The 141,778-nt window shown below is 50.7% G+C and overlaps 2 protein-coding genes across 2 annotated transcripts; one reads left to right on the top strand and one right to left on the bottom strand.

Moving 5' to 3' along the window:
- The first annotated feature begins 51,739 nt into the window (after positions 1-51,739).
- Positions 51,740-116,688, top strand: COL2A1 (collagen type II alpha 1 chain). The gene is made up of 54 exons (XM_073318615.2): positions 51,740-52,067; positions 55,595-55,801; positions 57,354-57,370; positions 57,832-57,864; positions 57,999-58,031; positions 58,123-58,176; positions 58,886-58,987; positions 60,361-60,438; positions 61,247-61,291; positions 61,407-61,460; positions 65,328-65,381; positions 65,596-65,649; positions 66,418-66,471; positions 66,565-66,618; positions 68,265-68,309; positions 71,019-71,072; positions 77,032-77,076; positions 78,223-78,276; positions 80,393-80,491; positions 81,403-81,447; positions 81,705-81,803; positions 82,957-83,010; positions 84,314-84,421; positions 84,876-84,929; positions 85,721-85,819; positions 87,164-87,217; positions 88,864-88,962; positions 89,451-89,504; positions 90,155-90,208; positions 90,916-90,969; positions 91,675-91,728; positions 92,336-92,380; positions 93,260-93,358; positions 94,140-94,247; positions 94,991-95,044; positions 96,508-96,561; positions 98,078-98,131; positions 98,595-98,648; positions 98,820-98,927; positions 99,801-99,854; positions 100,623-100,676; positions 101,422-101,583; positions 101,684-101,791; positions 104,261-104,368; positions 104,808-104,861; positions 105,473-105,580; positions 107,573-107,626; positions 108,046-108,153; positions 108,786-108,839; positions 109,433-109,540; positions 110,242-110,530; positions 111,134-111,321; positions 112,532-112,774; positions 116,057-116,688. Exons 1-54 carry the CDS (start codon positions 51,974-51,976, stop codon positions 116,201-116,203), a joined length of 4,473 nt encoding a protein of 1,490 aa, XP_073174716.1. The 5' UTR covers positions 51,740-51,973; the 3' UTR covers positions 116,204-116,688.
- Positions 116,689-121,080: 4,392 nt separating this feature from the next.
- TMEM106C (transmembrane protein 106C) lies at positions 121,081-130,659 on the bottom strand. Its single transcript, XM_073318614.2, has 8 exons — positions 130,551-130,659; positions 129,413-129,621; positions 128,666-128,729; positions 127,332-127,491; positions 127,096-127,236; positions 125,697-125,746; positions 125,307-125,360; positions 121,081-123,992 (listed from the first exon to the last, which is right to left on the bottom strand). Exons 2-8 carry the CDS (start codon positions 129,591-129,593, stop codon positions 123,830-123,832), a joined length of 813 nt encoding a protein of 270 aa, XP_073174715.1. The 5' UTR covers positions 129,594-129,621; positions 130,551-130,659; the 3' UTR covers positions 121,081-123,829.
- Between the last annotated feature and the right edge of the window lie 11,119 nt (positions 130,660-141,778).

Below are 141,778 nucleotides of genomic sequence, written 5' to 3'. Positions count from 1 at the left end.
CTAGGCATTTAAAAACCATGAGTTCTTTTTAAAAATACTGTATAATTATTTTGGGGGGTGTCTGGGTTTTTTTTTGAGCCTTTATGAGTTGCATTTCCAAGCTTTCCTCTGCAACCACAAAGGCTAAAAACTTCTTATTTTTAAAGGAAAGCTGAAAGCGTTGCATAATCCCAGGAGTCCGGGAGCTGGGGCTTTGAGAAACCCCCCAAATACGACCAAGAAAATCACTAGTGTTGGCAACACTGGATAGGTTAGGGAAACCTGTCCCAAGGCCAGCTGATGTGCTAGAGAAGTCCACAAGAGAAGATGCTAAGGGAACCCACTGGAGAGCATGTAAGTTAAAGAAGACCTGAACATTTAAATTGTGGTAGCTCCCAGAGGCCAGTTGAGTCAGAAAATAACAGTTTCTGCTCCCAAGAGCTCCCGGTCTAAAAGACAAGATGTATCAGGTGAATGAAACACACCCAGTTCAACTTGCTTAGGGGGAAGAAGCAGGGTAACAAAAATAATCAGATGTGCTCAATTTCTCCGGGGTAAATTTCAAACCTTTGTACTACCTGGCCTCTGTTTGTGCACCCACAAAATTGCCCAGGTACATACACCTGTCTGCACTTTGCAAACAAATTCTAACCCCTTTGCAGCTTCTTGTCCTCTCAGGTTCAGCTGGTGCAAATGACAGGCCAGCTTTCAGAATCCTTCAAGTATTGCAATTGCAAAATGCAGAGCAATTAGGTGTTTGTAACCCACTGATCCGTATGTGTTATGATTCCCCACCACCTGTATCTAATCCACAGAGGACACAAGTCTGCTTCAACTCCCAGCTAGGAGGACCTATACCCAGCTCCTCAAGGCATTTATTTCCTAACTTCCACTGATTTTTTGGATGTTAGGAGCCTAGATGACCATTAAAGATCTGGACCGTAGTCCTTTCCTTCAAGCTACCATGGATTACTGCTGGAGGGCCTGGGTGCAATGCCTGGATTGGGTGGCAAGGTTGTTACACCCTCACAAACAGAAGTCGTGCTGAACATCTGGGCTGTGGTGCATTGCAGGGCTGTTCCCTATAGAGTGTTTGCTGGTGGTTGGAGGCTTGGGTTCTCATCCCAGTGCTGATGTGTGAGCTTGGGTGAGTTGCTTTCTTTCTGTTGGTCATGACCATTTAGAGCACAAGCTCTTTGGAGCAGTTGCCTTGTGTCTGTGCAGGACCTGGCACAATGGAGCCCTGATCTCAGTTGATGCCTCTTGGTACTACCATAATAATAGATAGTTTGGTTCTGGGAAATCTTGCTTCCTGTCACATCCATTATGTTATTGAAACATTATTTTACCTGGATCTAGCTTGATCCCTGTGTTTGTTTTCCAACTGGGAACTATACACACTCCAGGGAGCTTTTGATTGTAATTATTCCTAATTATTTCCCCCCTTGGCTTTCTTCATGGATTGCACAACTTTATAATCTCAGCTCAAGTCCTCTCCCCAGGCTGCTGCAAAGTGTTATGCCTGGCCAGGATCCCAGTCCCCTCAAAATCTGCAGGGCTGCCTCTGGGGTCTGATCTAGAAAATATCCAGACCCCATAGATTTGCCAAGGCAATGCAATTTGCTGCTAATTGGTTAGGGTTGTAGCAATAGGAGTTCATTAGGACTCACAGCCCTGCTGATTTATTTGATCACATTCCAAACAGCTGGTCTAGGTTGCAGGGCTGGAGATGGGGAAAATCCTGCACCTACTGGAGGGAGGAGCCAGACTAATAATTCATTAGTGGGAAAGCCAAACCAGGGATAGGCCGTAAAGCTAATGCTGGGGTTGTGGGAAGAGCTGGCTGGAAAACAGATTTTCCATCTCGTAAAAAAGTCTGAGATTTTGTTAGATCCCAAAGCCAAAATTTCTAAATTTTTCATGAAACAAAATAAAAAAAAACAAAAAACAAAATCACTTTGGGTCACTTGAAACCTTTTGTTTTGAAACATTTCATTTCAATGGAGACCTTTTTGTATTATTTTTTCCCTAGAAAATGCAATACATTTTGAAACAAAAATAATTCTGGGATGTTTCAAGATTTTTTTTTTTTAATGAAATTTCGTGATCAAATCTGCAGGAAAATGCCCGCTTAGTGTAAATGGCATTTTCCAGCCGAAAAGTTGTTTTGACAAACATTTTCCAACCAGCGTTAGCTGTGAACAACCCTCCTCATTTCGGTCTGTTAGCACAATCCATCCACCCTGTAAGGGGCCTATCAAGGTACTGTTTTGGTTCAAGACAAAACGGGAAAGCCGAGACAGAGCAGCAATTGCTCTTTTTAGGGTAGTAGCGTGGTCCAGTGGAGGGACTCAGGGTTGTGAATCTCAAGGTCAGATTTTCTAAAGCACTCAGCGGCTGCCATTGCTCGGAAGGGTGGTGGGGGTGGGAAGGGATTACTCATGTGCTTTCAGTAGAAGGAGGGGTGGAGCTTCTCCATTGTTCTTGGTGAAGGGGAATTTTCCATTATCTGAAAACCAAAACTGGTTCAGTTTTCAAAATACTGTTTTGGGTTTTTAAAAAAAAAAAAAAAAAAAAAAAAAGTCAAAAACCAAAACCTGATTTATTTTATTTTATTACAAAAACTCAACATTTGTACTGACAAATTTCTAGCTTCCGGACAATTTGGACCAAAATAAATTGTTGATTTTGATGGGGGGGACACACACGTTTTTTGTTCAAAAAAAGTTTACATGAAAAATCTCAACCAACTCTAGTTATCACACCATAGTTCTCTGGTGTAGACACAACCAGTAGACAGGTTTCAGAGTAGCAGCCGTGTTAGTCTGTATTCACAAAAAGAAAAGGAGTACTTGTGGCACCTTAGAGACTAACCAATTTATTTGAGCATACGCTTTCGTGAGCTACGGCTGACTTCATCGGATGCATTCCAGTAGACGAGGCTCTAAACGCTGCTGTACCCTAGAAAACAAGAATTCCTCTTGTCTGTAAGGCTACCTCTACCTTATGGGGACTGTACTGATATAGCTACATCACCCCAGCTATGTCAGCATAACCCCCTAGTGTGGAGATATCCTACACCCAGGGTGGTCCCGACCCATACGCAAAGTACGCAGCTGAGTAGGGCACCAGGAAATTTGGGGCACCACATTTCCTGGTGCCCTGCGCAGCTGCGAGCTGCTTCAGCCCCCGCCTCTTCCCCAGGGCCCCCGCCTCTGCTCCGCCCCAGCCCCGCAGGACTGCGGCAGGGCCGGGACTTGCACTCACCGGAGGCAGGAAGTGCGGCGGCCCGGCCCCAGCCACACTGCCGGTGAGTGCTGGGGGGCAGTTCCCCGCTGCCCCCCAAGTCAGGGCCTCCCCCCACCCGCGGAGGGGCTGCGGAGGGCCCCAGAATAGCTAGGGACAGCCCTGCCTACACCTATTGCTGTAGGAACTCCATCTCCCTGAGTAGTGGAAACTAGGTTGACAGCAGCATCCTTCCATTGACCTGGCTGCATCTACACTAGGTTGGCAGAGTTATGTCACACAGGGGTATGGATTTTTCACATCCCTGAGCATCAACCTAAGTCTTAAGTGTACGCCAGGCCGGTTGGGTTAGTATGGGAATTGGGTAGTACCCCTTTAAATAATTTGTGAGCCCTTGAGTGGCGCTCACTGTGTTCTAAATTTTCATAGAATTATAGAAATGTAGGGCTGGAAGGGACTTTGAGAGGTCACCAAGTAAACCTAGACCCTCCCTGACCAGGGTTTATCTGTTCTTAGAAACCTCCAAAGGCGGGGATTCTGCAGGCTCCTCTGGACGCCTACTGCAGAGCTGACCTCCTCTGAGAGTTAGAAAGTTTTTCCTAATATCTAACCTAAAATCTCCCTGGCTGCAGAAGCCAGCAAAGCAGCATGTATCTGTAGCTGGTCCTGGCATGTTGTATAAGTTTAGTAAACACAGATGTCTGGGCTCACTTGTGCGTGTGTGGCTCTTTGATGATGATGATGTTGTGTAAATAGCAGAAGACACCACTGTGGGTATTTCGGACCTCAGGATTCCTGGCAGGGCCTAGTTTTAAACAGAGAGGCCAAGATTTCCAAAAGTGGGCAAGTCATGGGGTGCCTAAATTTCTGGACACCTGATTTCAAATGCCTTAAAGGGACCTGATTTTCAAAATGTGCAGCGCACCTGCCTTCTGGTCCATATAGTCACTGTGAGGGACGAAGGAGCGGCATTGGGCTGCAGGGATTAGCATTGCATCCTCAACAAGCCCAAACCTGTAGGGAGCCCCCCAGGGTGTTTCCACGGTGGAGCTATGGAGATTCTGGGCTGTGCAGAATGGCAACCCATATCTGCTCCAGTTTATACCGGGGCTGCACCAGCCCCAGCCAACCCCGGCTCCAGGTGGCACAAAGGTGGCTTAAAGCCATTGTTGCCTCTTCTCCCTCTGTTGTGCCCCAGCATCTCCTACGAGCACAGCGTAGCTCAGAGGTGGGCAAACTATGGCCCGCGGGCCCCTCCGGCCCGGCCCCTGAGCTCCTGGCCTGGGAGGCTCGCCCCCGGCCCCTCTCGCGCAGCCTCAGCACGCCGCACGGCCGGCGCAATGCTCTGGGCCAGGGGGCTGCGAGCTCCTGGGTCAGTGCGGGTGCAGAGCCCGGCCGGACCCGGTGCTCTTGCTGCTCCAGGCGGCACAGTAAGGGGGCAGGGAGCAGGGGGGGTTGGATACAGGGCAGGAGAGCTTGAGGGGGTAGTCAGGGGCTGGGGGTGTGGATAGGGGTCGGGGCGGTCAAAGGGAAGGAAACGGGGGTTGAATGGGGGCCGGGGTCCCAGGGTGGCAGTCAGGAAGGAGAGGAGGGGTTGGATGGAGCGGCGGGGGGCAGTCAGGGGCAGGGGTTCTGGGGGCGATCAGGGGACAGGGAGAAGGGGTGGTTGGATGGGGCAGGGGTCCCAGGGGGGCAGTCAGGAATGAGAGGAGGGGTTGGATGGGGCAGGGGTCCCAGGGGGGCAGTCAGGAATGAGAGGAAGGGTTGGATGGGGCAGGGGGCCCAGGGTGGCAGTCAGGAATGAGAGGAGGGGTTGGATGGGGCAGGGGTCCCAGGGGGGCAGTCAGGAATGAGAGGAGGGGTTGGATGGGGCAGGGGTTCCAGGCGGGCAGTCAGGAATGAGAGGAGGGGTTGGATGGGGCAGGGGGCCCAGGGGGGCAGTCAGGAATGAGAGGAGGGGTTGGATGGGGCAGGGAGCCCAGGGGGGCAGTCAGGAATGAGAGGAGGGGTTGGATGGGGCAGGGGACCCAGGGTGGCAGTCAGGAATGAGAGGAGGGGTTGGATGGGGCAGGGGTCCCGGGGCAGGCAGTCAGGAATGAGAGGAGGGGTTGGATGGGGCAGGGGTCCCAGGGGGGCAGTCAGGAATGAGAAGAGGGGTTGGATGGGGCAGGGGTTCCAGGGGGGCAGTCAGGAATAAGAGGAGGGGTTGGATGGGGCAGGGGGCCCAGGGGGGCAGTCAGGAATGAGAGGAGGGGTTGGATGGGGCAGGGGGCCCAGGGGGGCAGTCAGGAATGAGAGGAGGGGTTGGATGGGGCAGGGGTTCCAGGGGGGCAGTCAGGAATGAGAGGAGGGGTTGGATGGGGCAGGGGTTCCAGGGGGGCAGTCAGGAATGAGAGGAGGGGTTGGATGGGGCAGGGGTCCCAGGGGGGCAGTCAGGAATGAGAAGAGGGGTTGGATGGGGCAGGGGTTCCAGGGGGGCAGTCAGGAATAAGAGGAGGGGTTGGATGGGGCAGGGGGCCCAGGGGGGCAGTCAGGAATGAGAGGAGGGGTTGGATGGGGCAGTCAGGAATGAGAAAAGGGGTTGGATGGGGCAGGGGTTCCAGGGGGGCAGTCAGGAATAAGAGGAGGGGTTGGATGGGGCAGGGGGCCCAGGGTGGCAGTCAGGAATGAGAGGAGGGGTTGGATGGGGCAGGGGGCCCAGGGTGGCAGTCAGGAATGAGAGGAGGGGTTGGATGGGGCAGGGGTCCCGGGGCGGGCAGTCAGGAATGAGAGGAAGGGTTGGATGGGGCAGGGGTCCCGGGGGGGGCAGTCAGGAATGAGAGGAGGGGTTGGATGGGGCAGGGGTCCCGGGGCGGGCAGTCAGGAATGAGAGGAGGGGTTGGATGGGGCAGGGGTTCCAGGGGGGCAGTCAGGAATAAGAGGAGGGGTTGGATGGGGCAGGGGTCCCAGGGGGGCAGTCAGGAATGAGAGGAGGGGTTGGATGGGGCAGGGGTCCCAGGGGGGCAGTCAGGAATGAGAAGAGGGGTTGGATGGGGCAGGGGTTCCAGGGGGGCAGTCAGGAATAAGAGGAGGGGTTGGATGGGGCAGGGGGCCCAGGGTGGCAGTCAGGAATGAGAGGAGGGGTTGGATGGGGCAGGGGGCCCAGGGTGGCAGTCAGGAATGAGAGGAGGGGTTGGATGGGGCAGGGGGCCCAGGGTGGCAGTCAGGAATGAGAGGAGGGGTTGGATGGGGCAGGGGTCCCGGGGCGGGCAGTCAGGAATGAGAGGAAGGGTTGGATGGGGCAGGGGTCCCGGGGCGGGCAGTCAGGAATGAGAGGAGGGGTTGGATGGGGCAGGGGTCCCAGGGGGGCAGTCAGGAATGAGAGGAGGGGTTGGATGGGGCAGGGGTCCCAGGGGGGCAGTCAGGAATGAGAGGAGGGGTTGGATGGGGCAGGGGCCCAGGGGGGCAGTCAGGAATGAGAGGAAGGATTGGATGGGGCAGGGGTCCTGGGGGGGCAGTCAGGAATGAGAGGAAGGATTGGATGGGGCAGGGGTCCCGGGGGGGCAGTCAGGAATGAGAGGAAGGGTTGGATGGGGCAGGGGTCCCGGGGCGGGCAGTCAGGAATGAGAGGAGGGGTTGGATGGGGCAGGGGTCCCAGGGGGGCAGTCAGGAATGAGAGGAGGGGTTGGATGGGGCAGGGGTCCCAGGGGGGCAGTCAGGAATGAGAGGAGGGGTTGGATGGGGCAGGGGTCCCAGGGGGGCAGTCAGGAATGAGAGGAGGGGTTGGATGGGGCAGGGGTCCCAGGGGGGCAGTCAGGAATGAGAGGAGGGGTTGGATGGGGCAGGGGTCCCGGGGGGGCAGTCAGGAATGAGAGGAGGGGTTGGATGGGCAGGAGTCCCGGGGGGGCAGTCAGGAATGAGAGGAGGGGTTGGATGGGGCAGGGGTCCCAGGGGGGCAGTCAGGAATGAGAGGAGGGGTTGGATGGGGCAGGGGTCCCAGGGGGGCAGTCAGGAATGAGAGGAGGGGTTGGATGGGGCAGGGGTCCCGGGGGGGCAGTCAGGAATGAGAGGAGGGGTTGGATGGGGCAGGGGTCCCGGGGGGGCAGTCAGGAATGAGAGGAGGGGTTGGATGGGGCAGGGGTCCCGGGGGGGCAGTCAGGAATGAGAGGAGGGGTTGGATGGGGCAGGGGGCCCGGGGGGGCAGTCAGGAATGAGAGGAGGGGTTGGATGGGTCAGGGGTCCCGGGGCGGGCAGTCAGGAATGAGAGGAGGGGTTGGATGGGGCAGGGGTCCCAGGGGGGCAGTCAGGAATGAGAGGAGGGGTTGGATGGGGCAGGGGTCCCGGGGGGGGCAGTCAGGAATGAGAGGAGGGGTTGGATGGGGCAGGGGTCCCGGGGGGGCAGTCAGGAATGAGAGGAAGGATTGGATGGGCAGGAGTCCCGGGGGGGCAGTCAGGAATGAGAGGAGGGGTTGGATGGGGCAGGGGTCCCGGGGGGGCAGTCAGGAATGAGAGGAGGGGTTGGATGGGGCAGGGGTCCCGGGGGGGCAGTCAGGAATGAGAGGAGGGGTTGGATGGGGCAGGGGTCCCGGGGGGGCAGTCAGGAATGAGAGGAGGGGTTGGATGGGGCAGGGGGCCCGGGGCGGGCAGTCAGGAATGAGAGGAGGGGTTGGATGGGGCAGGGGGCCCAGGGGGGCAGTCAGGAATGAGAGGAGGGGTTGGATGGGCAGGGGTCCCGGGGGGGCAGTCAGGAATGAGAGGAAGGGTTGGATGGGCAGGAGTCCCGGGGGGGCAGTCAGGAATGAGAGGAAGGGTTGGATGGGGCAGGGGTCCCGGGGCGGGCAGTCAGGAATGAGAGGAGGGGTTGGATGGGGCAGGGGTCCCGGGGGGGCAGTCAGGAATGAGAGGAGGGGTTGGATGGGGCAGGGGGCCCGGGGGGGCAGTCAGGGGGCAAGAAGCGGGGGAGGTGGTGCCAAGGCCATGTCTGGCCCTCCATACAATTCTGGAAACCCGATGTGGCCCTCAGGCCAAAAAGTTTGCCTGCCCCTGGTGTAGCTCCAGCACCTGGCCACGCGCCGGGAGAAATGCTATCCTTGCTGCTCAGAGTGAAGCGTGTGGACTTTCCTCTCTGCTCCTTGCATGGTAACTGAGCGCATCTCTCCCTCTCTGTGACCTCCGGCCCTACCAGGTTCATCTGCTGCGCAAACAGGAACTGTTTGCCATGGTGCAAACACCTTCCCTTATGCCTTAGGCAGCAGGCACGTTCCAATATGCCACTACATCCATCCTGCTCCCCTTACCCCTACCCTCTCAGCTCTCCTCCCCCAGACCCCAGACCCTGTCTCCTCACCCTCCAGAAATCTTGCTGCGTCATTCCGGCAGTGTTTGTTTCGAATTAGCCCAGTCACCGTTAAAGCCGCGGGACCCTCCGCGAGCTGGCTCCGCCGTGGCCCTGGCTTGCATGCGTTTTGCAGCATTCTTTAGCCTGTTATGTAGAGACACAGAAGGCGCCTTTGTGTGAACTCACGGGGCAAGCGGCGCTCGGTCAGGACACCACAGTCTGGGCCTTGGGAGCATTCCAGCTGCCAGTTACCTGGCCCTTTTCCACCACAAATAGGTGGCCTTTGGAAATGGCATTTTAAAGGGACTGGAAGTGGAGCTCAGAGAAGAGACTGAATAGCTCAGTATTTCAAACATCCAACCATCGGGGAGGAAAAACGTCCTTTTTTTAGTTCTTTGGCTCCCTGAAGAGTAATACTCTCTGTGCTGAATACAGGCGATCTGCCCAGGCAAGGGCTGGCGTCCCACCGCTAGGCGGAGCTGAGCGTGACACCTGCCACTTGAGCTGCATGGGAATAGCAGGGAGTGGGTGCTTCCCATAGGAGCTGTTCTTCTTGTGGAAGAGAGAGACCAAAATGCGTTGAGCTAGCCACTAGGGACACAAAGGAACTCATTGCATCTTAGCTCTGTGCTGGATGGGTTTGTCTACATGGGGACACTTGGGAATATTAATCTGAATTAACTAAAGTTGTGAATTTAAAGTGGATTAGTTAAATCACATTAAACACCTGTGAGGATGCTCTCATTCAGCATATATGTGGCCGTGATTTGGTGTAGCTTAATTCACTTCTGAAAGTGAAGTAAACTACACTGAATTAAGGCCGCTTGAAGGCCTTGTCTACATAGCACTGCAGCATGGACTACGAGGGTGTGATTTCTAGAGTTCTGTAATGTGTTGCGTTCTCACTGCCCTGTGGAGACCCTGCTGGCATGCTCTTAAAGGTACCTAGTGTGTGTTAATGTAGTCCTGTTTGAAACGGGTACCTTTTAGTCCATGCCAGAGTGCACTAGAAATCATACTCCCCTAGGCCACACCATAGCCTTGTTGGGATCCAGGTAGATAAGCCCTAATTCCGAATGAGGGTGTTTACACTAGGGGCTAATGTGGTTTAAGTAATCCACTTTGGAAAGTTAATTGGGATTAACTTTCCAGAGTGTCCCATGTAGACAAGCCCTAATGAGGTTTGGAAGATTCCACCACTGAGACCTCCCACCCACTCACTATGCAGTTACAACCCAGCTGAGCACAGGAATTGCCTGACTGGCTCAGATCCCAGCTCCATCTAGCCCAATGTCCTGTCCCCGACAGTGTCTCGAACCAGATGCTGCAGAGAAAGGTATAAGAACCCTGCTGCAGGCCAGTGTAGGAGAATCTGCCCCCGCATTAGGACTCCTCTTCAGTTTTTGACTGAAAACCTTTCCACAGGAGGGAGGTGATTTTTCACAAAAAAAAAAAAAAATTTAATTGAAAACCCAACTTTCTCTCAAAACCCAGTTTCAGTGGAAAATTTTTGATCAGCCCTACTATTAAGATTGCGCTTTTTGGGGCAGGGACTGTCTCTGTCAGGTTTATACAGCACCGGACACAATGGGCCCCAGATCTTAGCTGAGGCCTCTAGTTGTGACTGTCATGCTAATAATGAATAGTATTCAAATGTAGATCAGAGGAATTTGGAGATTATAATTTTTTAAATTATTGGTGAAACTTACATTGAGGCAGTGTAATATAGTGGTTAGAGCACTGAACTATGACTCGAGAGAAGGCTGCTTTTCCCAGCTCTGACACAGACCTGTTGGGTGACCTTGGGCAAGTCACAGCCCTGCTCTGTGCCTCAGTTTCCCCATCTATAAAAAGGGTATAATGATACTTACCTCTGTGGTAAAGTGCTTTGAGATCCATGGATGAAAAGAACTATATAAGAGTTAGGTATTATTTGCATTACATTTAGCTCAGTGACTGTTGGTCTCCACAAGGAAATAGACACATCCTTAAAAGTCCCAATGCTGGAGACGCATACAAATATTTTTATTGTCTAAAACACTGGGAAAGCGTGATCAGAATCTGGGTAATTTTGTTTTTAAATGAAACTTGGAGTACAATTCTCTGGTGAAGGGTGTTTTCTGTAATAAACTCCATGTGTTATTCATGGCATGCAAACAGAAGTTTGATACAAACATAAAATACTCTTTTCTCAAGGTTGCAATGTAACATTATTTCTTAAAATCCAGAACCTTAACACACCAGAAACAAAACCAGAGAGGGACAAAGCAGGCTGCTCCCTAAAGCAGAGCAGCACAACTTACCCCACATTGCTCTGGACTGACTGCTGAAAACCCCAGACCCTATGCTTCTCTATAGAGTCCCCCCTAGTCTGCAAGCAGGACGAGGAAAACCCTTAGGATTTAAAGTGACAACCTGCCATTTTTTACACTGTTTTCAATACACCACACTCCACAGTGGCAGCATCACAGAAAGCACATGGCCTTGACTACAGCAGGTGTGTAAGATGGGGGAAATTCACCCAAGGCCCAGGCACCACTCAAGTCCTATCTGAATGGGACCTGGGAATCCAAATCTCTAAGATTCTCTTGAAAATCTCAGCTGATGTCTTTAGATGTGTTCTGCTGTGTATGGCCCAGCTCCTGGGCATCTTTGCCCTAAGAGAATATGGCTGCAGGTTTAGATTGAGGGTTCAATCCCACCAGTAGGAAAAGCATTGCTTAGCAGAGACCTATAGGTCCTCTTACCCTTTCCTGCTCCCAGCAGGTATTGTACACATACTTTGCAGCAAGTAGATGCTTCCATGCCCTGCTGGCTAGGAAGAGCTGGGCACGGTGCCTTGCCCTTCCTCCGAGCAAAGCCGATTCAGGGACTTAATTAGCAGGATCACACAGCACTGCTGTTTACATGCCAGGGCAGATGTACGATTCCGACCTCACTCCCACCCTTATTCTCCAATAACAACGTGGAGTCGCTTCTTCAAATGTTATTCCAGCTAGCGGAATGTTTGCGCTCTCTGCCATTCAGCAGCCGTGTTGGTTACAAGACAGAACTCTGGCCCATCCTGCAGCCAGCTCCCTGTCTTTACTTGCAATGAATGGCCCTTGTGATAGTCAGGTTCCCCTATACCGAGGATACCCTGGGGCCGGGACACACCCAGTAAAACACTTCTACAGTCATCGGCTGAGATTTTCAATAGTGCATAAGAGGTTTGGGCTCCTGATTCCCATTCAAATCCGGCCTGATTCCCATAGGCGCTAAGTGCCTTCTCCTCCCATCAGCTGTGGAGGGAACTGAGGGTGTCCAGAACATCTGGCGATCAGGCTAGTTGGTCCTGATTATCCTCTCATTTACCAGCCTCTTCCCTGATCCAGCCCCCGCGGCCAGCTGGTCCCTCCTGCCCCTCTCCCCACTAACATGAGGGCAGCTTGGTGTCTTCCCCCACATGAAGGCCAGCTGGGCACCTCCACCATGTCTTCTCTGCAGCCTTTGCTGACTCTGTAGATTTTCATGGTTCCCACCCTGTCCCCTGGGCTGGATTCACCCAGACAGCGAATGGGCGACAGTAATATAGGATGGCTAGGAAGGCAGGTCTAGTGGATAGTGCACTGCGGCTCAAAGGACCTGGGTCTAATTCTTGGCCAGCCAGAGGCTTTCTCCCTGAGCTTGTAATCTACACAGCCGGGCGGGAAGTGGGTTTTCGGTTCTGTGACAATTTTTGAGATTTCTGCCTCAGGATCAAACCGAGACACTTTGACGTTTGTTAGCCCCCCTCCAACCCCCCCCCCCAAAAGCAATGAGTGAGACCCACTCTGGAATAGCCAAGGCACGCTCCTGGAACGGGGGAGAATAGCTGAGTCACTTTTTGAACCTATGGCTCCAACATCACAGCGGAGGGCCATAGCCACGGGGCTTGTCTCTCTTTCTGGCCCAATGAATGTTTAGTTATGTATCCCAAGTGAGACCCACCCCGGAACAGCTGATAGACCAGGGGCTAGGGAACTCACGGGGTTCAGATTCCTGGTCTGAATCGGGTAGAGCAAGAACTACCACCTGACACTCCTGCATCCCACGCGGGTGCCCTCGTCACCGGGCTATTGGCTTCCCTGGGTTACTCACCCTCTCTGCTTTTGACCAGAAATCCTACATCTGAGAAACCTTTCCCAACAACAGTTGAGTTGAAACTGGAAAGTGACCATGAAAACACTTGGTTTCAACATACCGTTTTCCAACGAAATACCATTTTGTCAGTAAAGTCCCAACCAGCCGTGTTCATCTGCCCTGTGCCTAAAACCATTCCCTTATTCTCAGGGGCCTGATGAGTTTTAGCCATTATTGATTGTGAGATGTTCAGGTCCGACAGTGAGGTGGGCCATAGACGGAGACAGACAGACAACTGGAGTTAACACAGTGATGAATCAGGTCTTCTATTTCCAGCCCGGCAGTTTATTTAACCTCAAGTGGGTTGCTTTAGCCCTCGTTTGCAGTGTGTGTATTTATACTTCCCTTTGAACACAAACTTCCTTGTCCCCTCTTTTTGCCTTCACCACTGAAATGCATGGGGGCTGGATCCTGCTTTCTCTGAGACCAAGGTAAATTGGGATTAACTCTGCTGAAATCAGGGGAGTTAGGCTGGAGTAAAAAAAGCAACAGGAGGCAGACCAGAATCCGGCCTGCGGTTCTAAATAAAGTCAAAAGCAGGAATGAAGGAGGCCACACATATGTAGCCAGAAGCCCCCCTTGAGCTCTGCTTAGCCAGATTTTTTTACTAGATTTGTAGATTTCAAGGCCGGAAGGGACCACTGGATCATTCTAGTCTGACCTCCTGGGTAAAACAGACCATAGATTTTTTTCAATCAGTTTCTCCTGTTTTGAGCCCGCTAATTTGTATTATTGAGCAGCTGTTCAAGCAAAGTGTCCCTTTTTGATCTGAAGACTTCCAGAGATGGAGAATCCACCACTTCCCTTGGTAGGTCGTTCTAATGCGTGATTGCCCTCACGGTTAAAACTTGGGGCCTTATTTCTAGTTGGAATGTGTCTGGCTTTAACATCCAGCCATTGGTTCTTGTTCTGCCTAATTCTCTGCTAGATGAAAGAGCCCTTTAGCACCTGGTGTGTTCTCACCGTCAAGGTGTTTATACACTGTAATCCTCACCTCTTGATCTTTTTGCTAAGCCTCTGTCCCATTCAACTGCGACCCTAGGGCAATTGCTACACCCTTTATTTTGCCCCTACATTCAGTAGAGGTTGAATGTAGAACACAAGAAGAACAACAACCGTGTAGGAAAGTTCCCTCCAATCCTAGTTTCAGCGACCTCCATTGGACGTAGATTAAATCATTTACAATATCAAATGGGAAAGTGTCAGATCTGAGTGGGGGTTGAAGACAGATTGTTTAGGATCTGGAGTGTCCATTCTCATAAGAACATAAAAACAACCCTACGGGTCAGACCAATGGTTCATCTGGCCCAGTAGATCATCTCTGACAGTAGCCCATGCTTGATGTTTCAGAGGGAACGTGGGAGAGATGGAAGAAACAGCCTCTTCATCCTTGCCTACACAAGGAACTTGACCAGCATAGCTATAACCAAACCATTGGGCTCAATATAGTGGTAGCTGGGGTGAAAGTTTAATGGCCTGTGATGTAGAGGAGGTCAGTCTAAATGATTGAGTAGTCCCTTCTAGCCTTAAACTCAATGAATCTAGTAAAATAACGTATACTGGATTAGCTCCCTATGTGGACTAATTATTCTGGAATAATTATCCATCACTTCTTCCATGGTTTAGCTGAAATCTTTCTAAAACACCTTTGGTCTCAGAGCAGTTTAATCTGTGGCGGGACCATGGAAGAGCTAAGGGTGGCCATTATGGGCGTTGGTATTACAGTGACACCGAAAGGCCCCGGTCTGAGATTGGGCCCCCGTTGTACCATGTGCTGTGCAAACCTGTAGTAGATGGGTACCCCACATAGGCCCTGAAGGGGTTAATGTGGGCCCAAGAGGCCAGTTGTGGTACCCAGCTGCACCTGATGGGAGAGCCAGGCTTAACTCATCGTGTAGCCCAGCTGGGCAGGATCAGGCAGGTTAGTATAAAGCCAGCAAGGAGAGAGCAGAAGAGGGCTGCAGGGAGGGAGTTTGCAGTCACCCTCTGGGAGCAGAGGTGAGGTGAGGTGAGGTGAGGTGGAACAGGGGAGAGAATAAGCCCTCGGGTCCCAGCCCTGAAAGAGGGGTGAACCCAGAAGAGTTATAGGGAAGAAAACCTGGGTGGGAAGAAGCCCAGGGGAACAGCAGCAAGGAGTGGGACTGGGGAGAGCTTGGCTGCTGGCTATAGGATACCTGGGAGGTAACCCAGTGTAGAGGGTGGACCTGGGTTCCCCTACCAGCCACTGGGAAAGTGGCATAGGCCCTGGAGACTTGGAACGAAAGACTGACAGCATCCGGACATCTTGTCTGGTGGAACTTTGTTATTCCAGAACGACTATATAGTGACCTGGCCGGAGGGCTGAGTGATGAAGAGGCTGCACCTGGAGTCACAGGGAGAGAGGGGACATGGCATGAGCAACCAGCTCCAGAGCGGGTGAGAGCTAAAATCCCCAGTCCCGAGGAGATGCCCGTGATGAGAGGAGCCCCATTACAGGCCTCGCTCAGAAGAGCTGACAACCTCGGTAAGACAGGTGAGAGGGAAATGCACTTGTTCAAGGTCATGCAGCAGCTCAGTGACAGAGTCAGGAACAGAAACCAGGTCTAGGTCCCTAATCTTGTCTTGCCTGGCCATTGACCATTCTAGAGAAGTGGGGGTGGTGTCATGTGGGGGATCTGGGGTGGCAGCCCTAAAGGATGGACTAGGGAAGTCCTGAGGGGACAGCTGGGTTCTAGGGTGGCACAGGAGATTGGTACAGCTCTGAGGGGGCTTTTAGAGTCCAAGGTTGGGGCAGTAGTGGAAACATGAGGGCTTCTGGGGTAGAGGTGCGTGGGAGCATGGCCCTGGGACCTGGTGGAGGCAGCAGTAGGACCCCGAGCCTGATGCTGATGGAGTCATGGAGGAACCAGGGTCTAAAGACTTGCTAGAGAAGGGAACTGGGGCAGGGTATTGCAGGGAGTCATGAGCATCCATAATGCTGTGCAGTGGGAAAGTCCTTCTCTGGGATCTGAACTATGTAGCTTTCAACATTCTAGGAGCACACAAAGAACAATGGGTATCAATCTTCCCTTTATTAAAAACCTTACTACACAGATAATTACTGCCCCTGTTATAGGTACCCAAGCGAAGATGGAGGAACACCATAACATGTCCAGCCTTGGTGTTTTCGCACTCACATCCCTAGGGTACCATAGAGATGAGTGGACCTCTCCACAGGTAGTCATCTGTGGAGCATCTCCTGATGGATTCCTCCTCCCTAGTCATGCTGGGGACACCCTCTTATCCTGTGTTACGTTCACACCCATAACCCTTATGCATACTCATGAGGGTTCCGACCCCTTTCCCTTATCTGGACTGCCACACCCCATAAATGTTGAGAAGCCTCACTATTTTCTTAGTTCCCCTTATCTTCATTAACATTGGCATCAATAAGTCCCCATGGTAACTTGCGGTCACTGCAGAATTTCCCACGATGTTACAGTTGGACATCTTGTGGTATTGATGGGCACATTGTGGCATAATTTCCTGAACATCACTTATTAACGTAATTGGGGTCAGGAAGGAATTTCTCCCAGGTCAGATTGGCAGAGACCCTGGGGGGATTTTGCCTTTCTCTTGCAGGTTTAAGCTAGTGTAAAAGCTAACCAATTTATTTGAGCATAAGCTTTCGTGAGCTACAGCTCACTTCATCGGATGCAACTTTACTGGAACAGGGTTACCCCTAGGTCGACTAGTCATGTCAACTTTTTTCAGGCCTAAGGCCTGCTATGACTTAGCTGAAATTTGACAGGCTTTTCAGCCTTACTTCACAGCCTTACCATACTTATTTAACACACTCTTACCAATGAGATATGCTTCTCAGTTCTATACTTTTTAAATATTATCCTACATATTTCCATAATTGTACCAACAACTTAAATCTATTCATTGTACATTGATTACAGATGAATGAACCACAACAGAAAACACAATTAAATGGTTATATAAGGTGTTTAACGACAGGAAGGAGAGGGCACTTCAGATATTTTATCCAGAATTCTGGCTCTGCGAAGGGAAGATTTTTCACACTCTCTTATTTGCAGACAAAATAATCTGGGAGTTTGAAATAATTTATTTAGGATTGAAATCAAACAAACAAATAAAATAAAAAAAAAAAAAAAGCCAAGCAGTGATCTTTGTGCCACGATCTTCCCAAACCATCCTAGGAGGAAATAAATACCTCTGGCTCTTCTTGACAAGGTATGAATATAGTTGAGTTCCAAATCCAATAGGTAGCGGGATCTTAGCCATGGACCACTAATCAATCAGCCACTGTTATTACATGAAGATGCTTCACTGTTCCTATGTTCTGAATTCTGCTTGTAATAAGCCTCCCACTCCATCCACCTCCTCCCAGTCCCCCACCTGTGCATCTTTTGCGTTATGCGATATACTAGACCAGATCTCCAATTGCTCAGCACCCACAACTGGGGCTGAAGTTTCCAATAGGTGTCAGCTCTCATTTAGATACCTAAATAATGGCCAGATTTTCAAGCACCCAGCAGTTCCTGTTGTGATACCCAGGGCAGGGAGATTTTTAAAAGCTGCTGCACTCGATGCTCTGAGTCTTGCTGAAAAATCTGGCCGCAGTTTCCAAGTCCTGGCAACAATTTGGGGTAAAATTTTCAAAAGTGACTTTGGAAACGACATCCTGTTCTGTGACAGGGGCACTTAGGAGCCTGAGGTTCATTCCAAGTCAATGGGACAGGCTCAGATTTTCAAAAACGATGAGTGATTTTGAGTTGGGCTGGCTGAAAAATAAGATTTCGGTTTTGTGAAAGAGGGTGAGGTTTTGACATTTGTTTCCATGACAGTGCCACCTTTCCAACAGCCCCGTGGTTAGGACCGTCATCTGGGAGACCCAAGTTCAAGTCCTAGCAGCATACAGATTTGAACTTGAGTTTCCCCCATCCCCAGTGCGTAGTATAACCACTCTGCTACGGGCTAGGTCTCTAGCTTTGACTTCAGCTTTCATCCTGGACCTGAGAAATCTTCCCGACAAAAGTTTCATCAAACCTGATGCACTTGTGGGAAAAGTTTTGGTTTATACAAATTGGCATTTTCCTGAAGAAAACCCCAACAAACATTTAAATGCTATAGCAGTGCACCTGTGCGATTATAGACAAGCCCATACACTCCTAAGGGTGGGTTTTTTGCAAGTGACTTAGGAGCTCAATGCAACCATTGCTCCTAAATCACATGGGTGCTCTTGAAAAATCTCACCCCAATGCATTGTTTCCTCTCGGCATTAATCAGTCATGGGTGTCAGAGGGAAAGCAAGCACGCGGACTGACAAGGTTCCCAAGGAACAAAGGGTACAGTGTGCGTCCCCGGCTTTCCATGGATGCTCTGCTGTTGCCTGGAGCTGTTGCAGAAGCAGGCTCCTGGAGCTGAAATGGAAGTGACATGCTCTAGTTCAAACACAGTCTGACATGGGGTGTGTGTGTGTGTGGTGGGGGGGGTTTCTGCTTGTTCCATGCGGGGGGGATGGGGGGTTCGTGACTCTGATATCTTTGGGATCTTCTAAGGGTGACGAAAGTGGAGTGTTGGAATCAAATTCTCCCACATTGCCCCTCCCTTCCTCCCACCCCCAATAACCTTCCAGAGCCAGTTCTCTGGTTCGGCCCATGGGTTTACCTGGGTGGACCTTCCTGAAGCAAACACGGCTCTGTTCCCTATTTGATTTGCTTCCTCTGTACAAAAAAAAAAAAACAACAAAAACCTGAAGAAGGATGAGAACTCTCCTACAGCTCCCCAAACACAAGCTGATCTGTTAAACAAACCCTTCCCCATGCGAGGCAAGGAATTAGAACTGCCCCAGCAGAACACCCAGGCCAGTTCCCAGCCCCAGAGGGGCTGAAGAGCTCAACAGCTATTACGGTTATTTCTCTGAAGCTTCCCATTGGACCAGAGGCTGGCTGGGGTAGTGCACAATTGCGGTTTAATTCTCACCTGCCTTGCTCGTTGAGTTGCCATGTGCACCTGTGCAAAGTGAGGCTGTTTCCTTTGCACAGGCTTGAAGACAGGCGAGCTGCCCTCTTCGCTACTACCAGCCAGTGAACCGGAGATCTTTGGTGCAAACAGTATGGATTACTACAGCTTGCCCTAAAGAGCCAGGTTTCGTAGTTGTGGGCTGTGTGACAGACCCAGACCAGTGGGGTACAGGAGTCTGGTTTTATCATCTGAAAGACCTTCTCTCCTTTCATGATCAAAGCAACGTTCCGCATTTTGATCCAGTTTCTCAGATTTGTTCTGGCTTCCGTCTTGGAACTTACTGATTTCAGGCTCCACGTACACAAGGTGTACGAAGGTGCAAATATACCGGCCACTGGAACAATTTTCTGTTCCCAGAGTGACCAGAGCAGGGGCTGCCCTAGAGCAATCAGGAACCTGCTAGAAACAAATTAAGACAGGTGAGCTAATTGAGACACCTGGAGCCAATTAAGAACATACTAGAATCAATTATGGCAGGCAGGCTAATCAGAACACCTGGTTTAAAAAGGACCTCTCATCGGTTAGAGGGGGGTGTGCTAGGAGCAAGAAGACGTGCTGCTGGAGGACTGAGGAGTACAAGCGTGATCAGGCTTCAGGTGGAAGATCCTGCGGTGAGGATAAAGAAGGTGCTGCGGGGAGGCCATGGGGAAGTAGCCCAGGGAGTTGTAGTTGTCACACAGCTGATACAGGAGACATTGTAGACAGCTGCTATCCACAGGACCCTGGGCTGGAACCCGGTGTAGAGGGTAGGCCTGGGTTCCCCCATCCCTCCCCCCAACTCCTGATCGGACACAGGAGGAGTTGACCTGGTTCTGTGAGAAACACCAGAAGGGAAGGTCTAATTTGGAAAGGGATCTGCTCTGTCCCCGACCCACTAGGTGGGACAACAGAGACTGCGGAGATTGTTCTCTGTTTCCCCCATGCTGGCCAGTGATGAGGTTAGCTGGGTGAACAGCAGGTTTGAGTCTCTAGCAGAAGTGGCCAAACTGAAGGTGGTTGTGAACCTCTGAGGTGAGCAAATCCACCAAAAAGCGCAGAACCCCCACAAGGTAGAGGAGGAACTTTGTCACAGCTGAGACAGATCCTCTGTGGATCATGCACATCTAACACACCCTGGCTAGGGAATTACATGTACATTGTTGTTTTACTATTGTTATTTATCTGTGTTGTGAGTGCCTGGGAGTCCCAGACATAGACCAGGACCCCATTGTGCTTGGCATTGTACAAACCTAGACCAAAAAGACAGTCTCTGCCCTGAAGAGCTCGCACTCAGTAAAGAACAATATAGCCCTAGTTGTCTATTGCAGCAGACTAGGTGTCCAGCCACCTGGGTGCTATACCTCACTCTGCCCGTAGCCTACTGCTTAACCTTGGGCACGTCTCTGGGCTTCTCTCCCCCCCACCCCGCCCCTATGTCTGTTTAGATAGTGAGCGCCTGAGGGCAGAGTCTGGGTCTGTGCATCACCCAGCACAATGTGTGTTACAGTAGCCTCCAGGGACCAACTGTGAAGAAGGTTCTGTTGTGCTGGGTGCTCTGCAAACTTCTAGTCCTAGGCAGTCCCTGTCCCCTGCAACCCAAACAGGCAAGACAGACACAGGGTAGGGGGAAGGGATAGAACAGATCCTGTTACAATTACAGAGTGAACTGGCCCTGCATGGTCCCATTGGATGTACTCCCATCTCAGATCTCCAGCTGTCGCCTGGCTTCGGGTGGAATCACACAATTCACACCCCCAGATCAGGGGCTGAGCTGCCGTCCCCTGATACTGACTGTGGTTGCCTCTGCAGGTCTAACTTAGGCTCAGGACCTGCAGTTCTCTTCCCTCCAGGGCAATGACTGTGGTAACGAGTGACCAAAAGGGCCTCTTGAAAGCGGAGTATCATTGCATTAGAACCAAAGCATTTCAGAGCAAACACTATCAAACAATAAATCAGCCTGTATGCATCTCTGCCTTAGCCTGTATCTAACCATCTTCCATGTGGGATCCCTGGAAGGACTAAGGCCCGGATTCTTAAAGATATTTAGGTGCCTAACTCTGACAGAAATTTTCCCGTTAGGCCCAGATCCTTATCTGCCTATAGACTTTTTCCCAGAGCCCCTGGACAGGCCCTGGTAACTAACCCCCTTCTTTTCCCAGGCAGGCTTCTGTTTAGTGTTCTCTCGATCTCTAGCCTCCCAGCCTGGCAAGCCAGCTCAGTCACTTGGGCCTGGAAGCATGCCATTGTCTTGTAATTGCCCCGGGTGTTCGCTGGGAGGTTGCTTAGCTGGATATTAGGAAAAACTTTTTCACTAGGAGGGTGGTGAAACACTGGAATGCGTTACCTAGGGAGGTGGTAGAATCTTCTTCCTTAGACGTTTTTAAGGTCAGGCTTGACAAAGCCCTGGCTGGGATGATTTAATTGGCGATTGGTCCTGCTTTGAGCGGGGGGTTGGACTAGATGACCTCCTGAGGTCCCTTCCAACCCTGATATTCTATGGTTCTATGATTCTATGACCATAATGTCAATGTCTGTGTCTCCTGCACAGACCTCATTGAATTGGAGCATTCTAGGCATATAATAAACATTCCACCATCCCCTGGGCCATATTTCCTACTGAGCTTCCCTTCTGATAATGTACCTGAATGTGGCTAGCTTCAGCTTCCAGCCACAGGCTCTTGCTGTTGGCCTAGTTTACTTGCATGCAGTACCACTCAATGCTCAGTCGTTGACCTGTTGGAGAAATAGCAGGACTTTGTGTCCTTAGAGGCTGTGTTACACTCAGCCCCCCGCTTTGCGATGGGGAATCAGCTGCAGCTTTCTCCTTCTGTTGCACAACCTTTGCTGCTGTTTTTTGTTTTCCCCTTTGCTAATTGTCTAGCTGTGGGGATTTATTTTGTTTTGGCTTGGTGCTGGTTGGGGGTGTGTGTGGTGCTGGTTGGGGGTGTGTATGCTGAAAATGTTTTCACCCAGGCTGGCAAAATAGCTGGGGCCACTCCTGCACTGCAGGGTTGCCTGTTCTCACAGTTTCACATGTTGTCGTGCACTATTTGGTATTTTTCTTCAAGCCCCAGCTCCTGGAATCATGGGATCTCCGCTTTCATCATATTTTTTTAAATGTAAGTTTCTAGACCTTGTGGCTGTAGACAAAAGCTTGTAAACATTACTCCTACTGCCTCCCACAGGCACATGAAAAGAACTCCAAATGTATCATTTAAAAAAATCTCATGATTTCTGAAGCCAATCTCATAATTTTTTGGTGGGCCCAATTTATGATTGTGGAACACAAGGGGATGGCAGCGCTGTTCCTGATTAACTACATGCCTGCAGAGGGCAGTCCACAAGTCACGATTGCCTGTGTGATAGTGATGTGACATAGCCCAGCAGAATAAATTATGTCACTCGGATTGATACATTTAAACTAGAGATGGGTGTGGGCCTGCCTGGTCTCATCAAAACTGGGTATTGTCCACTGACCACACTCAAACCTCTGTGCTCTGAACAGCCTTTCCAACCACCTCACCGGGATTTAGGGTGTCTTCACCCGCCCCCTGGGCATTTTAAGAAGGGCATGATCCCGCATGTTCTAATCCCTGCCCCGGCGTCAGTTCAGTGCAAACCTCACAGTCCTGGCAAAGGTCACCATGAGAAGTGAGGGGCCCAAGGAATGAAGGGGAGTGGGGGAAGGAACCTGAAGTGGATTAGTTGTGGGGTAGCGGGGACACTCGTGCTTTTCACATTGTTTATTCTTTCTGTCCCGGTGGAATGTTCAGGTTATTTTCAGTCTGAATTCTCTTGCCTCGGGTCGGGGGAAGGCAGGTTACCGCCTGGGCTTTGCAGTCTCTCCAGTGAACTCCAGGCCAGCAGCTCAATGGGCCTCTTTGTTCAGAGCTACCTCTTCCAAAGACTTGCCTTTTCATACCCCACCTCCCGGAGGGGACGGGGGGTTGGGATCCTTGCTGTCCACAGACTGAATGAAAATAATATCCCCTGTCTGTCTTGTGCACCAGCCACACAGAGCCCTAGCCGAGTTGCATTAACCAGTCAGGCGCAGCTGTTCTTATTTAATTCAATCAACCGGAGACTTATTTTACATCAGTAAAAAAGCAAAATTAAAAAATGACAGTGTCCCCCTTGCAAAAAGCCAGAGCCAGCTGAGTAAGAGAAAAGACTGAAGCTTTGCAAATACACTCAGCAAAAAACCCCAAACCCTTCCCGACCCACTAACTGATAGATGGACATTCGGAAAATGTCAAGCCAGATCCCTGGCTGATGTGAGCTGGTCATAGCCAATGGGCCACTTCCCCAGCTGATGCAAATCTGCATTGTCCCATTAACTTCCTTGCACCTCAGTGGAGTGATGCTGATTTACACCAGCTAGGGATTTGGCTCCATATTTCCAATGGACTTCTCCTGTAAATGACCAGCTTGCAGCTCCTGCCCCAGCAGGACAGGGAATCAAATACAGCCTGGGCTGTGTTTGATTCCCTGTACCTATATCAACAGCTTTCCTGTAACAAATCTAAGGTTTCCCATTGCCAAATAGTATTCCCTCTGCTGCTTTACAGAGCAGAGAAAAATCAAGCAATAAAGCCCCCAACCAAGGCCGCTCTACAAACAGCCCTGGGTGCAGGGAAGGGGGTGGGGGCGGTGTTTAATTCCATTGGTTTTACTGCAGCATTTCTTTCTGCATTACGCAAGCACGGAGAATAATGGGCTAATTCAGCAGTAAAAATCCTGTCCAAACTGAGTGGCAACAGCCATATCCAGCACCCAAGCTGTGGAGGTGCCGTGTAGATGTCCAGAAAGCACTCGTCAGTCAGGAGTTATACCCATTGGACTGGCTCCATCTTTTCTCCATGGGGCTTCCTGAACTGGCACCTCCTGGCCCTTGACGGCATCAGGGGTCGCTGTGCAACTCTCAGGAATGCCAGCACCTCCATCCTCTGAGGCCGTTTGAGTTTATTCTGTGATTTTTTTCACAATGTACCATGCAGCTGCGCTCCAGCTTCGTGGCTGGCTCTGGAGGACCTGAGAATAGATATAACTGGGGCTTCCTTTGAAGGTGGGACTTTTTCCCCAGCTCGAAGTACAGGCGTGGGCTGGGTGGTGAGCAAGATGGAGCGGGGACTAAGGTAGTTGGGACCCTAACAACATGAGGGCAAGAGGCTCACTGGTATCAGGTAGTGAGTTTCAGCCTGATGAGTTCAGTGTTGCCCCAACTCATTAAGGTCATAACCTGTATCTAAAAAAGTGGCATGTAAGACATCATTGGAAAATGAACACCTCACTGATCACTAATATTCTTGCATGATGTGTGCACAAGTTATGAATATGTGCTGGAATTATGTTCTTAATGAGTGCTTAGTGCATCAAGAAAGGGATAGATAAGAAGACAGAAAATATCATATGGCCTCTACATAAATCCATGGTACGCCCACACCTTGAATACTGCGTGCAGATGTGGTTGCCCCATCTCAAAAAAAGAGATATTGGAATTGGAAAAGGTTCAGAAAAGGGCAACAAAAATTATTAGGGGTATGGAACTGCTTCCGTATGAGGAGAGATGAATAAGACGGGGACTTTTCAGCTTGGAAAAGAGGTGACTAAGGGGGGATAGGAAAGAGGACTATAAAATCATGAGTGTTATAGAGAAAGTAAATAAGGAAGTGTTGTTTACTCCTTCTCATAATACAAGAACAAGGGGCCACCAAATGAAATTAATAGGTAGCAGGTTTAAAACAAACACAAGAAAGTATTTTTTCACACAACACACTGTCAACCTCTGGAACTCCTTGCCAGAGGGTGTTGTGAAGGCCAATACTATAACAGGGTTCAAAAGGGAGCTAGACAGATTCATGGAGGATAGGTCCATCAATGGCTATTAGCCAGGATGGGCAGGAATGGTGTCCCTAGCCACTGATTGCCAGAAGCTGGGATTGGGGGACAGGGCATGAATCACTTGATGATAACCTGTCTGTTCATTCCCTTTGAGGCATCTGCCATTGGCCACTGTCAGAGGACAGGATACTGGGCTTGATGGACCTTTGGTCTGACCCAGTCTGACCGTTCTTATGTTTGGCAAGCAATACGGTGGTGCTGGAACACTTTTTATAGTGGGGGAGCTGCACCCTCCTCGCCGCTGTCTGCAACCCCTGCCGCCCCCTAGAGCTGGGGCTGGGAGCAGGGCCATGGATCCAGGATGGGGGGATGTGGACAGGGATAAGGGAGGCTGGGGCCACATCTGGGGGCAGGAGCAGAGCCCTGGGCATGGGGCCGGCAGCCGGGACCCCAGGTGTGGGGCCAGGAGCAGAGCCCCCTGTAAAACCTAGGGGTGCTGCAGCACCCTCCCCACAACCCTAGTTCTCACGCCTGTGAATGCATAAACCCAGTCTGCCCTAGACAAAGGAATGTGTGTTTGTTTGGCTGTCCAGCCTGGTTGTCGGGCAGAGACAATGAAGGGCCATTTACATATAAGGTGATCAAAGCTATCAAGTGGGGGAGAAAACAGCTTCACCCTAGCAAGAGAGAGAAACTTTGTCTGGGCTATAATGAACTGATTGTATACAATGTTCCTGTGTTCTGAAAGTGTATCAAGCGGGGGCTTCTCTGAAAGCTAATGACACACTGGTGGTTAATATCATTGTAAAATGGCTGTGTTAACGCTATATGAGGAAATATGGATACTTAATGAGATTATGCTTTAAAGCCTGTGACCAAACGCTGGGAGAAACAGGTTTTCTCCCACACAGTTGGGAAGGCAACTAGCTACCTGTCTCCAACGGTGGGACCAAAGCCAACAGAAGGCCCATTCAGCAGAGGGATGGGAAGTCCACGGGCAGGAAGGAATAGCATGAGGTCATCTTGTGTCTGGTGGGAGCACAACAATAAGTTTGGGATGATATCAAGACCGAAGAGACGCCATCGCTGGACAGACGCAAGGGGCAAGACGTCTTGCATGCTGGGAAAGATGGGTCCTTCAGCCACAGAAGTTGAAGTCTCTGGGAATAGAAGTTTGGTAAACAATGACCGTAGCTTGCTAAGTTAGGTCTTAGCCATTGGAAGCATATTTTTTCTTTTGTTTGTTTGTAACGTTTTCTAACTGTATCCTTCCACGTGGTATCACTTCAGCCACGTCCTTTTGTTAATGAACTTGTTTTATTTTTACAATAAACCAACTCAGCGCCGTGCTTGAAGGTAAGGGTGTATTTACCCCAGTTACGTTAATAAGCTGTCGTGTGCTTTTGTCTCTTTAAAGAAGAAAACGGACCTTATTGTTCCTCTGAGTGTTCCAGGAGAGGGGTAGACACTTCAGAGCAGACGGTTTGGGGGACATGTAGGACTGGGCGTGTGTTGGGGTCGCCTTGGCAAGTCATAACCAAGGAGCAGTGGGTAGCAGGGCGGGGTTGTGTTGTAGGCAGCTGCTGGGGTCAAAGCACTGAACCATGGCTGCGTGGTACACATTCGGGATACTGCACGCTCGTCTGCTGGCTGGAAGCGTCCACACAAGACAATGACAACAGCAGCAGAGCATTTTGAGGCACTCCGATGTACAGGGCAGGTGGTGACATAATCCCTCGCTGGTCTGGATTGTGCCCCAAAACATCACGATAGTCTCAGAACAGACCAGCATCTCTCCGTGGGGCTTTTGCAGGAAGTGCTAATACAGGGTCAGATTCTGCTACCCTTTGGAATTGACGAACTGAGACCAAATGAATTTGGGTCAATCAGAATGTTTTGTTTCAAGCCATTTCATGGTGGTTTTGATCTTTTATTTTTAAATTTGTTTGATCATTTTTAGGTATAAATCAAGTAAAATTTCTAAAAGAAAAGCAATTTTGACCCCCAAAATGGAAATCTCTTTGTTTGAATAATATCACATTTTGAATGTTTTTCCCCCCCCCCCCGTGTATTTTCAAGTCAGAAAATTTCATTGAATCTGATTCTTTCCCTCAAATGACTTTGGCTTTTTGATCTTTTGGCGACTGGCTGACTCAAGGGAAGTAACGCACCATAGACTGGCTTGAGCAAATTCTGGAGGGTGAAGGCCCTCACAGAGCTGAATGAGGGCTTCTCTAAAAGCAAGATATAGCATGGCAAGCTAGAGTGTGAATCTCTGGTGCACCAGCTTGCCACGCAGTATTGTACCATGTGGATCCTGCTACAGCATAATGAAAGTTGCAGACTGTGGCTTACCTTACTGCAATTGGGTACCTTTTAGTTCATGCCAGCAGCATCCAATGGAGTGGTTAAAGAGTAGCACACTATTGCATATTGCAATTCATCCCCCTGTAGTCTGAACTGTGGGGCCATGTAGACATAGCCTGAGACAACTCATGGAATAACCCAAGGCTCAGTGGCTGGCATTTTCAAAAGATGTCTGATGCCCAATTCCCACAAGATTTCAATAGATTTGGTCACCCAACTGCCTTTGGCTTCTCTTGAAAATCCCATTCGGTGTCCCATAGACATGAATTTCTTTCAGTCACGAGGTTGACATCTCTCCCTGTATTTCTTAAAGCCCCAGCTGCTGGACTCAGCTGATTGCATGAGAATCTCTGCTTTCATTTTCTTTTAAAGAAAGTTTCTAGCCCTGAAAGTTGCAGAGAAAAGCTTGGAAATTTGAACCCTTAAAGGCTTCCAAGCCAGCAGGCAAATAAAAAGACCCAAAGTGGAGCATGTTTAAAAATCTCACAATTGTTAAACCCATCCCATGATCTGGGGGGCTTTTGGTGTTTGAACCTTTGAGGATGGCAGTAAATGTGCAGTTGGGAATTGCATGTAGATCCTATTGCCACTGCAATCCCCCCATTTCTACAGGGCCCTCATTTCCAGAGCTAGCACCGTTTATCAGGTTTCAGAGTAACAGCCGTGTTAGTCTGTATTCGCAAAAAGAAAAGGAGGACTTGTGGCACCTTAGAGACTAACCAATTTATTTGAGCATGAGCTTTCGTGAGCTACAGCTCCCAGTTGTAGTTGCAGTTGCATCCGATGAGGTGAGCTGTAGCTCACGAAAGCTTATGCTCAAATAAATTGGTTAGTCTCTAAGGTGCCACAAGTCCTCCTTTTCTTTTCACCATTTATCAATTTTCCAAAGCAAAAGTGGCCAAGACTGGGTTAAATTAGGTCCTGCCGGATTCCCACCTTGGAGGATTGGAGTGGGGGAGGAGGAGGAGGGAGGAGAGTCACATAAATTGCAAGGGTGAGCCGACCATCTTTCCAGAACCTGTTGCACCTGAGCCAAGTTCAGCCCTAATGTAAAGCCATTGGCTTGAATGGAGAGAAATCCACGGCTAGTTTGACCCCCTCCTTGACTCTGAGGTGCTGGGTTACAAAAATCAAAGAGTGAGCCAATGAAATTGCCCTTTTGTGACCACATGACCCCCTTGTTTGAATATTTTCCCCCCACCCCCAAGGAAACTGACAAAATCAACAGCACCTTAGTGAAATAATTAGGAAGCTTATGAAAGGTCAGAAAGTCAGCAAGCATCTGGTGGCAGATTTGTAAGGAGCCCGGAGGAAAAGCTCAATGTCTGTATGAATTGTGATGATGGAGCAAGGCTGGAAGGGGGAAGAACGCAGCTGACCTAAGAGATGGGCCATATCTGGGTCTGGATCTGAATCTGCCCATGGTCAAAGGGAGCGTGAGCGAGCACGGGCCTGTTTTGCAGCTAGCGTTGACCTAACCAGGTTAAAATACGGTCTCTGCAGTGCGGCATTCTGACTAGCTTTGTAGCCGTTCTGCTCGGCCCACAAGCCAACAGCTCTCCGGAACTATAAGAGGTGACTTTTCTCAGTGTAGCATTCGCTGACAATGTGACAGCTTCTACAATCCAAGCTTTTGGGAAAGAGTGGACCAGATCCTCTGCTGGTGTAGAATGATAGCTCCAAGGACTTCAACTGCATCACAGAGATATAAACCAGCTGCAGATCTGGCCCCGTATGATTAATCACTGGGGCAGGTCCCTAGCTAGTACGAACGGGGACAGGTCCATTGAAGTCTATGGGCAAATTCCTCCCCCTCCCCCCACAGCAGGTGCAAATGGGATGAACTCCACTGAAATCAATGAGCCAGCGTGCCAGCTGGTGCAAATGGATGTAGCCAGCTGGTGTGAATCAGTATTACTCCATTGGAGTCAATGAGGCGCTGATCAGTGTAACTCTCTTAATTTCAAGGGAGTTACACCAACATAAAAACTGGAGTAATGCAAGGGGTGAGGCGGACTCCCTGCGCGCAAGGAAAATCCAGTTGCGAACACAGAACATGAGCAATGGATCCGCTGTTGCAGGAAGCGCGGAAGTACTTTCATCAGCCCGCTATTGTCCAGTGTGTCACTTTGTTCCTTGCTGTGCCTGATCCACACTATGAATCTGTTACAGCTCCTTGTTATAGGTCCTGGACCTTTAGTGCAAGCTGGAGAGGCCCAGACTTTTAGTTCTGGATTCCTCAGCTGAGACCGGGGCCTCACGCGTGAACACATAGTGAGAGCCAGTCCCTGCCCAAACAGCTTGGGTGCTTATGGGGATGGATAGATGGAGGGGTGTGTACACCAATGGATATAAAAATAGACAAAGGAAGAGACTTGCTCAATGTGAGTAGCAGACCTGGGATTCAAACCTATGTCTCCCAGTCCAGTGCCCTGTTCGGTAGGCCACACTGCTGCAGAAAATAATGTTGAAATGTAAATCACAGCGACTTAGTTTCCACTCCTGTGGCCCTGGAGATGACTGCATCGCTGGGCAGCCTAACGGGCTATTTCTCGCTCCATTTCTTCATTGTATACTGCTTGCTCAGAAGCACGCTCCGCTGATCCAGAGGCACATTCCATTCTGCTGCTGAAGTAATGTTGGAACGGGATTTCTTAGAGATGAGTTTTTCCTAGTGCCTGTATTTACAGAGCCACGCTGGTCCCTCCACGGCTGGGGTCGCGATACACTTTCCATTAGAAGCTCGCTTTTTTAACAAGGCTCCTTTCTGCCTGGCATTTCTCAGGCTTGCCTTTTAGGCCGGAGGAAATGTTTCTGGGGAAAGTCTGAGGTTAATTGAACATGCCATGTTGGACTGACATGGCTTTGGGGAGAAAAATGTCTGGATTTTTCACTTGTTGAAAAGCTTCACACACACCCAGAACTGAAAAACATCTTGGGCTAATGATTTATCATTTGTTCAGCACGTTACTCTTCAGGGAGAATCAGTGCATGGCGCTATTTTTATTAATGTTCTTTAGAAAGTGATTGGATTTTCCTGGGGGTGGGGGGAAGGTGTCAAATATAGGAACTCTGGATTTTGTGTGAAGGTCGTTAAGGAAAAGCATAATATCCAGAAAGATATTGTGGAAATGAGAACACAGATAGATGTGTAGGGGGATGGATAGATGAAGGGGTGTGTATGGGGTGCGATAGACAGTATATGGAGTGGTGTGTTTGGGGATGGATGGATAGATAGATCCTCCCTTTGTCTAGTCTGGGTTTTTATATGGTGCCGGTTGCCATGGAGTCAGAGATGGTTATATGGAGGGCTGTGATTGGGAATGGGTGGATGGATGGGTGCATGTATGGGGATGGGTGGTTGGATGGATGGAGGAGTGTGCGTGGGGATTGGTGGTTGGATGGATGATGGCTGGATGGGTGTGTGTATGGGGATGGATAGACAGAGCCTCCCTTTCTCTAGTCTGGGTGTTCAGATGGTTCCAATTGCCATGGTATCTAGGTGCCGGCCCTGGGCTGCAGTTCTTGTCATTGGAGGGGCAGAGAGATGTTTGGTGGCTACTGGAGGGTGATCACATGTCTGAGCAAGCTGCAGGGGGATGCAGTCGGCTCTTTCCTCACTGTGATGCAGGCCTCTCTCTCCTGACCACCTGGGAATGGGGTTTCCCAGGATGTGCTTTTCAGAAGGCCATGTTGGGAATTGCCAGCACAGGACCCTTCCTTCCCTCACTGGGCTCCTGAGATGGGGATGTGGGAGCATGGGGCCACTTTATGGGGGTTCCCTGCTCTTCCAAACTCTCTGCTACATCAGCTCCAACTCCAGCCACAGGTCCCAATGTGTGGAGTCCTCGGAGAGCATAAGGTCTTACCCCGTACGGGGAGAGGCCGCATAGTGTAGCGATTAGCGCAGGGGTTTTATCTCTGGCTCTGCCACTGGCCTGCTATATGACCTTGGGCAAGTTACCGCCACTTCCTGTGACTGTTTATTTAGACTGCGTGATCTCCTGGGCAGGGACTGTTTTTCACTAAGTGTATGTCCTGAGCCTGGCAGAATGGGGCTCTGATCTCAGTAATAGAAACCATAGCGACTATACAAGAGATTATTAACTCAGGGACGGACCCATTAATACACAATCGGATTAATAGATTAATAAATTTTAGGGCCAGAAGGGATCATTATATCATCTATTCTAGTCTGACCTTTTGTGTCACACGGGGCTTGTGAATTTCATCTAGTTACCCCTATATTGAGTCCAATAGCTTGTGTTTGACTAAATTACTGCTAGCAGACAGACTGCTTGTTTCCTTGATTCCCCGAGTATCAGAGACCTGGAGGAATAAAGGATGGGAAATTTTGCCAACAGAAACACCCAACAGACAGCCTTTGACCACGATCAAGTGGATTTGTTAATGTCTGGCTACCATTTGAGGGTATTAGAACAAAATAAAGACAAAGCTAATGAACGGGGTCGACTGAACACCGATGGGTCTTTCGATAGAGGCTTGTTAACAATGGCACGGCGTGTTCGCGTACGTTAATCGTGATACAATAAACAGTTACAGAACGGCAGCTGTCCAATCCACGCGCGCCCCAATAGCAGGACAAGAGAACCTGTGAAATGCTGCCTCTCCTGACAATAGTTGATAGCATGTTTCCGGTTCTCCCTTTTTGGGGGACACCGTGGCCCATCCTGTGAATCTTGAGGGCCCCTTCGCACCGCGTCGGCCTGCAGGTGCCTGCTTTACATGCCTCTTTTTTTAAATTTCAGAAGGAATTTGCAGATGCCCCACTGGTTGTCAAAACGCTTGAACTTGTCAGTCAGCCGGAGGGCCCGTTCCCTGCCCTCTGTGCACGAGAGCTCAACCCAGGTGGGCTTTTATTATGGAGCTCACTGAAACCAGTTCATGCTCCGTGGACAGATCGTGGTCTTGGGTCTGTTGTCACGTGGGGGCAAAGCAGGAGTAATGCAGCAGACATTAATAGGCCAGGACCTCAGCTGGTGTAAATCACTGTAGCTCCATCAGTGATTTACACTAGTTTGGGATCTGGCCTATTGAATGCAATGGGGCTCGGCTGATTTACACCCACTGGGGCTCTGGCCCACTGAATGTAATGGAGCTATGGCCAAGTCACACCAGCTGGGGGAACTGGCATAATGGAGTTGCGCAGGGATAAACCTGGTGTAAGAGAAGACTCAGGCCCATTATGCCAAATTTTTGCCCTCTACACCGATGTAAATGAGGAGTAACTCTACTGGACCAAATCTTCACTCGGTGTATATTGGTCACAGCTCTGTGGAAGTCAGTGGGCCAGAGACCCAGATGGTGTAAATCACCTACGTGCCACTGAAATCAATAAGGCAGATTCCTGGCTGGTGGAAACTGGCCTGGCTGTGCCCAAGCATGGCTTTACTGCAGTCAGTGGGGTCAGACTCCCCAGCTGGCGTAAACTGGGATTCAGCAGCGCTGTTTAGGGGGGATTTGATAGCTGCTTTCAACTACCTGAAAGGGGGTTCCAAAGAGGATGGATCTCGGCTGTTCTCAGTGGTAGCGGATGACGGAACAAGGAGTAATGGTCTCAAGTTGCAGTGGGGGAGGTTTAGGTTGGATATTAGGAAAAACTTTTTCACTAGGAGGGTGGTGAAACACTGGAATGCGTTACCTAGGGAGGTGATGGAATCTCCTTCCTTAGGAGAGTTTAAGGTCAGGCTTGACAAAGCCCTGACTGGGATGATTTAGTTGGGGATTGGTCCTGCTTTGAGCAGGGGGTTGGACTAGATGACCTCCTGAGGTCCCTTCCAACCCTGATATTCTATGATTGTGATTCCCACCAGTCAGCATCACCAGGGCTCCTCTGGAGTCCACGGGGCCAGATCTTCAGCTGGTGTAAATTAGTGAGACCCCTCTCTGCTGGAGTGGTGTCCATTGACTTCACTGGCCCTGTGCCGGTTTACATGAGCCAAGGAGCTAGCCCGAGATGCCGAGGAACAGTATCCTGTGTTATCCAGCCTGAGTTTCCCATTCAAAGCGCCATCGGGCTGCGACCAGCAGGGCTGGACCTTCTAAGAGTTAACGGGCAGCAGGGCTCCCGAGAGGGAAGCCTGGTTTGATGTCATTTCTTCCATTGTCCCCATCTCAGATTCCAGCGTGCGTGTGTAATGTGCCTTTTAAAACTCCTGAAAGCAGCACTTCTGTGCCTCTCACCCAACTGGGGCTGATTCCTGGTCTAGATCTTCCCCTGCCACCAGGGGAAGGTGGACAGTGGTTTGGTTGGCTACAAAAAGCTGCTTCTTTCCCCTCCGAGATGATGTGTTGTTTTTTTCCCCTGGCAGGTTATTTTTGCCACAGACCAAGGCGCACTCCCATTTAAAACATCAATAAATCAGCCCAACGGCCTTTTAAAACCATTCCCCCTGCCCACTCTCCCCTTCCCAGGAGTGAGAGCGGCACTGGTCATTAGAAAGCCCTGAAATAAGCCCATTGTTTGGACGGACAAAGCCTGGTGCTGACATCGGGGCTGGCGAAAAGCCAGCTGCACTGACCGATGCCCTCAGGGAGGCGGGGGAATTTGGGTCTGAAGGCAAGATCCCTTCCCCGCCCCCACCCTGCCCCATCTCCCATGCCATTGTGCTGAGCAGGTGCAGGGTCGATCTGGGTGGCATGATGGTGGAATTGGAAGCTGCTGGTCTCAGCGCAACAAGCAAAGACGCATTGTCGTGGGCAGCAAGGGTCAAGGAACTTGGGCGATGCCCAGCCACGTGCTGGGATCTGCTGCTGGATGTCGTAGAGAGGTTGGGCCAGCCTTTGTGTGATAGGCAGCAACTTGTAGAGAGATCCTGGGCCGTCCATCAAGCCTGTTCTCTTTTTAGAGCTCCCCTGTACTTTGCTGCAGGAAGGGGAGGCGCTGGCTGACAAAGGGCAGCTTGTATGAGCATGTGTGTGTGAGAGAGAGAGAGAGAGAAAGGGATCCATACGTAATAAACTGGTGGCAGTTTGGCCATGTTAGGGCAGTATGGGAACTGTGTTTTGTTAGGAGACAGGCAGAATGGGAGGGGAGATTGTGTTTCAGGAGGTGAGGAGGGTACACACAGGGGGAGGGAGGAGGGGACTATTTAGGTCCCCCCCCCCCAAAAATTGGGATTTTCTTTTCAGTGGAAAAAGAGGGATTTGTTGTGGGGTGTTTTTTGGTTGATTCTGTAATCACGTCACTCAAAACTGGCTCAACCTGTCCCCCAAAATGTCACCTGTGAACTCAGACCAAGCACATCAGCTCTCAGCCCACGGGGACATCTCAGGCAAGCAATGAAAAATAGTGGCTCGTGATAGAAATCTCTTTGTTGCATAAACGATCAAGGAGGGTTGTTTGTTTTTTTGGGGGGGGGGGAGCAGAACACCATAGAAAGTCAGGGTTGGAAGAGACCTCAGGAGGTCACGTAGTCCCACCCCCTGCTCAAAGCAGGACCAAACCCAAACCCAACTGCCAAATTTACCCCTGCTTGTTGGTGTATGTCCTAGAAGATTTTGGGAATGTTTCAGACTTTCAGACTAGCCCCCTGATTACATGTGATGGGCTCAAAATAATAATAATTAATAATAAATTAATAATAACTAATAAAAAATAATAAGTAACTGGTTGAATATTTTTTTGACAAAAAATGGCTTTTCAGACAAAATAAAATGTTTCATTTTGGTTGAAATGTTAAAACCAGAAACTAAAACCTGCAAAAAACAAACAGATTTTATTTCTCATCAAAAAAACTGGGGGGGGAAAGTTTGGGGAAAAAAACTGAACAAACAGAATCTTTGGTTGCGTTTGTATTGGGGGGGACCTGGCAACCTCCATAATTTAGATGTTCTTTGTCTTGTCATTTTTCAACCAGCTCTACAACTAATAATAATGCTCTGCCTATAGAACAGCTGAGTTTCATCTTTAGATCTCAAAGCACTTTAGACAGGATGGCTGTATCATTAGTCCCATTTTACAGATGGGGAAAACTAAAGCACAGAGGGGCGCCCAAGGTTACCCAGGGAGCCCAGTGCAGAGCCAGGCATCCTGAGTCCTACATCAGCGGCCCAGCCACTCGACTATAACAGCAATCAGGATTTAAATGGAGCTTTCTGTGTTAAAACCCTGAACAGACATTAAGTCCCTACGCATTTAACGCCACCTTTACGCGTTGCTCTGTCTTCACGTTAGAGAAGGCAGGTCAGAGAAATGGGCTTTGCATTTGGAGTGGAAGGTACGGTGGTTTGTGATGGTCCTTAAGTTCCTGGGGGAAGTCATTCAACAGTCTCAGACCAGCCCTGAGGACACTCTGTCTGCAGCACAGATGAGCTTGACCCTTATTGGAGAGAGTTCCCATGTGCCCGAGGAGCGGGATTGTTAACCATGGTCCTGGAACGTCAGTTAGATCCTAAATGCCGCATATGCCTGCACACTAAAATCTGCAGATGTTTGCACTGGCAGAGGAATTTGTTTTGTATCGCAAGGATCTTCTGGTGCTATCTGGCCACCCCTATAATTTAAACGGCCTTTGTCCGTTCTTATATCAGAAAGTGCTGGTATGGTTTCCCCTCTGTGATGTTGGAGTTATGAGCCGCAAGGACTTTTGTTGCTCAGCTCCTTTTGTCATCAGGACAACCCAAGGCATTGGCAACATTTGCAAGTAACCAGGCTACAGTGAATATAGCTGGTGGGGACATGGGCCCAGATCCTTAAAGATATTTAGGTACCTGATTCCCATTGATGTCAAAGAGTTAGGCACCTATATATCTTTGCGGATCTGGGCTATGATGTCTTGAGGAGGAACTGGTTCTTTTAACACCTGATGATGTTATTTATCCAGAACAATGGTTCGTCCCCAGCTGAAAGTTCAGATTTCCTAAGGGTCAAACCCAGTTTCCACTCAGGCACATTTCCTCTGAGCATGGACTGAGCAAGAACAAAGTAAAACTTGGCCCTGCAGATATAAAGTCCCATCTCCTAAGTAATTTCATAGTAGTTTCACGATCCATTTAATGTACGGTCAGTGGGGCCGGATTCCAAGCTGGTGTAAATCAGCCACAGCTCCACTGGAGTCAATAGGGCCAGATTCTCTGCTGGAGTAAATGAGCCTGGTGGATTTGGTCGACTGGGGCAGGAAATTCGTTAATCTGAGCTATTTTCATGCTATGCTAACATCCCCTAGACTTTACTGTGCAATCTCTAAGACAGGAACTTGGTACACAAGTAGTAAGGTGGATAACTGGCTAGCAAAGGCGAGAACAGCTCCTGCTCCCAAGACACCTCAAAAGCATGATTCATGGGTTCATTAGGTCCCAGAGAGCCAGATATACAAGCTGTCAGGTCCCGCAGTCAGGAACTGAGCACCCAGCTCAATGTGTTGTGTTCTTCTGAAAATCCAGCTGCTGACTTTGGTGTCTAAACAGATGCTGAGTTTTTTGAAATATTCTGTGTATCAAAAGAGTGGATCCTAAAGCCTCTTCTAATAGCTGCTGTGGCTTAAGGGGATTTACTGGTGCAGATGTGTTGGGAGTACATTTTTCTCACATCAAGGAACGACCAAAGCTCTTTTTACCATGGTCTCTTATGACCATGCTCATGGTGATGGGAGATGGTGAATCTCTTTCCAATTTGCATCACAGCCAAAGAGGGTTGAAAGCTCCCACAATGCGCTTGGGGCCAGAGCCTCTGTGGGTACAAATCACATAGCTTCAGTGAGTTCAGAATATCTCCCAACACTTCCAGTGGCTAATGTGGGACAGGTTCTGCCTCCAGGATGGAAGCCAGTGGGGTGGATGCTACTGCATCTCCTGTCCTGTGAGGCTGGCAGGGCTTGCATCCCTGCTCTGGGCATTGTGACCTGGTGCATGGGGTCCTGGCTTCCTGATGGGGAGAGGGGGGTGGCCAGGTCAAATCTGAGTGAGTGGTGCAGGACAGAGGGTTTCATGGGGCAAAGTGGGATGGTCCCAGGACTCTTGGAAGGTCTGAGTTCAGTGGAGCATCCCCAGCTGAGGATGTGGCTAGGAGACTTTTAATTTTATTCTCTACACATCCTGGGAGGTGGGATGATAGAGACACATAACAAGCACCTTCTACTACTGCATCTATTCTGCGTCATCAGGTCAGAAAACATCTTGTTATAAAGCACAGGCAAACAGTTCTTCCTTGGGTCCCCGCCTTCCCTTTTCCCCGGAAACCCCTCCCTAACAATCCCCTCTCCCTCCAGGCCCTCCCCTCCCTCCTTAACCCTTTCCCTCTGCATGATCTCTTCTGTCTTCTCTCTCCTCTCACTTTCTAACTTCTTGTTCTGCACCTGCTCTGCAGAGGAAGGTTAGTTTTATGGGTGAAGCACTGGACTGGGAGTTAGAAGAGGTGGGTTCAATTCTTGGCTGTGCCACAGATTCCCTGTTTGTCCTCAGGCAAGTCACTTATCCCCTCTGGATTTCAGTTTCCCATCTCTAAATCTGTCCCCTTCTTTTGTCTATTTAGACTGTAAGCTTTTTGGGGCAGGGACTGCCTCTTACTATGTATCTGCAGTGCCTAGCATCTTAGTACCTGATTTTGGTGGAAGCCTCTATGTGCCAATAATAAATATCTCTTTGTGGCCACATCCACCCAACCTTCCTCTCATCACTTTCCCACCTGTGTTGCATCTATTCTCCCCATCCATGCAGAATAAAGGCTTCAGTGACCTAACTCCATTCTCAGATCCCGGAATATTAGAGCTGCCTGGAAAATATTCATCAAAAGAGTTTTCCACCAGAAAATGCCATTTTGATTAAACTTACTCTGTTTGCAAAATCTCATTGGTTTTGAGGAAATTTTGCTTTGGGGAGCGGGGAAGCAGAAAACCATGTTTTGAAAATGTCAAGTTGTCCCACTTTGACACTTTTGGAACAAAGTATTTCTATTTTTTAGTTTCGGAATGACTTTCTATTTTGAAATTGACGTTGTATTTAAAAGAAAACAAACCGAGGTTGAAATCAGAAGGAAAGGTCTGTTTTGAGACATTCCAGACTTTTTGATTTGACCCGAAACAAAAGATTTGTTGGGAATTTCGTTATGTGAAAAATTTCAAAATTTGGGGTTTCCATCTCAATGCAGGGTGAATTTTGCTTGAACTGCCAAAATTTTTGGTGGGACGGACAATCCATTTTTGGACCAGGCTCTACAAAGTATGCAACCCTCATCCCCCTCTGGTGGTGATTAGGTCGCGGGGTGCAGCAGCGGGAAGAAAAGCTGAGACCTCTGATTCTAAAAGCATGGCCAATACCTGGTTCTGTTGGCCAAGGTGCCACCACTAGAGAGGGACATTGCGCTTTACGGATTGTCCGTGGGTTACAAATTCATTCTGTTGGTGATCAAAACACTCGCGATGGTTGGGATTTGGCCAGCGATGAGCCACTCGTCCTTAGATGCTTTGTAGGGAAACAAAAAAGTCTCCTGATTAGAGCTGGTCAGAAAACCAGGGTGGGGCTTTCCTGTGGAAAATTGCAACTTTTTTTATCCAAAAGGGGAAAAAAAGGATAATTTTTGACCAAAAGCGGGTCCCCCCCGCCAAAACCTAGAAAAGTTTGAGGCTCTGTAGCTTTCTGTGACATTTTCATTTGGTCAAAACTGCAGTTTTCCATTGTGGGGAAAAAAGCGGGTTTTGAGGGGAAAATTGTGAGCAGCTCTCATGCTGACGCTGAGGAATGTCAGCAGTTCAGAAGCTGTCAGGGCTCTTACTGCTCTCCTTCCAATGCCTCCACGATCCCAGCAGGGGATTCAGTGTTTGGAAAACGCCTCTGTAAGCTTGGCGGCGTAGCCTCTGAGGGTGACACGCTTCTGTCTCAATAAACGCCCGGTTTCAGATGAGCTTTTGCTGCGTTTTGTCCCAACGACGGACATGAGCTCGCTACCTTGAGCGCTGTTCATCAGCGCAGAACTGCTGGAGCCTTTTCTTTAAGGAGAGATAAGAACAAGAGATTGAGACACGGGGGTAGATTCTGGGCCTCTTTGCAGGAGAAGCCCGCAGGAATTGGGAAGTAACAGCCATTGAATTCTGGACGGCTCTGATTTAGAATCCCCCACAATCCTGAGCCATGCTGGCAGTACAGTCTAGTGGGAAGACCACTGTGCTGGGGTTCAGGAGACCTGGGTTCTAGTCCTAGCTCAGCCTGTGACCTTGCACATATCACGTCGCTGCTTGGTGCCTCAGTTTCCCCATCTGTAAAATGGGCATGATGCTGACGCTGTAAAGCACTTTGAGATCTGCTGATGACAAAAATGGGTTAAAGGCCCCGAAACCAACTCTCAACAAAAAATCTGTTTCAGCCCCAAATCTGAAACATCAATTATTTGCTCAGCTCGTTGTTATTTGTGAGGCCATCTCTGAGGATCAGTGCAGTGAAGGGCCTAAGGCATCACAATGGTGGGGCTGACAGCTATTATTGTGAAGCTTGCTCCTCATAGCCCACCCATCTCCCAGCTAGCCAACTTGATTCTTCCCCTGAAGACTTATTTTTTGAAGGACCCCAAGTGGGAATGCAGGGCAGAATAATCCATCCCCTCGCAATTCTGTCCACCACTCAGGGCGAATTTTTGACACACCAGTTTTGATCCATTGATTTTTTCGGTCCCATGTTCCTCTGGTTCGCTAGACATGCCCTCAGCGTGGTGCTGGGTTAAAACAGGAAGGCATTTTGTTTGGGCTAATTCAGTCTTTTTGTCTTTAACTCGTGCTGACTTTTTGATGTAACAGGCTGAGATAGACTTTTGTGACCGGGGACAACTTAAGAGTTCCAGCCCCCTGCAAAACACAACCCCACCTCATGAGCTTCAGGGGCCAAATGAGAAGCAGAGCGAACGTTTTGTCTCCTTTTCGGACACACAGCATCAGGCTTGGCAAGAATAACTGGATGCAGCTGCGGCCCATATGGAAGGTGCTGCTCATCTCTGCATCTGTCAAGTGGCTGGCTGTGTGACCTTTATATGGTAAACAGGCCAAGGTATTTAACAGCCAGGATGCAAAGAAACAGACTCAGGGGATAAAGCCACTTGTGGGTTATCATCACCTGGCCCTTTAAATGACATCACCCCAATGCGGAGCTAAATTCCACACCCCAAGTGGAGTTCCCTCTAAATGAGGCTTGACCTTTCCCCTCCTTGCTGGCCAATGTTGCGATAGATAGAGCTTTTAATATTTGCTTAGCCTTTGCAAAAATTATGATGATGAGAGCCACCAATTAATCAGCTCTTTCCCCTTCAGTACGATATAAGCAGAGACAAAGATCGTGTCACGGGAGTTCTTGGATGCATTTCTGCTAGTCCGTGATCATAGCTGCATCAACCAGACACACAGAAAGAAGTTAGTGCATGGATTAGGCCCCACTCAGGACTAGGCCCTACCTAACTAGGTTTTAAGTGATGCATAAACTTGTGCTGGCTGGCTGCATGGCTCCGAACTTTACCCAAAAGGCATCTTCATAGATTAAAAAAAGAAAAAAAAAAAGAAATCATTTTGAAAGGACCAAATAGCAGAGCTGGCTGGGCAATGTATTTTATTTTCTAATAAAAATCCCCACCCAGCTGAAAATTGTTCATTTTTTGATCTATATTTTTCACAGGGTTTTGGTTTTTTTTTTCACCAAAAATGGGAAAAACAGAATTTTTTTTTCGGTTTTTGACAACCAAAAAGGTATAGTTTTGGCTGTCAGAAAAAGGAAATAAATTAAACAAATAAAAGTTGGAGGCTTTTGATGAACGCCTGAAAGATGTTGATGAAAAACATGGTTTCTCATGAAAAGATCCATCTCCTCCGAAAGGGCATTTTTGGCTCCTGAAAAAATTTCCAGTGAAAATTTCGCAACCCGTTCTACCAAACGGCCATTTACTAATGATTATTTGCATACTCACCGAGCTCTCATTAAGCCCCATCATGTAGACGTCAAGGCTCCCTCCGACCCCACATCATTAGCAAAGCATTGGGGGACCTACGCAGATTTACACCTGTTGAAAATCTGGCCCAGAGGTTCCATTGCACCAGAGAGGGGCCAAAGAGAGAAATAACTCTGAGGATCAAACAAGAAGTTCTTCTTAAAGGAAGGAAAGCCTGGCGCTGCCTTGTCAGTCATTGCTGTGGGGGCGCTTCTGGCTTTGTCTGTTGCTTTAATTTGTCCATATTCTTTAAGCATGAAGAATACACTTAAGGAATGCCTGACCTTCTGCGTGGCTGAGCTTCATTTATTCTCCACATCCAGTCCCATGCCCTTTTAGCTAAACTGGAAGGACTCAGGAAGTTGCCTTTCTCCAGAAACCCAGGGGCCTGTGTGACATGCCTGAACACAGCTCTGGTTTGAAGGAAAAAGGCTAGTGGCTACTGGCTAGCAGGGTGACTTAGGAGCTGGGGGCCCTGAGTTCTAGTCCTGCTTCTGCTGTGTGGCTTTGGGCAAGTCTCTTCCCTCCAGCCCTTTGCCCGTCTTGTCTAGATTGTTCTCCCTTCCAGGAGGCAGCAGCTGTGTTTCGGAACAAGTGCCAAACAGAGTAGGGCCCTCATCCAGTTTGGCACCTCTAGATGCTACTGCAATTTTAATAATAATCCTGGGTTGTCCATGTTACCAGCGTCACATCTTCAGGCCAGATTTGCCGCGAGTGCGTAAGGCAATGGATCTGCATTAATTTAAACAGCTGTGGATCCAGTTGGGTGTCTTTTTTTCTGCTGACTCCCTACCCTCCAGAACCTTTCCAAGAGTCCCGCTGCTTGACAAATGCCATCCGCTCCCCAGCAGCTGGGCAGTCCTCTGAAACCCCCAGGACTCAATTCTAGATCATAGTACCTAGGAGAGCATCGCACAAGTGAGGCGGGCATCATCCCCCAAACCACAAGTGCAGCACACTACTGTCATTGTGGTGCACGCTGCCGCAGGGCAGCCATGTGGTATGCCCCGTAATTGTCAGCTCTGGGCTTTCTTCCACTTCCTCCGGCCACCACCAGAGACAGGATCCTGGACTGCATGGGTCACTGCTCTGATCTGAGGTGGCAATTCTTAGATGCCCTGGTGAAAAGCCACCACCTGCCACCTTGGCATATAGGATACCACTGCTACAGCATCCCACCCTCTGGTCTGTTCCTTGGTCAGCTGATGGGGCCAGTCTAGCAACAACCAAATGCCCCCAGAGGGGCGAACCGTGGCCACCACTAGTAGCAATGACCACCCCTTAGCGGTCTCTATTGTACCTGATACATCTCTGGGGCGAAGACAGGAACAGACGCTTGCCCTATAGCCCGGAATTTGGATGGCACTTCTAAGGTGGCATATGGTCTCTCCATTAGCCTGGATACGCAGATGCCTTTCCCGGTGCAGGCCGCACACACAGCCTAGGGCATCTCTCCATGAGCCTGGGATGCATGAGGTTCTTGCTCCTGGGAGAGTGGGGGGCGTGACCATTGCTTGCTTGCTGTTGACTGACCACAACCATCGCTTTTGAGGAAAGAGAATTATTTCTTTTTGGGCCTGATCCAGAGCCCTCTGAAGCCAAGGGAGACACACCTTGAATGTATCGCTTAGCCAGCCACTGACATGAGCCAGCTACGTGCATTTGAAGTTTATAAACCCCAGGGAGGGGAGAAAAGGGACACTGAAACTTAATAGGAGAAAAACAATTGCTATTCATTTGTATGGAGTCCTAAGGAGACTGGGGCTCCATTGTGCTGTACAGCTACCTAGGGAAAGAAAGCCCCTGCCCAGAGGAGCAGACAAAGGGTGAGAGGGGAAAGAGAGGGACAAAGAAGAGAAGTGACTGCCAAAATAGGTCACTGGCAGAACCATGAATTGGCTTCCAGTCCACTAGGCTGTGCTGCCTCATACACATCGTTAGAGCTGTGGTCCCCAAACTTTTCACAGTCGCCGCCCCGCTTTACCCCTGGGAGGGGAGGGGGCTGGGGCTAGGGCTGGGGGGAGAGGTTGGGGGTGGTGCTGGGGACCGAGGCTGGGGCTGACAGCTGGGTGTGTGGCTGGATATGGAGCCACAGCCAGGAACCGGGGCCATGTCTGGGAGCGGGGTTGGGTGGGGCTCCCTCCCCGCCTCCCATGGGGGCTGGCCCAGCCCTGCCGCACCCCCCTATGGGGGCATGCCCCACAGTTTGGAGACCACTGCATTAGAGAGAGATCTATATGCTTAATATCTATAGACCGGGGTTGGCAACCTGCGGCACGCGTGCCAAAGGTGGCAAACAAGCTGATTTTTATCGGCACGCTGCTGCCAGCCGGGGTACTGGCTGCCAGCCCCGCTCAGCCTGCTGCTGGCCTGGGTGACTGGAACCCCAGGCCGGCAGCAGGCTGAGCGGGGCCGGTGGCAGGGACCCCGGCTGGCAGGAGACGGTGGAACCCCAGACCAGCCGTGGGTGAGCCTCTGTCGGTCTGGAGTTCTGTCCACCACCCTGCTCAGCCCGCTGACGGTCTGGGGTTCGGTCTGCCACCCTGCTCAGCCCGCTGACGGTCTGGGGTTCCGGCCACCGGCCCCTTGCCAGCCGGGGTCCTGGCCATCAGCCCTGCTCAGCCTGCTGCTGGCCTGGGATACCAGTCGCCGGCCCCGCTCACCTCGCTGCTGGTCTGGGGTTCCAGCCGCCCAGCCCCAGCCAGCCCGCTGCCAGTCTGGAGTTCCGTCGGGGGACCCTGTAAATATAAAATTTATTACTGGCACGCAAAACCTTAAATTAATGAAGATTTGGCACGCCACTTCTCAAAGGTTGCTGACCCCTGCTATAGACTCTAGAATATGTGACTGAAGTACCATCGCTGGAATGGTCCTTTCCGAATGGTGGAGGTAGAGACTGGATTCTCCATGGGGAAAGGTGGCGGGGAGGGTCTCTGTTGATTTCACTGGGAGCTACTGGGTGCTAAGTACTTCTGATAATGTACAGTGTGTGTGTGTGTATGCAAAACTTGCTTCTCTTCCAAAGTCTGCTTGCAAACTGATGGATTTAACTTAATAGCAGCCATGCCGTTACCTTCCTAACCCTCACACCTGCCCAGACCAAGATCTAAATTAATCTAGCCAAAGATTTCTGTTGCAAGACCCCACAGCTCCAAACTGCTGGGGGAAAGTGCGTGCGCCTTAGATCTTTGCCCCGTCTTCAGGGAATGAAAGGATGATGAAAGGAATGCATGTCCCTCTGTTCCTTCTGGCTGTGGGTCTGCTCCGATCTCGTGTGCAACTCTGGAGTTGACAGGAGCTGCACCCTCGTTGGGTGCACGGGGTATTCCTTGTGAAAGAGGCATAACGATGAGGGAGGGTGGCTCAGTGCTTCGTTCTCCCATTCCTTTCTTGTCCTCTTTTGGGCTGAGGGTAAATCCCCTCTTGAAGGCAATGGATCAGGAATGCGTGGAGCTTAGCCCCTCCAGAATGTAACGCCCCAGAGAAACCACCTGCCCATTAGAAGCACAAAGGCAGGCAGAGGTGTTGAGGATCATTGTATCTGACAAAGGGCTCCAGGTGGAGGGCTGCCAAGTCTTTTAACCCTCCTGAGGGTTAAGGCGAAAGGAGTTTGCAAGCTGGGGCCTGCCTGGTTTTGGGAAACCTTCTCCTGCACTTCAGTGGTCTCTGAGCCAAGATGGGATCGGAGAGGTTACTTGCTTTTGGCTCATATAAGCCTTACTAAGCAGCAGGCCTATGCAAGGTGTCAGCATCATCATGACAGATGCCAAAGGGATGTAGCTTCCTTGCGGATCAAACTCCGCCAACGTTGATCTCTAGCTAGGTCCTTCAGACAGTTGGCTGGACGTTCAGTCTATGTCCGTCCCTGGTGATCATGTCGCACCACTGAAGATTTTGGTGCCCAGGTGATGGCCGGCCATGTGGTGGCATTCCTTGATAAACGTGCTTTGTAATTAGTTGGTCTTTTGCCCCAAGCAGGTCTCTGTTGTGCACCAGAGTGAGCTGATAACTGGGGGGCTGGTTTCACACCCTCAGGGGTGACAAACCAGGGGGAACAGTCCGAATGTCTGGTACTTAACAACTCAGGCTGGACAGATTTGGGGAGACTTGGGACTGGAAAGCTGTTGCTGTCACTCTGCCCGGAGAAACGAGGCTGGTGGAAGCCAGGATGAGACCTTGTGCTTGTGATCAGGCTACCGATGTCAGGGAATTGAGCCAAAGATCCCCTAGGTTACAGGGCAGGCAGTGACAGAACCCCGTACTGCTCCCCAAAACATCAAAAAGCTGCAGTCGCATCCCTTGGTTGCAGTATGGACATGCCTAAGGGTGTGATTTGCAAAGCTGCCTAGGAGATTTAGGCACCGGATTGCCAGTGCTTTGAAAATCCAACGCTTAGGGTAGGTCTACACTGCAATTAAAAACGTGCAGCTGGCCCATGCCAGCTGACTTGGGCTTGCGGGGCTGTTTCATTGCAGGGCAGACTTCCAGGCTCAGGCTGCAGCCCAAGCTCTGGGACCCTCCCTCCTCGCAGGATCCTAGAGCCCAGGCTTTGCAAGTAACTTCACAAGCTATATCTGCTGGCCTGGATCCTTTCCGCAGCCTCATGTGATAACGCGTAAGCCCCGCCTGTTCTCACAGAGGCTGTTTTCTTCTTGCCCACTGTAAAATGAGGCAGCAGGCCATTTCTAAAGTCTGCCCAGTCCAGCTGGAGCCAGGCTAGCTCGGCGCACGGACGTGAGAGATTGAGGTGGACGATGAATGGGAGCACTGCAAATCCATTAAGAAGCCAGCCTCTCCCAGCAACCCTCTGCTGCTGCAAGTCCCTGTCCCACAGATCCAAGAGGATCTGGGTATGTCGTAATGACAGGCTGGAGGGGGCTAAAAATAGCAAACAAAACCACACAGCCTGGTGCGTTATCAAAGGCTGCTGAGCTGAGCGCCACGGCTATTCTCAGCTTGGGTGGACCTCGGAGCTCTGTGGGCTGGGAGCACTTGCGGCCCTGTGAAAGCTAATGAAATAGCTTCGCTGGTTTATTGATAGGGCCGTTTTAGCAACACTGGGCAAACATGGGCAGTGCACGCCGGCATTTTTAGTGACAGATCCTCCCAGGTTATTTTTGGCAGAAGTTCCCGGCAGCAACAACATAGGTTTTGGTTTTTTCTGGGCTTTTAGGGACACAGTAGCCTGCCTTGGAGGCTCCTAGCATAGCTGAGATGCTTTGGGCAAAGTCACAAACGCCTGTCTCCACTGCAATGCCGAGAAGCGATCTGAATGAAATGCGTCATTTCCATAAGGATCATAGGAATTACCAGACTGGGTCGGAACCATGGTCCATCTAGCCCAGTATCCTGCCTCCAACAGAGGCTTCAGAGAAAAGAGCAAGAAACCCCTGGGAAAGCAGATGTGGGGTGATCTGCCTCCATATTATTATTAATGGGAAGGCAGTGTGGCCTAGTAGCTAGAGTACTGTCCTGGGATCCAGCAGACCTGCGTTCGATTCCTGGTTCTGCTGCTGGGTGACCTTGTGCAAGTCACTTTGCCTCTCTGTGCCTCAGTTTCCCCATCTGCAAAATGGGGCTAATGATATGACCTGCTTTGAGATCTACTGATGAAAAAACTAGGCACTATTATTTCTTTCACAGTAGTGCATGTTCATGGACCAGGACTCCATTGTGCTAAGCACTGTTCAAACAGACCAGAAAGACCTGCCCCAAAGAACTTACATAAAGGTCTTGTCCTAACCTTAAATACAGCATGCCTGAGTCTTCTTGTACGATATTCCAGTCCTTTTCTGTACTGGCAATATCTCCCAACTTTCTGTCATCTGCAAATTTTATTAGCACACACAGACTTTTTGTGTCAAGGTCACTAATAAAAATGTTAAATAAGATGAGTCCCAAGACCGATCCCTGAGGAAATCCACTAGTAACTTCCCTCTGGTCTGGCAGTTCACCTTTCAGTATGACCCGTTGTGGTCTCCCCTTTAACCAGTTCCTTATTTCATGCTACTATGAAGAGTGTGCAGTTTAAAGCCCCAGCTGCTGGATGCATGGGATTAGGGGAGACTCTCGGCTTTCTTTTCTTTTTTTTTAAAACTAGCTTTTTCTAGCCCTCATGGTTGCAGGCTTGCAAACATGAAGTGAGAGCCTCCTCCAGGTTGAGAAACCAACCGATTAATAAAAATAGTGCAATTTTTTTTTTTAAAAAAAAGAGAAATCTCATGATTTATAAGATAACTTTGTGATTCTGGAGAGTCCAACCATGATTTTTTAAACACTTCAATTTGGCAAACACGGCTAATAGATTTTAAGCCCTGAAGCAGTTCGTTAGCATTAACTATTAAAATGCTGGCTTTTCCTGTTAGCGCTGTAAATGTTCAGTCCATCTGGGAACGCTGCCTGATTGACATCCCGTGGCAATGAATTCTGCAGTCTAATTATGCCTTGTGTCTAAAAGCATTTCACTGGCACATAGGACTGGAAGGGATACTGAGTACAGTCCCCTGCTATTGCAGGGAACTCCAGCATATTATCATTCATAAACTTATCTAGTTTTCCTTTGATCAATGTTAAATCTGTCACCTTTCAGTTTAATTGAATAGACCCTGGGCCTTTGATTATAAGGCACAGAGCACCGATATATTGTTTCACTGCAAGTGACAGTCTCCAGCAGCTTTGCATAAGGAAAAAGTAGCCTTGAGTTCTTTTTAACCCCTCTCTAGTTATCCAGCTACTCAGTAGTAATTGTGATAAACCAGCGCTGAGAATATTGATTTCAGAGGGTGCAATTCTACCCTGTGAAGACAAGAGGCAGCACTAGATTTGTGCACCACTTAATTTAAAGCCTCCTTAAGCAATGATCCCAATAGGCATTGATTGGATCAGGCCCAAGGCACGGCCCAAGCTACAAAAGACAAACATGCGTCAAAACACGTCAAAGAGATGATTATAAGCTTTTCAGGGCAGGAACGGTCTCTTACTGTGCCCAGAACAATGGGGGGGGGGCCCTGCTCTTCTCTGGGACCTTTAGACAATACTGTCATAGAAATAATAATGATTACGTGGATGTAGTGGGATTGCCCGTGCAAGAGGAGTCTGGAAGGGTGGTTGATCACTATGAGCTGCTTTGATACCTTGGAACATCATTGAGCAGAGAGCAAGAGATATGCTGTGGAATCTTGCCAAGGCAAACCCTATTCTGCAGCCATTGATCGTGGAAACACACTGCGCTCCCCCACTCCTATTTACGAGCCTGTTCTCTCCATTCAGGGCTGATGCGGCTGTCGTCCTATGCAAAGATTTCTAGAGTGTCTTGACTGAGGGCCAGGAAGCGGTGACATTTTTAAACAGCTTAGTGGGCTTTGACCAGGGATGCTCATAATAGTGGACTTTTTGCATCCAGCTAGCATTGCTTTGACAAGTCCCCATTTTCATAGCACCCAAAATAACATCTGGCCACTTCGAAAATTCACCTCTGCTCCTTTATCGTGAAATAATTCAGGTCTAAATTCCTTAAATCTACCAGTTATTGCTTGTAGGGGGGAAAAAACACCAAAGCAATGCAGGTAGCTCTGCAGAGATAGAGATGGTGGCAACTCTCTCAATGTATTAAAATAAAGGGCTTAGTTAAGAACAGCTTTAGAAAAGCATCTCATTGTCCCTGTTGATTCTGGAGCTACTGTTAACTCCAGGCTAACAATTCGAAGACTCCGTGTTGGAAGCTGAAGAAAATCCAAGTTGCATGTGATTGACCTTTTCAGTTATTGGGTTTTGGGGATGGCACCAGTGTCAGGCACTAGATGAATCCAGCAACCTCTGTTGTATATAACTGAGCCCCCAATCCTTTTCCTAGCTATGTGCAAAAAAAAAAGTAAAAATAATTGTTATGGTCATTTTTGGAGGGTCTGTATCTTGGGAATCCCCAGGTTAATCTGCCCCATCAACTCCTCCTCAGGCCCTCAAATGGCCTAGAAATTTTCAAGCCAATCTGATGATGCATTTGGATTTGAGAGCTCTTGGGAAATTTAGATTTCAGCATAAACTGTTTTAACCTTAACTGTGGTGCAGCAAGAAAGCATCTAAGAGAAATAGCTCCTTGAATGATCTGTCAGAGCCACCCGAGTAAAAAAGTGTACTTTCCCTGCAAAGCACAAATGCACAATTGCTGATCTTTTCACGGCCTAATTTATTTTCCAGAGGTCAGCAATCCTATAGTTATTTCCATTCCAAACACAAAAGATGCCTAGAAAAAAAAGAAAAGACAGAGGACAAGGGCCTTGTTGCAGAGCTTAAAGGGAAATACCCAGCTCATTCTGATTAACCAAGAGGAACTGTTCTAGGAAAATCTTTGTATAAAGGGCAGGCCGCAGCCTTTGACATTAACTGGCATCCAGAGATGAGTCTTGGGTGATGTACAACCTGCAGGATTTCCCCATTGCAGTGTGTGTGTGTGGGTAGTTTACCTAGCTGCTGTCCTGTAGATAAACAGAGGACCTCATTCAACCAGGGCTGCCTCAGGGGGGAGGGATAGCTCAGTGGTTTGAGCATTGGCCTGCTAAACCCAGGGTTGTGAGTTCAATCCTTGAGGGGGCCATTTAAGGATCTGGGGCAAAAATTGGGGATTGGTCCTGCTTTGAGCAGGGGGTTGGACTAGATGACCTCCTGAGGTCCCTTCCAACCCTGATATTCTATGATTCAGCACAGCTGAATCCACCCTATTTGTAAGCAGAAGTTTGTGGACATATGCAAAAAGGCGATGCAGATCAGAGCAGCGTGTAATCTGCATAAAAAGCCACCAATGGAGAGGGGCAGCGCTTGGCGGCTGTGCTTTATTGCCGGTTCCCCTCTTAGCGGCCAGGACTCCCGGCAAGGGAGGCATCCCAGCAGCTGACCGGCGGGCCGCCCCGACTTTGCGCTGCACTCTCTCCAGCCCTGGGGCGCGGGCAGCGCCTTTTAAAGGTGGCCTGGCTCGAGGGCTGGTGCGCCAAGCTCCACCCCATGATGGGCGCCTCCGCCAATGGGCGCTCTGAGCCTCAGCTTGCTATTGGCTGGGGAGAGTGGCGCAACTCCTCCCCCCCCCTCCCTCCGCCCCGCAAATGTCAGGCTTTGCCCAGCCGCTGCCGCGTGCGCCCAGCGCTGTCCCCGCCGCAGCCTGGAGACTTCCCGGGACGGCCACGCGCGCACGTACAGCGCCGGGCCGGGGGACGCGGCGTGTGCGCACGTGGCAGGGGAGCTGCAGCCGCAGGGGCGGTGGGACAGGGCTGGGCGCTCTCTGCACCCCAGGGAGGGGCTTGGGGAGAAGCTCCCGCCCATTCCGCAAGGCAGGTGCGGCACTGGAAGCCTGTGAGCGGACAGTGAAGCACGTGCTTCAGTCGGTTGCTGACTCGGGGCCTGAATGCAGCTGACGGGCGACCGGGGAGAACCCAGCGCCTCTCTGTCCCTCAGCCCCACGGGTTGCAACCCGGGGAACTCCCCCAGGCTGGGCTAGGGCTTGCAAATCAGAGGGACCCCCCTGTCCCCCAGCTGTACTAGTATTTGCAAAGCACAGCGCAACCCCCCCCCCCAGCTCTGCTAGGGGTTGCATGGCCCCACGCACCCACTCTCGCTCCCCCAGTTTCCCCACGGGGGCTGCCAGACCCCGGGATTAAAGCTTTGGGATCCGCGGCATCCGATCAAGAGAACGGAGCAGGCAGCGACTGTGGGGAAAGGCGCCCTCCGCCACCCGTCCCTTTCCATAGCCTTCCTCTCCCCCCTCCGCATCCTCCTGCAGGACCACAGCCCCTGCAGCTGTCGACCACTGGGGCTGGAGAAGGAGATGCCCGGACCTGAAAGCGGGGGCATGTGGGGATCTCTTTCCTCGCCCCTCTCCACTTTCCCCAGCCGATAGGACCAGCGTTTACCAGGCTGGGGACAAGCAAGGGGGCAGGATTCCCAAACCCTGCAGCTTGAGTGCCTCATCTTTGGGGGACGTGGGGGGGGGGGGTAGAGAAAGGGATACCTGGCTCCCGGAGGCTGATGCCAGGGGAAGGGGATTAACCGAAATCCCTATCTTACCCCCCACCCGTTTGCAAATCACCTCCAGAAACCACGCCGCTTGCAGACGATGGGACCGCGGGGGGAGGGGAGGGGCAGAAGGTTCCGGGGCCAGGCTGGAAGGGGAGAGCAGAGGGGGCCGGGGTCTGGACTGGGAAGGAAGAGCGCGGGGAGGGAATGGGGGCCCGCGGTCTGGGCTGGGAGATAGGGGAGCGAAAAGGCTAGGGTGTGAACTCAGTCGCACCCGTGTCACTCCGGAGCCTCTGCCCTGGAACGAACGGAGTGACACCTCATTGACTGGCACCGGGGCCGGGGTGCTGGAGAGCGGAACGCTCCTCCGGAAGGATGCACCGCGCCCGGGTGCAGACGCCGGAGCCGGGAGGGGGGCCAAAGACCCCTCCGAGCTCCAGCCGCGCCCCCGTGGCTCCGCATCCTCCGCTCTCCGCTGCACCGCACGGGCCCGGGAAACCTCGGCGGAAACTTCCCCCAACTTCTCCTCTCCCAGCTGCGCGTCCTCCCCGGAGCGGGGCTTTCCCTGGCCCCCCGCTGCCTCCCCCACGCCTCGCCAGGGGAGCGCAGCGCGCCGCGCGCCTTTGGAGAAACTTCCTCCAGTGCGCGGCGCTTTGGAGAGGGACGGGAGCCGCTCTCCCTGCCCCATCCCGGCGTGCGTCTGGAGAGACACAGCGCTGCCCGCCGCCCCTCCTCGGGGAGGAGGTGGGGTAGGTAGGGACCCTCCCCTCCCTTTCCTTCCCCTCCCTAACTTCGTGCCCCTTTTGGCTCCAGGGCCGCACTGAAGCGCGGGCAGGAGGAGGGGTCTCCAGCCCTGGGGACGGGGCTCAGGTCTCAAGTTACAGCGCAGCTGGGGGGCAGGGGAGGACTGAGATCGGGGCATATACACCGGCTCCTGGAAGGCAGAGGGGCCATCTAACTGCGGTGCCTTGGCCCAGAGCAGACGGCGCGGCGATTCTGCTGGGGCCTAGGTACCTTGGATTCTCCTGCTCTTTCCAGAAAATCGGGGGGGACTCGGCTGCATGAAGGCTCGGTAGTCACTGGGGAAACCAACCTCCTCCCTTTTCTCTGCTCCACACACAAAGGTCCTGCATGTCTAACATTTAGACATGTTCAACTTTGTGGATTCAAGGACTCTAGTGCTGCTGGCAGCCGCGCAGGTCATTTTACTAGCCGTTGTCAGATGTCAGGAAGAGGATATTCGTAAGTTGCACCTTTTCCTTTCTTTAAAATTTATCCTGAAGGGGGAGAGGGGGAACTGGACACGAAAGCAATGGAAGAAAGAGCGACAGAGAGAGAGAGAAACCGCTGCTTCTGGGAGGGAAGGATGGGCTGGTAGGAGCAAGTGTTGCAGGCCTGGGAGACCTGGCTTTAAAAAAAAAAAAAAAAGTACCTTAAGACCTGGAAAACTGGCCTCCTGTTCTCCCTGTATTTGATTTTGAGCTCAGGGGTTTCCATTGCTCCTCTTTAGATTTGCCTTTTCTCCCACTCTGTACCTTCTCTGGAGTCTGGATGAGGCTCACTGCTGCGGGATGACAAAATACTGATTGGCGAAGAGACTTCTTCCTATTCATTGTAATGCTTGGTTGCTTTAGAAGAACACTGCAGTCGTGAATCCCCTCCTTGCCTATTATTTTGGCTTCCATCCCCCTCCTTGAGTTGATTTCCACCCTGAAAAGGGCTTTCAGAGGAAAATATAACCTGGTCAGGTCAGATCCCACCAAAGGGAGAACAAAATATCTCTCCACCTCCTGCGGCCCTGAAAGAGTTAATGCAACAAAGCTGAGTGGGATGGGGGGGTTCACAGGGGGAGCTAGACAAAGGGGACATTCCGAGATAGACAAGCCAGAGTCTGAGACTTACAAAGAAAGACCTTTGTACAGCCTTCAGCTTTCCTCCTCATCCCAACCCACTTCTTAGTTGGGGCTGGTGTGTAAGGTGCAGAAGAAGTTGATAGCTAACAGACTTTTGGTTTAAGGATCAGAAAGGAAACTCCCCCCCCCCCCCCCCGAGACGAGGCCACCTGGAGGATCAGAGGCATTCCAGACACACTAGACAGATTGTCCAACTTCTCCTTCACCTTCCAACCCCGCCCCCCTCCAATCTGAACCCAAAGAGGAAAGCAAGGGGACAAGTGGGGGAGCACATTCCCACTCCCTGCCCCCAACATTTTACCATTTTTTCAATTGCTGCTTTTTGAAACAAAATGATCCTCTTGTGCAATTGTGACATTAAAGTCCGATGCACAGCCAGCCCTTCCCCCTACCCCAGAAAAATTTCTGATCTGGCATATTATTCAGCCTGGAAGCTGGAAACTTTATTAGGTAGAAAGGATTTTTTTTTCACTTGTTTGGGCAGGTTTCCTATTGCTTGAATTCCATCCCTGTCTCCATATGCTCCAGACTGTAAATCAATTGCAGGGAGAGAGAGAGAGAGAATGCCTGAAAATACCTCCTTGCTTGCCTGCTTCTGGGCCATGCTGTCTTTCCCACAATCAGCCTGAGATTCCAGCAAAAAGGAGCTGAAATTCCTTCCATTCAGGCGCAAAGGAGTTGCTAGGCCATTTTCAGTTTGCTTAGTTCTTAACAAAAGGATTGGATTTGTAAGAGTTCCCAGTGAGACACCTCCATCCGACCACATACCAGGCGTGCTGGAACGATTTGTATAATGGGGGTGCTGAGATCCACTGAACCAGCCTTTAAACCCTGGATAGGATGGAAACCGCTTCAAGCCAGGTGGTGCGGCAGCCGCCCTAGCTCTGGCTCCTACACCACATGCACCCCAAGAGAACTCAGAAGTTGGGGGCTGCACTTTGGGAACCAGTCTATTTGTAGCAACGGGGGTTTGTTTCCTTTTCCTATTCCTGGTCAATCGATGCTGATCGGTTCATTCATTCTGTCCTATGTCTGTTGTAAAAGGATGATCTCCCCGCAGGAATATTGATTGTACACCAAAATTTGGCAGAGCGGTTCCTTTAAGCTGCTATCTCCCGCCTTGTCTGCCCTCTCTAGTTTAGATTAAAGTATGTTTAGCATCCTTCACAATGTGCTTGGATCCCTCAGGTGTGCAGCACAAGGAATGGGCGTAACCGAGCATGCCTTGCGCTTTATTCTTCTCTGAAGCAAAGAATCGCACCCTGTTTCCGAGGAGAGGAACTTATTTTCTGCTCAGATGGCTTTAGCTCTTTTGGGAGGCTCATCTGCAAAAGTTCTCTCCAGGTCATGGAGGGAACTCAATTCCCCGTTGTGAGCAGTTTGTTTGCATAGGGGAGATTGGCAGCGATGGCTTCCAGATGGAGTTGAAATGCTGCCCTTATTTATTTAAATAGGTTCCTAACAGCGCCACGTGAATCAAGCTCTGTGTGTGCTCGAGAAAAGGCCCATTCATGAGAGGAAGGGTCCCCTGGGCTCCCCAAGGTGCCCCAGCTCCATGCACAAAGACCCCCCCTGTCATCTCAACTACTGCCATCAGGGCTTCAGACATTCACTTGGCTGGGGGGGGGGGGGGGAGAGAAAGAAACATATGTCAAAGAGGCACGTATATTTTTTATGGGTCTCCCCTTGTCAAGAACCCCTTCTATTGAGCTGTTATAATTGGGACAATATTATAATGAACTCTCCCAATAACAGTTGGATGCTTGTTTCTTTTGCATTTTTTGTGGCCCCTGCAAGCACCCCCCCCATGGCTGCAACCATTCACCCCCCCCCCCCCGCCCTCCCGGGCTCCTTGGTCCATTCATAGGTTTGACTTTGATTCAGTTTGTTTCTCGTTTATGGTGTTTTGATTAGAAAAACAGCCTTTGCCTGGAGAGAATGAGCCAGGGCTGCTGCTCTTTGTTCATCACAGGGTTCGGTCTGCCCAGTGCATTCCAGAAGCAGCCAGGGGGGATTTAAAGAATCTTCTTTGTTACTTTTCTCTCCACCTTTTCCCCATTTATATTTTTTTCTGGTGGGATGATGTTAAACGAAGCGGACTGGTGTAACCCTGCCCCTTCTGGCAGTGCTGAGAAAGGGAATCCAGACTTGATTCGCTTCCCCATCTACACTAGTGTAAATCCAGAGTAACTCTACTGGAGCCAGTGGAATGACACCCGTGTAGAACTAGTGTGAAACCCAGTTCAGGCCTGGTTGCTGGAAAAACGCACAGGCCCCTGTAGAAAAGAGACACAGGGGGTTCATGAAGGAGGCACAAGAGGGCTGAGCTGAGCTTGACCAAAGTGGACATAGCTTGTGGCTGCTAAGAACTCTACCTGACTCATGGGCACAGCTATGTCATTAGTTTCTCTCAGCGAAAGTGACCGTGATGGGAAATTAATAAAGTGCCAGGTGGGAAGCCTTGAACCTTAAGCCGTGTCAATAGCACAAGAGCCCTGGGCCTTCAGGACAGTTCTTCCTCACAGTATCTTCTTGAGGAGGCCGAAGAGCTATCATCAGGCCTCCATGTTTTGCTCTGCTTCTGGAGTGGCCAAGAGATCCATGTACTAATCTGTGAGATGTTGAAGGAAGATGGGAGAACCAGAACCATCCCACCTGGGAGCTGGCAGGGAGCTGGCTTGGACCATGAACGTGGGAGGTTATTTCTATGCCCTATTGCAATTGGTATGGGATTGCTATAACTGATGCTGATAGTATGACCCTGTTTCTCTCTCTCTCCCTTTTGGTTTTCTCCCTTTTGCCTCCCTTCCCACCGCATCTCATTTCCCCCCTTCCCTTCCTTTCCCTTCGGCACAGAGGAGGCAGGCAGCTGTGTGCAGGATGGGCAGAGGTATAGTGATAAGGATGTGTGGAAACCCGAGCCCTGCCGGATCTGTGTCTGTGATACTGGGACTATCCTCTGCGACGAGATAATCTGCGAAGAAATGAGAGACTGTCCCAGCCCCGAGATCCCCTTCGGAGAATGCTGCCCTATCTGCCCAACTGACCAACCTGCTGTCAGCGGTCGTAATTTATTTATTTCCCTTCCATAAATAAATTACTCCAGATAATTGCAAAGATCAATAGCCCCCAATGGATGAGCACCCAGCAAAAGACGGGAACATCCATGGGACCTAGCTAGGAAAGGCCACTTCTCATGGACTCATTTGGGTCTGTCTCTTTGCCTAGGGTGTAGAAGGTCTGAAATAACAGTGTGGTCAAATCACAGATGAGAAGAAAGATAATTAACATAATCAATTAGTCTAACAGCCCCGATTCTAAAGATATTGTAGTAATTACCAAGGCAGCAAGACAAAACCAAAGCTGTCTCTGCCCTGACAGTGAATCAAGTCTCTATGCACCAGAGAAGCCTGATTTAAATCCACAGCCTGCAGATTTCTAAGCCATGAAGGCGGAAACTGGACAGTGCTAAGTACATAGTGCATGGGATTTTTTTTTTGGTTTGTTTCCTTAGTATTTAACCACTACACCAGGGTCAGAAATTGCAGGGTGAGCTGAGTAGGAATAGCACCTAGAATAAAGGCTCTCTTGCTGTGATATAAAAACATGCCTTCTGGTACTAGCAAAGATCAAAACTCCTTTTCTTTTAATTTTCATACTACCGCCAAAATGACCTTGAGCCCAAGGTTATGTAAGAACTCCCAAGTTCAAGGGGGTCATGGGTGGTCCTGAGCATCAAAGGAGAGGCCAGGCCTCCATGTAGGTCAGGGTTCTGTGCCTGGCTTTGTAAAAAAACTCAGTTTCCCTAGCTGAAAAATGGGGATGGGTCACAAAACTCTCCCAGCCTGGGGCATAATTCATTCCCATCTGTGAAGTGTTTTGAGATCCTCAGCTGAGGCCAGTAGCTATTTCAGTGCCACTGTTTCGAAGACCTTCTCTGTTCTAGTTCCGTCAAAAGCAGAAGTTGCCTTTTTTAACCCTTTGCTGATACAGGCGACCTTTCCAATGTGCCCCCGTCTTTAATTAGGAAATGCCTTGGAGCCCGCAAGTGTCAGCGAAGGGTTGAGAGCAAATGTTAACATTTTCCCCTGAAATGCAATCATGTTGATTTGGACCTGTGCTGAATGTAGCTTTTAACGCCTGCCTTTTTTGGTCTTTGGCACGCTGGCTTCAGAAGATTTTCCTTGGTTTTGGTGGGGTTTTTTTTTTTTTAACCTACTTATTTTGTCTGAGTGCATTATTCTTTGGCTGCTTCATAACCATGCCCTGGTCATTTCTGGAAGGGCAAAGTGACGAGCCCACCTGCCATTAGCAATTTCATTAGCCATTTCATGAGCAATTTTCGCCACCTGCCATTAGCAATTCGGAAGCCTATTATCCCACGATGCTTTGCATGAAGCCTTGCCTGTATCTGTGAAATGCTGGCCAATTTACCACCCCTCCAGCAGAGCAGTGACAGCAACACTCAGGCAGTTGGTTGTAGAGGAGAAACTGAGGTTGCCCCAATCACATCCGTCCCTGGCCTCTTATCCAATGCCTTGTCGTGTGCATCTTTGTGAGCTGAAATGGTGGGTTTCATCATGATGCTGACACTTTCTCTCTCTCATTTCAACAGGGCAACCTGGCCCCAAGGTGAGATCATTGTTAGTATTATTCATCATGACCACCAGCACATTTTCCCTTCTTTGGCCTTTATTACAGTTCCATGGGTGTAGCGTTCCGGATTCTGTTCTCAGTTGACACTGTTGTCAATGAGGAATGACTCCACTGGAAGTGAAACAGAATCAGACTCCAGATAGACACACTAAGTTGTACCATTTTAATTACACCGGCCTAGTTAAAGCGGTGCAACCCGGCAGTGCGGATGCAGTTATATGGGTGCTTATACAGCTACTCATGTGCTTAAAGCGCAGAGCATGCTGAAGTGCTCTGTTCAGTTCTTTGCAGGATTGTGCAGACACACAGGATGGGGATTAGCTGCATTTCTGTGATGGGTCTAGCAGTGGGCTAGGCAGGGGGCGGGATGCATAATCACACACATCAGTTGTGTGCAGAATTGTCAGTGTTCTAATTCCAGCTGCTTTGCATTGCAGGGACAAAAAGGGGAACCCGGTGATATTAAAGATGTAAGTTTTAATCTGAGTTTTCTGCATGTCTTCCATTCATTTATTTCCCATAGGGGCACATAGGGTGCTTTGAGAGAATCCCGTGTGAGCGTCCTTCTCAGCTAAGTTTTCCTATGTTTCTCTCTCCCACCCAGGTCGTAGGACCAAGAGGACCACCTGGACCACAGGTGAGGAGCTTACTTTCTCTATCACATCGTTTGAATGTTTGTGGGCAAAACATTGGAGACTACTGAACTCCTCCTGTCTCACCTGTTTCAGGGACCTGCAGGGGAACAAGGACCAAGGGGCGACCGTGGGGATAAAGGCGAAAAAGTGAGTTTAAGACAAAATAACCAACACAGAGCAAAAAAACAAAACAAACCAGGGGTTAAAATGCTTCCAAAAGCATCAATGTGGCACATCCCCCTCTTAATATTACTGCCTCTTAACACATGAATAATAGTCTTTCAGATTAAACTGTAATCTCATCGGGGCAGAGAACTTGCCATCTGTGCTGAGGAGGATGTCTAGGGGACTCAGTCATGGACCAGGACCCTATATATCTAAAGCACCATGGTTCCATTATGGTGCTACATTAACAATAACTAAGCTCCATAACAGTGGTATTAATTAATGTAATTCATGTGTAAAATGATTAATATGTGCAGTGAGTTGCCTACATTCAGATGAATAAAGCACCACTCTGGATGAATAATAAGGTTGCTCAGGCCTTAATGCCTGGCAATCTGTCACCGATAATAAATTACTACTCATAACGAATGATGTGTGATTAACACACGCTGTGGGCCATTGACGTGCCGATGAATAAGGCACCGCTCTCTATTTATAATTATACTTAATGCATAACAATAATGGAGCATATAGAATTCATAATTGATTACAAATAACCAAATGGTAGAGAATTGATAATATACACTATACCTTTTGCATTCCAAGGACTCATGTCACATCAGGGCGCAGACTGCAGTTAGCTTCTCCTGGGCGTCTGTCTGGAGTCACCTTTCTTTTTTGTTCCTTGTAGGGTGCTCCTGGCCCTCGGGGTAGAGATGGCGAACCTGGTACCCCTGGAAACCCCGGACCCCCAGGGCTCCCGGGTCCCCCAGGGCCCCCTGGGCTTGGCGGAGTGAGTATCCTCAAGTGTTTTTTTTTTTGAACCTTCACATCCAGGACATATGGCTGCACAGACTGATTGAAAGGGCCTTTGGGAGTGTGTCCCGATACTGTATAATTCAGCTGGAGTCACTGATTCAATAGGAATATTTATGTCATTTTAGGGTTCCTATGAAAAATTAAATAACAACATTTTCGATTATTCAGAATGCAAGACTTTTTATCGGCTAACTTGCTTCCTCCCCATTAGTTGTTATTTGTTTTGCAGCTACTGATCCCCGCCCCCCGCTGTTAGACACTGTGCAGACATACAGTAATAAAGGCCTTTATTGCTCTAGCATTTCACTGGCTCACAAGTCAATTTCACCTCTGTCCCTGGTCAGTTTCACTCTAGGGTACCCTTTGCACTAGCCCACAGCTGCAGCCAGTGGGAGCAAACATTGCTTGGGAATATTTAAAGTTTCACTAATGTTCCTAGTCTGTGGCTTTCATGAGGTAGCCCAAGGCTACAAATACCACAAGGGAATCTTTTAGTACTTCACTTCTGTTCCTGGTCAATTTTACTCTGTGATTCCCATGCACTAGCCCAACCCCGCAGTGATTGATGTGTGTGGAGGGGTAGGGGGGCAGGTAGATACAGGTAGGGTGGTGATAGCTTCAAAAAAAATCCAAGGAAACATTTCTGTTGGGCTTACCTTGTGCAAGACCAAGCTTATTGTTTGGTGCAAATTTAACTCAATGGTGCCCCATTGAAAGGCACATTTTAATTACTCCAAATGCTGTGCACTATATTTAGATTCACTGTGCCTGAGTTTTCTAATCTCCTGGTCTTTCAGATGAATGAATCACTTCAGATTTATAAGGAACTCTTGGGCAGTTTCTTTAAAAAAATAAAAACAACACAGAATGATTTCTCTTGTTGGAAAGTGCCCTTCACTTGTGTCTCTGTTACAAGCAAAACATAATCAGAGCAAATGACGGAACCAAAGTCATTTGGCCTTTTTAAATGATTTTTTCTTATTCTTCAAAGAAATTTCTCCCCTCTAAATATTATCAGATAAAAAGGCTGACCCCGAAGTAATAACCGTGAGGAAATTTAAAATGAAATGTCGGAACATTTTGCATATTTACTGCAAATCGATGTCTAGCAAATAACAAGTCTAAAAACCCTCTTTTTGATTTTTTCTGAGACACGGAAATGGTTGCTTATCAAGTACAGGGTACAGTGCCTAACGGATCCAAATACTTTACCAATATAAATACTTTACCAAAAACTTTAGGATATCAATAGTGATCACTTTGCAGCCCGCATGCCCATTGCATGGCTTGACTGATTATGAAAAAGAATCCCACTCAGATGCGTCTGTGCTTTGGTCTTGTTTGCAGAACTTTGCTGCTCAGATGGCGTCAGGATTCGATGAGAAGGCTGGTGGCGCTCAGTTGGGTGTGATGCAGGGACCTATGGTAAGACAGCTCTCTGCTTCCTTTTAGCAACCGGGACACTATGCGGCCTCTTTCTGGGAGGCCTGATATTTAGGGTTGAAGTTGACAGGAGCTGGGGGTTGCTCAGCAACTTGAAAAATCCGGCCATTAAAACACAGCTCGATATTATCTATGAGCCAGATCCTCAGCTGGTGGAATTCAGCACAGCCCCATCGAAGTCCATGCTGAGTTTCACCCGCCGAGATTCTGTCCCTATCCTCCTAGCCACAACCCACTAAAATTACTATAAAATGGTTGCATAACCAAGGATTTACAAGATGACTTAATTGCCTCGGCTTCTGCTCTGCTTGCCAGGGCATCCCAAGTCACAGGCCAAATTGTTTAAATAGACTCTCCTGGGAGGGAAAGTTATAGAACGTTTTGTTTAGGGGTTGGTCTCTGTAACTTTTGGACCATGGGCTGAGGAATGCATGACAGCAGCTACTGTTCTTCAAGATCCCACAAGATTTCCAGCAGGAAATTTCTGCTCTCCAGCCTTTCTTGGCAAGCAGTAAATGAAAAGCAGGGCTTAGTAAACATGGCTACAGTCCAGAAGAAAGCGTGCTGCCTCCCCCCCGCCCCCTTCCAAGTAGCTTCTAAAGGAAAAGTAGTTCTTGGTGGTGTCTCCGGAGGGGCTGAATATAAGAGGGATGATTTCAGAATCCTCTCTTGCTGAGGGGGAAAGATCCTTGTTCTTTATGGGCCATCAGCTGAAACCTCTCGCCCCCTTTCACTTGGCGGGGGGCTTAGAGATTTTCTTAACGACGGTGATTTTTGTTTCCCAATGTAGGGACCTATGGGACCGCGAGGACCTCCAGGACCATCGGGAGCTCCTGTAAGTGCCTGCTCTCTCAGGAGCAATCTGTCTCGTTGGGGGTAAAATAACATAGCGAATATATAGAGCATCATTGTTGAGATGGCTAATGAAGCTCCTTTGCTCTATGTTGCAGGGCCCTCAAGGATTTCAAGGCAACCCTGGAGAGCCTGGGGAACCTGGAACTTCTGTGAGTAACCAGCAGCTTCGCTTTTGGCCAAAGGGGCCGTGACCCGGCACAAATCGACACCTCAGTTACCCATGCAAATGGCCAACACCCCAGCTGCACCCGCAAACGTCCCAGAAACGTGAGCTACATTAGAGCTGCCCTGAGCAATTCCAAAAAGTCTCTCCACCAAGAGACCCCGATGCCAACTTCTCTGAGCAGAAAACACCCTTCTCTGAGTCTCAGCTATGATATCACTGATAATCAAAGCTGGGGTGATAGACTGAGGGAATGCTTAGATTAGACACGTAGGCCGAGATGTTCAAAGGGGCCTAAGAGATTTGGTCACGCAGTCCCAGTATAACTAATGGGGATTGGGCTTCTAATTCCTGGCGGTGGATTTGAAAAATCTCAAGCCTCGGCTTTAGGCACAGGAGGCTGATGATCAATGTGCTGAATAGAAAGGAAACAGAATTAATGGGACAGATTCTGAGCCACACAAAGACCGTGTGCACTGCCCTGGCCATGTAAGGTGCCAATAAAGTGGGTGCACCTTTAGCTCACTCCTACTTTAAGGCTTCTTTGTCTTGCTCAGGTGGTGTAAAGGGGCCTTAGTGCCCATGAGAATCAGGCTCGGTGTGTGTATCTTAGGGGCACATGGCGTGACGAGGGTGTGCTCTGATGCTGCACGCTGGAGGAGCTGCAGGGTTGGTGGCAGTGATGGTGGGGGAGGGGGAGTTGTAAGTCCAGACGCAGTCGATCACTTTGCATGGCAGGATGACAAAAGGACCAAGGGGCTCAGCTTCGATGGTGATGGAGAGACGGGGGGCAAGGATCTAGGAAGCAGGGGAGCTCAGTCGATGTAATATACGTAGAGGTTGGAATTAGGTATTTGATCCTATGCCTGTCTCACATTGGTTTGGAGAGGCACAATTGGCAAGGCGTGGTTCAATGTGGCTCTGTGCTGATATCACTGTAGCACCTGGGAGCCTGACAGACACTAATGGATGTTATCCTAAAATAGGTAGAGAAAGATAACACCCCATTTTAAAGACAGGGATACTGAGGTACTGGGTTGATTAAGTGGCTTTCCCAAGGCCACCCAGGGAGTCTGTAGCAGAGATGGGAATAGATACCCCCCGCCCCCAGGACGGCTGAGTCCTGGACAAGTGCCCTACCCATGAGACTATCCTTCCTACCTATGACCAAGGGTAATTTATACAGTGGGGCACCACAGGCCTTGGTGTTAGATTCGGTCCTGTATAACCTCTACATTAATGGTCTGGGAGGCAAACAGCCCATTAATGTGGCTGGGAGATGAGACTATGGTTGGGAGAGTTGCAAACAACATTCAGGAACGGGAAAAATTTGTGAAGGAGCCCGGATAGACCTGGAAAATAGCAACATAAGATGCAGCGTGGACAAATGCTAATCCATTGGGCGGGGTGGGAACGATCCAAAGGACTACAGTAAAGGATCATCTAATCCATTCCTCACCCTAGCCAGTTCTGGGTCATTCTTTACGCTAACAGGTTTTTTTCCAGTCCTGCCAAGCCGTGGGGCTTCGACTGCTTACCCTGGGAGCGTCCTATAACAGATCTCACTATCAGGACATTTCCCCCCCCTCCGATGTTCCAACCTGTATTTTTCCTCTTGTTCAGTTTCATCCCATCCCTCCTTAGTCCTCGTACAAGCCAACTAAGGGGAGGGAGGAACCGACCACGTTAAAAGAGAGAGAGAGGCATGATAATCAGCCACTTGGACAGGAGTTTGCAATGCAAACAGGGCGAGCAGTTTGGAGCTACATCTGCAGAGGCATCCTAGGGCAGGGAAATTAGAACACTTCTCGAATGCTTCCATACAGGTTCTTAACCTGGGGGGTCACAACCCACCCGGCCCTTGCTAAATGCAGGGAGTGGGTGATCTATCCATGGTACTTATCCAACCCCCATCACGGTAGCTTCTGAGCACCTTGCAATCTTGAATGTGTTTATCTTCACAGCACCCTATGAGGTAGGGAAGTGGTGTCAATCCCATTTTACGGCTGTGGAACTGAGAACTAAGGCTCAGATCCTCAAAGGTATTTAGTCACCAGACTCCCATTGATTTCCCACCTTTGAGGATTCTGGCCTGAGTGACTTGCCCAGGAAGTCTATGCCAGCCCAAAGCGATGAAACCAGTCCTAGATTAGCACCCTAGCCACTACACCATCCTTCACTGTGGGGGTGGCTAGCTAGATCCCGGCTCAATGGGGAGAATGGGGGGTATGGAAATAGAAGAGAACCGATGCTCTAGTATGACTTTCCCCAGTTGGGGGCTGAGAGTTATCAGCAAATTGGAGGGAGTTCAAAGAAGATCAGTTGGGTGTAGGTGGTATTGGGTTAAGAGAAATGATTCAAAGAGCTTTGCTGAGCAAGAGCCAAGAAGGAGAGGGAGATAAAAACAGTCTCATGAGCATAGTGGTATTGTTTCTTCTGACTTAGACACTCCATAAGCAGGAGCAGCTGTCCTCCTCAGATCAGCGAGCGTGGACGTCAAATCCACAGCTAGTTTATATCAATGTATCTCCATGGATGCCAACTTTGAGTTACACCACCCGAGGATCGGGCCCATTTAGTTTGCTCCAGGGGGGTTATCCCAACGAGGAGCAATGAGAGGAAATTAACGAGAGCGTTAGAATTCAGAGAAATGTCAGGAGAAACTTCCTGATGGTGAGATGGGTCAGGGGTGGAATCTTCTTCCACGGGCAGGGGTGGGTCTCTGGAAGCTAGGTTACATAAACCCCTAGCAAGTTGGCGCTAAATGGGGTAATGCTACGGGATGGAGTCCAAACTGGGATCAAGGAATATCCATTCCAAGAGGAGCTTGGCTTTAGGCAGGCAGTCTGAGCTGCCGTTTGGAGTCTACAACCTTGCTCTAACAAAACACCTGACAGTGTCTTTAATGGGGAGAACTTCGCTTTTGTGTCCCATCAGAGCACCTTTGGCAACACGGTGCCCCACCATTGGTTCAGTGCTGAGCCCCCTCTTCTGGTTCACTGATCCTGCTTCCCACAGAAGCCATAGCTTTCCTTGGAGGTCTCCCCTCCAGGCCAACACCGCTTAGCCTTTGAGAGCTGCCAAGCTCGCAGCTAGAGGTTTTACGGCTCTGTTTATTGCACCCTGCCCTCCTCACCCAGAGAAGCAGAGGGTATTTGGGAGGAGCCACTCAGCTGCTGTAGATTTCCAGAGAAAGTTTCCAGGTTGTGGCCAGGGCAGTGGGGAGTTAGTTCAGCAAACCCTGACCCTGATATTTCCAGTGCGCAATGTCACCATGTGGCAGTGTGATGTAAACATGATGACAGCATGACACCATCCCAGGCTGGCATAGAGCGCAGGCCGCTTGGGGAAAGTAGCTGGACTTCTCTCTCTTCCCCAGCCTGACTGGCCAATTTCTTCCCTTGCCAGCTTTCTCTGGCCACCTGAATCTGGGGATGGACTCCCAGAGCCCGAGCTTTTCTGAGATGGAGAATGATGTTGGAATCAGCCATATGCATGGTCCCAGGGAGGCTGGTTTTAGCTGGGCCCGAACTATTCAGTCTTCTTTGGAAGGGTTAGTGAGCTTCCCCCATAACCCTTTGCCTAGCCCCAGTGCAGAATATTAGGAATCCCCAACCCACAGCCCCAGCAAAAAGGCAGGTGCCAATGCAAGGATTTGTAGTTCCCCTTTGAGATAACGTTGCCTTTGAAGCCCATTAGCCGAGTTACCTCTTGCCCTGTACTGTGACGACCCCAAACCCCGAGACCCCCTTAATAATATAGATTATTGTGACTCAATTCAAAAAGGTTCTGATTCTCTCTGAATGCCATGCCTGCCTTGCACATGTCACACTCGCTCTGTCTGTCCTTCTAGGGTCCAATGGGTCCCCGAGGGCCTCCCGGACCACCTGGAAAACCCGGTGATGACGTAAGTATTCTGTAGCCACTTGTTTCTTGCAGGGCAGCTTCTGCCAGCCACTGACATCAAAGCTGGTTGGAAGGCAAGCAGCCAGCATGCAAAACGGAATGTATCAACGATCAGAGCAGAGGGTTTTGCCCCCTGGTTCTTGCTACACTGTGCCTCGCTCCAAGATCGCTCTGAAGGCAGCTAAGGGATTTTCTTCTCTCTCTTTCTCTCTCAGGGCGAATCAGGCAAACCCGGCAAATCTGGTGAACGCGGATCCCCTGGCCCTCAGGTATAGGGCTCCAGGCTCTGACGTCCAGTATATACCGATGTGTCCCAGAGGCATGGCTGGATGGCAGGAAGGCTGCAGTCACCAGCCCATCAGAGTCTCTTGTCTCTTTTGTTATTTAACCAGGAGAAGTTGGGGGAAATGAACCATTAAAACCTAATGATTTTTGCCAAAAAGACATCAGGTTGTTACCACCAGAGAGGGGCTCAGGGCTTCAAAATTCAGACTGAAGGCTAGACTTGGATTTAAGTCCCTGCCCACTAATGATCAGGGACCGTTAGGGACAGCGGGCTTCTGAACTTCCCCAACGTTCACAGCAATTCAGATGCAGGGCTTTGGTTCAAGCCCGTCACAAACAATTTTCTATGGTGTAAATTGGCATAGGTCCCTTGATTTACACCTGCTGAGGATCTAGCCCTATAGACTACCCTGATCTGGCTCTACATATTACCCATTATGGTCCTATATGTGACCCTGATCTGGCCCTATATGTTATCCTAATTTGGCTTTCTATATTACTCTACATGGCCCTATATATTACTGTAATATGGCGCTATATATATTACCCCATAATCTGATTCTATATGTTAGTCTAATCTGGCCCTATCTGTTACCCTGATCAACAAAGCACAGTAAGAATGCTTTACTTCCTGTTCCTGGAGCTTGTTAACAATATAACATCTGAACATATTTGAGAAACTTGATCCGTTTTTGCCCACTTCTGTATTCCCTGCCTTTCGTTTGGACTGACCCCCGTTTCTTTCGTTTTAGGGGGCTCGAGGCTTCCCAGGAACCCCAGGTCTCCCAGGAGTCAAAGGTCACAGAGTAAGCACGTGTGGTTATGACTTGCACAGCATTGGCTCTTCCCTTTGCTCGAGCTCACTGGGAGAGTAACCGTGACTTTGCTTCTCTCCCTAGGGTTATCCTGGGTTAGACGGCTCCAAAGGAGAAGCAGGAGCTGCAGGTGCTAAGGTGAGGTGTTTAGCCAACAGGATTCCAGTTTCTATCATCTGAAACAAAACTGACCACTGGGAAGTTATTAGTATTGCTAATTATTACATGGATTACGGTAGTAACTAGAGGGGGAAACTCCGAGATCAGGGCCCCATTGGGCTAGGCGCTGGATAAAAACATAGTGAAAGATCGTACCTGCCCTAAGGAGCTCACAGTCTGAATAGAAGCAGAGCCAGTGGGATAAAGGTGCTTGCCCAAGCTCACACAGGAAGGCAGTAGCAGAATCAGGATTTGAACTCAGGTTGGCTGAGTGACTCAGCTAGCTCGGCAAGTGAAGCTGGTGTTCGGCCCAGGTGCTGGGGTGATAGGCCCGGGGTAGAAACCTAGATAGATAATTCGAGGCAGGTTAGACAGAATAGAACAGATAGATGAGAGACCTGGAATCAAGTGGTTGCATCGATATCGATCTTGAGATTAGACAGATAGACGAATATGTCTTTAACTCAAGACCAGATGCCTTCCTGAAAGACGTGCATTAGCCAAACACAAGTTATTGCTGTCAACACAGGAGTAAATGGGTGAAATGTGATTTCCAGGTCAGATTAGATAATCTAATGGTCCCTTCTGGCTTTAAATGCTACGAATCTATGACTCTGTGTATGGGGATAGATATAGATAAACAGATGTGGGTCTTGATATTAGATAAAATTTTAGGTTAGATAGAGGGGATGTATGGGGATGGTGAGATAGATAGATAGTGTGGGGTGTATGGAGATAGATAGATAGATGTGTATGGGGATGGATGGATAGATAGAGGGGGTCTCTGGGGGTAGATAGATAGAGGGGGTATATGGGGATAGATGGATAGATAGAAGGGATGTTTGGGGATAGATTATAGATAGAGGGGGTGTATGGGGATGGATAGATAGATAGATAGATGGATAGATAGTATGGGGTGTATGGAGATCGATCGATCGATCTAAGGCCTTTGATCTGGTAAATGCCTCAGTACTAGAGATCAGCTCCGTTCAACCCTAAAAGATGGTGCTGGGAATATGAAATGGGCAGGGCCAATATTAGAAGCAGAGAGAAATGTGACTAGTGCTACCTACTGGTGCTCATTGTCTATCCCTCCCCACTGGCCACGCAGGAAAGCTGTCTCCACAGTCCCGTACCCTGCTTCCACTTTCCCGCTAAGCAATTCCCTTCGCCGCCTCAGTGTCCATGGGCTTCAATGCAGCGTCTGTGTTTCCCTCCAAGGTGGTTCCCATGTATAGCTCTTCTAGTAGTGCCCCACCCCAGCAGTAGCATCTAATCCATCTCCTCCCTAATAGATGCCCCGTAATCCATTTCCATGCCCTGCCCCTTCAGCAGCACCCCCTAGAACATCTCACTCCTCCGGGGAGAATCACCCACCCCCATTCCCACTTTCCAGCAGCGAGAGCTGTTGCTGACAGCTGGCTGTGTATGTCCGCCCTCTTTATAGCTATGGATGTGCATGAGGACCCCAATGGTCATTTCGTGGGGATTTCTTTTGCCTGCATGACTCCCCCGTGGGAATCAGTGTGGGTGTTAGCAGCATTGTAGCACTGAGTCTGCCTCTTTATAGGAATCGGGGACAAGGGCAAGATGGGACTTAATTCTCTTTGCCTCTTACATTCTAGGGCGAAGCTGGATCACCTGGTGAGAACGGTTCTCCTGGTCCCATGGTGAGTATGAGCCTCCCCATTATAATTATTTATAGTATAGCAATGCCTGGGGGTGGGCCCATTGTGCCGGGCGCTGTACAAACCTCAGCCGAGGTCAGGGCTCCCTTGTGCCAGGTGCTGTACAAACACAGAGTGCGAGACAGGCCTTGTCCCAAAGTGTTTATGGTCTAAATAGAGAAGACAGACCAAGGGAGGGAATGGTAGTGACTTGCCCAGGATAACCCTCTAATCCTGACATCCCCATACACCTGATGATTCTCTTCGGGTAACTCCGCTCTGATTGCTATTGTCTGTTTGGGCAACCAAATAGCAGATGAAATTTGATGTGGGTAAGTGTAAAGTAATGTACATTGGGAAAAATAATCCCAACTCTACATACCAAATGATGGGGTCTAAATTAGTTGTTACTGTTCAAGAAAGATCTTGGAGTCAATTGGGGTAGTTCTCTGAAAACATCCGCTCGATGGGCAGCAGCCGTCAAAAAAGCGAACAGAATGTAGGGAACCATTAGGAAAAGGATAGGTAATAAAACAGAAAATGCCATAATGCTGCTATAGAAATCCATGGTGTGCCCACACCTTGAATACTGCGTGCAGTTCTGGTCTCCTCATATCAAAAAAGATATATCAGAATTGGAAAAGGTGCAGAGAAGGGCAACAAAAATGATTAGGGGGCTGGAACAGCTTCCACATGAGGGGAGATTAAAAAAACTGGGTCTGTTCACCTTAGACAAGAGTCGACTCAGGGGGGATAGGATAGAGGGCTCTGAAACATGAACAGTTAGAAAAAGTGACTAGGGAAGGGTTATTTACCCCTTCACATAACACAAGAACTAGGGGTCTCCCAATGAAATGAATAGGCCGCAGGTTTAAAACAAACAAAAGGAAGTACTTCTTCAAACAATGCACAGTCAACCTGTGGAACTCATTGCCAGGGGATGCCCAAAAATATAACTCGGTTCAAAAAGAATTAGATAAGTTCATGGAGGAAAGGTCCACCAGTGGCTTTTAGCCAAGATGGTCAGGGATGCAACTCCATGCTCTGAGTGTCCTTAAATCTCCAACTGCCAGAAGCTGGGACAGGACGACAGGGGATGGATCACTCAGATTTGCCCTGTTCTGTTTATTCTCCCTGAAGTTTCTGGCACTGGCTGCTGTCACAAGACAAGACACTGGTCTAGATGGACCACTGGTCTGACCCAGTATGGCCGTTCTTATCTTATTATTATTTATCACCTGCTGGGTTCAGCTGAGATCAGGGTCCCCCATAGATAGGTGCTGTATAAACACAGAGTGAGATAGTCCGTGCCCAAAGACCTTAGGCCCAGATTTTTAAAAGTATTTAGCTGTTGCTGCACTCAGCATCCCAATGCCTAAATGATTTAGAAGCCTAAATCTCATTTTTAAAAGGAACTTAGGCACTCAGGAAAAAATCTGGGCCTTACAGTCTAGACAAGAGGGGAAACTGAGGCACTGAGCTGACTTGCCCACGGTTACATGGCAGGCCCAGAAATAGAACCCCGGTGTCCCGATTCCCTAGCCAGTGATCTAGCCACTGGACAAGCCTGCCTCTGTTAATATTTGCATGGATATTTGTAACAATCCTGTGCTGAGAAGGGCAAAGGGCCAGCACCCAAATCTCTTCAGTCCCGCCCAATGTCTCTCGGCATCACAAAAAAGCAGCCCCAAACCAGCTCTCTCTGTCGGCAGGAGCTTTGGCACTCACTAGCCGTGAAGCACATCTGGCTGGTTGAAGCGTTCTCACATCTCAGCCCAAGGGAAGGTGTAGGATAGCAGCCAATCGTGCTGCCATAGTCACAACATGAAGGCTGGGTCACGGCCTGATTTTCATTTAGGTTATGGCTCCTTTATGCTGCCATAGATGGCCCCTGGAGGGGATGTCTACACTGGACGCTAAGCCTGGGTGTGTGGGACCCAGTCTTGTGGACTTGGTGTTTCCAAGCCAGTTTGTGAGCGTCTACACTGCATTGTAAACCTGGGTTTATAATCGCTGGACCCGGGTCTCACAGCCGTGCGAATGCATCCACGCTGCGCTACGGAGACCTTCAGACTGAGCTCTGCAGCTTGACCTGCATCCACACAGCAAAATGACAGGCCTTGGACCTGAGCCACAGTGGGTCTCGGGCTCTAACCCACCCTCCTAGCAGGATCTTGGCACCCAGGTCATGCGTGCTTATCGACCCGAATCAGGCTGACGCGTGTGTGGACGGAAGCAGGGCTTGGGCTCAAACCCGGAGACAGACCCCAGGCTTAAAGTGTAGACATTCTGAGAGCACCCTCTGCACAGGCCAATGTAAAGCTGATGTAAATGCTCTGCACTGGCCCTGCTCCCAGCCCCACAGAATAGGGGCTGAAGTGGGGGATGTGGCTGGAGAACCCTGCATTATGGCTACTGTCAGCTTTCCATGCCAATGGGAGGCAATGGGAAGCAGAGTGAAAGCTAGAGCAACCCCAAGGCTGCTTCAGCTTATACCAGGGGCACAGCTCCAGAATACAAGGAGTGCAAAGGGTGCTTTGAAGTGCAGGAACTGAGGATCAGGCTTACCCAGATTTCTTTGATGCACTCATTATAGTTCATTCTGATGTAACTGAAAAGGTGCTAAAAGGTAGAGATTGAGAGCACACAAAAGGTTTGCGATAAGGGGTCTGTAATAACACAAGCCTCATTATTTTCATTGTTGTTTTTCAGGGGCCCCGTGGTCTCCCAGGTGAAAGAGGACGTCCCGGCCCATCTGGTGCTGCTGTGAGTATTAAAGTTTCCTTCCATACTGCCTGTTTTCCCGGCCCTTGCAGCCAGTTGCTGTGCAATAGGTGTATAACAAACCAGCACAATAATAGTAACTAACCACCATCATTATAATTCCCTGCAACTCCTCCCACACAGCGAAACATCCCCTGCTTCCTCTCAGGGAAGGGATCTGGTCCCTGAGTCGCACAATACCGCTACCGTGGGGAGAGCTAGTCGGGAAATTATTCTTTTTCCCTATGAGAAATTTTGACAAAACAATCTTATTTTTCCTTCCCATCAGAACAATCTCAGGTTATTGTCAAACAGCCCTAAAACCAAAATATTTTGGTTTAAAAATGTTTAGTTGTGGGGGAGGGTTCCCCAAAAATTTGCAAGAAAATGGACGTTTTGGGGGGGAAGTTGCATCCAAAAAATGCCATTTCTCATTGAAAAAACATGGCGGTGGAAAAATTGCAATCAGCAGTAATCATGGGGCCCCTCTTATGCCCTGAATGAGTGGGAAACTCTTTAATACTTTAGACAGAAGAATCCCGGCCAATCCCAGGTCCGAAATAACCAAATATAATCTCCTTCCAAAATGACACTGCCAGCTCCTATTGGCATTACCCAGGTCAGATTTCCAAAGTGTTCAGCTCCCATTTTTAGCCAGCAAAACAAGCGGCTAGTTTCTGACAAGACCCAAGCACGCTGGTTGCATGTTGGTTGCCGAGCCCTCTTGAAAATCTGGCGTGACCCCGTTCCTCCATTTGTATCACTTCCTTGCAAAGAACCCCCCTTTTGATTGGTTATTCATCTTTAAGTCCCGCCCTCCAGTTAATTACTCAATTTAGCCACGCCTCCATGTGGTTGTCATGGCGAAATTCCACAAAGAGGCAACATGGACATTCCAAGCAAGAAAAAAATATGTATGTATTTAAGTTGTTCTGATTTGTGGGGAGGTTCTGCAGAAAGCGAAAGACGATGCTGACAGTGAGAGCACATTGGAATTCAATGGCTTCTGCTGTTACCAATTTCGTTGCCAACGCTATAGATTGTAGGGTAAAATTTTCAAAGGTGCCTAGGGGATTTGGGAGCTGAAATCCTTTCTTTTCACGAGTCACCGAGGTGCTTAGGAGCCTCTGTCTCCTTGAAAATCAATGGGATTTGGGTGCCTCTTGGTAAAATTTTCAAAGGGTCCCAAGTGATTTAGGAGCATACGTCACCTGGGAGCTTAAGTCCCATTTTCAAAAGTGATGTAGATGCTTTTGGAGCCCAAGTTCTATTGGAAGTTGGTGGGATTTAGGCTCCTAAGTGCCTAAATCACTCCAGAAAATGGAACTTAGGCTCCTAAGTCACTGAGGTGCTTTGGACATTTTTATCTTTAGTCTTTAGCTCTCATTATCTACTCAGATAACATCTGCGGATGTGTCCACTGAATAAGGGACTACCACAGGCATCACTCTAGAGCAGGGGTGGGCAAACATTTTGGCCCGAGAGCCACATCGGGGAATAGCAATTGTACTGCGGGCCATGAATGCTCACAAAATTGGGGCTGGGGTCCAGGAGGGGGTTGAGGGCTCTGGTTGGGGGTATGGCCTGGGGTAGGGGGTTGGGGGAGAGGCTCAGGGGTGCAGCTCCAAGCGGCGCTTACCTCAAGCGGCTTCTGGAAACAGTGGCATGTCCCTTCTCCGGCTCCTCTGCGGGGAGCGGACCCCGACCCTTGGAGCAGGGCCATGCTGCAGCTTCCAGGAGCTGCGTGGTGTGGCCCCCGACCCGGCACCCCGGCTGGAGCTGGGCTGAGCCTTGTGGTGTGGCCCCCAACCCGGCTCCCTGTCGGGAGCTCGCGGGCCGGCTTAAAACGGTTAACGGGCCAGATTTGCCAACAGCTGGCTGGCCTGACTCCCTCCCAAGGCATGGTTTCTCTCTGGTCTCAGGCAATCCACTGGTGAATTTCCACCCCCTTCTGGCAGCTTGGGGCTGTGCAAATGTTAAGGACAATCCTGTTGCAAGGATCTGTCCTGGCAGAGACCAGTTTACAGCAGGGAGGGAAGACTGTGGTCCGTAGGCGAGCGATGAGTGTGGTCTCTGTGCAGTGCCTTGCCCCATGAATCATGCTGTCCTGCGGTGAGTTGCATCCCACTGCTTGCTTTGCCTGTTTGCTGTGCTGCAGCTGGGTTCAGGCAGTCTAGTGAAGGCTTGTGCTGCATTGCATCGGATCGTATTGCAGCGGGCAGCGTGTTGCATTGGCCTTCCTGCCTCACAGTGACCCGAACTAGGCTGCAAGGGCCGCAGGAGAGAGTGCTGGGACGTGCACTGGACTGCAGAAATTAGAGTTCATCGGGCTGCATCTGGCTGCAGGATTGAGTGCAGGGGCGTGCATCACGCTGCAGGAATCAGCGGCGGAGCCTGCATCGTGCTATGCCGTGAGGTGCAGGAAGTAGTGCAGGGACATGCAGCGGGCTGCAGGAGTCAGCGCAGGGCTCTGCATCGTGCTGCCGTGAGGTGCAGGAGTCAGAGCAGCGACATGCTTGGGAAGCACCTTGCTGCACTACCGTGTAGTGGCAGATTGTGTCGGGCCTCCCGGTTTGCAACAACAAGATGCTTTGGGTTGCCTCAGGCTGCGTGGGCTTCACCCAAGCGACTCTCGTTAGATTGCAATGAGCTGAATGTCCTTCAGAGCCACATAAGCTGGCTTTTTCTATGGGCCTCAGAGCTTATGCACCCAAGTCTCATTAAAAGCCGCTGCAAGATAGGCCCCTAACACCCCTCAGGCGTGGGTAACTCTGCCCTGGCTCCACGGCAGGCTTGGGAGCTGCTAATGAGCTCTCCCAATGCTTCAGCTCCTTGCCGTGCACCGTGTCTGGCTGACATGACTGACCCTGACATCTCCCCGGGCACCTGACATAGGCCCCCTGCTTGCCGCCTACAGGGAGGGGCTGTCTTCTTCAAGGTCATGGGTATATTGTGCAAGGTGGAGCGGAGCCCTGCCTGGGGTATGCAATTAGGGTGAAACTCAGCCCTGGGCAGGGGGTCAGGCCTAGACGCCCAGCGAAGCCGTGGGAAGCTGTACAGCACGCTGGCCTTCTGCACTGAGCTCTCATCCGAGTGCATGGCTCATCGGAGAGACTGTAATGCTCAATCGCCGGCCCTGTCCACGTCGCGAAGGTGCTCCCTGGAGCGACGGAAGGGTTTTTTCCCATCCATGTAGGTAATCCAACTCCGTGAGAAGCGGTAGCTAGGTTGACGGAAGAATTCTGCATAGTTAGGAAACGTTTAGGGACAGGCCCGCGGTGCAGTGCTTATCAAAACCCAGTACAGGAGCTCTCGAGTTGCATAGAAAAACGGGAGGTACAGGTGCTCTGTGTATTACTTAGCAGATCTGAGTGTTGCACAGGAAATCAGTAGGTACCGGCGCTCGGTGCGGTGCTCAACAAAGCTGTAGGTACAGGCATTTGGTGTGTTGCTTAGCAAAGCGGCCGATACAGGCGCTTTCTGTGTCGCGCGGAAGAGCCGTAGCGACAGGCGATCTGGGCACTGCTAAGCAAAGCTGTCGGTTCAGACGCTCAGTGCAGTACCCGGTAGGCCTGTCGTGCCTGGACACGTTTCCTACATTTTCTCATCAGTCCCCAGGGCTTCCAGCTGTCAGCTGGTAACATAGTGAAGCATAAAATCCCCTCGCCCCATTCGCTGAGCCCATGAAAGCCCCTGGAATGGCTGGGAAGTTCAGCAAGAAATTTTGGCCTCATCCCCGATTCCTGCAAGGCGTCTGCTGAGTGCCTTGAAGCCGATGAAGAGCCAGGGAAGATACTTTGGTATCATACCGATAAGGGTGGGTGAACATGGTGAGGCCCTGCCGTCCCCCTGATAGCCCCAGCCCAATGGGAGTTAAGTGCCTAAATACTTTTGAGGACTTGGGCCAAAGTTTCCCTGAGGGCAGCTGCCTCCTGGCGGGCCACATGCATCTTTGAAACAGCTGTTTCTGGCATCTGTTAGTGTCAAAGTTACACCAAGGTCTGTAACGTAAACCATCCAAGCATCGCCAGTCCGGACTGGTGTGGAATTCAGCATCAGTGTGAACCGAGACTTTGGTACCCAGGACACAGCTCGGACCGCGTCAGCCTTCGCTGACAATCTCTGTGTTGCCAACTCTGGCAATTTCATTGTGATATTTGGTGGTTTTCTGAAAGCCCCAGCTCCTGGAGTCATGGGAATATGGGAGAATCTCAGCTTTCACTTAAAAAACCCCAGCAAGATTCTAGCCAGCATGCATTCTCTAGTTGCAGAGAAAAGCTTAGAAACGTGATCCCATTGCAAAATAAACTGGAAGACAAAGAAAAAGACCCAGAATTCATAATTTTTAAGCCAATCTCTTATTTTTGAGGCCTGACTCTTGACCGTTCAATGTTTAGGGCTGGCAATTCTAGATCCTTAGTGGTTTTGGTTTGCTACATCTACAGACCCACAGAGCCAGACTGGAAAGAGCTACTTGGGTCCCAGATCTGCAGTCCAGTCCCCAGCCCCCAGCCAACACAGGGATGTTTTTCACAATAAAGGGCTTTGTCCAGCCCAGGGCTCCTCCTGCTTCTCCTGGGAGTTCGCTCCGTGGCCTAATAAAGCAGATCTAAGTCTGAAGAAATGTTTCCTGGCATTGCAGGCTTTCATCTCATTTCCTCCTTATGCCCCCTTTCCTCTGGGTAATGAATTCCTCACGGCAAGGCTTCGCGGATACTTTTTCAGCTGTCTGTTTAAGCACAGCATGGCTGCTACCCAGACACATCAAAAGCCCGATTCCGCTCTTGTGCACCCTGGTGTCAAGCCATCAGCGGCAGTGGACTTCCTCCAAGATCAGGATGACTCCCCTTTACTGATCCCCTGGAGCGTGTCTGGCGCTTTCTCAGCTGCTGCCTGGTGCAGGAAAGGAACGATGGCTGCTCACTTGTGGACTAGTGGCTTGCAGGGGGTTGCTGAAATCCATGCTCAGTCAAGCCCTGTTTGAGGCAGATGGGCTGGATGCTGAAAATCAGGAGTCATTCTACAGAAGTCAGTGGAGTGACTCCAGTGTGCAAACAGTGGTCGGCGAAACCAGAATCAGGCCCTTTTAATGTAAAAGAGCAACTGCAAATCCTCAGCTGGTGTAAAGTGGTGCGTCTCCATTGCCTTGGATGGAACTACAGCTGATTTACACGAGCTGGGCATCTGGTCCACGGACTTCAATGGAGCGGTGTTAACTGACACCATCTAAGGAACTGGCCCCACTGACTTCTGCTCCATATTTAGAATACACTGGTAAAGGAAGGTATGTTTTGCCGGTGGGAGCTCCTACACGGCGCCTCCTAGGGGCTGTAGCTTAGTATGCCAGCCCATGTGGAGACAATGACAATACCTATACTATCCTCGCTGCATGAATTCAGCAGCCCCCAGTGGCTTGCAAAAATCCCTCCTGCTTTCTGCATCTGCCCTCAGAGTTTTAACTGGAAAGGAGTCACAGCCCGTCACCACCCTTCTTTTAAAACCTAAAGGGCCAGATTCAGCCCTGCTCCATTTAAACCGACGGATTGACACTAGAGGTGAATTTGGCTTAGGAACTTGTGCGGCTCGTTGGCTTACCCCTTCCCCCTTTGCGCCGACATCCCCTAAGCAGACATTGTCCAGCAGAGTAATGCGACGCTGGTTGCTGTCACCTTCTTATCACAAAGGACCCAGCTGAGATCAGGGCCCCACTGTGCTGGGTGCTGTATAAGCATATAGCAAGAGACACTCCTTGCCCCCAAAGAGCTAACTATCTACACAGAAAAAAGAAAAGATCAAGGGGAAATGGCTGGCCCAAGGTTACTGGCAGAGCTGAGGACAAAATTCAGGTCTCCTGAGTCCCAGTCTACTGCACTACCCACTAGACCACACTGTCTTACCTGTTAGCTAGTCACACGTCATGTCACTTATTAAGGAGGCTCTCTCTTTTGCCTTGCTTCCACAGGGTGCTCGTGGCAATGACGGTCTCCCTGGCCCAGCTGGCCCCCCTGTAAGTACTTTGTTTTCTGTATATTATGTCTTCTAAAATTACAGTCTTTGCACAGGACAGTTTTGCTGAAAACTGTCTCGACGGTGTGTGTTTTAGAGGGTTGGAAATATTTTTTTAAAATGGGCCCCGGCCCGAGTACCCTGGGCTCCCTCCACATCACATTCTAAGCGCAGGAGTTCTAGTTATTATTTATTGTGTGTAGCACCTCTCAGGCCCAGTCAGTCCTGGCCCCAGGGCCCCGTTGTGCCAGGCACTGTACAGACACAGAACGAAACACCGGACCTGTCCCGAAGAGATCACCCGCCCCCAATAAGACTGAAAACATCACACACACGCACTCCCTCCAGCAATTGCCCACCCCCTCTTTTCCCCAGCAGAGTAGAGGATTTGGATGGTATCCCCTTAAATAGCAAGTTGCAGTGGGGGAGGTTTAGGTTGGATATTAGGAAAAACTTTTTCACTAGGAGGGTGGTGAAACACTGGAATGCGTTACCTAGGGAGGTGGTAGAATCTCCTTCCTTAGAGGTTTTTAAGGTCAGGCTTGACAAAGCCCTGGCTGGGATGATTTAACTGGGAATTGGTCCTGCTTTGAGCAGGGGGTTGGACTAGATGACCTTCTGGGGTCCCTTCCAACCCTGATATTCTATGATTCTATGATTCTATGATAGTGAGCCTCACCGTGTTCTGTGCGGTTCCCCAGCAATGTGAGCATGTGAGCTATACGATGAGAGCCCCCTATGACAGTTCCCCCACCGGGAGATAGTCACTAGTCTGGGCACTTGTTCTGGTAAGGAGTAGGGACTGATTGCCGCTAGCCCTGGGCTGGTGCGTACCCCATGTCTGGCACACTTCCTTTGGCAGTGCCCCTGCGAGATCCACCTGTCTAGACCATGCAACTGAGCTGTCCCGAGTCCCTCTAGTGGCCTATACTCGTCCCCTGGAGCTCCCACCTTGTGGGCCCTCTGGTTTAGATTTTAACCCTCTGGGGACCATGCGACACTCCCCCCCTCCCCACGCGATAAGGAGCTTATGTGGGCTTCAATCCACGCACCGTCCCCAAATGGCTGCGTCCTGCCTGATCTTTGAATTTGGACTTTGCTGCTCTTCCTTGAGGGCCGACTCTAACTTCTGTTTCTCTCCGCCCAGGGACCCGTCGGCCCCTCCGGAGCTCCTGGATTCCCTGGCGGCCCAGGCTCTAAGGTAGGTGATGAGTCTCCGGCAGACACTTCTCACGTAGCTGAGTGGGGAGCCAGCCAGAAATGCCCTCCCCTGGCCTTTTTGCAAGCATCAGTGAAAATCCACTGAGCGCTTCAGTTCCTCTGCTCACCTCCAGCCTGACATGTATTTTCAGGGTCACCTGCTGGAGCAGCGAGCAAAGATGGGATGAGAAGGAGCGAGTGTGAAAGGAGAGACAGAGAGAGAGAAAGAAAAGAAAGAATGGGAGGAGAGTGAATGACAGAAAGAATAAAGGAGAAAGAGAGAGATAAGATGGGGGGAAATGTCAGAAAGAAGGGAAGGAAGAGTGAGAAGAGAGGAAGAATGGGAAAAGAAAGGGAAAAAGAAAGAAAAAATGGAAAAGAAACTGAATGAAAAAGAAAGAATGAATGAGAAAACAGATAAAGAAACAGAGAGAAAGAAATGGAAAAAGAAGGAGAAAAAGAGGAAGAAGAAAGAGTGGGAAAGAGAGAGATAAGGAGAGGGAGCAAGAGAAAGAGAAGAAGAAAAAACAGAGCGAGGGAGAGAAAAAGGGCAGGTGACTCCAGGGAGTAAACAGGGCTGCCCCAGGGGGTTGGCCCTGAAAAATTTTGAGTGCTCTGGCCCCGAACCAGGAGAACGCGCACTTTGCTTTAGGCACGTGCGGCAATCCCATTAATGTCAACGGGACACATTCACGGGTTTATCCTTAATCTTGTGTTTAACGGCTTTGCTGGCTCAGGATTGAGCCCCTGGTTAAACAAATAAAAAGTCAATAAAACCAGGCCTCGGGGCAAAGCATCCAGCTGAAAAATGACCACCCAGAGGGCCAGGACAATCTGAAAAGAGGCAGCCCCCACCCCCACCAGATTTCCCAATGCCACCTCCATCCAGTCCAAGGGGCACCCCCATAAGTCCTATCTCTTCCCCCCACATGTCCCAGCCTGGTGATTTCTTTAATCAGATGCATGGGAGGCCTGTAAGATCAGCAAGGAGGAGAGAGATCTAGAGGGATATTTCCCTGGGAATCCCCCCTGCAGGAGTCTGGCTGGGAGGCATGTGGCATTTGGCTCCTGGCTGCTATTCTCTCAGCTGGTTTCCCCAGTTACCAGACAGCACAGGGCACCATGGAGATGCGGTCGTGGAGAGGCAGACAATGGCACTTCAGTAATAATCATCCTCATTATGAGCAGCAGCAGCGTGGGCTCGTTGGAGGAGATTGAAAGACACATGATCTCCCCCTCTCTGATGCAGCTGGGGGGCGGATGAGAGCAGTGAGCTGCGTTTGAAGTTTCATATTCAGCGCCCGGGTCTTTTAATCCCAAGAGGAGAGAATTTATTGAAAAAGCAATAAATCCCCAAGTAAAGGCAAAGCCGCCACGGCGGGTTGGGACAAGGGCTAGTGCAGGCTCAAGGTATGTGTGGAGGAAGGCTGCGATTTTCCAAAATCTTAGCAATCTTTTCCAAAAACGTAGCGATTTTGGCTGTCTGGCGTGAGATCCCTTAAAGAGGCCTGGGTTTCCGAGGGTGGATCCCTCAGCACGTGTTGGAAATCAGGCTTCTTGAAAGGCGTCTTCAGTTGGGGTCCCCAAAATCACCAGCCGCTTTGGAAAGTCATGGCCCCAAATCCTCCGAAAGAGACAGAAGAAAGACACTCATAAATACTGGTGCTGGGAGTGGATTCCTTCCTCCATGTGTCCTCTGTAGAAAGGTTCACTGACACACACCGCCCCCTCAGCTGCTGTATCATGAGTGACCAGAGAGACTAGGGAAGTATGTAGACACCCCACTGAGATCAGAGCCACACCATGCCGGGCACTGCACAGACAGACCCTGCCCAGATGAGCTCACAGTCTACATAGACCAAGGGTGGGAGGGGAAAGTGAATTGCACAGGGTCACTCAACCCGGCAGTGTTAGAGGTCAGGCATAGAGGCGTCACCCACTACACCACACTACCTCTCCCGTTTACAGGCTGTTCCACTTTTAACTGGACAGAGCATCTAGCCCCATCCACATGGAAGCCTCCCAGGCCAGGGTGGTTCAAACAGGATGGCATTTAGGCATTGCCTCTCTGCTGTGGGATTCTGTTCTCTTTATCCCTTTTCCTTTTCCCTTCGCAGGGGGAAGCTGGCCCCACTGGTGCTCGTGGCCCTGAGGGTGCTCAAGGCCCCAGAGGTGAATCTGGCACTCCTGGCTCCCCCGGACCTTCAGGGGCACCCGTAAGTAACTGGCCCCTTTCTGCCACGGCAGAGGGGCTGCCTAGCCGGGGGGGGGGCTCTTGTCCTTAATTGCCCCCAAGCCTTTGGGGGGGGGATAAGGGCTATAAACACAGAGAAAGGAGAAAACTCATCACCTGGGCGGTCTATCTGAAGAACCCCTGTCCCCCAGGAGCGCAGGGTCCCCGCCCAATTTAACACCTCCAAATACGACCCCCTTCTGGTCTCGTATCTCTTCTCCTGCCCCAGTCAGCCAGCCTCATTTGGCCTCACGCCCACTCCCACCATGAGTGATACAGGGAGTATTAACCTCATTTTACCAGTGGGGAAACTGAGGCACGCTGGACTTGAAGGTCCAGATCCTCAAAGGAATTTAGGCCCCTAGTTCCCACCCAAATCAAAGGAGTTAGGGGCCTAGCTGACTGGCACAAGGTGACACAGGAAGAGCACTATCCACTAGACCATCCTTCCTCCTCCTCCGTTAGCATCCCTGATCTCTTCCCCCTGCATTGTGGCAGGAGCCACCACTCCCGCCAGCAGCCGTGCCTGGTCAATTGGAATCTAGATCCAGCTTCCTTTCCTAGCGGGTTCCATTACCGGAACTGTCCCTCCAGGGTCTCGATATATCTTTAACCCTGCCTTTCCCCTGCTGCAGCTGCAGCCTGTCAGGGCTTGCGCCGGCCCCTCCAGCTGTTAGTCTGATTGATACCTGTCACTGCAGGGCATTAGCCTTAGTCACAGCCCTCTTACCCTTTTCCCCAGAGGGGGATTTGTTGAGTAATTCTCCCCCTGCTGAATTTGCTCCTGTTTCTTTGGTGGAATCTACAACAGCTCCCCTCGAGACCCCATAGGACCTCCCTGGCCCACTGGCAAGGGATTTGCTAGTCGCTCATTGATCTTCTCCTTGCTTCTAGGGTAACCCTGGAACTGACGGCATCCCTGGCGCTAAAGGATCAGCTGTGAGTAGGACTCGGCCTTGATGCCCAAGGGGAAGTGGGGAATTCAGTGGGGGTGGACGGAGCCTGCAACAACAAAGGAGGGGGGTTCAAGTTGCCTTGGCCCAGCTCAGCAGGTACATCCGCCCCTGCCGTGGGAATTAATGCTGCATGGACGTGCTGAGCCAAGGGATGTGGTGGATTCTCGGCTGCAGGGCGAGGGGACGGCCGGACCCTTCGCTTGTACCTCCTAACCACCGCCTCCTCTGTGCTGTCAACAGGGTGCTCCTGGAATTGCGGGTGCCCCCGGGTTCCCTGGGCCACGTGGGCCTCCCGGGCCTCAAGGTGCAACTGGGCCTCTGGGTCCCAAAGGTCAGACGGTAAGAACCTGGGGGAGCAGGTCTGTAGCAGGGGACGTGTTTGTAGAGCGCAAAGAAATGCCGCGTCCCCCTTCCATACACCATAGTCTCCCCACCCCGAAACCACAGCTTGTCCCCGGTGCCGACCCCCCCCATGCCACAGCCTCCCACCGGTGCCAATCCCTGCCATAACACAGCCTCCCCCCAGTGCCGACCCCCGCATGCCACAGCCTCCCCTCGGTGCCGACCCCCCCATGCCACAGCCTCCCCCTGGTGTCGACTCCTCCCACGCCGCAGCCTCCCCCCAGTGCCGACCCCCCCCCATGCCACAGCCTCCCCCTGGTGCCGACCCCCCCACACCACAGCCTCCCCCTGGAGTCGACTCCTCCCACGCCATAGCCTCCCCCCGGTGCTGACCCCCCATGCCACAGCCTGCCCCCGGTGCCAACCCCCCCATGCCACAGCCTCCCCCTGGTGTCGACTCCTCCCACGCCACAGCCTCCCCCCGGTGCTGACCCCACCATGCCACAGCCTGTCCCCAGTGCTGACCCCCCCCACGCCACAGCCTCCCCCGTTGCCGACCCCCCCCACGCCACAGCCTCCGCCCGGTGCCAACCCCGCCATGCCACAGCCTCCCCCCGGTGCCGACCCCCCCCCATGCCACAGCCTCCCCCTGGTGTCAACTCCTCCCATGCCACAGCGTCCCCCTGGTGCTGACACCTCCCTCCCCCACCGACACCACAGCCTTCCCCCAGTGCCCACCCCTGCCGATGCCACAGCCTCTCCCCGGTGCTGACCTCCCGCCCCCGATGCCACAGCCTCCCCTGGGCCACATTCTCCTCCCAGTACCACCTTCCCCTCTCATATACCGCAGACTCCACCTGATGGCGTCTCCTGTCCCCCCACTGCTCGTGATGCCACTTACCCTTCCCTTTGCCACAAATTCTGTCCTGGGCTGCTGTTCCAGGCCATGTGCCCCAAATCCCCCTCCCCCTGCCATGTGCCCCGGGGAAAGGGATCAGCGTACGCCATCGGATATTTCAGGGTGTGCAAACACCGCTCCCTTGGAAATCCACCCTCGAGTGGCATTCACGGCCTGCGGAGACGTACCTGGAGCAGTGTGTGGGCACTGGTCCCATGGGACGATGAGTGAGAGCTCTCTCTTTCTCTGCAGGGAGACCCTGGCATTGCAGGCTTCAAAGGCGAACAAGGCCCCAAAGGTGAATCGGTGAGTATCCAGCTCGAATGTGATCTACGGTCTGACGAAATCCTGTGATTTATAGTCATGGGCCATCCAGCACGAACCCAGCGGTGGGCAGGTGTGCCCTTGCAGACGCCCCTTGGACGTAACCCTCCAGCACACGCCCGCAGAGTCCTCTGGGCAGGACTCTCAGGCGCTGAGCACAGAATGACAAACTTCTTCTCCCAAGCCCTAGGCCCTTACAGCAATGTACAGGATACGTCCTGACCTAGTCTCTCCAGTAGACACACGGTTAACGTAGTGAGTAACAGATACTGCCCCAAAGACCTGATGGCCTAACTAGTGCGGGAGGAAAGAGAGAGGGAACGTGTTGCCTAAAGTCACCAGCAGAGCCCTGAATCCAGATCTTCTGAGTTCCAGTCCAGTGCTCTAGCCGCTAGGCTGCCCTGCCTCCCCAGGGTGTAGTTTGAATCCCATCCTTTGACTGTGCTGGGGTAGCCCTCATTCCCCCATGCACCTGTTCCCTGCTTCACGGCACGCTTGGCAGAAGAGAGAGTCTCTCCCGCAGTTAATGAGCCTTTTCCCCTAACTGGCCCCTTGGCTAGCAAGCCCTGCCGGGCCCTCGCGCTGAGCTCACGGAAGGGAAACAATAGCCACCCTGTTGCATTTAGCCTCTGCCTCCCAGAACTTCTCTGCTAGGCCAAGAACATTCTCTCACCGCTCCATTAACCAGCCTGAATACAATGGGGCCAGATCCTCTGCTGGTGTAAATCAGCTCAGCTCTGACTTCTGAGGAGCTACAGCTGATTTACACCAGCACAGGATCTGGCCCACCCTGCAGGACCCTTGTGCTGATGGGCGGTCACAAACAGTTCAGAACTGCATTGTGCTCCTGTTTACATCTCCCAGAGAGAGGCAATGGCCTGAGAGGTGGATCTGGCCAGGGTTCCTTCTACGTCGCTATTATTAAACAGCTCTGAGAGGCTCTGTCTGAGATCAGGGCCTCATGGCGCTAGGGGCTGTACAGGCAGTCCCTGCCATGGGGAGCTTGCACTCGAAGTGAACCAGACAGAGGTTAGTAGAGGAAATGGATGCAACTTGCCCAAAGTCACACAGCAGAGCTGGGAATAGGATCCTAGTCGCTTGGCTCCGAGGGCCAGGCCCCACCCACTAGACCACGCTGCCTGCCTGCAATGCACATGCCTCAGCTGGTATGTGATAGAGGCCATGTACCACAGTGGCTGGTGCAGGAAGGTCCCTCACACTGTCCTATGCGGCGGGCGAGAGGACGAGGAAGCCTAATGCATGCTCTCCTTGTGTCCCCCCACAGGGCCCCGCAGGGCCACAGGGAGCACCCGGCCCGGCTGGCGAAGAAGGCAAGAGAGGTGGCCGTGGTGAGCCCGGTGCTGCTGGGCCTGTTGGACCCCCCGGAGAGAGAGTAAGTGCCATCAGCATCATGCTTCCATGCTGGAGACATCACCATGCTTGGCAGCCTGGCAAGGGACAGAAAGCCGGTGACAAGCCACCGTGGCACGAGCCCTGGGATACATGGGGCAACGGCTCTGGTAGCAGGATCCCCAGGAGCCGGGGTGTAAAGGCCACCCGGAGGGGTGAGCTGCAGGATTGGCAGCCCCTGTGATGTGAGCCCATCATGGTGCAAGCCCCCGGCATTCATGGCGTGTCCGCCACATGGGATTCGCAGTGTAACGCCCACCCCAGGGCGAGCCCTGGGACTCCCAATTCAGAGTGAGCTCAGCTACAGGTGTGTGGCTTGGGGTGGGGACTGCTGAGATCATCCATCTCCTTGGCCTGTACAGTGCCGGGAAACTAGTGGAGGGAGCATAGTGGTACCTAATACCTTGATGCCACCCTTGTCGTCTCCTCCTTCCTAGGGCTCTCCTGGAAACCGTGGCTTCCCAGGTCAGGATGGTCTCGCTGGGCCCAAGGTGAGTGAAATCACTGCCCCTGTTCAATGAGCAGAATATGGGGGTAGCAAATGATCTAGGGGTCACCTGCCATAGACTCAGCCTAGGCATCTTACTGTCCTGGGTGGAATTTATAGGCAGAGGAACATCCCCTGCCCTGGGGTCTGATGCAATCCACCCAGGAGGAGGGCCGCTCGACCATCTGCATGACTCCTCGGGTCAGCTCGGCAACATCTGCCCCCAGAACCGTTCCTGAGCAAAAAATAAGGTGCCCCTAATATAAGGCACTGCACTCTATCCGGAAAGAGCCAACTTCCTGCCCTCTCTGAGCTCCCAGCTGTGGTTTATATATGTCCCTTTTTTCCCAGCATGCCTTGCCCCCAGGTGGGATTGCCACAGGGCTGCCCCGGTGGACTCCATTTCCCAGCCTGCCCTGCTCTCCTGGTTCTGAAGTAGAGGCTGAGAGGAGAGGGGGTTGGAGACTACAGGGATAGGATGAGATCAGTCCATTGCCCATGTCTCCTGTCTCCCAAGTACCTTTCGAGGCTAGATGGGGCTGGCTCAGAGGAGTTCCCATCCCAGTCCCCAAAGAGCCAGTGCACCTTTTTACAGGGATCGACCCAACGCACAGCAGCCTTAGTCTCGGTGATTTCAGCGGGAGCCAGATTGGGGCCCATAGCAATGACACGCTAAGGCCTCTTTCGTCAGCCTAGCCTGTCCCCAGCCAGACTGGTTGTGGTGCAGCCTCCTGCCCCTGGGTGCCCCCTAGAACTGGGTTGGCTGACGTGTATGTCTTCCTTATCCCCGGACAGGGTGCCCCTGGCGAGCGTGGTCCTGCTGGCCTTGGGGGGCCTAAAGGAGCCACTGGTGATCCTGGACGTCCCGGAGAACCCGGCCTGCCTGGCGCGAGGGTGAGAATGAAGGGGAGATGGCATCAGCTCCCAGCCAAGCTTGGCCTTGACAACTGGGACTGAAAGGGTTAAAATGTTTAGAGAAAGCAACGTTATTTGGGGTGGGGGAGCAGAAATGGAACCCCAACTTCCCATGCATCTCATAAGAACATAAGACTGGCCATTCTGGGTCAGACCAAAGGTCCATCTGGCCCAGTATCCTGTCTACTGACAGCGGCCAATGCCAGGTGCCCCAGAGGGAGTGAACCTAACAGGTAAGGATCTAGTGATCTCTCTCCTGCCATCCATCTCCACCCTCTGACAAACATGCCTCCAGAGAACCCAAGGCATCACTCTGCTAGTGACCCACCCACAGGGCTGGCGTGCGGTGCTGCCAAGAACGCCAGCTGTTTGCACTTCAGCCAGAGTCTAGGCAGGAGACGGCACGCGGGTACCCGTGAGGGAAGCACTGCCTGTCAATGGGCCTGAATAAGACTTCTGGGGGGCTGGGTGGAGGGGGTGTCGAGAGCTGGGTTTCGGTGCCGGCCCCCTGCCCCTTGCAGATGCACAGCCACGTTTCCAGCATTGGGTATTGCAGGTATTGTCAAAACCAGGAGGCGCCTGTCACTGGAATCCCAGAGCTCTGGATGGACCTTTTCCCTTTGCTAGCCAGCGGTTTATCACCCATGTCCCATCTCCTGCACATGGAGCTCTCTCGAGGCACCAGCAGCTGGCACTAACCACAACAGCCCGGGCGCCCCTGGGGCGCACTCCCCTCTGAGCCTTTGGCAGGTGGTCATAAGGGAATGTGCAGCCCTGCAGCCCAGCGACAGGGGGTGCTCCAACAGCGCTGAGCCCTCCCTGCCAGACCCCAGGGTAACTGGCTGCTGCTGGAGTCCCCTGGCTGGTGACGTGACCCCGTGAGGCTGAACCATATAGGGGCAGATCCTCAGAAGGACACTGAATACTGTATTCAAAGCATCCAGCCCCAATGACTCCCCATTGAGAATCACACTCCTCCCCTCCCCCGCAGTGGGGATCATTCCCGTGCCTGGGCTCCTCTAGGCTCCGCTCTTTTTCTTTGCATTCCAGTAGCACCCAGAGGCCCTAACGGATCAGGGCCCCCATGGTGCCAGGCACTGCAGACACACAGCGAGAGACAGTCCCTGCCCCAGCTGAGATCAGGGCCCTGTTGTGTAGTGTGCAGCAGAGGTGTCCCCTTCTCCAAAGACACAGGGGAGAACTGACCAGCTGTTTCAATGTCTCCTGAGTGCTGGCAAACAAACAGGAACAACCAGCACGGAGCAGGGCTAGTGCAGGGACCCGCAGGAAAGTCCTAACTCCCTGCCTCCTCCTTTCCATCAGGGTCTCACTGGGCGCCCTGGTGATGCTGGTCCTCAAGGCAAAGTCGGTCCTTCTGTAAGTGAGACTCCTCTTCCTTCCTGGGTTGGGCTCTGAGGGGCACTGAATTAAGGGGGTGCTGAGTTTGGGGAAGGGGCTAGGAGGTGGCTTCTGAGTTTTGGGAGGTACTAGGTGGGCTCTTAGTTTTTGGGTGTATATATTGGACTTTGCGGGTATTGAGTGAGTGTTGAGATTTGGGGGGTACTGGGTGGGGGCTGTGATTTTGAGGGTACTGGGGGGTGCTGAGATTTGGGGAGTACTGGGTGGGGGCTGAAATTTGGGGGGATATTTGGAGGGCACTGATATTTGGGGGTAGTGGGTGGGGGCTGTGATTTGGGGGTATATTAGAGAGTGGCTATGATTGGGGGGATATTGGGTGGGCACTGAGATTTGGTAGGGGATATTGGGTGGGTGCTGTGCTTTGGGGGGTGCTGGGTGGGGGCTGTGATCGGGGAGGGGATATTAGGTGGGTGCTGTGCTTTGGGGGGTGCTGGGTGGGGGCTGTGATTGGGGAGGGGATATTGGGTGGGTGCTGTGCTTTGGGGGGTGCTGGGTGGGGGCTGTGATCGGGGAGGGGATATTGGGTGGGTGCTGTGCTTTGGGGGGGTGCTGGGTGGGGTTTGTGATCAGGGAGGGGATATTAGGTGGGTGCTGTGCTTTGGGGGGGTGCTGGGTGGGGGTTGTGATCAGGGAGGGGATATTAGGTGGGTGCTGTGCTTTGGGGGGTGCTGGCTGGGCACTGAGATTTGGTAGGGGATATTGGGTGGGTGCTGTGCTTTGTGGGGTGCTGGGTGGGGGCTGTGATCGGGGAGGGGATATTAGGTGCGTGCTGTGCTTTGGGGGCTGTGATTGGGGTGGGGATATTGGATGGGTGCTGTGCTTTGGGGGCTGCTGGGTGGGTTCTGTGATCGGGGAGGGGATATTAAGTGGGTGCTGTGCTTGGGTGCTGGGTGGGGGCTGTGATCGGGGAGGGGATATTAGGTGGGTGCTGTGCTTTGGGGGCTGCTGGGTGGGGGCTGTGATTGGGGAGGGGATATTAGGTGGGTGCTGTGCTTGGGGGGTGCTGGGTGGGGGCTGTGATTGGGGTGGGGATATTGGGTGGGTGCTGTGCTTTGGGGGCTGCTGGGTGGGAGCTGTGATTGGGGAGGGGATATTAGGTGGGTGCTGGGTGGGGGCTGTGATTGGGGTGGGGATATTGGGTGGGTGCTGGGTGGGGGCTGTGATTGGGGTGGGGATATTGGGTGGGTGCTGTGCTTTGGGCAGTGCTGGGGGGGGCGCAGATATTTTGGGGCAAGAAGCACTAATCCATGTGTTTCTGTGCCACGTGCTAGCAGGCGTGTTCCAGGGGAGCGTGGCGGAGTGGTGGGTGATCATGGCACTTTCAGAATGCCCCGGGCAATGTGCTCCTCTCCTGGGACAGGGCAGTGCCTCGTAGCGCCGAAAACAGCACAGCCTCAACTCAGCGCTTTGCCGGGGGGAACGAAGCCCCCAGCCTTTGGCATCGTTGGCGCCTGAGCCTTGCGTGCAGAACGCAACAGTTGATGGGACACCCAGCGCTTTTGCCCAGACTAGGCCGCAGGTTCCTACAGGCTGCACGTGGGGGCTGATCAGAGCTCAAGAGGGAGATCATCCACTAACGTGCCAACCTCTGTGCCTCCCTGCAGGGTGCCCCTGGTGAGGACGGTCGCCCTGGCCCGCCAGGTCCACAAGGTACTCGCGGGCAGCCTGGTGTCATGGGTTTCCCAGGGCCAAAAGGTGCTAATGTAAGTACACGTTCCTGAAGTGGTACCCCACCCAACCCATACCTCCCTCCCGCCAGGCAGCGTGGGCCAAGGGACAGCACCCCAGTGAGGCCGCGGGGCATGGAGAATCTTGCAGTGGCAGTGGGCCCCCCCCCGCAGTCCATCTCTGCAGTCCATATACCCATGTACAGCCCTGCGCCGGGGTAGAGCTTCGCCACTGAGCGGGCATCGGGCAAAGGAGGAATGAGAGGCCCGAAGCAAAGGACCCTGGGAAATCCCCCAGTTGGCGCCAACATGTCCAGGTGCCCCGTGGAGCTGCCGTTTCTTCAGCTCAGCCGGAGCGGAGCCAGGACTAGGCTAGCCCCAGCTCCATGGACCCCATTTGTATCACTCCCGCTGATGTCAGTCTGGACAGCTGCTGCTAGCGGAGGTGACCTGCCGCATCTCCGAGCCTGTTCTGGTCACATCGGAGCCTCGTTCACCGCGCCGTGTGTTCTCTTTCCTCCTAGGGCGAGGCTGGTAAAGCTGGAGAGAAGGGATTGCCCGGCGCTCCTGGTCTGAGAGTAAGTGGGTTTATCTTCCCCGCCCCACTCTATTACAACACAGGCTGACACCCCATGGAGAGATCCCAGCCCCTCCCTGCAGGCAGCCACGCCCAGAATCACACTCTGGCCAGGGGGCAAGGCAGGATTGCTCCCCTTTGCACTTTTAACAGAAGGCTTTCCAGTCTAGCTTCAAATATCCCCCACCACAGGGTTCCCTGCACTGCTCCTGGGAGATTCCCTCCCAGTTTTGCTCCTGGCTCCCAGAGATCTTGTTTTAGGAGGGTCACTTAATCAATGTGTGACAAAGGCAGCATTGGGAGCCCCATTGTATAGATGGAAACAGGGCCAGATAGATTAAGTGACTCAGCCGGGCCGAGCCAGGAATTGAACTCAGCACCTTTCTCTCTCAAGGAGCAGCGTTTTGATTTTTCAGAATTCGGTGGGTGCACCAAAGTCCTAGTGATATGGGGCCCAGGTGAGAGCCCAGCTGGATGGATGGACAGCTGGATAAATGGACAGATAGACGGAGAAATCTACTGCTGCCTAGTCCGTTGCAACAGGAGCAGAGAAAGATTGCAAGGTCCCGGGAGGGAATTTTAAAAGCACAGCAGTCTGGTAGCTAAAAAGGGCTCACTGATCAATGCCCTGGGGGTTTCTTTTCCCTCTAGGGTCTTCCTGGCAAAGATGGTGAGACAGGAGCTTCCGGCCCCCCCGGACCTTCCGTGAGTACTTGCTGCTAGAAGGAAATCAGCGAGGCTGGTCTCTCTAGCCACAATACAGAGATGGACCCGGGCAGGATGGCTGACCCATAGGCCTGCTGGTCACAGAGACTGGGAGTTCTTTCCTGGAGAGCAAGCCAGACTGGGAGACCCCATTACACTAGATTGGGGAATCTGCCCCTTTCCCAGTTCCAAACTGGGAGACCCTGCCCCTTGCCCAGTTACCCCAGACTGGGGGACCCTGCTCCTTTACCAGATTGGAGGATCGTTTCCCAGTTCACCCAGACTGGGGGTCTTGCCTCTTTCCCAGTTCCCCATACTGGGACCCTATACCACGCCTGGTCCGTGAGTTGCCAGTCCACACTTCACCCAATAACAGGGGTGGATGGATGCTGAGCGGAATCCGGTTGCAATGTAGAACCCACATGTAGCCACCAGAGGGCGCTCTGGGTTTAATTCTTTTTGCCAGAGCCTGGCTGCTCTAACATAGGGGAACCTGGTTTAGAGAACAAATCAAAGTAAAACAAACCAGGCCCGTCACAGATATCCGACTTCAAGGGCTACCACACAGGGTGGGTGTCCTGGATGACGTGTCCAGTCCCATCACGGGCACCGTAGCCCTGTCCTATCACTGTCCTCCCCATTGGGCCCTAAATCTGGGGTCAGGACCGGATGTAGTTTATGCTCACAGTTCTCCCTTCCTTCTGCAGGGGCCTGCTGGAGAGAGGGGTGAGCAGGGCTCGCCAGGTCCTTCTGGCTTCCAGGTGAGTAGGAGCGATGCCTTTTAACCCTTTTGCAGTGTGGGGTCGGGGCAGTCCTGTAAATACCTGCACCCCGAGCTCCATCCCCCTAAACAACCAGGAGCTCTGGCCTGCTCAGTGTATCTCTGTTGGAGGCTGTAGACTCAGGCATCAGCCCTAGTGCCAGCAGGCTGACTGCTTCCAGGAGCAGGTGCCCCATGTGCCAGATCCAGAATCCCAGCTGGGCCCTTTTGTTACCCAACACGTGCTCTGAACATGCCCCACACAGCCCAGAGACTGAGGATGTGTCTACACTGCACACTAAGCCTGGGCTGTGACTCAGGTTTGAGCCCAAGCCCCCCGTTCCGTCTACACACAAATCAGTCTGACTCAGGGCAGGAAGCACCCGGATCCTAGGACCCTGCTCAGGGGTGTGGGTCAGAGCCCAAGTCCCGCTGTGAATCGAGGCCCTGTCATTTTGCAGTGTGGATGCAGCTCAAGCCACAGACCCAAGTCAGAAGGTCTGCATAGCGCGGATGTGTTAGCATGGCTCTGAGACCCGGCCCCAGCAATTGCAAACCCAGGTTTACAGTGCAGTATGGATGCTCAAGCACAGGCTTGGAAACACTGAGTCCACAAGCCCGGGGCCCACAGACCTGGGTTTCCAATGCAGCGTGGACGTGAGCAACCGACGATCATGGCTAACCTCTCTGCACTGCTTCCTTTCAGGGACTCCCCGGCCCCCCAGGTCCTCCAGGCGAAGGTGGCAAGCCAGGAGATCAGGTGAGTTCAGACTCCATCCCAGAGCCTCCTTAGCGCCTCACTGCAGGTCATGAACAGAGCTGCCATGCGAGCTGGCAGCTGAGTCCCCTTTGCAAGGAGGAGGCTTCCCCTGGGGTTCAGTCCCCTGGTGCCGGCGCTGAGTCAGGGAGGTTCAGCCCACCTAGCTCAAGCCACCATGCGGGGAAACGCCTGAGTCACTGAAGAAGCCTGATGATCACTAAACTTGGGGCTCTGTCAGACTCAGCATGCTGCCCTCCCGCCCTGATCTAGGGTTTCCTGGGCCACCTCAGGAGCGAGACAGTGCGTGCGATGCACCAGGCCCAGACTGGTCCCCTCGCACCACCCGAAAGCTGCTAGTCAGAAACAACCCTCGCTCGCACATTGCTGCTGATTTGCACGTCCGCCCAGGCTGAGTCAAATGACAGCCAGAGCCTCCCGCAGGGCGAACTGACCCCACCACACCTGGGGAGAGCGGGCCCTGCTGTAGGTCTGTTCCCATCTTCTCTCTGGACGGGGTGGTGCGTCTCTGGCTAGGGAAGGAGCTCTCTTGCCTAGGAGCCTCCCTCTCGGACTGTAACTGCCGTCTCCCCCTTCTTGCTCTCCATAGGGCGTCCCTGGCGAAGCTGGCACCCCAGGCCTCGTGGGTCCCCGAGTAAGTATTGTCCGTCCTCTGGGTCGCAGAGCAGGAAGCTCAGCAGCTGGGTTATTGTTATTTATTAGGTGTTACAGCAGCGCCTAGGGGCCCCTGTCCTGGACCAGGAGCCCATCATGCTAGGTGCTTTATTAGATATATTACAGTAGTGCCCCCTGTTGTGCTAGGTGCTGTACATTATTATTGCTACATATTCTATGTATTACGGTATCACTGCAGAGCCTTATTCATGGAACAGGACCTCATGGTGCTAGGTGCTGTACATTAGTTATTAGGTGTATTACGGTAGTGCCCAGGAGCCCTAGTCATGGAACAGGGCTGCATGGTGCTAGGTGCTGTATATTAGTTATTAGGTGTGTTACAGTAGTGCCCAGGAGCCCCTGTCCTGGACCAGGAGCCCATCGCGCTAGGCGCTGTACAAACCCAGAACAAGAAGACTGTGCTGTCGTTCTTGGCCTTGTATCTGCTGCTCATGGTCTCAGCACCCATTGCATCTCCGCTGACATCGCCCCTGAGAGCCCCTTGCACCATTAACCGCCCCCTCCAGGGCACTGGCAGCAAAACAGTCAAAAGCCACCTTTCAGTTTTGGTCTCTCCACTTTTGGGTGCCCTGTTTAACCCCCAGGTATTTCTACAGCTTCCAGGCAATCCCAGAGCATCTAATAGGCAGCCGCTAACATTTACCCAGCGCTGATACGCAGCCACCTCTGGGGTGGAGCGTGGCAGCCACCTGCCGCAGCAGGGCAGCCCTGAGCGACCCTGTTGCAATGGGGCACGATTGCCGAGATGCACAGTGTGATAAAACCGCCAGGGCCCTTTAATTGCCCCTGCCAGTCCCCAGCTGTGACCTCTCCCTAACGGTGTCTCTTTCCATGCCAGGGTGAACGTGGCTTCCCAGGTGAACGTGGCTCTCCAGGTTCACAAGGTCTGCAGGGTGCTCGAGGGCTCCCCGGAACTCCTGGTACCGATGGACCCAAGGTAGGTTCCCTTGTGTAACCCAGGCAGCTCTTTGTCTCTCTCTCGTAGCCGATTCAGTCCTTGTGCTGTGTCCTGGCTGAGAGAACCGGTCCTGTAGCTATGGCATGCGAAGCTCAGGCTTTCCGCTCTAGGGGGCCACGGTTCAATCCCCACCTGGGGTGGCATCGTACCGGTCACCAGGATGAGATCTTGCCCTGGGAAGGGAGCAGGAAAATGGACCTTAGTAAGCTGCAGGCTTTGTGGGCATCATGTTTACAAGGGCCCCAAAGGGCTGGGCCCCTAAGCATCCGGTCTGTCCGATGGGAGAACGTTCCACCAGGGCAGAGCCTCGCATGGCCTGGGACAGAGCAGCCTAGGCTGACTGCTCAGCCTCGCTTGATTGCTATCATAGTGCAGCTCCGTGCACACAAAGAGGGCGTGGCCAATCCTGCCCCGCCTGCATCACCCTGAGCATGGCTTTCCCAGTGCAACTCCTCCCCTACAGCGGCACTTAAAATGTGAGTCGTTATGTCCACCTCATCCTCTCGCTTTAGGACCTTGACTTAGGAAACCGCTGGAGCTACAGTCCAGGGGTTCTCAACTTGGGGCCATGAACGGTGGCAGTGTTGTGACTACTTTCCTTCCCGTTTTGCTGGCGGGGAGGGAGTCCCGGGGAGGTCAGGGGATAATGTGGAGAATCACTGCTCTAGCCCCCCCAAGCCCAGCGACAGGGGACAGCAGCTCCCTCAGGATCTGGAAACATGCAGCCGCTCAGTGACCTTGCTGTGTTTCTCCACTCTAGGGTGCGACTGGTCCATCCGGCCCTAATGGTGCCCAAGGTCCCCCCGGTCTGCAAGGGATGCCCGGTGAGAGGGGAGCAGCTGGTATTTCTGGACCAAAGGGAGACAGGGTAAGTAGCACCTTCCCCGGGACTTCAGGGGTCAGGCATTGCACAGGGCAGACACACGCAGGGCTGGATTCCCGGTGTGTGAGAGCTATGGAAGACGTAATGATTGCAATGTAGTGATGCTGATTTATAGACGCTGGGAGCTGGCCCCATGGACTTCAGTGGAGCTATGGGATCTAGCCATGTTCATGCGAAGAAGGGGGGATATGGGAAAGGGAACCTGCCTACCCAGCACTGAATATATTTGGCCTCAGGGATGTCAACCTTAATGCAGAGAGTTCAGACCCATAGACCAGAGGACACAAGATCAGCGGCTTCCATCAGACCTTTGGAAGCGCTAAGCAATTTCCAGCTGTTGCAGGGGCTTTGGTGAACCTCGGTCCCACCTAGCCCCGACCTGTGGCACGCAATAGCTTGGTCTTCTGTGGGCCGTGATACCTGGGTCTACTTTCGGTTGTTGGGTGTAGAGTGCCGGGTGGTATGGGTGGCCTGTGACACACGGGAGATCAGGCTAGATGATCTGTGGTCCCTGACTCTAAGCATTTCTATCATCTGCGGCAGGTGAAAGACCGTCTGCCAATCAAGCAGTCCAAGCCCCCATTAGTTCTTGATCTATCTCTGGGATCTCTTTGCTGCCCTCTCTGAGCTGATGGGGTTGGGGAGGGTCTCGTGGCCCATTGTTGCCCTGGGATGGTTCGGCCGTACTGGCGGCTGGGTGGTAACTTCCCTCTGATCTCCTCCCACAGGGTGATGTCGGCGAGAAAGGCCCAGAAGGCGCTCCCGGCAAGGACGGTGGAAGAGTAAGTAGAAGGGAAGGCCTCACTTGCTCAGATTGTCACGGGGACGGAATGATCATGCAACATCCCAGCCGTCTGCCTGTCGAGCTACGCGAGCAGCTGACCCTGGGGACATACGCTGGAGGGTAGCTTAAAGGTCAGGCAGAGAGCTGCGACGGTGCGGAGATCAGGCAGAGGGTGACAGCGGTCAGGGAACGAGCGGTCACGGTGTAGCGGTCAGAAAGCCCTGCTGGTCAGGAAGAGTAGCGGCAGCGTAGGAATTGCCAGGGAGCTGTCGCAGTCAGGTAGAGTTGTAGAAGTGTTGCAGGGAGGCAGGCAGTAGCCGGGTAGCATGCAGAGCGGGAGCAGGGTAGGAGTCCGGCTGTAGCAGTCAGGCAGAGCTGTAGCCATGGAGCTGGCAGAGAGCGGGAGCCGGGTAGGAGTCCAGCTGTAGCAGTCAGGCAGAGCTGTAGCCATGGAGCTGGCAGAGAGTGGGAGCGGGGTAGGAGTCCGGCTGTAGCAGTCAGGCAGAGCTGTAGCCATGGAGCTGGCAGAGAGCAGGAGCGGGGTAGGAGTCCGGCTGTAGCAGTCAGGCAGAGTTGTAGCCATGGAGCTGGCAGAGAGCGGGAGCGGGGTAGGAGTCCGGCTGTAGCAGTCAGGCAGAGTTGTAGCCATGGAGCTGGCAGAGAGCGGGAGCGGGGTAGGAGTCCGGCTGTAGCAGTCAGGCAGAGCTGTAGCCATGGAGCTGGCAGAGAGCTGGAGCAGGGTAGGAGTCCGGCTGTAGCAGCATAGCTGGCAGAGAGCAGTAGCTGGGTAGCAGTCACACACAGCTGTAGGAGTACAGCAGACAAGCTGTAGCCGGTTCACGGGCAGGGAGCTGTAGCTGGGTAGCAGTTGGGCTGAAGCCGGGTAGTAGTCAAGCAGAACTGTAGCCTCATTGCAAGCAGAGAGCTGGAGCGGGGTAGGAGTCAGGCTGTAGCAGTCAAGCAGAGCTGTAGCCTCATTGCAAGCAGAGAGCTGGAGCGGGGTAGGAGTCCGGCTGTAGCAGTCAAGCAGAGCGGTAGCCACGTGCTGGAGCAGGGTAGGAGTCCGGCTGTAGCAGTCAGGCAGAGCTGTAGCCACATAGCTGGCAGAGAGCTGGAGCAGGGTAGGAGTCCGGCTGTAGTCATGTAGCAGTCTAGCACAGTTGTAGCTGCATAGCAGTCAGGCGGAGCTGGAGCTACGTAGCATTCAGGCTGTAGCGGTGTTTGTCAGGCTGTAGCAGGCAGAGGGTTGTTATTACTCCCTTGCTGTTTTAAAACTGATCCCCAGGGTTTTGAGGCATGGCGCTCCATGCTGCAGAGAAGCCAGCGAACCTGGAAGGTCTGGGTTCAGTCTCTGACACTAACCCAGCCCCGGGCTCACACTGGGCTCTGCCCGGCACACACTGGCAGCAGGTGCTCTTCACAGCCATCTGCTCACCCTCCTCTCCCTCTTCCCTTTCCCAGGGTTTGACAGGTCCGATCGGCCCCCCTGGCCCTTCTGGCCCCAACGGCGAGAAGGTAAGAACCCAGGAACTCTGCATGACGCCTGGCTGGGGGCAGTGGGGCTCAGTGCAATGTGCGGAGGGCATAAAGAGCAACATTCACTGCTCAGACCCCATGGATTTCCCAGCCTCTCGGTGACAAAGGTCTGTGCTCCTCCGTGACTCCCCCCAGGTGTACATAGATCAGGCTGCCGGAGCCAGAGATACTGCAAGAGCTATGGCCCAGCTGGGAGGGTCACTGATCTGTGGGAGGGGCCTTGGCATATGGGCGGGGCTTCAGGGCACAAGCCGAGCCAGTGCCATGTACGGTTGCTAGGCGTCCGGTTTTCGACTAGAACGCCTCGTTGAAAAGGGACCCTGGTGGCTCCGGTCAGCAGCGCAGTGGGGCAGGCAGGCTCCCGTCCCTACCTGGCTCCGTGTGGCTCCCGGAAACGGCGACGTGTCCCTGTGGCCCCTAGGCAGAGGCGTGGCCAGGTGGCTCCACGCACTGCCCCCACACCAAGCACCGGCTCCGCGGCTCCCATTGGCCAGGAACTGCGGCCATTGGGAGTTGCAGGGGTGGCGCCTGCGGAGCCGCCTGGCCCCTCTGCCTAGGAGGCAGACATGCTGGCTGCTTCCGGGAGCCACCTGAGGTAAGTGCCGCCTGGAGCCTGCACCCCTCACCCCCTCCCACACTCTGAACCCCTCGGCCCCACCCTCCAGCCTGGAGCCCCCTCCTGCACCCAAAACCCCTCATCCCCCACCCAACCCCAGAGCCTGCACCCCTAGGTGGAGCCTTCACCCCCCACACTCCCCCCCATACCCCACCCCCTGGCCCTAGCCCTGAGCCCCCTCCCACACCCCAACCCCCTCATCCCCATCCCAGAGCCCCCGCACCCCCAGCTGGAGCCCTCACCCCGCAACCCCCTGTCCCAGCCCTGAGCCCCCTCTCGCACCCCAAACCCCTCATCCCTGACCCCACTCCAGAGCCCACACCCCCAGCCGGAGCCCTCACCCCTCTCACACCCCAACTTCCGCCCCAGCCCAGTAAAAGTGAGCCAGGGTTGGGGAGAGAGAGCAATGGAGGGAGGGGGGATGGAGTGAGCAGGGGGCGGGGCCTTGGAGAAGGGGCGGGGCAAGTGTGTTCGGTTTTCTGCAATCAGAAATATGGCAACCCTAGTGTCATGGGGAGAACTTTGAGCTGGGGGGTGGGGTGGGGGAGTCCTCAAGTTGGAGTGTGGGAGGGTTATGGGGGAACGAGGGAACGGAAAGGGCTGGGGGAGCGGCTTTGGGAGCATGGGTGTGTCTTGGAGCTGGAGGAGGGGCTTGAGAGGAAGCTCAGGCTGTGGGTGGAGCTTGAGATCTGGGCAGGGCTTTGGGGTCTGGAAAGAGGGTAGGGATGGGGCTGGGCTCAGGCCAAGCAGGGGGTACAGAATGCGGAAGGTAAACTGAGGCTGTGGAAGCAGGAAGTGCAGAGTCCCACATGATCTACAACCTCTGGCCAGCCATATCCCCCTGACTGCTCTCACATCTCCTTCTTTCTCCCTGTCTAGGGTGAATTGGGTCCCCCAGGCCCATCTGGTGCTGCCGGCGCCCGCGGTGCCCCGGTAAGTGTGATGCCAACAACCTTAGGTTCCCAGACCTTGGTTCACACAATGGGACTGAGCCCCTTGGCCGGGGGGCGGGGTCTGTGCCCCTCTCAATTCAGAGACCACCCCCGGGGAATTCACCGGCTTCCCCATTCTTGCCAACATTGCTCTGATTGATGGGGATAGCCGCCAGAGGCCCTGCTCATTGTGCTAGGTCAGGGGGGTCGTGACCCCCAGTGCGTGGGGCTCACAAACAGGTGTCAAGAGGTCGAGACCACCTGACTAAATAGGGGTGGGGTGCCAGCTACATGGGAGAAGCTCCTGGGGGGTGTCCCCAAATGGACAAGGTCGAGAACCAGGGTGCTAGATGCTGTACAGACATGGAAGCACAAAGATGCCTCCTGCCCCATAGAGCTTGCTGTCCAGGTTGGGGTGTTTCCTTCCTGGGCCCCCCATTTAACCCCAGTCCTTTCTGTTTCAGGGTGATCGTGGTGAGCCTGGAGCCCCTGGCCCTGCTGGATTTGCTGGACCTCCCGTGAGTAAAGCCGTGTTTGCTGACCCTTGTCGTCCAGGTTCCCTCTCTATCCCGCCCCTCGATAGCCATGTATCCGTAGTGATGACAGTGTCACATGCCCAGCACCGGGCACCTGTCTCGCAGGGAGGCCACATCTCACCCTGGGTGCTTTTTCTTCCCTTCCTGATGCAGGGCGCTGACGGCCAACCTGGCGCTAAAGGTGAACAAGGAGAATCTGGCCAGAAGGGAGACGCTGGGGCCCCGGGTCCACAGGGTTCTTCCGGTGCTCCTGGTCCACAGGTTGGTAAAGCCAAGTCCCGCTCCTCCCTCCATGACCCCACTGGGAAGGCAGCCTGGGAGAGTGGGGGCTGGCCAGAGATGAACCATCCTCAGGAAAAGGGGCCCAAGAAAGGACAGTGCTTTGCTTTGAAAATACTCCGGCCACTTGCAATGGGTCAGAACCTAGGATCTGGGTCACTGATTTACCCAGCTGAGGGATAAGAGTTTGAAATGGCTGATGCCCCAGTAATCCCTCACCCCGATTTTCCCTTTCATGGAGGAGCCTGGGTTCAGTTTGGAATAAACCCCCAGAACCGGCCCAGGAAAGCGGGGGCTGGATTCCTGCCAGAGGGTCGCCCCTCTCTCTGCAATGGTAGTGCCCTATTCCAGGGCGCACGCACACCAGGGAGCAAGGGCGGCAATTTCATTGCAGCTATGAAGCCCTCTGGGAGCTTGGAGGGCTGGAAAATACCCTCTGCTGCGTATCCCCACACACGAGGACTCCCTTCCCCATCCCTAGGGATGTTTGATCCAGGTCAGTTTCCCTCTTTGCCCTCCCTCCCCCCGTCTGATGGGGGAGACCATCATGAAATGCCCCAGCTGTGAAGGGTGCCCTCTAGGAGACATATGGCTGCAGCCAGCAGCACACCCAGCCATGGCAACCACTACCAGAGGGGACAGAGCTGGGTGCGGGAAGGAAGGCACCACGAGGACAGAGGGAGGGGGTCTCACTAGAGACCATCAAGGTCAGAGGGAGGGTCTGGCTGCTACTCATCTCCAGGCTGTAAGAGAAATACCCGCCCATTGGTACAAAGGACCAGTCCCTTTGCCAAGACCATGGGCCGATTTCCTGCAGTCCATTCGGGATCTAACCTGCTTCTTTTTCCTTCTTAGGGTCCCACTGGTGTGACTGGTCCTAAAGGAGCTCGAGGTGCGCAGGGACCCCCTGTAAGTACCATCCAGGTCCTTCAACACCTTGGAGACGGGCACCAAGTGCCAGAGCTCAGCCTGGCTCCCGCCCAAGGGCTGTGCAGCGGGTTCTAGTTGGGCCGGTATTGGCCTGCCATGCACGGGCTGAGCAAGGCGGCGGGGAAGCTGAGACAATCACAGCCCAGGCACGGGCGACGGCTGCCGAATGGGCTCCATCCTCCTTGTGCGTGTCAGTGAATTGCAGGCCAGGAGGAAGAACGCCCCCACCTTGCCACTGGGATGATTTTGAAATGGGTCCAGGGAAAGGGGTGGCTGCATTGGGGCCAGCTTGGCACCTCGCCATGCAGTACAGGCTCCTGCCTGCCAGTGGGCTAGTGGGCTTTGCTCGGTGCTCTGCGGCGCGGGGCCCAGATCCCTGCCAACCGACAAGCCAGGGGACTTTGCTGCAGCCCTTGAGTTCTAATGATGCTGGAAGGTTCAGCCCTGGGGGACAGTGAAGGCCTTGCCTGAACTGCCGCTCTGCCCAAGTGTCCGGTAGGGTTAAGCACTTAGTCTGCTTGAAGGACTCGCCCTCCCAAGCTGGCCAGTCATTTGCACCAACACACGGAGCGGGTGCTTTCCCCTCAGCCCCATACTCCATGCACTCCACTGCTCTCTGGGACCAATCCACCCTTCTGGCTCGTAAAGCTCAGACCTGTTAATGGTGGGGAACTGCACCCCTTTCTCCAGAAAGGGCCAGGACTGGGATGCTCTGTTTACCCTTCTGTTTCTCCCCTCCTTATCCAGGGAGCCACCGGATTCCCCGGCGCTGCAGGACGCGTTGGCCCTCCCGGCCCTAACGTAAGTTCAGGAACATCCAGCGTCGGTTCCACTTTGGCGGGGCCTATGTTTGGGTTTTGGATGGGAGACGGGACATAAGCCACCCTCTGTCCATGGGAGAGTTAGATGGTCCATTCCCTGGGGCAGTTTTATCCCTCGTGACCGACTGCAGGGTTTCCTGCATTCTCCTCCGAAGCAGCTGGCACTGGTCACTGCAGGAGAACAGAGACTGAGCTGGATGGACCCATTAATCTGACCCAAGCTGGCTGTCCCCGTGTTCCTGGTCTGTTACCGCACCGGCACGTTGCTCCAAAGAGAACAAAGAACGGTGCGTCGAACCAAAAGAGCTTCCCCACATTTCTAACAGATGAACCAGGGAGCTCCCGCCCTTTCATAGTTTTCAGTAACTTTGGGGGTTTTTATTCCCCCAAAACAAATTTCTGCTGTGACCTGATGAGGATCCCTGGTACTTTGTGCTCTCGACAGGTGGAGAGTCTGTCCTACACGATAGGACACCGTGAGTTTTTCTCTGATAAGGAGATGGATTGACCTCACTTTGAGATGGTTGGATGTTGCGATGAGATGGGAGGGGAAGGTGCAGGGGCTGGTGAGTCTTCATGCGGAGAAGGATTCTCTGGGACTCGGATGGCCTATGGCACCTAAGTGCTCTTCGTCGATTGATTAGAAGACAAAATTACTTATTGGCCTTTGCACCAGGGTGAAGAGCATCCCCCATTTTCACTAAATCCTTTCATTTCTCTTCTAGGGTAACCCAGGCCCCGCTGGCCCACCAGGTGCTTCTGGCAAAGATGGTCCCAAGGGCGCTCGTGGTGATGGGGGCCCACCGGGCCGTGCTGGTGACCCTGGTCTCCAAGGCGCTGCAGGTCCTCCTGGTGAGAAGGGAGAGTCCGGGGAAGATGGCCCACCTGTAAGTTTTCACGTGCACGTTGCCTTGTCTTTGACTGCACAATAGTTACTACCTAGTGCAGCCTCTGCTGGATTTTACCTCCTGCCTCTGTCTTTTCCAGGGGGCCGATGGGCCACCCGGTCCTCAAGGTTTGGCAGGCCAGCGAGGTATTGTCGGTCTTCCCGGCCAGCGTGGTGAGAGAGGTTTCCCGGGGCTGCCGGGTCCCTCCGTAAGTAGCTTTACCTTGCAAAGTCAAAGCCAGGCAGAGTCAGACTGTGCCAACCCAGCTCACAAAGCCCTCGTGCCCTATAGCTGAAGTGCACAGCTTATTTCTCTGCAGAGGTGGAATGAAGCGGATGTGCTGAGAGAGCTAAAGTGAGAGGGTCGGAGCAAATCCATGGGTCTGGGCTCTTTCCTTACTGGGAGTCTGTGAAGGTGCGTCCCGGGCATGTGCTGCCCGCTGGTGCACCCTGCACTAAAAAGGGGTCCTGCTGGAAGGGAAGAGCAGTGAGTTCAGTCCTCCAGGGGTTGCCTAGAGAGGAGAGGCCTCTCATGATCAGCTGCTGGCAAAACCAGCAAGAGTTGCTGCTCCAGCACCTAAAAGGGCAAGAAGCAGGTGGAGGCCAATCAGGACCCAGCAGGCCATAATAAAAGGGTTGGTTGTGTCTACTATGGGCCAGTTCTGGGTGAAGTCAGGACAGGGAAGCTATCCCTGCCTTAACCCAAGTAACCTGGCTCCCTCGGGGGTCTAACCTCGGTGATGTTTGCCTTGGATCTCTGTGATGGGCTATTATTTATGATAGGGACTTTAACGCCTGGGTGGGTATCGTGTGTTCAGCATTAATTTGTTTCCTGTAAACCTGCAGCGAGCCTGTTCTGCAGAGCCCTTATGACAACAGATAATGCTGTCAGGCATCTCTTCTATCTAGCCACAAAGAAAGGGAGTTGAGCATGACACCCCTAGACATGCTTATGATGCCCAAGTCAAGAACCCATGGACTAGATGGATAAAAGAGACAATTTGAGATCAGAGGGAATTTAAACCAAAAGAACCTTTTGTGGACAGTGTCGTTTAAAACAATTCAGCATTGATAAACCAGGAAATTCAGCGTTAAGGTCCCACAAACGTCCTTAACTCTGCCCTGCATCCACCACCCCATTGTGAATCACGGAGATTCAAGTCTGGGATAAGCCCCGGAGAAGACAGCCAATGAAAAACTAACTGACAAATGGGCCGTGGAAGAAATGCACCCTCGTGCAGAGGGACCACGCAATATTTCTGCACCACTTACATCCCCCTGCAGGGCTTGTGAGTGACTGGACTGGTCTCTAGACCTTGTGCTGAATTTCACCCTATATGCACTTGTCAGCTCCTCTATACTGAGCATGTCATGGAGCCTAGAAGTGCTCTCGGACTGGGTTGACAGCATGTGTATATTTTAAGACCGGAAAGCACTTCTGTTCACAGCACTTCCAAACCTCACCGGCTTTTGGGTGCATGGGGATCATCACTAATGTTATAGGCCCCTATTCTCCATTGCCCGGCACCTTGTGCTGTCACTAACACGTGCAACACACTGCTAACTCAGAACAGTTACACTTTGTTTCACTAGGAGGGTGGTGAAGCACTGGAATGGGTTACCTAGGGAGGTGGTGGAATCTCCATCCTTAGAGGTTTTTAAGGCCCGGCTTGACAAAGCCCTGGCTGGGATGATTTAGTTGGTGCTGGTCCTGCTTTGAGCAGGGGATTGGACTAGATGACCTCCTGAGGTCTCTTCCAACCATAATATTCTATGATTTGCACCCAGCTTGCCTGGACGTTGTTGATGACACAAAGTGCCGATCAATGGAGAATCTGCCCCGTATTCTTCACTGAGATTTCACATAGCCCCTGTACATTACTTTTGTCCATAGGTTCCAATCAGGGAGGCACTGCCTCTTGAGAAGTCACTGGAGGGAGTTAGCATGTTCCAGGCAATGCTCAGCACCCCTCAGGGTCTGACCTATATTAAATTCAGTTGCCCACCCATCATCTCTCACTATCAGAGCCAGTGCGGAAGCTGGTTGCTTCCCACTGAAAATGTGGAGTTTTCAAGGAAAAAACTAGAACTGAACATTTTCAGCTGACAAGGTTTTCGGGCATTCGAGGACAATTCACAATTTTCCGCCCAACAGCGGATGATTTTCGGGAACGAACCTGTGGCTTTGCAAACCTCGATTGTGTGTCAAAAAGCCCGTTTTGGTGGACAGTTTTCAAACAGCCCCTATTCAGCGTACCCCTCGGCACAGCGGCTCCTCAAGGCCTATCGAATGCAGCACCTCTGGCGTCCATGTCGTGAGATACGCAGTGGCCAACACAAGTGAGAGACTCCATTGGAAGGACAATGCCGGCCATTAGCTTACGTGGCCTATTTCATAAGTGGCCAGCCTGAGGTAAAACCATTCTGCTCCACCAGGAGAGCCTCGCTGCAACTTTCAGGCAGGAAGGATGCTCAGGCCTGATCCAAAGTCAGTGGAAAGTCTCCTGTTGAGTTGGGTCAGAAGGTCGTGGGGTCAGGTTTGGGCTTTAGGATGGAAGGTATCTTGTGACCCTGACGGGGGGGCTAATTGTCAGGAAAGTGACGGTGCAGAAGCAGCCCGTGTGCTGCACGGGGATCAGCTCACTTGGATTGTTTCTGTTCTTGACCCTCTGCTTTAGGGTGAGCCTGGCAAACAAGGAGCCCCTGGAGGTGCCGGCGACCGTGGGCCACCTGGTCCTGTGGGCCCCCCAGGTCTGACTGGTCCCTCTGGTGAACCTGGGCGCGAGGTAAGCAACAAAACCGGCTAGGCGTGTGAACGGTCTGGAAACGAAGGGAGACGCGTTTCCACAGCCAGATTCTAAGAGCCGCAAGGCTGGGTGTGAATCAGCCATCAGTTGCACTTCTCAGCCTTCGGCCTCATCCCGTTCCCATGGTGACGGCTGGATAGTATGGGGATCCCCCTTCCCTGGGTGTAACCCAGATCCCCCTTCCCCAGGGGAGGGCCAGGAACATGGCCTCACTCGTTCTGGCTGCCCTGGGACGGCCCAGTTCCTAGTTCTCCCGTTCTAGAACTCACAGGAGCCTTGCACGGGAAGTTCTATTTCACCAGCTGCCTGTGCGGCCAGCTCCGTTGCCCAGGTCTGCACACATCCTACCCACTTCTCCGGGCAGAACTCCCTGGGTGGCCTCCAAGGAATCACCTTCTTCTCCTCTTCTCGTTCGCAGGGCACCCCCGGGTCTGATGGCCCCCCTGGCAGAGATGGCGCAGCTGGAGTGAAGGTGAGCTTGGCAAAAGGAGTTTCTATCCCAGGGTGCCTTTGAGCACCCTGCACCCATCTCTGCTCTCCAGCAGCAGGGTCCCAGGGCTTGGGGGTCTCATGGGGTGCCATACCAACAGCTCCCATGAAGCTCCTGCGCTCGGTGAAACAGCGGAGATTGGTTCATTCCCGTCTCGTGTGACCGCAGGCATTGGGCTCATGATGCCCTGTAGGGTCAGGCCTGCACTGGATGCCATGTTCTGGGCAGCAGCGGCTGCCAGGAGCTGGGCCAGGTGAAGCCTCTGCCTAGCACACCGGCTTGCTCCTGTGTTTGCATAGAAGTGAATTTGTGCTTTGCCGGTGGCTGAATGAGCCCCCATCAGGCTGCTTCGCGCAGAGCTGGACAGCGGTGGGGGGCTTCTTGCCCCACAAAGGCGGTTGCTGGCCTATCCAAACCTTCCCATGGTCCTTGGCCACACATCTGCCCCAGAAGAACAAAGGTCAGAGGTGACCTGTGGAACCAGGGAGGTGAGGGAACGGTGACGTCGCTAGGTGACATCATGGCCTCCTGGGGCACAGCGAGGAGAGCACGTTGCCATTAACATTAACAGCTGTGTCTTTGTCTCCTGGCAGGGTGATCGTGGTGAGACTGGTGCTGTCGGTTCTCCAGGTGCTCCTGGCCCTCCTGGCTCCCCAGGTCCGGTTGGTCCAACTGGCAAACAGGGAGACAGAGGAGAATCTGTAAGTGTCCCTTAGTGCCCAGCAGCTCATCAAGGGGTCAATGGTCTCACAAGAGGAATGTAAGAGTACCAGACAGAGTACCGAAAAGGCTCTGGGTATTTGAGAATACCGCCCAGAGTACTGTAAGAGCTCTGAGTATTCATGAGTACTGTTTAGAGTGCAGTCAGGGCTATGAGTACTCAAGAGTACCATCCAGAGTTCAGTAAGGGATTTGAGTATTCAAGAGTACCATCGAGAGTACAATAAATGCCCTGAGCACTCAAGACTACCACCTAGAGTACAGTGCGGGCTCTGAGTACTTGTGAGTACCATCCAGAGTACAGTAAGGGATTTGAGTACTTGAGAGTACCATACAGAGTACAGAAGGGATCTGAGTATTCATGAGTGCCATTGAGAGTACAGTAAAAGCCCTGAGTATCGAGAGTACCATCCAAAGTACAGAAGGGGTCTGAGTATTCAAGAGTACCATCTAGAGTATAGAAAGGGATCTGAGTATTCAGGAGTACCATAGAGAGGAAATACTTTAAGTGTATTTGAGAGGACCGTTTAGAGGCAGTGTGATCATTCAGCGTCAGTGCCCTGATTTAAGAGTATTTCAAGGTATCATTCAGAGTCAACTGACTATTGATTTTGCTTGTACAAGAGCAGTGGGGATTTTCTCCAGAGCAGAGACCAGTAGATTGAAATCGACGTGCATCACTGAGTCCGTGGAACCCAGGGCTTTGCTGTTAGGATGAAGCATGGAGAACAGATGAGCTGATGTTACCTCCCACGGGGGTTGGTTTCAGCCCCAGAGACTTGGCCATCCTATATGGCTTCCTCTATTCCACTTGCTGTCTGACTATTGCAGCAAATGGCTTGGCTGGCTGGGCTGGCTGGGCTGTTGGGGGGTGGAACAACCTGCCTCAGGAGAAGCATCTGCCCAGAAAACGGGTTTCCAATTCCCAATTGCAAGCAGTCACATCCGAAGGCAGGTTCCAGAGTGATGCTGGTGCAATCAGGGAACAGAATCAGTACCAGGCAGTCGGTGCATCCAGTGGCAAGTTTGGAGGCCTCCTTGAGAGCTGCTGTCAAACCAGCTGCAGAAGCAAGAATTGTTTGCCAAATTTCAGATACCAAATAAATGAGAGAAAATCACCATCACCCCATGCAGAAAAGGATCGATATCAGCCAGCTGGTCAGAGGGTTGCAGCCCTGGCTGAGCTGATCAAAGCCACTTGCCCAACTCCCATTATTTTCCATGGGAATTAATGGGGTGCGCAGATGTCCTGGAAAGCTTTGAAGTTCTCACCCAAAAGGGCTAATGTGATCCTTGGATGCGTAACCTGGGGAATCTCAAGTAGGAATAGGAAAGTTATATCACCTCTGGTTTTGGCACTGGTGTGATCGATGCTGGAATCCTGTGTCCTGTTCTGGTGTCCACAGTTCAGGAAGGATGTTGATAAATTGGGGAGGGTGCAGAGAAGAGCCACGAGAATGATTAAAGGATTAAAAAAACCTGCCTTATAGTGACAGCAACAAGGAACTCAATCTGCTTAGCTTAACAAAGAGAAGGTTAAGGGGTGACTTGATCACAGGCTAGAAGTACCTTCCTGGGGAACACATATTTAACACTGGGCTCTTCAGTCAGGCAGAGAAAGGTCTAACACGATCCAGCGGCTGAAAGCTGAAGCTAGACAAATCCAAACTGGAAATACGATGCACCTTTTTAACAGTGAGGGTAATTAACCATGGGAACAAGTTACCAAGGCTCATGATGGATTCTCCGTTGCTGGCAATTTGAAATCCAGATTGGGCATTTTTCTACAAGGCCTGCTCTGGGAATTATTTGGGAATAAGTCAGACTAATAAATCAGACTAAATGACCACAGTTGACCCTTCCAGTCTTGGAAACTAGGAGTCAACAACAACCCTTCAAATGTTACAAAGGGTATGGATGACTCGTTCATAGGGTCATTATGATGTCTATAACCCACCTCTGTCTTTTTCCAGGGTGCTCAAGGCCCCATGGGTCCCTCCGGACCCGCAGGCGCACGTGGCATGCCGGTAAGTCATCCTCATGAGGAATACGCTGCCTGGTCCCCCGAGCGGCAGAGCACCCACTGTTTCCACTGATGTCTGTTGCAGCTGCTCAGCGCCTCTGGAAATCTGGCTGATATATGTCTGTGAGAGGGAATTTTCCCTTTTGTTCTGTATACTTTTCTCCTGCTGCGTGATTCTGGAGAGTCAGATGCAAGGGGTTTCCAGCTGGAACTCCTGTGGGATGCTCAGACCGGCACTGCATCCAGCTGCAGGGGATGCATTCTGGGCTGCGCCATGCCCTGCAGTGTGTGGCATGTCCGTGCCTTGTGCCCAGCACCCTGCACTATGGCATGTGTCATGCCTGGCCCTCTGGGATGGACCACGCCCTGGCCTTTGACCTTTCCTGCCCCAGGCTGAAAGCTCTTCTCTTTCACCCCTCTCAGGGTCCTCAAGGTCCTCGTGGTGACAAGGGCGAAGCTGGAGAGGCTGGTGAGAGAGGTCTGAAGGGTCACCGAGGATTCACTGGTCTGCAGGGTCTTCCTGGACCTCCCGTAAGTTTCAGCATCAGAGCCTCATCTTTGGCCTGAGCTCACGGCGCAGGACTCGGGACAGAACATGCCGTGCCAGGGCTGATGCAGGGGCACTGGGCTGTGTCCCTGCCTTGGCCCCATGAGCATAATCCTGCTCCTACCATGGCCCCAGCCATCTGTGTGTCTTGGAAGGTTCGGCAGCCTGTCTCACTGAAGGCCTGTCAAGAGCTGAGACATCCCACCACCTCCAACGCCAGAGCCCTTCCACCCCAACTGCTCCCTTTGGAGTCAAACAAATCAGCCCCCCCCCCCCATTTCCTCCATTCTCTGAGGGAAGTGGGTTGGGAGAGGGGAGCGCAGGGGGCTCTGGGCCACCCCACCATGTTGGTCTTGCTGTAGCATAAAGCTCCTAGCCTTGGGCCAGGCGAGAAGCTGACAGCCTCTCTTGGCGTGGCTAAAGGGGGCCCTCCACTGGGCCAGGCCTCACCCGGCTTTGGGCTGCTCATGCCTCAGAGACACCAAACCTAGCCCTTGGGTAAGGGCTGCTCTTGCCCACCCAGAATCCCCTGCCTGGCCAAGGTTCTGCACCCCCCAGAGGGAAGCTGTCCAGATGCTGAAATATGACTATGTGGTTCTGTTTCCACCCCCTTCAGGGTACATCTGGAGATCAAGGTGCTACTGGTCCATCTGGTCCTTCTGGTCCCAGGGTAAGTCCAGTTCCCGGAGCGTGGGAGGGTAGCGGGGGACCAAGGAACAGCACAGTGCAGGTTCAAGTGAAATGGCCTAGTCAGTTGCTTAGCCAAGCTGAGCAAAGTGCAGAAAATAATCAACAGCATTATGGGCAAAAAGGACATTGGGTTTTAGTCTTCTTTCCAGCTTCAAGGAGGAGAAATTCAAGGGAGATTTTAGTAACCTGGATAAAGAACTCTGTACTTCCAATATAAGGTCATGAGCTGTGTACACACACACCTGTGCCCTCTGCTGGATGGAATGAGAAGTGCTGCTCTGTGTGTCACTGCCCCTACAGTGCTAACAGCGGGTGGAGATTCTCCTTATCATTTGCACTAAGGTCAGTCTCCATTAGCCATTAGCAGCAAAGGAAGATGTAGTCGGGTTCTCAGTGGCCATGGCACGTAACAGAGGGATGGATGGGGAAGTCCAAGGTGCCCCATTCATTGCATTATGAATTAGCCTGGCTGCCTCATTAGTGCACAGAGCCCTTTGAGCTTGCAGGTGTCTTTTTACATCATGATTCTTTCACGGCCTGGCTCTCAATTCCCCCCTTGTGAATCTTTTCTAGGGTCCCCCAGGCCCTGTTGGTCCCTCTGGCAAAGATGGTTCAAATGGCATGCCCGGTCCGATTGGTCCTCCAGGTCCTCGTGGTCGTAGTGGCGAAACCGGACCTGCTGTAAGTACTGTGCCCCTAGCAGAGCTGCCGGCCTTTCAACCTGGGCCTTAAGGACTCGAACTCTACCGGCGAATGGGGCAGCTCATAGCCCCATACCCGACCAAAGGCTTGGCCTTTCCTGTGAAGTGCAGCTGCAGGACACTTACATGCTTTGAAGTCATTTGTACTGTGTCTCCATCACCCTAAACCACCCTGAGTGGTTCCATCACCCTGACCTGCGCCATCATCTTCATCTCCCGCAAGTAGCTCCATCTCCCCAATCCACCCTGAGCAGCTCCATCATCCTGATCTGCCCCAAGTGACTCTGTCACCCCCAGTTCTATCACCCCAATTCCCACCGAGCGGCTGTATTTCCGACTGCTTCCCTCATCCTAACTGGCTCTGTCACTCCAGTCTGCACCCAGCAACACTGTTCCCCCACCATCTCTCTCCCTCAGGGGCTCCATTACCTTGACCCGCCCCTGGTGGGTCCACCCCCACAGTGACTCCCTCACCCCAGTGTAACCTCAGCAGCTGGCTGTCATTGCCAGTTCAATCTCCTAGCGGAGAAGTAGCCAGAAGACTGGTAAATCCATTCATCAGCTCGACGGGGCCTTGTCTTCCCCTTTGCTGAGCCCAATGGGGGGACATGGGGACAGCAACAGGATGGAGATTGGCTCTGAGTTCTAAACAAGGATTGTCTCTTTCCCCTCCCATTGCAGGGTCCCCCTGGAAACCCTGGACCCCCTGGACCTCCTGGCCCCCCAGGCCCCGGCATTGACATGTCGGCCTTCGCCGGTTTGGGCCAGGTTGAGAAAGGCCCTGACCCTATGCGCTACATGCGAGCTGACCAGGCCTCTAGCGACCTGCGCCAGCATGATGTTGAGGTCGACGCCACTCTGAAATCCCTCAACAACCAGATCGAAAGCATCCGCAGCCCCGAGGGCTCCAAGAAGAACCCAGCCCGGACCTGCCGTGACCTTAAACTCTGCCACCCTGAGTGGAAGAGCGGTGAGTGCCAGGCACAGAGCCGGGTGCTGAGCGTGGTGATTTGCAGCACCAGGGCTGCAGAGACCACAGAGCCAGGAGGGAACCAAGGCGTTTCAGCTTCTGAATCCCTCCCTGCCCGCCTCCTCTGAAATACTGACCCTTCAGGCATTGTATGGGCGGGGGGCTGTGCAAACCTCCCCACCTGCCGCTCTGCCAATGCGCCTCACTGCTGATCTGCTAATCCAGCCCTCGGCTTCCCACGCACACAGCCCTGCCGATGCCCCTCAGTCCCAACCCACACGCCCCCTTGCTTTTCCATTGGAGGTCTCCCCCATAAGTCTCTCTCACAATGCACATCGCAATGCACCTGCATTGCCCACCTGCTATTCCAGCCCTGCGCTCTCCACACGCACACAATGCTGATGCACCTCACTCCTTACCTATTCCAGCCCTGGGCTCCCCTCCAACGCACATCTCTGTGGATGCACCTCATTCCTGACCTGCACTATCCTCTGCCATTGCAGCCCTCCACCTCTCTCCTGAGTTTCAAAACCAAACCAAAAAAACCCCATGAGTCCTAGTTTTACCAAGACACCAACCTCCCATGTGTTTCTGCCATTGCAGGTGACTACTGGATCGACCCTAACCAGGGCTGTACCTTGGATGCCATTAAGGTTTTCTGTAACATGGAGACTGGCGAGACATGCGTCTATCCCAACCCCGCCAGCATTCCCAAGAAGAACTGGTGGACCAGCAAGACCAAGGAGAAGAAGCATATCTGGTTTGGAGAGACCATCAATGGTGGATTCCATGTAAGTGCCCGTGGTTAATGTTTCAAACTAGCCGGAGTTGGCCTCACTTGGGGGAGGAGTTGAGTTTAGGGGTGGGATGAGAGATCTATGGTCTATTCGAAGGGAGAGCCCTTTTCTTTACCTCTATATCCAGCTTCACATTTTTCCAAAGTGAGCATTGATTTTAGGGGGCTCCACTTGAAACCCCTCCAAAGGGGCCTGATTCTCAAGAAAGGCTGAGCAACCGCCCTCTGAAAATCAGTCTTCTTTAAGATGTTTCAAGTTGGGCACCCCACAAAATCCCCCCAGAATTACTAGTCATGGTTGAAAATACGGGCTCAAGACTAGAGCTGGCTGACATGTCACATGAACCGGAATGGAAATGTTCATCAAAATTTCAAATCTCTCCCGCCCCCCCCCTCACCACAAAAACCTGGAAAAAATTGGATAATATGTTCCTGAAAAGTCAGTACGTCTCTCAAACACTGATGTAAACAGACATACTGACCCTGGGAAAGAAGGGGGAGTGTCGAAGTGGAGTGAAATCTGCAAAGGAAATAAGAATTCTTAGAATCTCTTCTCAATCTCTAGCATGCCAGTTAGTAGCAAAACATGAAGGGCCAGATTAATAAAGGTATTTCAGAAGGAGCTAGGCACCTAAATCTCTTTGACAATCTGGTGTTCTGTATCCAAAAGAGGTAACAGGGCATCTCAGCTATTGGGAAATACGATTGTTTTTGTGGGGAATTTTTTTATAGAAACTTTCTACTCGAGTGTTGCTTTTCCCTGGCTTCTTCTGAGAACTATCAAGCCTCATATATTATAGTGAACTGTGCCCTACTCAAGTACACTTTCCCAGCTCATTGGTAACAAGAGCACCTTGACTTTTCCACACTTAGGTTTTACTCTTGTTTAGCACAAAGGCCTTTAGATCTGGGGTGCCTTTGAAATTTAGAATATGTTAACAGTGGGATGAGGATGACGATTCTGCAGTTCTTGCCAACTTTCTGAATTTCCTCTTGATTTTTTTTAACCATGTGGGGTTTTCACAGGAGCCCAGAGAAGTTAGATACCCAAGTACACTTGGAAGGCAATGGGAAATGAGGTTGTCTTAGACACGTCTTAGAAGACAGGTCTAAGATTGTCTTCCACAATTGCCTCTACCTTCCTAGCTGACGTTCTAGGCCCATTGCTACCCAGACTCACTAACCATCTGGATCTCTCCTTCCAGTTTAGCTATGGAGATGACAACCTGGCCCCTAACACTGCCAACATCCAGATGACCTTCCTGCGCCTCCTGTCCACCGAAGGCTCCCAGAACATCACCTATCACTGCAAGAACAGCATTGCCTACATGGACGAGGCTTCCGGCAACCTGAAGAAAGCCATCCTGATACAGGGATCCAATGACGTCGAGATCAGAGCTGAGGGCAACAGCAGATTCACATACAGTGCCTTGGCGGATGGCTGCTCGGTAAGCTGATGGAAGTTACCGTTGCTTAGGGTTTATATAGCAGGGCATCTGTAAAGTTCTCTATAGACATCAGCTAATTCAGGGGTGGCCAACGTGAGCCTGAGAAGGAGCCAGAATTTACCAATATGCATTGCCAAAGAGCCACAGTAACATGTGAAGTATGGGCTGGATGAATGCACTATAAGGTGGGTAGAAAGCTGGCTAGATTGTCGGGCTCAACGGGTAGTGATCAATGGCTCCATGTCTAGTTGGCAGCCGGTATCAAGTGGAGTGCCCCAAGGGTCGGTCCTGGGGCCGGTTTTGTTCAATATCTTCATAAATGATCTGGAGGATGGTGTGGATTGCACTCTCAGCAAATTTGCGGATGATACTAAACTGGGAGGAGTGGTAGATACGCTGGAGGGGAGGGATAGGATACAGAAGGACCTAGACAAATTGGAGGATTGGGCCAAAAGAAATCTGATGAGGTTCAATAAGGATAAGTGCAGCGTCCTGCACTTAGGACGGAAGAACCCAATGCACAGCTACAGACTAGGGACCGAATAGCTAGGCAGCAGTTCTGCGGAAAAGGACCTAGGGGTGACAGTGGACGAGAAGCTGGATATGAGTCAGCAGTGTGCCCTTGTTGCCAAGAAGGCCAATGGCATTTTGGGATGTATAAGTAGGGGCATAGCGAGCAGATCGAGGGACGTGATCGTTCCCCTCTATTCGACATTAATGAGGCCTCATCTGGAGTACTGTGTCCAGTTTTGGGCCCCACACTACAAGAAGGATGTGGATAAATTGGAGAGAGTCCAGCGAAGGGCAACAAAAATGATTAGGGGTCTGGAACACATGAGTTATGAGGAGAGGCTGAGGGAGCTGAGATTGTTTAGCCTGCAGAAGAGAAGAATGAGGGGGGATTTGATAGCTGCTTTCAACTACCTGAAAGGGGGTTCCAAAGAGGATGGCTCTAGACTGTTCTCAATGGTAGCAGATGACAGAACGAGGAGTAATGGTCTCAAGTTGCAGTGGGGGAGGTTTAGGTTGGATATTAGGAAAAACTTTTTCACTAAGAGGGTGGTGAAACACTGGAATGCGTTACCTAGGGAGGTGGTAGAATCTCCTTCCTTAGAGGTTTTTAAGGTCAGGCTTGACAAAGCCCTGGCTGGGATGATTTAACTGGGAATTGGTCCTGCTTCGGGCAGGGGGTTGGACTAGATGACCTTCTGGGGTCCCTTCCAACCCTGATATTCTATGATTCTATGATTCTATGTCAGCAGCCCCCCATCAGCTCCCCAACCCCGCTCCCAGCACCTCCTGCCCACTGGCAGCCCTGCCGATCAGCGCCTCCCCATCCCTCCCCACACCTCCTGATCAGCTGTTTCATGGCGTGCAGGAGGCTTGGAAGGGCGGGGAGGAGTGAGGGCACGGCAGGCTCAGAGGAGGGGGTGGGAAGGGGTGTAGTGGGGGCAGGGCCAGAGGTTGAGCAGTGAGCAACCCCCCCGGCACATTAGAAAGTTGGAACCTGTAGCTCCAGCCCCGGAGCCTAGACAAGGAGCCGCAGATTAACTTGTGAAGAGCCGCATGTGGCTGCGGAGCCCCAGGTTGGCCCCCCCTGAGCTAATTAATCCTCACAATGAGCTAGGGCTGGTCGGTCAGTTGGTGCCATTATCCCCATTTCATGGGGAAACTGAGGCACGTGGGAGTTTTTTTTTTTTTAGGGTGGGGGGGGTCAAAATTTTCAAAAGCAGTGATTGTGTGCGCCTCAGTTTCAGGGAGATGGCCTTCCTCATGGCACCTATTGCCCCTCTTGGAGATTGGGGCCCCACTGTGCTAAGCATTGCACAGACAAGTAGTAAGGGTAATAGGCCTGGTCTACACTTAAAACGCATACCGGCATTGGTCGGGGTGTGAAAAAACACTCCCTAATGCCATAGCTACGCCCACAGAGAGGGCTTCGGGCAGCACAGCTAAGATTGTGCAGGGAGGTGGTGTCCCTACGCCGGCAGAACTCTTCCTCCTCTCAGCGTAAACTGGTCTACAGCAGGAGGCTCCGCCAGTATCACCTCTTGAGTGTCGATTGCCATGGTCAGAGGAGGAGTCATTCGCTTCCACAGTGAATTAAGACCAAACAAATTAATTCTGAAGCCAAGCGTCCACATGGATATTTAATGCAGTTTAACTAACCCACTTGAAACGTTTATTCGTGAGTGGCAAGCCCTGCGCATCTCGCACTAGCCCAGTGCCATGCTGAGGTCTGGTCTACACTTCAAATGTAGGTCGACATAGCTCTCGCACACGGAGTGTGAAAAATCCACACTCCTGCGTGCCGTAGGTATGCTGACCTAGCCCTGGGGTAGATGCAGCTGGCTAATCAGAATAATGCTTCCACTGACCTACCTACTGGCACCTGCGGAGGTGCTGTTCCCGTAGTGAGTATAAAACCTCTTTTTAATGGTGACAGGAATTAACCACGGAAACAACTTACCAAGGGTGGTGGTGGATTCTCCATCACTGACAATTGTTAAATCAACATTGGCTGTTTTACTAGAAGATCAGCTCTAGGAATGATGTTGGGGGAAGTTCTGTGGCCTGTGTTGTTATACAGGAGGTCTAATCAGATCATCACAATCATAGGTGCCGACTCCATGGATGCTGCAGGGCTGGAGCACCCACAGGGAAAAATTAGCGGGTGCTCCGCACCCACCGGCAGCCAAGCTCCCCCGCCCCTGCTGCGCCTCCTCCCCGCATCCTGAGCGTGCCGCATCCCCGCTCTTCCCCCTCCCTCCCAGCGCTTCCCGCCCACCGTCTAACAGCTGTTTGGCGGCGCTTAGGACTTTCCGGGAGGGAGGGGGAGGAGCGGGGACGTGGCACACTCAGGGGAGGAGGTGGTGTAGAAGTGGGGCAGGGGTGGGGACTTGGGGGAAGGGGGTGGAATAGGGGCAGGGAGGGGGCTGGGAAAAGGCAGGGTGGGGCGGGGACTTTGGGGAAGGGGGTAGAATTGGGGCAGAGCGAGGACGGTGCAGGGGTGGGACTTTGGGAAGCGGGGGGGTCGAGCACCTGCGGGGCAGAGGGGAAGTCAGTGCCTATGATCACAATGGTCCCTTCTGGCCATGGAATCTGTGAATCTACATGATGGGGTTATGCTGGCGTAGAGATAGTCCCCATAGCATAGACATCCCCTGGGAACATGGCTGTGAAATTCTAACCAGGCCAGACTGGGAATCTGTTCTTCAGAGAGGCCAGTTTTGATGGTGTTTGCAGCATCTAGTAATCCCTGGTCTCGTTCTCTCTCCCCAGAAACACACTGGCAAATGGGGCAAGACAGTCATTGAATACCGATCACAGAAGACCTCGCGCCTGCCCATTATCGATATTGCCCCTATGGACATTGGTGGGGCCGATCAGGAGTTTGGCGTTGACGTTGGGCCAGTCTGCTTTTTGTAAAAAGGAAAAAAAAAAAAACAACATTTTTTAAAAAAATCCAGTCCAATTCCATTAAAAAGAACCAAAACAAACCAACCCCCCCCACCCCAAGGACCTGAGTACTTTCCAATCACTTGTATGACTTCTGCACTGAATGGGTGAGTCAATCCCCCAATTGCCATACATCCACACGCTTACATTTTGGACTATTGTCTATTTCTAAAGCCATCACTGGGCAGACCGTGGAATAAAATCACAGTGTTATTTATTTATTGTCTTCCTGTAAGACCTCTTGTTGGGTCAGATGGAGGTGGGAATCTAACTGGCAGGTGTGAAGGCCCCTCCTTACAAAATGGATGTCCCAAGCACAGGTATAACCGACCCTTCTCCCCCCAGTGTGTATCATCAGCAGGAGTACTGTGTATAATACAATGGTGCTATTATTGTAAAACAAGTCTGTATTTTTTAACATCAACTGATATAAAAAAAACCTTTGTTGGAAAGTACAGGTTGATCTGAGGTTTTATTTTTTGTCTCTCTCCGTAGGAAGTTCCAGCATTCTAACGCTTTCCCTTCATCCCTTTCTCGGTTTGTTAACTTTTTTTTTTTTTTCCAAACCAAGATAAAGGAAGGTTCAGGGTCCAGTCTCAAACTTCCCTGGTTTTAAGCTACCTCATACAAAAAAAAAATAAAAATAAAAAAAAATTAAAAAGGAAAAAAAAAATCTTGAAACTGATCACAGGAGCAGACAACACAGAAGCTGTGAGATTTCTGTACGGGAAATCACTAATTCTACAAGGTAACGGTGCTGATCAAGGGACTTCTGGGCACATGCTCCCTCTCGTCTGTGGCAGATTTAGTGGGAATATTTAAAGAAAGGCGGGGGAACCCAGTAATGGCCCAGGGAGGCCAAGAGCAGCTCTCAAGGTTGATCTGACATGTTGTGTTACATCTTCCCTACGTCTTACACATTTGGTATTGCCGTGGCTGTCAAGTGAAGGGGATATACATGAAAACACTTGCCGTAATAAGGACTTGGGTGCTAGCTAGTTAAAGTTTCTTCTAACAATTATTTCCAAAACTAAGCATGTGGATTGACCCCCAAAACTGCTTGCTAATTCTAACCTACCCCCTCTTGCCTTGCTTTCAAATGACCCTTTGGTGACATGAAGACTGGAACAAACAAACCAAGGAATATGTACTACTTTATATATGTAAAATAGACTTTTTAAAAAAAATATATTTTACAATACCAATTTGAAGCGTGGTAGAGAGTTCACACACACTGCTTGTGAAACAACTCTGTTCCCCTGTCTTTCTCAGCCCATCTCCCCACTCCACTCCCTTCCCTTATTTGTCCACACTAAAGATAGAATGCTTTTCCTATTAAAAAAAAAATAAAATAAAGACACCATTGTTGAATTTGTTTTTATTTGTATTAATTGCTGCCCGATGATGTAATCTTTGTTAAATAATGTTTTATCTTATCTGGGATCTTTCATGACAAACCAAAACACCACAAATAAAAAATTTTAATTAAAAATATTTAACTAAAATGGCTCCTGGACTCCAGTGATTACATGAGACTCAGTTTTCATTTTTTTTTAAAACTGCATAGAACTCACAGTTGTAGAGAAGACCTTGAAATGAAACCAAAAGTCTCAAACATCAGAAGGCAAATAAAAAACCTCCAAATTTATTTACTGGTAATTATTTTTAAGTCCCCTGATTTTCTGAGCCCAGACTCATGATTCTCGAACATTTGGGGTTAGTGCTACTGCACGGCTGTCAATAGAGCTATTCCTGGGTCAAGTTAAATACATGACTACAGCCTTACAGGATCACAGCCTTAATTTGTTGTCACAAGAAATTAATTAAAAACGGCCAGCTTGATTTAAAAAAAATACATATTTTAAAGAGACACTTTAAAATGCCAAATGCTTCTAATGTGGACTCATCACTCAGTGACAGGCTCAGGCGGGAAACCACTACACAGCAAAGCTCTGCAAGCAGCGTTTGTAAGTGTCGTACAGTGTGTTTGAAGGCAGCAGGTGACATGCACAATGAACAGCCAGAGAAAAAACAAGCGCAACAGCTCCCAGTGAAACCAGTAAGCGTAATAAGATGTCCTTACGTGGGTTGTTAGCAACGACCGAAGCCATGAGCGCTGGCTCTGAGCCACAGGCCTCTGAGTTAAAGAATTCTAGCAGTGTCATAAACCTCTATACATGGGTTAGCCCCTAGAGGGGGACAGAGCCATACTTGATTAGCATGGGTTATATAAGGGCTGCTGCTATCCTCATATGTCGGCACCATATGCAAGCCTGCAGGTAGATTCTAGCTAACCCTATACCAACCAATCTCAGGCGATGTATCCTATGTAGCTCTTATTCAGCAAGTTTCAGCAGTAGATCTCACAGTGCTTTTCAAAGGCTGTCAGCATCTTTCTGCAGCCATAAAAATGAGGATAAAGAGGCATAAAGGGTACATGACTTGCCCAAGGTCACCAAGCAGGCATAGGAACAACCCAGAAAAGAACCCAGGTCTATGAAGTAGGCCCCATGTTGATTTAAAGGCTGAACCCTGTGTTTGGAAACCGGAAGGCAAATAAAAAGAACCCAAAGTTCCTTGTTTTTAAAAAGATCTCATAGTTTAAGCTAGTCTTATTAATTTGAAGCCCAACTGGGGCTTGAAGAAAAAACATGAACTATGCCTGAGTTCCTCATGCTAAAAACCACAAGAGTTCACAACACTAAGTGAGAGAAGAATTTGGCCCAGGCAGTAGGCATTTATCAGCCTAAATTAGCCCATGTGGGGACAAGTTGATGGTGCTAAAATCATCCCTAACTTTAGAATTAAATGATACTCTCACATTTGAATCTTCATCTGTTATGCTGAATTCACAATTAGGGCTTTTTAAATTCAATTTCCTTCTTCTTTTTATCTTAAGACAAACTGAATAAAAAAGAGCAACGGAGTTTATTTCAAGGTGTAGGTTCTAGCCCTGGCTGTAACCACTGGCTCAGCTGAAAGAAAGAAATGCCTCCCAAAAATTCAGGACCGCAAATTCTTGGAAGAACTAGCACTCCTCAATACCACAAGGGTCAAGTAGGTACACAACTGAGAATGGGTGAAAATTATGTCTCTATCACGGTCCTGAGGAAAGGGGACAGTGTGATTGTAGCTGGAAGGGTTTCCACAGCTGGAAGGTGTACCATGGGTTTGGGATAGAGAGAGTTAGGCAGCTGGGAAGAGGGAACTGTCATTAGATCACAACCTAATCATATGTTATGATTTTTAGTAGGGCTGTCAAGCGATTAAAATAAAGGGTATTCTATTTGTTTTACAACGTAATTAATTTTTTAAATTATTTTTGGATGTTTACTACATTTTCAAATGTTAATTTCAATTACAACACAGAATACAGAGTGTACAGTGCTCTTTATTTTTGATTACAAATATTTGCACTGTTAAACAAAAAAATTGTATTTTTCAGTTCACCTCATACAAGTACTGTAGTGCAATCTCTTCCTTATGAAAGTCGAACTTACACATGTAGAATTATGTACAAAAAAACCCTGCATTCAAATTATAAAACAATGTAAAACTTTAGAGCCTACAAATCCACTCACTCCTACTTCTTGGTCAGAATTACCCAAACAAGGTTGGTTACAATTTGCAGGAGATAATGCTGCCTGCTTCTTGTTTGCAATGTCACCTGAAAGCAAGAACAGGCATGCGCATGGTACCGTTATAGCTGGCGTTGCAAGATATTTACGTGCCAGATGCACTAAAGAGTGATATGTCCCTTCATGTTTCAACCACCATTCCAGAGGACATGCTTCCATGCTGATGATAGGTTCTGCTTGATAACGATCCAAAGCAGTCCATGACGCATGTTCATTTTCACCACCTGAGTCAGATGCCACTAGCAGAAGGTTCATTTTCTTTTTTGGTGGTTCGGGTTCTGTAGTTTCTGCATCAGCGTTGCTTTTTTAAGACTTCTAAAAGCATGCTCCACACCTCGTCCCGCTCAGATTTTCGATGGCACTTCAGATTTGTAAACCTCCATTGGTACCTTCTTTGCGTTTTGTCAAATCTGCTGTGAAAGTGTTCTTACAATGAACATGCGCTGGGTCATCATCCGAGACTGCTACAACATGAAATATATGCACAATGCGGGAGAAACAGAGCAGGAGACGTACAATTCTTCCCCCAGGAGTACAGTCACAAATTTAATTGATGCATTATTATTTTAACGAGAATCATCAGCATGGAAGCATGTCCTCTGGAATGATGGCCGAAGCATGAATGTTTAGCATATCTGGCATGTAAATACTTTGCAACGCTGGCTACAAAAGTGCCATGCGAATGCCTGTTCTCACTTTCAGGTGACACTGTAAATAAGAAGCAGGCAGCAGCATCTCCCGTCAATGTAAACAAACTTGTTTCTCTTAGCAATTGGCAAAATAAGGTAGGACTGAGTGGACTTGTATGCTCTAAAGTTTTATGCTGTTTTCTTTTTGAGTGCAGTTACGTAACACCCCCCCCAAATCTGCATTTGTAAGTTACGCTTGCACACTAAAGAGATTGTATCTTTCAATTCACCTCATACAAGTACTGAAGTGCAATTTCTTTTATCATTTTTACAGTGCATATATTTGTAATAAAAAATATAAAGTGAGCATTGTACACTTGGTATTCTGTTGTAACAGAAATCAATATTGAAAATGTAGAAAAACATCCAAAAATATTTAATAAATTACAATTGGTATTCTATTGTAGAACAGTGTGATTAATTGCAATTAATTTTTGTAATCACAATTAATTTGAGTTAATCACGTGAGTTAACTGCGATTAATTGACAGTCCTAATTTTTAGACATAAGTTAAGGTTTGTGCAGAGGTTTGCCAGGGCTCAACCCTGGCATCTCTGGGATTGCTGTGTCAGTCAGAAAAGTAAAAAAAAAAAGTTCTTGAGCCCTGGGCATCTTTTTCATTACAACTTAAGCCCTGTTTGTAGAGCTGCGTGACCCAGAATGCATTGCCCCTTTCAGAGCACACGACATTTGAAATATCCACACTACAAGGGGAGACCTAGAAAGAAGACTGCTGCATCTGTGAAGTGCCTTCCAAGGACTCCAGATGTGGGTGGCAGGAATGGATTACAGTCTTCCCCTTCTTGCTGTAGGCAGAGTGTGGTATCTGAACAGCTGGATGCCACTGGGCACCTACTTTACACTGCCCCTGATCTGCAGGGCATAGCGCACTCTGGGCCATGCAGCCTCAGAATGGGAGATATTTTAGTTAATGCTTTTACACTGCTGCACTAACCGAGTACTTTAGATGGTTCTCTGAAGTTCAGTGTTTGGGCTCTAACATTCACCAATTCATAGGGAACAGAACACATTAGTACATTTGGTAAGGTCCATAAAGAAAAATGGGACAAAATGCAGATTAAAGGGATATGTTATCCAGGAGAAAAACATTTGATGCTAGAGTACTTCTATTGCAAACTCTTTGAGCGACAGACCATCTCTGTACGGACACAGGAACTCCCACACTGGAGCAGAGCCAAGGTCCATCTAGTCCAGTATCCCATCTCTGGCAGGGGCCAGCACTAGATTCTTCAGAGAAAGGTGCAAGAACACCAAAGTAGGCAGACACAAGGGGCAGGCTATCCCACATCAGCCTCACCTTGAGTAGTTAGAGATTGGCGTAAACCCTCTGTGTGTGTGTTTGTACAGGTCCTGGCATGCTGGGGCACTGATCCACGATTAGGGACACCAGATACTACTGTAATACAAGTCAATAAGTATTGCAAATTGATAATACATAGATTAGCCAGCTAAGAAGTTGAGAGTGGCACGTCAGGCCAGTTGCAGTATAAAGTATTCAAAGTCCAGGGCAGAAATGCAGGAGATTAAAAGAGCCAGGGACTACTCCACTCAAATGATACTTCTTAGTGGTAAATAATCTCAGATTTTATTTGTCTAGCAAGATTCAGTTCTACAAATTATCCCCATAAAGTGCAATTCTATACAATAGTAACATTTTCTTAAAACAGGTTCATTTTCTACTTCACACTAATAATAACAAGCTTTCTTCAATGAAACATTTTAGATATTATCAGTTTCCTTTTCAGATTTTGACTGTTTGGTTTTTCCTCCCCACTAGCATAGCTATTTCCTCTAAAGTAGGATAGAGAAAGATGCCGGTTGATTTAGCCCAAAAGAAATGGGGAAGCTGAGTTGAATTACAGTGAATTTAAGAACCCTGAAATCATGATGTGCAAGAGTCTGGCTCAGAAGCAGCCTACAGAATCATTTGTCCTGCATAAGAAGTGAAGAATTGAAAACTAAAATACATTGTGCTTAGCCCTCTGTATCAGGGTTAACTGGCTATTATACATCCTAAGATATAAACTGCATCTCTAAAATGAGCATTTGAGACAGGCAATTCCCATTAACTTAAATGAAATCAGCTCAAGTCTGCGCTCAGACAAATCCCCATGCAAAAGTGAGCCAATGTCTGGAGAATCTACACAAGGATACTTCATATGTAATCTTTACATCCCTTCCTTTAGCGAAAATATACAGAAGTACAAAAATGGTATTCTAAAATACTGGCCCTTACAAACTGGTACAAAGTTTTCCTGTTAAAAGAATGCAGCAAGTACACAGATCAAACTGCTCAGTTATAGGTTCCCTAGCTTCAGTGACACCCAAGAACTCTCAATACAACATATATCTAGAGCAGTAGCTTCAAACCACTGCATGAAGGAAAAAGGCCCAAGAGCTATATGGTCCATACAAGGAAATCAGTATGACGACACCACCGGAGTGCTGCACCTATTGAAACACAGCCATCACTAAGACGGCAGGGTTTTGATACACTGGAGATGGACACCAAGTTTTCTGAGGGTCAGTAAGCAAACCAGCACCTCAAATAGAACGCATGTTGGTTAGTTCCAATGATTTCCCCTTCCAGCATCTGTCACAAGTTCCAGCTACAGAGAATAAATATGAGTGCCACTCTCTCCTGGAATGACTATACGTAGAAATCCTACTAACAAAATGCCATAACATATTTTAATGGTGTGCTGCCACTGAGCAGAATGAGGGGCAAGAGGAGTTTCACTGAAACAGCACTTTTGTCCGAAAAGGACCAAAAAAAAAAAAAAAAGAGCAGAGCCCACCAAGCAGCAGCAAAACTAAGGCAATGACAGAGTCTGAAGCCTTCTTTGACTTTCATTAAGTCAAAGATTATTTAAAACAGTTCCTTGATTTCTTCTGGGTTCAATTCTAAGAAATTTGTTGCAATATCTAAATACCAGATCAATGTCAAGTTATAAGTGGGTGGGAACTCAGCACGTTTTGGGGAGGATCAGACTAGATCACAAGTGGACATGCTCTCAAATCGCTGCCTAAAACGTAAGCAGTGCAGCCAAGTTGCATATGCATGAATGTGAAGTGCCACATGATTTCAGACACCTCCTGTTCACTCCAAGTTTCTCCAAGGACAGCCATGATCCCTCTAATTCCATTTAAAAGCTACCTAGTGATCCTGCCTACAGGTACTAATTTATAATAAAAGTCAGTCTGCATGATCACTTCCCCAAGAGAAGAATTAGTTGACTCCGGTGTCTTCAAAGTATCCTCCTCTCTTTGGTTACACTATCTAGAGTAGGTGGGGTGGACACAGGCCGAGGGTCCTGGACAGCTGTGGAATTAGCACCACAATCTACATAGTGATATGTTTCCAAGGAGCTCTGAGTCACATGGCCGATGTAGGAGATTTTCACTGATGTTCTGGAAGAGAGAGATTCAGTTCAGCTCAGATAGGACAGGTTATAATTAATTCACTTAAATCTAAAGACACTAATCTGGGAAGAGCTGATGAAAATATCAGACAGCAATAGGAGTGGCTCTGCTTTTTAGTAATCTCCTTCCCCTCAAAAACTGCTGACTATATTGGGCATTTATACAGCACTTATCATTGGGATAGAGGTACTAAGATAAGGGATGTTTGTTAGTTTGTGGGACATTTTCTTTCTTTACCAGAATTTGCAGGGTGCATATCAGATTTTCACATTTATGCAACTAAGCTTTAACTGTTCTGCATTCTTCACAGCTGTTGGGGCCAGCAGCCTGCTGCAATTTACACTCACCATATTCTTAAAGATAGGCAGCAATCCACATTGTGCCCTAGTTAAAAGTGGAATCAAATTTCCCATGCCAAAAGCCGAGACTGACATGGGAATCACTGCTACACAGAAGGCACAAGGAATAGGCACATATAGCCCTCCCCTCTGCTGCTTATAGAATAGAGGAGAAACTAAGCCCCTTTGATTATTAAAGGCCCACTCAGCTTCCACATTACACAGCTTTTCTTTGCCTGCAGCCAGGGCTGGTCTCTGAAGCCCTTATTCACCTGAGTAGCCCTACTGCAGTCAGTCAGAATACTCATGAAAACAGAGCTAGCGATTCGGCCCTTAGATCATAGTGGGAATCTGTATGACAGATACTGAAAGTTTCTTCAGATACAACCATCACCTGCTTTGCCATCCCGATCCCTCTCCCAGTTCTTCCACCAACTGTCCTCTCCTACAGAGGGTGACTCACACTTTACACAGCCATATCTCCTAGCAGCTGGCCAGACCTCCAGACACATGAAACTAACTTGGGATGCTTCCCAGAAGGAATTGGTATGCAGTGCTACATACAGGTTAAACTGTCACACTGTAAGCAACAGTGCTAGTCCCAAGCCCGGATAAAAGAGGAAGGTTCTGTTAGGTTTGTGACCTGCTAAGGTAAAACTTTACTGCAACAGAAACAGTCCAGTTAAACCAAAACTTGAAGACGATAAGTGCAAATGAAGCTCAAAATGCAAGTATGAGATCTCAGTGAAGCTGGTATCTCAAGACATCAAATCCCAATGACCAAATCTGCACATCTGGGAAGGAGTACCACAACTAGCAAGTGATCACAATCAATGAAGGAACTGGACTGACCAATGTGTCAGCAGACAGAAGGAACTCAAGTCTAAGATAAGCCTGTAATTTTGTCACTGCAATTCTATTTCCAGTCAACAGAGTGCAGTAGAGCAAAAGAAGAATTACATACCTCATGAAGATCACTATGTTATGCACCTTGACCTTGGGTAATGTGCAAAAGAAACTGTAAGAGACCAACAGAGAAACATGTTGGAAGAAAGACTAAAACAGAGTTTGATCCATAAACTTTAGAAAGGCATTTTTAAAATTTCTTGGGCAGCCTGGAACTCCCTTTTTGCTTCGGGGCTGCTCTGGCTGAACTGTCCATTTAACAATTTAACATTTAACAATTTTTTTATATTTGAAAAGCGTGGTACAGATGACCTGTCGGGTCTGATATTTTTGACCAACAGGAACTCGTTAAATAAAGCCGCAGGAGTCAGATCAGTTTACTCAGTGATATCCAATTTATGCAGATTCTTTGCATGAAATGCAGAGATAAATAATAAATAATCCTTACTACACATAGGAGAAAGGTCCACCCATCTCGGATTTCACAGTGAAATTCACCTGAAAAGGACAAGACATGTTCAGCAAATAGTAAAATGAAATCAGAAATTAGAGACGCAAGTGACCTTCAGTATTAAACCAAGTCAGGTTATTCCCTACAATACGTTCTCCTGTGCTTTGTCCAGTCCAGCTATAAGACACTCTAGCTGCAAGGAGACTATTTCACCATTCAAAGCCTAATCCACACAACCATCGCTGAGTCAGGAAACAGAGTAATACCACAGTTAAAATGTGTCATGGGACAGGACCCAACAATGCTGTAAATGGAGTCTCTTGACTTGGTTATAGCTGTGGTGTAGATGAAGGTTAGCCTGTACATCTCAGTGTCAGGAAGGTTCCTCTTCTAGCCTAGATTCTCCCTTGTTTAGTTTCATCCTATTACTTCTAGTTATACTCTAATTTGACCCCTTTAGACAAATTTCTCCCTCTTCTAGACATTCACAGCATTCAGATATTTGTCAACCAACATATCACAAGTGACACTTAAACCAGTTTATTTTAATCATTCTTCCAAAGTCAGCCCCTTTCACCCCCAGAAGTATTTCTGATGTTGTTTGGATTTCCTCCTATTTATCAGCATCTTTTCCCTGGAACCCAACAACTCATTCCAGATATAGCCTTACCATAGCTGAACAGAAGGAGATTACCTTGGCATAACACTTCTTTATAGTGGTCCCAAAGGCTGCATTGGGTTGGGGTTTTTTTTGGTCACTGCCATATCACTTGGCAGGCATTAAGACTTGTAGATCTTAATATTACCGCTTACCAATTACTTCTTAACTACACTGTCCAGACTCACCTTGTCCCACCCAACTTACTTTGTTAAGTTTTGTAAAAACTGTTCAACGTTCAATCATTTAAAACCATCAACTTCCCTAGTGTCTATCCAGCATTTTCTTCTTTCATCAATATATGTAGTAGACCCTTCATTCCTGCTTTTTTTCTTTCTAGATTTGTTCTTTTCCTGTCAGCCCTAACTTCTTTATTCTTGTCTAGTCCCACCCCAATTCTGCATTTCCAGGACAGGCTGTGGTTAGCTACACAAGGAACTGGTCAAAGATATGAAGCCTCACTGGTGATATCTCACCACTTGCATTTTAATGTAGCTATGGGTCCCATCTGGTTAGTGCACAAGCTGGGAGGAGAGAGGAAGAAGGGAGGGTGTCTCTCTCTGTGCAGAAGGTCCCGCTCATTAGTACAGGGGCCTCAGTCATAAGTCATCTAACTTTTTCAGTTGGGCCCATCAGGCTGTGGGTCACTTCCAAAGGCCAGTATCACCAGCAGTAGGGGATGGTTCAATACTCTCTACAGCTTAAGCCCCAGTGCATACTCAAGAAAGGCTGTAATACCAGTTTGTCGCTCAGCGGCTGGATGCGAGACACATTGGTAATCTGTTGGGTTCCAACCACAGTGTTCATGTACTGCACCTGGCTGGCTATGCTGGCTACTGCGACTGAATAGAAATTGGAGTTTCTGATCCTCAGGGTGGTCTGCACCAAGAAAGAGAGAAGATACATCAGAATCCGAGTCCTCCAGAGTTCAGCAGCAAACTCACTCAAGACAAAAGGATTAGACAGAGCTTTACCGTGATGGCAAGAATGACAATGGAGTTTTTCTGGTCGAACCAAACTTGAACCCCTTTGATGCCCTCATCATCCACAAGGACCGAGTGTGGAAACAGGAAGAAAATCACCAGCCCTGATATCAGAAGGCAGAGCAGCACAGACAGCAGCACATAGAGCTTCCTGCAACAGACATGAACATTTTACCCACTTTGCCCTGATACTGAACTTGTGACTGGAGAGTCTCAATTTACAAACATGAAGTGATTTTAAAGGCTCCGTGGAAGGTAGGAAGCATATTATCCCCACTTTACATATGCATGAACCATGACACAGAGGGACTCAGTAAGTCTCTGGAGCAGTCATGAGGAAACCACAGATCTAAGCTACTTGTATGGTCCCCATAACCGTAGCATCTGAGCACCTCACAATCTTTAACGTATTTATCCTCACAACAAGCCTGTAAGATGGAAATGATAGCCCTGTACTATTTTACATGTGGAGAACACAGGCGCAGAGATGCTAAGTGACAGGCCCGAAATCAAACAGGGAATATGTGGCAGAGCAGGGAAATGAACTCGGTCCTTCCAAGTCCTAGGTTACTGCCCAAACCACTGGGCCAATCTTCCTCTCTCTCACAAAGTCCTGGCTTGTTTGTTTAAAGCCAATGGGCACTGTTTCCTCCCATACAATGAGAGACTAGATCACCAGCTGTTACTAATGAAGTTCCAGCAGTATAAAAACCAGGAGAAGAAAAAGGACTGAAAGAACAAAGGATCCCTGGAAAAATATCAAGTGCTATACATAAACCCCTCCCCCAGCTATCAGACAATGCGCACCCAAGCTTCCCTGGAGAAACATATCACAAATAATAAGTGCTACTCTTACATGAATAAGATTAAATTGGATAAGGTGTCTAAACGACTCAAATAAAGAACTGGCAGCCCTTTAAACTGAGGCATTTTACCAAAAAGAAAGGGATTGAGTATACCAAAAAGTGTAAACATGGCACTCACAGAGTCATTTCCCCCCCCATTAATGTTTTCAGTCTGGTGCTTCTGATGTTGAGAAGCCAGAATTTCTTTTAAGAATGTAAAAGGCATGAACTGGAGTAGCAATGGGGTTTTCATGCACACCCCAAGAGTGGGAGTTAATGGGAAATATTTAGTTACAGCTGAAGAAGTGTTTGATGGCATTATCTTAGATTAAACTAGAGCATGGAAGGCAGCACAAAAGGAAATGCAGAGCCAGTGCAATATTTAGTTGTGGCAGTACAACCAGGCACCAAATGAGAAGCAGTCGCATTTATTCTTCATGAGAAAGATCAGTGGACACGTGTTAGACTCTTTGAACTTACGTTCTCTGGGGACGTAGCCTCTGGTCACTGTATGGTATTAGAGCCACCAACTCATTGACCTGCTCTAGAAGACAAAAAGGAAAAAGCTTTGTCAATTTCACCCATTTGCAAGGTCACTATGCACTAAGCTCCCTAAAACTGAGGGCACTGGAAATGACTAAAAGCCGCCAAGAGTTTCTGGGTATGCATTTTAATATCGCGCTCCCTCAACATGAGAAGGAACATGCTTTCCTAGACTGTAGCGGACAATACAAATATCACAGCTACCAGCTGGATGGATTTGAATAAACAGTCTCATTGCTTCTTTGCCTTGACAGTTAAAGAACACTATGGGACAGATGGCCCCACTATGAGACTATCTAGCCCAAGAAACCTTTTCTTTGTTAGTCCAGTGCCTTAAGATTCTCAAACACTATTTAGGAGCTTTGGTCTTGGGAAGTGAACCAGGCTTTGAAGAAGGAACTTGTTAGGAGATATGGGATGAGTACAAACCTAATTCAGTGCACACTTCTTTCTACACCGAAAGTTCATTCAAAAACTTTTTCTATTCAACAGGAGAAACTAAAACAGTAGCAGAAAGAGAAACAATCAAGGGCAGCCAAGTACACGTCAGAAGAGATTTGGAAATCAAAGAGGGAAATTTTGAACCAGATCCTGAAATGAATAAGAGTTTTACCTAAATAAGGAAGGTTTCTAGCCCATGAGTAAAATGCTTTGGGAGTGAAGTTTCAATACAGATAGGTTCACCTGTGGGAATACAGCCAGTGCCTTGGCAAGTTGGGCAGGTGATGCTGTCCCGACCGGTGAATTCAACATATGGAAACTTGGCAATGTCTTCCTCACGATCTCTGCTGTCTAGTAAGTCCTCATCATTCTCTCTTCTCTGCCTGGAAGACACGTTACTACCAAGAGAGAACAGACATCCCATGGCAACAGATGAAGAATTGCTGGATGTCCTAGAAGGAAAGTTGGGAAGAGCAGGGCTCATGATCAGATAGCATTCCCTCCTTCACTGAGGGACAAGTTGCTCTTCATCCCCAGGAGGTATGCCCCTCCCTTTTTATTCCCTCCCCTATCCACACAGAGGGACAAAGACCCTCCTTAAACGCCCCCCCCATGCCTCCTCCACCTGCACTCCCCCGCCCAGAGGCATTCCACCCCTCTCACCCCAGAGAACTAACCCCCCTCCCTTTCAAGAGAGGTTTCAGAGTAGCAGCCCTGTTAGTCTGTATTCGCAAAAAGAAAAGGAGGACTTGTGGCACCTTTGAGACTAACCAATTTATTTGAGCATCAGCTTTCGTGAGCTACAGCTCACTTCATCGGATGCATACTGTGGAAAGTGTAGAAGATCTTTTTATATACACACAAAGCATGAAAAAATACCTCCCCCCACCCCACTCTCCTGCTGGTAAGAGCTCATCTTAAGTGATCACCCTCCTTACAATGTGTATTTTTCCATGGTCTGTGTGTATATATATAAAATCTCCCCACTGTATTTTCCACGGCATGCATCCGATGAAGTGAGCTGTAGCTCAGGAAAGCTGATGCTCAGATAAACTGGTTAGTCTCTAAGGTGCCACAAGTCCTCCTTTTCCTTTCAAGAGAGGTACACCCCCCCCCATACCTCTCCCACCAAGAAGAGCCAAACCTCCCCACCCCCAGGCCAGACGCCCATTCCACCCGCCCTGCTTCCAGCAAGCCAGAAAAACCACAGGCCCCAGGGGCAACCACCGCCCCCCTTCCCAGGCCACCCGGCCTCCTCTCCCCAGGGAGGACCGAACCTCCCCCCTCACACACTCCCCGCAGGGACAAGGCCCCGCCCCCGCTTCGCCCCCTCCCCTCAGGGGCCCCAGCACGGCCCTTCACACCTACTCAGCAGTCTCACCTTGACAAGCCGGCTCCCCGCACTGCGCATGCCCCCGCTCACGCGTGCGTCCCTATGACGGCGCCTCCAAACGCGACCCGCGCAGGTGGACGGAGGGCGCGGCCAAAGGGAAGCTCCGCCCCTCCGGGGACGAGGCGGGGGAACCATATTGCGCAGGAGGGCGGAGAGGAGGGGCAGTTGGGCGAGGGAAGACTCCGCCTCCCATTGACCCGCCCCGTTCTACTCCGCCCCACCCAACTCACACTGCGCGCGCGCGCGCGACGAAAAGGGCGGGGCCAAGATCGGGTCAAAGCGGGGGCGAGGCTTAGAGAAAGTTCCTCCCCTCAGTGACGATAAGCCGCGCCCGGGTTTATCCTTGCCAATGCGCATGCGCAAGAGGCGGGGGAGACGCGCGTATAGAAAACTCCGCCCTTAAAAAAAACTTGTGGGCCGCCAGTCAGTACGCATGTGCGCCAGCCCCCTCCCGCTCTCAATGCGCATGCGCCAAAACGGGACGACGCCCTCCCGGGCTTATGTCAATGCGCATGTGCTAGCGCCTGGCCTGTCACTGTCGCGTTGGGCGTCTTCCTGCGCGTGCGCCCAGTGGGGAACCAGGGCGCGCCTCAGAGCTTGGGTGGTAGAGGGGCCCTGGCGAGTGGGAGGTGAGGGTGTTGCCATGGCGCGAAGGGCCCTCCCCACTTATGGGGCTTGGGTTCCAGCTCTGCAGCTGCCTGCTGCCCACTTGTGCCAGTATGCCCCATAGTGGTTGCAGAATGCGTAGTCATGTTGCCATCATTAGGTTCCAGGGTTAATAGGAGTTGGCTAGATGCTGGAGAGCCTGGCCTGAGCCTCCTCTGCTTTGTACCACCACCACCGCCGCCATAGTTCATTGTTGACCCCATCCCTTATACGGTCATTTACACCACTGCAAGTTCTGGTTTGGTAGCATTTTAAATGGTGCAAATGACTGGTTGAGGTGCAGGGTAGCAATGAAATTAGACCTTTTATGGACGCAAGTGTCTGTTGATCAGCACCTTGTGCAGTCATTTCACCCCTGCAAAATGCTACTGTTCTGATTTGGGCAGGGCAGAAGTGACTGGCCTAGGGTTGTCACCTGCCCCGGTTTTCCCAAGACTATCTCTTTCTTAAGATAGGGGGCCTGGAAAATCTGCAAGGTTACCCAATACACACTGCCAGCTGCCCAGTTTTATGGGCTCAGGAACGTCCCAGTTGTCCCTGGTTTTTTTGTTCCTCAGAGTAGCAGCCCTATTTGGTCCTGTTTTGCAGTTTATTCCTATGCAGAGTGTAAAATGCTGCGAAATCAGAAAAAGGTGAGAACACCTTACACGTAGGTTTGGTCTACAAAAAAAAGTTACGTCAGCACACCCTTGACCGACACAGATATACCAACAGAAACCCCAGCATGGATGTGGCTATGTTGATGGAAGAGGGCTGCTGTCGAGTAGCTAAGGACGTGGGGAGGTGGTGTAACCTGTGTCTACACTGTGGAGCTAGGCTGTCACAGGCTCATAGTGTAGACATACCCTTACCTTGCACAGGTATAGAAAACTACACATGGTGAAAGGCTGGGGAGAATCAGGCCTGATGGGGTGGATGTATGGTTGTTTGTTTTAATGCAAGCTTAAATTTTGCTGCACAATTCTGGGGCAGGTGCTGAACTCTCTGATGAACTCTGTGGCTGTGGAATGGCGTAATGGCCCTTTTCCATCACTCTCTCTTGGTTCTGCTCACACTCACAATTAACGTAGAAAGTTTGACTCACTGGAGTTGCAGTGGCAGCAATAATCTAGATTGAAAGGATGTTTTCCTGCCTTTGTGGTGGCTCTTGAGATTAATATCGGTAACTTCAATAAACCAGGGACAGGAAACAGGCCTTTTTCAATTCTGCTTCTAGTCGCCCATAAAAAGCTGTGAGCGGGGAATTCAGTTTACGTCATAGATGTTGTAAAGAAAACCAGACAAAAATGGTGAATACATGGGCAGACTAAGAAATGAGGAATTGAATGCTGGTCCACACACAATTTTCATACCACTCTAACTATTTTAAGGGATATGATGAGGTGGACAAGGCTTTCTTCAGGCAGCTAACAGAAATTACTAGATTACAGGCCTTGGTTCTCATGGGGGACTTCAGTCACCCTGATATCTGCTGGGAGAGCAATACAGCCGTGCACAGACAATTCAGGAAGTTTTTGGAAAGTGTAGGGGACTATTTCCTGATGCAAGTGCTGGAGGAACCAACTAGGGGCAGAGCTCTTCTTGACCTGCTGCTCCCAAACAGGGAAGAATTAGTAGGGGAAGCAAAAGTGGATGGGAACCTGGGAGGCAGTGACCACAAAATGTTCTAGTTCAGGATCCTGACACAGGGAAGAAAGGAGAGCAGCAGAATACAGACCCTGGACTTCAGAAAAGCAGACTTTGACTCCCTCAGGGAACTGATGGGCAAGATCCCTTGAGAGAATAACATGAAGGGGAAAGGAGTCCAGGAGAGCTGGCTGTTTTTTAAAGAATCCTTATTGAGTTTGCAGGAACAAACCATCCCAATGTGTAGAAAGAATAGTAAATAGGGAAGGCGGCCACCTTGGCTTAACAGTGAAATCCTTGCTGATCTTAAACACAAAAAAGAAGCTTACAAGAAGTGGAAGCTTGGACAAATGATCAGGGAGGAGTATAAAATATTGCTCACGCATGTAGGAGTGAAATCAGGAAGGCCAAATCACAACTGGAGTTGCAGCTAGCAAGGGATATTAAGAGTAACAAGAAGGGTTTCTACAGGTATGTTAGCAACAAGAAGAAGGTCAAGGAAAGTGTGGGCCCCTTACTAAATGGGGGAGGCAACCTAGTGACAGAGGATGTGGAAAAAGCTAATGTACTCAATGCTTTTTTTGCCTCTGTCTTCACAAACAAGGTCAGCTCCCAGACTCCTGCATTGGGCAGCACAGTATGGGGAGGAGGTGACCAGCCCTCTGTGGAGAAAGCAGTGGTTCAGGACTATTTAGAAAAGCTGGACGAGCACAAGTCCATGGGTCCGGATGCATTGCATCCGAGGGTGCTAAAGGAGTTGGCTGGTGTGACTGGAGAGCCATTGACCATTATCTTTCAAAACTCATGGCGATCGGGGGCGGTCCTGGATGACTGGGAAAAGGTTAATGTAGTGCCTATCTTTAAAAAAGGGAAGAAGGAGGATCCAGGGAACTGCAGGCCAGTCAGCGTCATCTCAGTCCCTGGAAAAATCATGGAGCAGGTCCTCAAGGAATCAATTTTGAAGCACTTTGAGGAGACAAAAGTGAACAGGAACAGTCAGCATGGATTCACCAAGGGCAAGTCATGCCTGACTAACCTAATTGCTTTCTATGATGAGATAACTGGCTCTGTGGATGAGGGGACATGTTATTACTTGACTTTAGCAAAGCTTTTGGTACGGTCTCCCACAGTATTGTTCTAGTATATCATCTAGTCTGATCTTCTGTATAGCACAGACCAGAGAGCTTCCCAAAAATAATCCCTAGAGCAGATCTTGTAGGAAAACACCCAATCTGGATTTTAAAATGGTCAGTGATGGAGAATCCATCACAATCCTTGGTAAATTATTCCAATGGTTAATTACCCTCACTGTCAATCATTTACACCTTTTTTCCAGTCTGAATTTGTTTAGCTTCAACTTCCATGTTATACCAATCGACGTTAGATTGAAGAGCCCATTATTAAATATTTGTTCCCCATGTAGGTACTTGGAGACTGTAATCAAATCACCCCTTAACCTTCTCTTTGTTAAGATAAATAGATTGAGCTCCTTGCCTGTATCGCTATAAGTCATGTTTTCCAGTCCTTTAATCATGCTTGTGGCTCTTTTCTGAACCCTCCAATTTATAAACATCCTTTTTGAATTGTGGATACCACAACTGGACACAGTAGGGATCACACTGGTGCCACTACTGAGGTACAGTAACCTCTTTACTCCTACTCGAGATTCCCCTATTTAGGCATCCCAGGATCACTCTAGCTATTTTGGTCACTGTATCACACTGGGAGCTCATGTTCAGCTACTTATTCACTTCTACCCCCAAATCTTTTTCAGAGTCACTGCTTCCCAGGATAGAGTCCCCCATCCTCTAACTAAGGCCTACAGGTTTTGTTCCTGGATGTATATGTTTACATTAGCCATATTAAAATTGGGGCTGTCAAGCAATTAAAAAAATTAATTGCGATTAACTGCGCGATTCAAAAAATTAACCGCGCGATTCAAAAAAGAATTACGCGATTAATCGTGCTGTTAAACAACAATAGAATACCATTTCTTTTAAATATTTTTGGATGTTTACTACATTTTCAAATCTATTAATTTCAATTACAACACAGAATAAAGAGTGTACAGTGCTCACTGTATATTTATTTTTGATTACAAATAATTGCACTGTAAAAAACAAAAAAAACCCTATTTTTCAATTCACCTCATACAAGTACTGTAGTGCGGTCTCTTTACCATGAAAGTTGAGCTTACAAATGTAGAATTATATATATATAAAAATAAAACTGCATTCAAAAATAAAACAATGTAAAACTTTAGAGCTTACAAGTCCACTCAGTCCTACTTCTTGGTCAGCCAATCGCTCAGACAAACAAGGTTGGTTACAATTTGCAGAAAATAATGCTGCCTGCTTCTTGTTTACAATGACACCCGAAAGTGAGAACAGGTGTTCGCATGGCACTGTTGTCGCTGGCGTTGAAAGATATTTTCGTGCCAGATACGCTAAAGATTCATATGTCCCTTCATGTTGCAATCACCATTCCAGAGGACATGCTTCCATGCTGATGATGGGCTCTGCTTTTGATAACAATCCAAAGCAGCGTGGACTGATACATGTTCATTTTCATCATCTGAGTCAGATGCCACCAGGTTGATTTTCTTTTTTGGTGGTTTGGGTTCTGTAGTTTCTGTATCAGAGTGTTGCTCTTTTAAGGCTTCTAAAAGCATGCTCCATACCTTGTCCCTCTCAGATTTTGGAAGGCACTTCAGAATGTTAAACCTTGGGTTGAGTGCTGTAGCTATTTTTAGAAATCTCACATCGGTACCTTCTTTGCGTTTTGTCAAATCTGCAGTGAAATCTTAAAACGAACATGTGCTGGGTCATCATCTGAGACTGCTATAACATGAAATATGTACAGAATGTGGGTAAAACAGAGTAGGAAACATACAATTCTCCCCCCAAGGAGTCCAGTCACAAATGTAATTGATGCATTATTTTTTTAATGAGCATCATCAGCATGGAAGCATGTCCTCTGGAATGGTGGCTGAAGCATGAAGGGGAATATGAATGTTTAGGATATATAGCATGTAAATACCTTGCAACACTGGCTACAAAAGTTCCATGCCTTCTCACTTTCAGGTGACATTGTAAATAAGAAGCAGGCAGCAGTATCTCCCCTCAATGTAAACAAACTTGTGGGTATGAGTAAACAAACTTGTGGGTATGAGTGGGGGGGGCTGGGGGTGGGAGTCAGCACTCCTGGGTTCTATTCCTGGATCTGTGAAGGAGGGTTGTCTACTGTTTAGATCAGGAGATGGAGAGTCAGGACTCCTCCTGGCTTTTCAGCTGACTCCTTGTGTGACTGAGGGCAATTCCCCCCACCCCCCCATGCCTCAGTCATACGGGGATAATGACACCGACCCAGCTCCTGGGGGTTGGGGCTGGATTCATTCCAGTCTATACAGCACCTCTGAGGGAGGTGCTAGGAAAGGGCAGGACATAAGTAACCAACAGACACTAATGGGATGCACCATGTGATTCTCTTTCTGTCCCTAGCGCATGTGACTGTGGACCCCAACACAGCCAATGCCTACCTGCTCTTGTCCCGGGATCAGCGGAGCGTGAGGGTGGGTAACAAGAGGCGGGACGTCCCCAGTAACCCCAAGCGGTTTGACACGTGCACCTGCATCCTGGGCCGGCAGCGGTTCACAGCCGGGATGCACTACTGGGAGGTGGAAGTAGGGGACAAACCATGTTGGACACTGGGGGTCTGTGAGGAGCGTATGAGCAGGCAGGGAATATTCACGCCCTCACCAGCGACTGGTTTCGGGACGGTGTGGCTGCACAATGGGGATGAGTATGCAGCGCTCACTTCCCCCCTGCCCGAGCTTATGCTGAGAGTGAAGCCTCGGCAGATTGGCATCCTCCTGGACTTTGAGGCCGGAGAGTTGTCCTTCTACAACGTGACTGGCAGCTGTCACATCTACACCTTCAGTAGCATCTTCTTGGAGCCCCTGCAGCCATACTTCTACCCGGGGGTGCGGGCAGGCAGCCTGAATAATGCCCCTCTGACCCTCCCACAGGGAACACAGCAGCCATGAGCCAGTCACAGCCGCCTTGGCACCTTGGGCTTTCAGGACTTACCAATGAAAGGCTTTCTTAACAACACATAATTCACCAGCGGAACTTACTGCCACAGGATATTGAGGGGGCCAAATGTCTAGTGGGATTCAAAAAAGGATGAGACATATATATGGATGATCCAAATATCACCAGCTAGAGAGGGCAGGAGACACCAGGACTATAAAACCATCTCCACAGGGCAGGAGCCAGCCACTGACTACAGGGGGGCACATTCCTCAAAGAGAAGGTTATTCCATAATTACACACTGCAGGGTCTCTGGTACCTTCCTCGAAGCCTCTGACTATGGAGACAGGATACTGGCTTTCGGGCGCTGCAGGGAGCTAGCACAGCAAATCCTGTGCTCTCTGGGTGCTGTGAGAGCAAGAAATTGGTCACTGAAGCTGATAATCAGGCACAGAGCAGGAGCACTGACCCACGATAAATGCCCCCACACTGCTAGACCTTCCTGCACAGCCCCAGTAGGGGAGTCTCCATCCAGCATTGCCATTCCCCAGCACTGGAATGCAGAGTCAGCAGCATCTGCAGGGAGGCCCAGGGAGCAGGAGGGGATGGGTGAGAAGACCTGAGGGCCTTGCTCAGTTTGCAAAGAATCCAGCTGCATCATCTTTCCTAGGTGGTGTGGCTGGTGGAGACCTTGGGTCTCCGGCATGTCATGCTCCTGGCCTAGCCGCTTGGTTCAAGGTAGAGCATTGCTGCCAGTGTCCTGTAACCTCCAGCAGCCAAGCTCCTTGGGGCAGCCATGGAAACATTGCCTTTGGCTACCCTTGTTTTAAAGGGCTCGGGGAGCATGGACACGAGGATGGAGTCGCGTGTCTGTAAAGGGCGGGGCCTGCCAACACGAGCGAGCCAGCTCCAATCGGCAATTCGCCTCTGACCTATTCCCCCTTCTAGTGAAATACCGAAGCCTTCCTTCCGCTGGATGCTTCTGAGCCCAGTCCAGCCCATGGGCCAGAGCTGTCCACAGCCCTGTGCGTGTGCTGTCCCTGGTCTCACTGACGGTGTGCGTCAGCACGCAAACCCAGTGCAGACTTCAAAGCCTGTTGGCCCATAAACCTCAGCTCTCTAGGTCCTTTTCTCCCACCAATAAACAATGCATTCCAATAGCCTTGTATAAGCTGGCAAAGCATCCCTGGTGATCTGAGAGCTGCTCACCCCCACCTTCTGGGGGAAGGGGGAGAGCTAGGAGATCCAGTCCAGCTGGAGCCGTGGTGCTCTCAGGACTCAGCACTCTCATGGGCCCTTCGTGTTGCATGTGTGATTCAGGGACTACTATGACTGTCTGAGGGAGCTGCCCATTCCCTAGCCCTGTGTGCACCTCTCTGTGATGGGACTTCACCCCAAGAAGCCAATGTGCTGCATGCAGCTAAATATTCCAGCCCCCCTCCAGCCCCGGTAATGAAGGCAGAGTGAGAGGAATTTCACACACAGAGAACCCCCTAGACTGTTCCGAAGCTAGGCAGAGAGGGTGGGACAAGGGGGTCTCTGAGGCCCTCAGGCTGGGCCTAGCTCACTGCCATGCCCCTCTCAAGGAGTGGTTTTGTCTTCTTGACATATATTCACCCTAACCCAAATCATGACAGGTTTCAGAGTAGCAGCCGTGTTAGTCTGTATTCGCAAAAAGAAAAGGCGTACTTATGGCACCGTAGAGACTAACCAATTTATTTGAGCATAAGCATCCGATGAAGTGAGCTTTAGCTTATGCTCAAATAAATTGGTTAGTCTCTAAGGTGCCACAAGTCCTCCTTTTCTTTTTCCTAACCCAAATGTATCCCATTGGCTATAGGGAGTTCCAAGCTAGGACAAGTTCACCTTGATGTCTTTCTCCAGCGGGCGGATGGTTGCAGAATCTCTCCTGGGTTGCAGAATTGCTCCTAGCCAGGGCTGGCTTTGATGCAGCAGCCTGGGGATGGTGCCCCATCCTAGCTGGGCAGGGCTCACGCCCTCCTTGCCTGGCCAATCCCATCGGGCTCCCCTTGAATATGTCCAGGACGCGATGGCTGCAGCCCTGCAGCCGCTGTACAGCCATGGGCACAGTAGACCTGTGTGTGGGTGTTCGTCTGGCTCCAGGGCTGGGGAGGGAGGAGGAGACCCGGGAAAGAGCAGCAGCAAGCCGTTCACTGAGTAGACAGGACTGGGCTGGCAGCTCCAGGTGCATTCCCAGCTCCGCGGAGAGGGACGTCAAGGCTGGCTGGACTGATCCCTAGATCTAGATCCCTAGAGGGCAGGTGCGTGCAGGGGTCTGGACACAGAGAATGGCCGACACCCTGTTTCCTGGCAACTGATGGCCTGGGCCCTTCCCCGCTGCAAGGTGAGACCTAAGGGTTGGAGAACAAAGGAATCAGGTGCCCTCCTGGCCGGGGAAAGGGACAAAGCCCAGAGGAGGAGGGGCTGGAGGGAGTTTCAGTTTGGGGCTGGCTGGGACATGGAGTGAAGGGCAGACGTGGTTGTCTGGCTCACTGCCCCCCAAAATGGACCCAGCTGAAGGGTCCGGTTCTCGACACCTACAAGCTCTGTATTAGACCATGTTCCTGTCGTCTAATAAACCTTCTGTTTTACTGCGGGAAGCAGCGCGGGGTGAGGGATGTGCTGGCCACGGCTTCCTGCAGCCCCCGTTGGCCTGCAGTGGGGAACTGCGGCCAGTGGGATCTGCGATCGGCCAAAGCTGTGGACGCGACAGGTAAACAAACTGGCCTGGCCCGCCAGGGGGCTTATCCTGGGGGGCTGCATGCCAAACGTTGCCGACCCCGGTGCTACAGCAATCTCCCGTACAGCAATGGCTGTTACAAGACAGCATAATTTAGAACATCCCAGAGTCTAAAGCTCAGGTGTATTTGAGGATCTGGGCCAGTACTTGGCTGTTTCTATAGTAATGACCCCTGAGCAAGCAGTGTAATGTACATGCTTATCACTGAGCTTGTCCAGAGGCTGCACGTCCAGCAGAATGACTAGATGTCCTGATGTGTAATAAAAACACTTGGAGTCATAAAAAATCAACCCAGCCTACTTTACAGGGCCTGAGCCTTCTCTCCCTGACAGCATCTGAGCAGTAGGAGAATGGCTAATACGGGCCACCGTTTTGGTTGTTGTATTCTATTTATAAAAGCATAATACTGGCCAGTATTATAGTTGCTGTATTCTGTTATAAAACAAGAACAAAACATAGAAAAATAAAAAATACAATTTAATGTTTTGAATTAATTTGGGGAAAAGAATTTACAGCACAATACAAGAATTTAAAACATTTAAAACATTCCTTTCTTTCTCTCCAGTATTTTCGTGTCTTTTGTTCCAATTTTGGGTAGCGGGAGCGAGTAGTATAAGAGCCCTACCATCAATCAAACATTAACCCCACCCCTTGACCCCGTAAGCCCTGCACACAGGTCACTGGAAGTCCCACCTCTTGGGAGTATTACTTCCAGGGTCAAGGTGGACACATGTCCGGAAGCAAGGTGTGTCATGTGACCCCTGTAAGAACTCCTCCCACTGTCCTCTGCTGATCAGGATGGATTCTGCCCCCACAGGAACGCTTCGAGAGAAGATTTGACCAATCAGGGGGAGTTCCGGGGTTTGTGTGACCCCTCTAAGAACTCCTCCCACTGCCCTCTACCAATCAGCAGGGGTTTCAGCCGCTGGGGACCACCCCGAGAGGAGATTTGCCCAATTGGGGGGAATTCTGGGGCAGGGTGACCCGTCAGGAGGTGGCTCGTGTGACCCCTCTAAGAACTCCTCCCACCACCCTCTACCAATCGCGATTGGTTTTGGCCACAGAGGACAGCCCCAAAAGGAGATTCGACCAAAATAGGGTGGGTTCTGGGACGGGCTCAACCACCCAGAAGAGGGTCATGTGACCCCTCGAAGGACTCCTTCCAATGTCCTCTGCCAATCAGAGTGCAGAACCATCACCTCATAAGTCCCAGCGCTGGGAAGAGGAGGCCATCTCTTACCAAGAAGACGTGTTTTAGAAATTGTGGAAAGGCTGAGAGGAAACGTGGACTCCTTTACCACCCCTGTGAGAACTTCAGACTTTGTTTTAGCCCCGAGGACCTTTGGAGTTGTGTGGAGAAAGCGCTACAGCAGCGACAGTTCTGAAGAGGATGAGAAAGAAGCCAAGGGGATTCCTTTGGCCCAGCCATTGATGGAGATGCCAGAATCCGAACCTGAAGCCCAACTGCTCATGAGACACCCCCATGAGCATGGTGGCCTCTCGTCATCCGCCACCCTGGAGGAGGAAGGCGATCATGGCTTGGGGGAGGCACTGGCAGACAAGGTGAATGGAAAAGACATAGCTCAGGTACATGAATGATTAAGAAGCGACGGTCGATGATTGGGTTTAATGAGGTTAGGAACCAGGGGTTGTGTAAATCTAAAAACAAGGAGTGGGAACTTACGCTTGTTTCTTGTCTGAAAATCTCTCGACAGCTTGACGATGCCTTTCCAGAGGACCCGGAGGCCCTGGACGGCGTTGCATCAAGCAGCGAAGGTGAACCAGGCCCGCTTTGTTTTTGCTCAACGCCGCTAGAAATTGTTGAAGATGACTCCGAGGAGGACGGCTACGAGGAGTTTAGGAGGAGGCTTGGCATGGAACTCGCTGAGCCAGTGCCACATCACGAGCGTAAAAATGTTATGCGGACTATTGTCCGCGTTGCTGTTTATGCTGTTCTTCATCACTGTCTTAGGGAAAAGCTTTTTGAAAATGGTGAGGGCTGTGTCATAGATGCCCCAGCCCAATGGCACCATGACTGTGTGACTTGGACTTCAATGGATAGAAACTGCAAGCTCTGGGACCTGTGTGCTGAGCTATGTTTGGAAAGCTTATTGAACACTATTATTGCCAT

The sequence above is a fragment of the Lepidochelys kempii genome, chromosome 20 (assembly GCF_965140285.1).
Source record: "Lepidochelys kempii isolate rLepKem1 chromosome 20, rLepKem1.hap1, whole genome shotgun sequence".
NCBI lineage: Eukaryota > Metazoa > Chordata > Testudines > Cheloniidae > Lepidochelys > Lepidochelys kempii.
The sequence above is the reverse complement of the archived record's forward strand: the minus strand, read 5'-3'. Positions and strand labels throughout refer to the sequence as shown.

Excerpts from the sequence above, each read along its gene's own strand:
- COL2A1 (XM_073318615.2), top strand. The coding sequence starts at position 51,974 with ATGTTCAACTTTGTGGATTCAAGGACTCTAGTGCTGCTGGCAGCCGCG. Across the intron at positions 91,729-92,335 it reads GTGGCAAGCCAGGAGATCAG|GGCGTCCCTGGCGAAGCTGG; the intron begins GTGAGTTCAGAC and ends TGCTCTCCATAG. Across the intron at positions 111,322-112,531 it reads CCATCAATGGTGGATTCCAT|TTTAGCTATGGAGATGACAA; the intron begins GTAAGTGCCCGT and ends CTCTCCTTCCAG.
- TMEM106C (XM_073318614.2), bottom strand. The coding sequence starts at position 129,593 with ATGGGATGTCTGTTCTCTCTTGGTAGTAACGTGTCTTCCAGGCAGAGA. Across the intron at positions 127,492-128,665 it reads AGGCTACGTCCCCAGAGAAC|GAAGCTCTATGTGCTGCTGT; the intron begins GTAAGTTCAAAG and ends TGTCTGTTGCAG. Across the intron at positions 125,361-125,696 it reads GGACCTTTCTCCTATGTGTA|TTTCTTTTGCACATTACCCA; the intron begins GTAAGGATTATT and ends GGTCTCTTACAG.